Source organism: Malania oleifera, chromosome 6 (assembly GCF_029873635.1).
Source record: "Malania oleifera isolate guangnan ecotype guangnan chromosome 6, ASM2987363v1, whole genome shotgun sequence".
Lineage (NCBI taxonomy): Eukaryota > Viridiplantae > Streptophyta > Magnoliopsida > Santalales > Ximeniaceae > Malania > Malania oleifera.
Window position 1 is genome coordinate 58348925 of NC_080422.1, and position 144179 is coordinate 58493103.

At 34.1% G+C, this 144179-nt stretch overlaps 1 protein-coding gene and 1 non-coding gene across 2 annotated transcripts; both read left to right on the plus strand.

Moving 5' to 3' along the window:
* The first annotated feature begins 2374 nt into the window (after window positions 1-2374).
* Window positions 2375-98575, plus strand: LOC131158613 (uncharacterized). Its single transcript, XM_058113478.1, has 3 exons — window positions 2375-2473; window positions 30949-31086; window positions 98351-98575. The coding sequence occupies exons 1-3, from the start codon at window positions 2375-2377 to the stop codon at window positions 98573-98575; spliced, it is 462 nt and encodes a 153-aa protein (XP_057969461.1).
* A 28678-nt stretch (window positions 98576-127253) lies between these two features.
* LOC131159028 (small nucleolar RNA R71) lies at window positions 127254-127359 on the plus strand. The gene has a single exon (XR_009137643.1). It is a non-coding gene; the product is annotated as a small nucleolar RNA R71 (small nucleolar RNA).
* Window positions 127360-144179: the final 16820 nt, after the last annotated feature.

The following is a 144179-nucleotide window of genomic DNA, read 5'->3' on the forward strand; positions in this document are numbered from 1 at the left end:
AATTTCAGACTTGGATTGTTGCCCACTTTTCATTGCATGATACGGATTCATGTGCATGAAGCCCACGTAGTCTTCTCACATGATCACTCAAGATATTTGAGAATGTTTTGAAAAGATTTTTTGAAATCCAAAAACAAATACAGACATCCTAAGATATTGCAACGAATATGCAATACTCATAAGTTTAATACAAGTCTTCTTAGGAGAGACTTATTAACAAAGTCCCTTAATAACACTTAGATTTGGCTCTCAATAAAAATTATTTCAAACAACCACCAACCAAGTGAGAGCAAACCTTTGAGCAAACAATCACTCAAGGCAACTTACAAAGAGTTTAGGGAATAGGAGAAGGTAAGTATGAGTGAATGGAGTGTGAAAATGACTAGTAGGAATTTTGAGCTTGAGAAAGAATTTCTTAATCAAGTTGGCTAATCCAATTACTAATCATTCCAAATGAAGGGGTATTTATAGACTACCCTTGAATTATAATCGTTAAGGACATGTTTGGAATTATTAGAAAAGATTTAATGATATTTAATTATTTTAACCCTATTTTACTGAGTTAACCGCGGTAAAAAAATGGATCCAACCCGAGAGCACCGATCGACCAGGACAAGTTCGGTCGACCCAAGTTCTTGGGGTTCGGTCGACCGAGCCAAAAATGAACTGCCTGTTTGGTCGACCGGATATGTATATCCGAGGCAATTTTTCAGTATATCCGAGGTTTGGACAACTAGGGTGATTTTGAACTATATTGGTCAGTCGACCAGAGCATTGGTTTCCCACACATGGGAACTCAGTCGACTAGGTTGGTGGTATACAATTCTCGCTCGGTCGACTAGGAAGTCAAAATGTTGACTTCTTAGGAGGCTTGGTCGACCGGGGCCAAATGAACTACACAGTTCAGCTGACCGGGCCGTGGTCAATCGGTTGACCCGGTCCAGGGTCAGTTGATCGGGGGCAAAATAAACATGAAGGGCCGGTTGACTGAAGGTGCACATTTTGTGCAATTCGGATCTATTTCATGCAACAAATACCCTATTCAAAGGTCTAACACATACATGTGAAATAGTGAGTGTCCTAGGGTTGTTTGTAGGTCCTGTTTCATTTAGTTTTGGTTTGAGCTTACGTATTAGATCATGCACATGATGTGTGTGAGATTATTACAAACCAAAAGCCCTAATTACTATTATAGACCCTTCACATGAATGAAATATATTACAATATAAAATAGTTGGGTCTTCAATATTCACTTTCTTTATCTGCATCTTGACATGTCAATTTAAGTTCCTACACATAACCTCAAACACTCATTAGATATAATGAGTATTTGTCATTATCAAAACTGGGCGTGGCCTATAAGGTCAACAAAGTTGTACCTCTTGTAAGCAGCTGATTGTAAGGGAAGATCCGTCCCAATTTAAGGAGCAGAGATTATAGTGGAATTCTTGAGTGGGTTGCTCAAGGCAAGGACGTAGGCCGAGTTGGTTGAACCAGGTAAAATTGCGTCTGTCTTCCCTCTTCCCTTATCTTTTAATTTCCGCAACGCACTTCATTATTTACATTGCATGTATGTATGTTGAATAATCTCACACAAACTTGATAGATTAGTAAATAAGTTTGAAAGAATTTTTAAAATACCCAATTCACCCCCCTCTTGGGATTACACTTAAATTAACAATATTATTGAATTTAATAGAGTTATGGCTTGCAAAATAGTGAAAGAAATTTGGGATGATCTAGAAGCAACTTATGAAGGAATCGTTGATGTTAGAGACAGTAGGATTGATATGTTAACTAGTGAATATGAAGCCTTCGAAATGAATTCGGATGAAACCATCACTAGTATGTATACAAGATTTACTCACATAATAAATTCTCTCAATGCCTTAGGAAAGACCTACACCACCTATGAAATGATTCAAAAAATACTTAGAGGTCTTCCACCTATATGGGAACCTAAGGCCATTGTAATAACAGAAGGTAGGAACCTTAAAACCACTTCACTAGACAAACTTATAGGTTCGTTGCTCACTTATGAAATGACCTTGAAAGAAAGGAATCCTGAACCTAAGCATAAGAAGTCTATTGCTTTAAAAGCTGCTAATGAAAGCTCAAGTGATGATGATAGTGAATCAAGTGATCTAGACCAAGATGAATTGGCATTTATAACTAAAAGACTTGGCAAGTTCTATAGAAGAAACAAAAAGTTTCCTAGAAAGTTTAGTAAAACAAATTCTGAAAAAGGGGAAACAAGTAGGAAGGAAAACAAAAATAAAAATGATCCATCTACTGTTATCATTACAAAAAGCCAGGTCATATTAAACTAGAATGTCCTTAACTCAAGAAGGAAAAGAAGAAAAAGAAGACAGCTATGAAAGCAACATGGGATGACACGAGTTCAAGCAAAATGGAAGATGAGACAAGCGGGCAAGAAATAGCTAACATGTGCTTCATGGCACATAATGAAGAGGTAAATTCATACTACTCCTTATCAGAAGAATCCAATAGTGAATCATGTGATGAATCTTGTGATAGCATGTCTTCATACAAAGAAATTCAAGCTGAGTTGTTTGTCTTACATAAAAGATTTATCAAAGTTTCTAAAAGAAATATAACTCTAAAAGAACAAAATTAAAATCTAATGAAACAACTTGAAACCTCTAAATCTATTGAAAAAGAGAAAGAATCCCAATTTGAAAATCTAAAAGAGAAAATAAATGATATGTCACAAGAAATAGAAAAAATACAAGTAGATGATCAAAATAAGAAGAATTTAGAAATAATTGATCTTATGAAGACACTTGAGGATAAAGAGAAAATTATCTGCAACTTCACAAAAGGAAAAGAAAACTTTGAGAAAATGATTGGACAACAAAGAATGCATGGAAATAAAGAAGGAATCGGTTATAATGGAATAACAAATAAAAGAAATAAGAAGTTGTTCATGGGGTACTTTGTGAAAGAAGCTAAACACTATGCGAGTACTTCTTCAACTAATGTACATGAACATACCACTTGCTACATGTGCAAGAACAAAGGACATATCATGTTTAACCACCCCCTTAAAAGAAATATGTTAAGGTTAAAAATGAATGGAAAGAAAATAATGGAACTAGATATAATTTAAAGAAAATTAAGAAAGTTTGGATTCCAAAAGCAACATCTTAAATCTTTCATTGTAGGTATGCTTTAGGACAACACCATCAAAAGAAAAGTGGTACTTGGATAGTGGGTGTTCAAGACACATGACCAGAGATAGAACCAAGTTCACCACATTAACACAAAAAGATGGGGGATACGTAACCTTTGGTGACAATGGCAAAGGTAAAATTGTTGGAATTGGCAAAGTAGGTAAGGAGCCCTCACTTACAATTGATGATGTGTTGTTAGTAGATGGTTTGAAGCATAGTCTACTATGTATTAGTCAACTTAGTGACAAAGGTTTCGAATAAGAAAGAAAAATGCATAATTCAAAATTCTAAGAATAATGAAATTCTATTCACAACTCATAGAATGAACAATGTGTATTGCATAAATCTTGATAATCTAATATCTCAAGATGTAACTTGCTTGGCTGCACTAAATGAAAATAGTTGGCTTTGACATAGAAGATTAGGACATGCTAGCATGGATCTTCTATCTAAATTATCTAAGAATCTAGTAAAAGGCTTACCAAATGCTAAATTTATAAAAGATAAAATCCGTGATGCTTGCCAATTAGGAAAATAAGTTAAGACAAACTTTAAAAAGAAAAAGTACATATCAACTAGTAGGCCCTTAAAACTCATGCACTTAGACTTGTTTGGACCTACTAGAACTCAAAGCTTAGGTGGAAAACATTATGTGTTTGTGATTGTTGACGATTATTCTAAATACACATGGGTATTGTTTTTAGCCAATAAAGATGAAGCTTGTGATATGTTAATAACTCTATGCAAGAAACTACAAAATGAGAAAGGTTATAAGGTTACCAACTTTAGGAGTGACCAAGATAGAGAATTCAAAAATAAAGATGTTGAATAATTTTGTAGTGATCATAGTATAAATCGTAATTTTTCAGCTCCTAAAATTCCACAAAAACATGGAGTTATTGAAAGGAAAAATAGAACCCTTCAAGAAATGGCTAGAATAATGTTAAATGAAAACAATTTACCAAAGTATTTTTAGGCTGAAGCTATAAATACAACTTGTTATGTGATAAATAGGGTATCTATTAGAACAAGCTTAAACAAGACACCTTATGAACTATGGAAGGGTAGAAGACCTAACATAGCTTACTTCCATGTATTTGGGTATAAGTGCTTTGTTCTAAATAACAAAGATGACTAAGGGAAATTTGATGCCAAATCAGATAAAGGTATTTTCGTAGGATATGCTACAAATAGTAAAGCCTATAGGATCTATAATAAAAGGACACTTACTATCGTTGAATCAATGCATGTAACTTTTGATGAATCAAATCCCTTTGCAAATGATATCAAGAATGTTGAAAAAGAAGATATCACTTAAAAGGTAAAAAATATTGAAATTAAAGAAGAAATAAAATAAAACAATGAAGAAACTTCACAAGAAAAACCCATAGAAAATCAAGAATTACCAAAAGAATGGAAATATGTTAAAAATCATCCAAAGGATCAAATTATTGGAAAACCATCAAAACGAGTAATCACTAGATCATCATTGAAGAACATATGCAACCATTATGCATTTCTATCTCAAGATGAACCAAAACATATATAATAACCATTAAATGATGATTCATGGATCATGGCTATGCAAGAAGAGCTCAATCAATTTGAAAGAAGTCAAGTATGACAATTAGTGCCCAAACCTAAAGATCATTCAATCATAGGAACTAAATGGGTCTTTAGAAACAAGAAAGATGAAAATGGGGTAGTTGTTAGAAACAAAACTAGGCTAGTAGTACAAGGATATAATCAAGAAAAGGTATTGATTATGATGAAACCTGTGCCCCTGTAGCTAGAATGGAAGCAATTAGAATGCTTCTAGCCTATGCAGCCCATAAGGAATTTAAGCTATATCAAATGGATGTAAAAAATGCCTTCTTAAATGGGTATATAAATGAAGTTTTTTATGTAAAACAACCACCAGGTTTTGAAAACAGAAAACATTCCAATCATGTATTTAAATTAACCAAAACCTTGTATGGTTTAAAACAAGCTCCTAGAGTTTGGTATAAGAAAAGTTGACAGCACCTTGTTTATAAAGAATAAAAACAAACACATGCTAATAGTACAAATATATGTGGATAACATAATTTTTGGAGCTACAAATGAAAAATTATTTAAAGAAATTGCAAATTGCATGCAAAAAGAATTCGAAATGAGTATGATGGGAGAGTTGAATTATTTCCTAGGGTTACAAATCAAGCAAGCCAAAAGTGGAAATTTTATCAATAAAACAAAATACATTAAAGATATGTTGAAAAAGTTTGACATGGAAGGAAGTAAACCCATAGGAATTCCTATGAGAACCTCAACAAGCCTTGATAAAGATGAAAATGGAAAATTAGTGGAAATAAAACATTATCGAGGAATGATAGGAAGCCTATTGTATTTGACAGCTAGTAGACCCGATATCATGTTTAGTGTATGCATGTGCACTAGATTTCAATCAGCACCTAAGGAATCTCATCAAGTCGCTGTTAAAAGAATACTAAGGTACTTGGTAGGTACTCTTGATTTAGGATTGTGGTATCCCAAAGAGATTGATTTTGAAATGATTAGCTATTCGGATGTGAATTACGCTGTATGTAAAATAGACAGAAAAAGTACTAGTGACACTTGTCACTTTCTAGGACACTCACTAGTATCTTGGATTTCAAAGAAGCAAAATTTCGTAGCTTTATCCACAGGCGAGGCCAAATACATAGCTACTGGGAGTTGTTGTGCACAAACATTATATATATGAAATAACAACTGAAAGACTTCAATCTTGAATACCAAACAATATCAATTAAGTGTGACAACACAAGTGCAATAAACATTTCTAAAAATCCTATTTCACACTCAAGAACTAAGCACATTGATATAAGACATCACTTTCAAAGAGATCATGTTAAAAAAGAAGATATAATACTTGTGTTGATTCTACGTGTCCAATCTGATTTTGATAATGACAAATCACTTGGTATTTGATGTATGCATTGAGTTTATGAATAGGATCTATATTAAGCATGCACGGAAGGATAACGAGTCATGGGAGCCATCAAGTAAAGCATACATATCTTGTCAAGATCCATGGAACTCAAAGAGTACGAGAATTAAGATGCAAGTGGCAAAGTTCAAGAACATCTTGGGAATGGGTACTTAGACCTCATGTATTTACATTTTCCTATGATTTAATTTGAGGCTCAACATATATTTTAGAATGTATTTAGGACTCATGCATTTCATGAACATCATTAGGGGATATTCATGAACTAAAAAATTATTGTTAAAACCTTGGAAAATATTTTTATAAAAGAGCCAAGAAAGAAAGCAAAGTAGATTTTTAAGTTAGAAAGGAAAAATTGAGAAAAAGGTTACTCCGGTAGCTAGAACTCAACTTCAGTCACCTGAAGAATTTCTTTAGGAGCCTGAAGATTTAATAGTGAAAAATAGAACCATGTTGAGGCACTTCGGTAGCCTGAAGTCAACTTCAGGCGCCTAAACTAGCACTTTAGGAGCTTGAACTAGTACTTTAAGAGCCTGAACTCAACTTTAGAGTAGCCGGAACTCAACTTCAGTCACCTGAAGAATTTCTTTAGGAGCATGAAGATTTAATAGTGAAAAATAGAACCTGGTTGAGGCACTTCGGTAGCCTGAAGTCAACTTCAGGCTCCTGAACTGGCACTTTAGGAGCCTGAACTCAACTTTAGTAGCCTGAATTTGCGGGAAAGCTTAAAAATCAGATTTTTATTAAAAGAACTCGCGAGCTATCTCTTTGATCCAATGGTTGAGATCAATTCTAAGGGTAAAACACCTATATATACATCATCTAAGTCCTAGTGTGAGCTAAGAAAAAAGAGAAGATCAACGTAAAGAGAAGAATACATATTATTGAAAGAATATTATTGCTATACGATTGCCTACACTTTAACTTCTACTCATCAAGCTTGGGCAAATCAACTCAAAATCTTGAAGGGAAGTCGTTTACTCATTTGGTTTTTCATTCTAGTATTGAGGTTTGATCATTCAAGTTAATATTTTCAAGAGTTTCTCATCTCATCACTTGTTATTGAATATCGTTAGAAAAATTGATCTTGAGTGTGCATATACATATAAAGATTGCTTTTGAAAAGATCATTACTTGAGAAAGTTTTTAGCTATTGGTTGACTAGTTTTTTTGATTCAAGAGTATATATATATTTTTCATAGAGCTTATCATTGCAAAATCTACTTTGGAATATTTGTTAATAAGTTGATCTTGAGTGTGCATATAGTAAATCATTTTTGAGAAGATTACCACTTGAGGAGAGCTTTAGTTATTGATTAAATACTTTTGGTTCAAGTGAGTTTTTATTCAAGATCTTGTTATTTTTAATATTATAAGACTATTTGTTTGAATATCCATAGAGTTCATAAAGATATTTATATTGAAGGATATTTTATGAAAATCATATATTAAATCTGTTGATCTTTGGTATTCTCATCATATAGAGGTATAGATATATACATTAAGTCAAATATTACCAAGATCACATTGAGATTGAAATCTTGAGAGAAATATTGTTTTTGACAAGGTGTGTTTCAAATCTTTGCAATCTTCAAAGTTGTTTTTGTATTCAAAGATTTAACCTAAGTTCTCCAAAGTATTGATTCATATAAATATTTTTGGGAGATTTGATAAAAAGGGATTTGTGTGTTGAAGCATATCACACATAAATGATTGTATCATTTCCATACATTCTGAGCTTCAAGTTACATCATATGTTAATGCATTAGAAATTTGAATTGTATTCACCAGCTTTTGTTAGAAGCAACATTGAGTGTTTGCAGATTTGAGCCTAAATTATAATCACGGTTTGGGTTATGAACTAAGTTTGAGGAGGAAGCTGTACCTCTTATAAGCAGCAAATTAGGAGGAAGCTATGCCTCTTGTAAGTAGCGGATTAGGAGAGAGTTGTACCTCTTGTAAGCAGCGGATTGTAAGGGAAGCTCCATCCCAATTTAAGCAACAAGGATTTTAGTGAAATCCTTAAGTGGGTTGCTCAAGGCGAGGACGTAGGCTGAGTTGGCTAAACCTCGTAAAAAGTGTGTTTGTCCTCTCTCTTCCCTTAACTCTTTATTTTCCGCATTTCACTTTATTATTCATATTACATATGTATGTTGAATAGCTCTGCATACATTTAATTGGGTAAAGGGAACTCATTGATAAAATCAATTTAAGTTAGTCATAATCCCGGTAATTGATTTGGTAAATATACAGATAGGGATTAAGTGGTAAATAGGTTCAAAGAAATTTAAAATACCCAATTCACCCCCCCTCTTAGGATTACACCTTAATCAACAATTGGTATCAGAGCGGGTTTACTTTGACTTAATTATTAATTTGTAAAAGGATAACGATGGATTATTTTTGGTGTATCCCCAATTGGTGTGGAACAAATCTCCGCAAGACCTCCAATGTTTTATGGTGAAAATTTCATCGAGTGGAAAATGAGAATGACTATTTTTATCAAATCTATGGATTGGAGAACTTGGAGAGTAATTGATTAAGGAAACTTAGTTCCTATGAAAATTATTGATAATGTTGAAATCCTTAAATCTGAATATGAGCTGAATGAGAATGACATGAAATTAAAGCAAATAAATTTCGGTGCTATGAACATTCTATTGCTTGGTTTAGATACTAATGTTTTTCATGAAATCAAGTCATGTCAAAGTGCCAAGGAGATATGGGAAGAACTCGATAGGAGATTTGGAGAGACCAAAGGAAAGAAGTCCTCTACTTGGGAAGATCCGTACTCAAATGATAAGGTAGTAGAAAACTATGGCCTAGTTGCATTGGTTGATGAAGAGGTACACTCTACTCATTCTACTTCTTATTCAAATTCTCAAAATGATTCATGCAATGACTGTGATACATCTTGTGATCCTTCTGGTAGTGAATATGATGATGAATCTGATAATGATAACATGCCATCTTATGAGGAATTACAAAAGGGACTTGCTAAGGCTTGTAAATTGTTAACAAAGATGTCCATAAAGAAAATAATGTTGAAAAGTGAAAATAAAGACTTAGCAAAATAGTTAGAAAAGTTTCGAGAGTCTTATACTTCTTGGGAAAAAGAAAAAATTGAAAAGGAATTAGAAATTAAGAGATTAGAAACCAAGAATGAGGCATCACTGAAAGATTTAGAATCAAAAATTGGTGTTGAAAAAGAAAAGGATTTGATAATCTTGAAATTAGAAAACAAGAATGACATGATGGAAAAAGAGCTGAAAGAGTTAAGATCCAAGATTTCAAGTGATAATACTAAAGATCTTAAAATTTCTGAACTTAAGCAAACAAAATGACCAACGAATTGGTAAAGTTACAAGCTGTTTGCAAAGGCTTAAAGAATTTAAAAATCCAAAACCTAGAAAGAAATATAGAGGATCAAGCTAAGATCATCCACAAATTTACTAAAGGAAAAAAAAATTTTGACAAGCTCTTAGGTTCTCAAAAGATGACCTTAGACAAAGAAGGTATAGGTTACAATGGAATTGAAAATAGGAGAAGAAAGAACCTATACATGGGGTATTTTGTTAAAGCATCAAACTTCTATGCTAGTACCTCCTCTGGTTCATATGCTCACTCCACCTGCATATTATGTAAAAACAAAGGACACATTAAATTTTATTGTCCATTTAAAAGGTAAGGTGTGAAGCTCAAACAGGTTTGGTGAGTCAAAGAAAAATGAGTACCAAACAAACCCCAAAAACTCCTTCATTAGACTTTAGGATTGAGAATTTAGTGAAATCAGTCACATAAACAAAAGAGGGTCGTGAGGACTAATAGGCTTGGGAATAGTATATGCTTAATATGTAAATCTTAGTATGTGTATCTACTACACTATTACTATACTAAGAATCCTACGAGAAAGTTAAGTCAAGATGACTCCTTTAAGCAATACATCCAATCTAACTATCTAATGCTTTTATATTGTAATGATTGGGTTAAATGTTAAAATATTGAATAGCATGCAAATTTTGATGTATTCAAAGTGAAGGTTGAGAGATTAACTGTAAAAATAATAGGAATCTAATATCCTTGCAATGAGTATCATATATCATAACATTGAAGAATTAATCCACTTCCAAGTGAATTAAAGCATTGCTGTTTAACGAACAATTCTTGTTGCTTAACCCATGCTTAAATATTAAAATTCTAAGGCAAGCAAATCATGTCCATCGCATAAGAATAAGCCTTTAGGAATAAATCATAGATTGAAAATCATCTAATCCTAAACTCAATCTAGGAGTCTTAAATGGTTAAACCAATCATCATTCTAGCCACAAGCACTGATAAATCATAAACTCTATATCCTTCAAAGTTCTTATTAAAAGACATCCTATTATAATCAAATTAGTGGAATTCTCTAAGGGATCAAACTGAGTACAAAGACATTTTTAATAAATATTCTTGTTGTGCTTAAAATGTAACAATCCCTAATATTGATTTGTGCTTAAGCAATATTCTCCACAAGAAATCTTTACCATATCATGATCATATCCGGTAAAGATTCATCTATTATAGGGTTATACCCTCGCTTAAAATTGAAGACATACTTATAAGGTACTGTCCAATAATTGGATAATCAGAAATACCTAAAGAGTAGTATTCAAAATTAATATTCTCCCAAATTGCTCTTTGGCATATGTAGTTGGATATATTCACTTCTACGAAAATATTTTGAATACTGTCCAATCATAATGAATATTCTTCTGAACTTAATGATAATTGAATTGTTAAGAGTATTTGCAAAATCTCACTTCACAAGCTATCTAACTTCAAGTCAAATCCATTAGAAGATTTTGAATATGGCTAAGCTATATGTTATAGGTTTCACTCTATATGATAATGCAAATGACTAGGAAACCTGTGCATTGAGACTCATAAGAAAAAAAGCAATATAGGCTTGTGACCTTGAAGTAAAATAGTTTATGACTCCTTGGTTCTCTAAGCTAAAGTAGGTAAAGTCAAGTATAAATCATTCAAGATCTTTGAACACTCGGCTAAACTGGTGAAGAATGATTACTAGGAAAAGACATAAGAATATGAAAAGTGCATAACTAAAGGGGAGCAAATTAACTTGAAAATACTATGGCTCTGAAACTTAAGCATAATCACATTTAGTATCATACCTTGTATTGATATTTGGTATCAAATCATGAATGATATGTGTAAATTCTTGTGTGCATATTTGATACAACATGTTAACCACATGATGTTGTATATTTGAAACTATACTGAACTAAACTTGTTGCATGCTTGAAAATATTTAGGGGAGCTGAGCTCCATTCCTAGAGAAAGAGCATAAAGAAAGCATGTGCATAATAGGATCACTATAGTTGGTCAAAATATTTTACAATGACTGCTTATATGGTTTTGAACTAGTAGTGACATAAATCTTCGATAAGTATAAGCATTTCATTTCATCTACGCAAGTGTTAAAATTCATAGGGGGAGCATCTAGAAATGATTTCCTATCTTACTATGCTTACCAATATTTCTTATGCTTAGATGTGTAGTGAACTTTCTGTGGCATGCACTCAATTATGATGATTCTATTGAATATGCAAAATGAAAAATATATTGCTTTGCCGAAAATTGCTTGAGTTAACCATATGATCTTGTTTTGAAATTCATTGATAATTAGACTTTGTATGGTTAGTATTTTTGGTTATAATTCTTTTTAGAATATACTTAAAGAAAACATCTATAACACAACTTGGTTTGAAGATCCAAAAGGTGAGAGATATATACCAGAGTAAATTTCTGATGAGAACTAAAAGGGGAGAGATTTTTTAATTGCATAAGCTACTATATGTATGAGCTTAAATGAATAAAATAGGAGAGATACTTTTCTGAGCTAAAATAAATATAGTTTCCTAGAATTATATTAGATGACATAATTCTGGGGGAGCAACGTCACTTAAGATGTAATCACTTGGTATCAAATCAATCAACTTTTAGTTTCACATTAATTCACATTTGGTATCAAATCAATTAACATTTGTTCTCATTTGATATAACATTAGTCCACATTTGATATCACATAAATCAATATTTGTTATCCTCACATAATCATTGAAATTTATGCATTAGCAAGGGGGATGGTTGATGTAAAAAGGGGAGAAGTAAAGTCTGTTAAAAATATAATGGTTGAACAAGATTAAAACTTTAAGATTTCAAAGGGGAGAAGAACATAAAGGTATGTCCATTTATGACTTGCTATTATACACCTTTTTGTTGATGTCAAAAGGGGGAGAAAAATCAAGAGCAAAAAAATAAAAAATAAAAATCAGAAGCAAAGAAGAATGAGCAAAAACTGTTATTGATGTTATGCATAGGGTGAGATATATGAAGGGGGAGAAACTGTTGTTGATGTCATGGTTGAAACATCATGAGCATATTTCATATTTCATTTGGATTCAGGCTAAACACTTGTGTATGAACATGAGCATATTGTCATTCATTGAATATTTGATGCATTAATTGAGAGGGAGCCTTGTTAGGCGTAACCCATTAAATATTTTTTTGCTCGTGTATTTGTCATCATCAACAAAGGGGGAGATTGTTGTTTTTATGATTCAAATTTGGTTTTGATAATGACAAATCACTTGGTATTTGATCTGTTCATTAAGTTTGTGATTATGATCTATATTAAGCATGCACGGAAGGATAACGAGTCATGGAAGCCATCAAGTAAAGCATATATATCTTGGCAAGATCCATGGAACTCAAAGAGTACGAGAATTAAGATGCAAGCAGAAAAGTTCAAGAACATCTTGGGAATGGGTACTTAGACCTCATGTATTTACATTTTCGTATGATTTAATTTGAGGCTCAACATATACCTTAGAATGTCTTTAGGACTCATGCATTTGATGAAAATCATTAGTGGACATTCATGGACTTAGAAATATTGTTAAAACATTGGAAAATGTTTTTATAAAAGATCCAAGAAAGAAAGCAAAGTAGATTTTTAAGTTAGAATGGAAAAATTGAGAAAAAGGGCACTTCGGTAGCTTGAACTCAACTTCTGTCGCCTGAAGAATTTTTTTAGGATCCTGAAGATTAAGTTCGGTAGCCTGAAGATTTAATGGTGAAAAACAAAACTTGACCAAGGCACTTCAGTAGCCTGAATTGGCACTTTAGGAGCCTGAACTCAACTTTAGTAGCCTGAACTTGCGGGAAAGCTTAAAAATCAAATTTTTATTAAAAAGGCTCGCAAGCTATCTCTTTGACCCAATGGTTGAGATCAATTCTAAGGGTAAAACACCTATATATACATCATCTAAACCCTAGTGTGAGCTAAGACAAAAGAGAAGATCAACGTAAAGAGAAGAATACATATTATTGAAAGAATATTGAGAAACATGCTCTTATTGCTATACGATTGCCTACACTTTAACTTCTACTCATCGAGCTTGGGCAAATCAACTCAGAATCTAAAAGGGAAGTCGTTTACTCATCTGGTTTTTCATTCTAGTATTGAGGTTTGATCATTCAAGTTAATATTTTCAAGAGTTTTTCATCTCATCACTTGTTATTGAATATCATTAGAAGAATTGATCTTGAGTGTGCATATAAAGATTGCTTTTGACAAGATCATTACTTGAGAAAGTTTTTAGCTATTGGTTGACTAGTTTTTTGATTCAAGAGTATATATATATATTTTTCATAGAGCTTATCATTGCAAAATCTACTTTGGAATATTTGTTAATAAGTTGATCTTGAGTGTGCATGTAGTAAATCATTTTTGAGAAGATTACCACTTGAGAAGAGCTTTAGTTATTGATTAAATACTTATGGTTCAAGTGTGTTTTTATTCAAAATCTTGTTATTTTTAATATTATAAGACTATTTGTTTGAATATCCATAGAGTTCATAAAGATATTTATATTGAAGGTTATTTTCTGAAAATCATATATTAAATCTGTTGATCTTTGGTATTCTCATCATATAGAGATACAGATATATACATTAGGTCAAATATTACCAAGATCACATTGAGATTGAAATCTTGAGAGAAATATTGTTTTTGACAAGGCGTGTTTTAAATCTTTGCAATCTTCAAAGTTGTTTTTGTATTCAAAGATTTAACCTAGGTTCTTCAAAGTATTGATTCATATAAATATTTTTGGGAGATTTGATAAAAAGGGATTTGTGTGTTAAAGCATATCACACATAAATGATTGTATCATTTCCATACATTTTGAGCTTCAAGTTACATCATATGTTAATGTATTAGGAATTTGAATTGTACTCACCAGCTTTTGCTAGAAGCAACATTGAGTGTTTGCAGATTTGAGCCTAAATTGTAATTACTGTTCAGGTTGTGAACCGGGTTTGTGGAGGAAGATCTACCTCCTGTAAGCAGCGGATTAGGAGGAAGTTGTGCTTCTTGTAAGTAGTGGATTAGGAGGGAGCCGTACCTCTTGTAAGCAGCAGTTTTTAAGGGAAGCTCCGTCTCAATTTAAGGAGCAGGGATTTTAGTGAAATCCTTGAGTGGGTTGCTCAAGGCGAGGACGTAGGCCGAGTTGGCTGAACCTCGTAAAAATTGCGTTTGTCTTGTCTCTTCCCTTAAGTCTTTATTTTCCGCATTTCACTTTATTATTCATATTGCATATGTATGTTGAATAGCTCTACTTGCATTTAATTGGGTAAAGGGAACTCATTGATAAAATCAATTTAAGTTAGTCATAAATCCCAGAAATTGATTTGGTAAATATACAAATAGGGATTAAGTGGTAAATAGGTTCAAAGAATTTTAAAATACCCAATTCACCCCCCTCTTGGGATTACACATTAATTAACAACTTGAATTTATCAATACAAGAAATCAATGGGTAGATATATTTACAAAACCTCTCAGTGAAGAAAGATTTATAACCATAAGAAACGAACTTGGATTAATACATAGCAAAGAAGTGTTTTAAAAAAAAATTATAAATTTTTTCTAAACTTCGATCATCTGAACCTAATTCTTAGAAAACTTAGCACTGTACACAACAGGTTCAAAAGACTAAACCTATAACTTCAGACGTCTGGGAGGCTACTGACTTTTAAAATTCAGGATCTGGAAATCTTTAGATGATTGAAGATAATCTTCAGTCTTCTGAAGTCATGAAGTTTAAATACAACAACTCCTTCAAAACCCTAATTTTAGAGATCTGAAGTCTGTTCCATCACTCCTCCAAACTCACCTCTCTCTATCTCCCTCCACTCTCAACCAAAAATAATTCAATTCGAAGCTCCATTCACTCTTCAAAAGTCAATCTGACGTAGTCTAGGGTTTTCCAATCAAGCTTTCACATACTCCAATCATGCCTTGCACCAAACAAACAAAAAATCATGGATCTTCTTCAGGAAGAGATGAACAAAATATTGAAAAATGGCTTGTTGCACCTGTTGACTCTATGAGTCCAATCCGATTTTGATAATGACAAATCACTTGGTATTTGATCCGTGCATTGAGTTTGTGAACAGGAACTATATTAAGCATGCACAGAAGAATAACAAGTCATGGAAGCTATAAAGTAAAGCATACATATCTTGGCAAGATCCGTGGAACTTAAAGAGTACGAGAATCAAGATTTAAGTGGCAAAGTTCAAGAACGTCATAGGAATGGGTACTTAGAACTCATGTATTTACATTTTCATATGATTTATTTTGAGGCTCAAATCATACCTTAGAATGACCTTAGGACTCATGCATTTCATGAGCATCATTAGGGGAAATTCATGGACTTGAAAATTATGTCAAAACCCTAGAAAATATTTTTTATAAAGGAGCCAAGAAAGAAAGCAAAACAGATTTTTCAAACTAAAAGAAAAAATTCAGGAATTGGGAATTTCAAAAGACCGAAGTCAACGTTCAGTCGTCTAAAGTGGCAACTTTAGAAGACTGAAGTTAACCTCAATCATCTAAAAAATTTCTTCAGAAGACCAAAGATTAAGTTCATTTGCCTGAAGAATTTCTGGTGAAACTCAGAACCTAGTAGAAGCACCTCAGAAGATTTAACTCACACTTCAGTCGTCTAAACCCAACACTTTAGTCGTCTGAGCCCCAACCTCAGTCGTCTAACCCTGTGTTCAGGTTATTTTTTGATGCTTAAAAAGAACGTCAGTCGTCTGGGCCCTTGACCTCAATCGATTGAACATGCGGGAAAACTTAAAAATTTAATTTTTTAGTTAGACAACTCACGAGATAATTTTTTGATCCAACGGTTGAGATCAATTCTAAGAGTAAGACACTATATATACTAAATATCTAAACCCTAGTACACAAAGAAGAAAAGATCAATGAGAAGAAAAGTGAACACTTTTAGAAAGCGAATTGAGAACGTTGAGCACTTTGCTATACGTTTGCCTGCACTTCAACTTATACTTATCAAGCTTGGGCAAATCAACTCAGAAAAATGAAGGGATCTCATATACACTTCTTGATTTCATTATGGTATTGAGAAGAGTTATTCTCATAGAGTTTCATTCTCCAACCAGATTTGTTGATTGATATTCATTTTTCAAAGAGCTTGGTATTGCAAAATCTATTTTTGATTAAGTATTAAGAGGTTGATCTTGAGTGTGTATATACATATATATTAAATCACTTTGATAAGATTACCACTTGAAAAGAGCTTTAGCTATTGATTAAATACTTTAGGTTCAAGTGAGTTTTTCCATTCAAAGACTTGATATTTTTAATATTACAAATCCACTTGATTAGATATCCTTGAAGTTCATAAGTATATATATATATACATATCGTTGAAGGATATTTTCTGAAATAGATTACATTAGTTTTTGATCTTTGGAATACATATTATATATACACACACACACACACTTGCATATTACAAAGATCTTGTTGTGATTGAATATATGAAGGAAAGCTTTTCAATTTTGATTAATTAAATATTCAAGATAAAGCTTTTGATAAGTTCACATTAGATATATTTGTGCATTTTTTCAAAGTGAACTATAACCCTAATATACTCCAAAGCATTTTAAATATATCTTTACTTTGGAGTTTTTGATAAAAAAAGATTTGTGTGTTGAAGCATATCATACATAAACGATTGTATCGTTTCATACATTCTGAGCTTCAAGTTTAATCATATATTAATGTATTAGAAATTTGAATTGTACTCACTAGCTTTTGTTGGAAGCAATTTTGAGTGTTTTATAAATTTCATTGTATTCACGGTTCGGCTTGTGAACTGGGTTTGAGGAGAGAGCTGTATCTCTTGTAAGTAGCGGATTAGGAGGGAGCTGTACCTCTTGTAAGCAGCAGATTGTAAGGGAAGCCCCATCCCAATTTAAGGAGCAGGGATTATAATGAAATCCTTGAGTGGGTTGCTCAAGGCGAGGACGTAGGCCAAGTTGGCTGAACCTTGTAAAATTGTGTTTGTCTTCTCTCTTCCCTTAACTCTTTACTTTCCGCAGTACATTTTGTTATTCGTATTGCATGTGTAAGTTGAATCACTCTACACACACTTAATTGGGTAAATGGAACTCATTGACAAAATGAATTTAAGTCAGTCATAAATCATAGCAATTGATTTGGTAAATATACAAATGGGGATTAAGTGGTAAATAGGTTCAAAGAATTTTAAAATACCCAATTGACCCCCCTCTTGGGATTACACCTTAATTAACATTTGCTATTAGAGCTGGTTTACATAGACTAAATAGTTTATTTGTAAAAAGATCAAATGCCATATATCGGTGTAACTCCATTCGGTGAGGGACACTCATCCACTAGACCACCAATTATATGTTGTTTGAAATACACCTATTGGAAACGTAGGATGAGCATATATCTATTGAACGTAGATTGGAAGGTATGGAAAATAGTCAATAAGGGTAATCATACTCCCATGAAAATAATTGACAAGATTAATGTACCTAAAAATGAAGATGAGTATACAGAGGAAGGCTGGAAATTAGTGCAAATAAATGCTATTGCAATGAACTTACTGTTCTTTGCATTAGATGTAAATGAATTTAATAGGGTAATGACATGTAACTCGGCTAAAGAAATTTGTGAAAAATTGGAAGTTACTTATGAAGGCACTAAGGAAGTCAAGGATAGTAGGATAGACATGCTTACCAGTGAATATGAAGCATTTAAGATGATTGTAGATGAATCTATTCAATCCATGTACACTAGATTCACACACATCATAAATTCTTTAAATACACTTGGAAAAACTTACCCTACTAATGAGTTAATCAGGAAAATACTCAGGGGATTACCTCTAGTGTGGGAAGCGAAAGCTATAGCAATAACAGAAGGGAGAAATCTTAAGGAGATGTTGGTGGATGAACTCATTGGATCGTTCATCACCTATGAGCTAGCTATAAATTAGAAAAAAAGTGAGCAGAATAAGGCAAAGAAAATTACTGCACTTTAGGCATTGTCAAACAACTCTAGTGAAGAAAGTGACTTAGAATTAGATGACGACATGACCTTGCTAACAAAAAAGGTTCATGAAGTCCTTGAAAAAGAATAAGAAGTCAATTCCGAAACTTAAAATCAGAAAGAGGAGAGTCAAGCATGAAGAAAAAGAAGGAAGATCCTCCAACATGCTACAACTGCCGAGAGGTTGGACACATCAAGCCTGAGTGTCCCAAACTAGTGAAAGCCTCAAAGAAAAAGAAGAAGGCTCTAAAAGTCGGTTGGGATTCACGTCGCACTAGTTGTTTAGAATTTGAATCCAGCGACGATGAGATTACCAATCTGTGTCTAATGGCGCATGATGACCTTGAGGTACAATCATCATTCTCATCATTTTCGTATTATTCTAGTGATTCTAAAAATGAAAATGACATGATTTCATATGATGAACTGAAATAAGAATACCTATACTATATTAAAATGCTTGAGAAGAAAACAAAGAAAATTTCTGAGTTGAAAAATAAAGTCAAAGAACTTTCAAGTTTTGTTGAACCCCAAAATGAATCTCATGCATCTTTCTTGAAAGACAAAGAATTGAAAATTGAGGAGTTAGAAAAGGATTTGAAAGATAAATCTGAAATTATTTGTAAATTTACTGAAGGATAAAATAATTTTGAAAAACTCCTAGGAGCATAAAGAAATTCTCTAGAAAATAAAGGTCTTGGTTTTAATGGGAAAGAAAATCTAAAACAAAGACATCTTCACATGGGATATTTTGTAAGAGAGTCAAAATCATATGTTCCAACTAAGGACTATCGTAGAAATATTACATGCTATAAATGTAAAAGTTTGGGCCACATAAAATTCAACTATCCTTTCAAAAATAAATATGTCAAAATTAAGAAAGTATGGAAGGTAGAAGGAGAATCTAGCATTAACCCCCTTGGACCCAAGAAAATCTGGGTACCAAAGCTAGTTGTTTGATTGTGTCTTGCAAATATGCCTAAGATCAGCATCCTTAAAAGATAGATGGTATATAGATAATGGATTTTCACGTCATATGACGGGGGATAAAGCAAAGTTCACATCCATCATACCCAAGGATGAAGGATTTGTCACTTTTGGAGACAATGCGGAAGGATCACAGGTGTAGGTAAAGTTGGTAATGATTCGTTACTTATTATTGATGATGTTTTACTAGTAGATGGTTTAAAGCACAACTTATTGAGTATAAGCCAACTGTGTGATAAAGGTTACAAAGTGTCTTTTGAACATGACAAGCGCATTGTTGAACACAAAACTGATAATAAGATACTATTCACTACTGAACGTCACGAAAACGTATATATCACAAGCTTTGATAATTTAATTTTATAGAGTGTGACATGCTTTTCTGCTATGAATGAAATAAGTTGGATTTGGCATAGGAGACTAGGACACGCAAACATGGATTTAATCTCAAAACTTGTTAAGAAAGAATTAGTTAAGGGACTGCCTAAGACTAAATTCGTGAAAGATAAAATCTATGATGCATGCCAACTAAGAAAGCAAGCAAGAACAAGCTTTCAGAAGAAGAAAGAAATCTCCACTACTAGGCCACTCCAAATGCTACACTTAGACTTATTTGGACCAAACCCAATTCGGAGCTTAGAAGGAAAATCATATGCCTTTGTCATAGTTGATGATTTTTCAAGATATACATGGGTACTGTTCTTAGGTCACAAAGATGAAGCATGTGAACAATTCATAAACCTGTGCAAGAAAATCCAAAATGAAAAGGGATATACAATCACTAAAATTTGAAGTGATAGAGGTAGAGAATTTAAAAATCAAGGCTTGGAAGACCACTGTAATTCATTAGGAATTGCCCATAATTTTTCAGCTCCTAGAACACCACAATAGAATGGTGTAGTTGAAAGGAAGAATAGTTCTATACAAGTAATGGCCAAAACTATGCTTAACGAACATAAATTACCTAAGTACTTCTAGGCCAAGGTAGTGAATACCGCCTATTATGTTCTAAATAGAGTTCTAATTAGACCATCACTTAATAAGACTCCTTACGAATTATGGAATGGCCATAGACCAAACATATCATATTTTCATGTCTTTGGCTGTAAATGTTTTATGCTTAGAGACAATGAGGATGTAGGAAAGTTTGATGTGAAATTTGATGAAGGTATCTTCCTAAGGTATGCCTCAGATAGTAAAGCCTATAGAGTATATAACAAACGAACATTGACTATTATAGAATCTATTCACGTTGTGTTCGATGAGTCAAATCCCCTCTCCAAAAGAACTGATGGAGATGAAATTGAATTAGACAAGGAATTTGAAGAACTATCCATTGAGAATGATTCAGAAAATAAAAATGAACTTAAGGAACCATCCATTGAAATTGATCAAATTGAAAATGAGGTTAATGAACCACCTAGAGAATGGAAGTGCATTAAGAATCATCCCATTGATTAAATAATAGGTGAACCATTACGTGGAGTAGCCACTTGTTCCTCACTTAGGAATATAATCAGTCATTTTGCATTTCTATCTCAAGAAGAACCAAAGAATGTGAGTGAAGTTATAGAGGATGAATCATGGGTGTTGTTCATCAAGAAGAGCTAAACCAATTTGAGAGCAACAAAGTATGAACATTAGTTGCTAGACCTGAGGATAAGTCAATCATTGGAACAAAATGGATATATAAGAATAAAAAGGAAGAACATGGGATAGTTGTTAGAAATAAGGTTAGACTAGTAGCTCAGGGATATAACCAAGAAGAAGGTATATATTTTGAAGAAACCTTTGCACCTGTAGCTAGAATGGAAGCCATTCTAATGCTTTTAGCCTATGCAGTGTTTAAGGATTTCAAATTATATCAAATGGATGTCAAGAGCGCATTTTTAAATGCCTACATAAATGAAGAAGTGTATGTAAAACAACCCCTAGGATTTGAAAACCATAAGAATCCAAATCACATTTATAGATTGACAAAAGTCTTGTACGATTTAAAGCAAGCTCCTAGAGCTTGGTATGAAAGGCTAAGCGATTTTCTATTTGAAAATGGATTTATCCGAGGAAAGATAAATACAACTCTGTTCATAAAGACTAAAGAAGATGACATCCTCTTAGTCCAAGTATATGTAGATGATATTATATTTGGAGCTACAAATCAAGAATTGTGTGATGAATTTGCTAATACTATGCAAAATGAATTTGAGATGAGCATGATGAGTGAACTAAATTTTTTCCTAGGACTTCAGATCAAACAAGAGAAACATGAAATATTTATAAATCAATTGAAGTATATTAAAGATCTACTCAAAAAAGTTTAATATGGAAGATGAAAAAATACTAAGTACACCTATGAGCGCTTCATTGAAATTAGACAAAGATGAACAGGGTATACCAGTAGATGTCAAGCTTTATCGTGGAATGATTGGTAGCTTATTATATCTTACTGCCAGTAGACTTGATATAATGTTTAGCGTATGTTTGTAAGCAAGATTTCAGGCTGAACCAAAAGAGTCACTTTTGCTAGCTGTTAAACGAATACTTAGATTCCTAATACGAACCGTGGAAATTGGATTATGGTATCCTAAGTACACATCTTTTGAGATTATCAGCTATTCAGATGCTGATTTTGCAGGTACCAAAGTGGATAGGAAGAGCACTAGTGGTACTTGTCATTTCTTAGGACATTCCTCAGTCTCTTGGTTTTCCAAGAAGCAAAATTCAGAGACTCTTTCCATAGCTGAGGCTGAATACATAGCGGTAGGTAGTTGTTGTGCTCAAACGCTATACATGAAGTAACAACTGAAGGATTTTGGATTAGGCTATGAAACAATCCCTATAAGATGCAATAATACGAGTGCAATAAACATCTCAAAGAATCCTATATTACATTCACGAACTAAACATATAGAGATAAGACATAATTTTCTACGTGATCATGTACAAAAAGGAGATGTGACACTTGAGTTTGTATGCACGGATGAACAATGGGTAGATATATTCACGAAACCACTTGCGGAGGATAAGTTTATCCAAATTAGGTGTGAATTAGGCCTAATGCATAGTCGTGAGGTTGCTTAGAATTATATTAGATAACATAATTCAGGGGGAGCAACGTCACTCAAAGATGTAATCACCTGGTATCAATCAATCAGTCAACATTTGTGCACATTCGATATAACATTAGTCCACATTTGGTATCACATCAATCAATATTTGGTATCCTCACATAATCGTTGAAACTTATGCATTAGCAAGGGGGATGGTTGATGTAAAAAGGGGAGAAGTAAAACTTTTCCAAATCTAATGGTTGAACAAGATTAAAACTTTAAAATTTCAAAGGGGAGAAGAACATAAGGTTATGTCGACTTATGTATTTCTATTATACACCTTTTTGTTGATGTGAAAAGGGGGAGAAGAATGAGAAAAAATTGTTATTGATGTTATGAAAAGGGAGAGATATGCAAGGGGAGAAGGATAATAGAAAAGCAAAAACTGTTGAAACATCTTGAGCATATTTCATTTGGAATCAAGCTAAACACCTTATGTATGAACATGAACATATTTTCATTTATTGAATATTTGATGCATTAATTGAGGGGGAGCCTTGTTAGGCATAACCCATTATATATTTTTGACTCGTGTATTTGTCATCATCAAAAAGGGGGAGATTGTTGACTCTACGAGTCCAATCCGATTTTGATAATAACAAATCACTTGGTATTTGATATGTGCATTGAGTTTGTGAATAGGAACTATATTAAGCATGCACGGAAGGATAATGAGTCATGGAAGCTATAAAGTAAAGCATACATATCTTGACAAGATCCATGGAACTCAAAGAGTATGAGAATCAAGATGCAAGCGGTAAAGTTCAAGAACGTCATGGGAATGGGTACTTAGAACTCATGTATTTACATTTTCATATGATTTATTTTGAGGCTCAAATCATACCTTAGAATGACCTTAGGACTCATGCATTTCATGAACATCATTAGGGGACATTCATGGACTTGAAAATAGTTTCAAAACCCTGGAAAATATTTTTTATAAAAGAGCTAAGAAAGAAAGCAAAACAAATTTTTCAAGTTAAAAGAAAAAATTCAGGAATTGGGAACTTCAGAAGACCGAAGTGAACGTTCAATCGTTTGAACTGGAAACTTCAAAAGACCGAAGTTAACCTCAGGCATCTAAAGAATTTCTTCAGAAGACCGAAGATTAAGTTCAGTTGCCTGAAGAATTTCTGGTGAAACTTAGAACCTGGCAGAAGCACCTCAGAAGATTGAACTCACACTTTAGTCATCTGAACCCAACACTTCAGTCGTCTGAGCCCCAACCTCAGTTTTCTGACCCTGTGTCCAAGTTATTTTTCGAAGCTTAAAAAGAACTTCAGTTGTGTGGGCCCTTGACCTCAGTCGACTGAACATGCGGGAAAACTTAAAAATTTAATTTTTTAGTAAAAGAACTTGTGAGATAATTTTTTGATCCAATGGTTGAGATCAATTCTAAGGGTAAGACACTATATATACTGAATATTTAAACCTTAGTACAAAAAGAAGAAAAGATCAACGAGAAGAAAGGAGAACACTTTTTAAAAGCAAATTGAGAACGTTGAGCACTTTGCTAGACGATTGCTTGCACTTCAACTTATACTTATCAAGCTTGGGAAAATCAACTAAGAAAAACCTAGGGATCTCATATACACTTCTTGATTTCATTCTGGTATTGAGGTTCAGCAAATCAATCTTCTAGTTAAGAGTTATTCTCATAGAGTTTCATTCTCTAAATAGATTTGTTGATTGATATTCATTTTTTAAAGAGCTTGGTATTGCAAAATCTATTTTTGATTAAGTATTAAGAGGTTGATCTTGAGTGTGTGTATATATTAAATCACTTTGATAAGATTACCACTTGAAAAGAGCTTTAGCTATCGATTAAATACTTTAGTTTCAAGTGAGTTTTTCCATTCAAAGACTTGATATTTTTAATATTACAAATCCACTTGATCAGATATCCTTGAAGTTCATAAATATATATATTGTTGAAGGATATTTTCTGAAATAGATTACATTAGTTTTGATCTTTGGAATACATATCATATATATGTATATATATATATACTTGCATATTACAAAGATCTTGTTGTGATTAAATATCTGAAGGAAAGGTCTTTGATTTTGATTAATTAAATATTCAAGATAAAGCTTTTGATAAGTTCACATTAGATATATTTGTGCATTTTTACAAAGTGAACTAGAACCCTAATATACTCCAAAGCATTTTAAATTTATCTTTACTTGGGAGTTTTTGATAAAAAAAGATTTGTGTGTTGACGCATATCATGCATAAACGATTGTGTCATTTCATACATTTTGAGTTTCAAGTTTAATCATATGTTAATGTATTAGAAATTTGAATTGTACTCACTAGCTTTTGTTGGAAGCAATTTTGAGTGTTTTACAAATTTCATTGTATTCACGGTTCAGCTTGTGAACCGGGTTTGAGGAGAGAGTTGTTTCTCTTGTAAGCAGCGAATTAGGAGGGAGCTATACCTCTTGTAAGCAATGGATTGTAAGGGAAGCTCCATCCCAATTTAAGGAGCAACGATTATAGTGAAATCCTTGAGTGGGTTACTCTAGGCGAGGACGTAGGTCGAGTTGGCTGAACCTCATAAAATTGTGTTGTCTTCTCTCTTCCTTTAACTCTTTACTTTTTGCAGTACATTTTGTTATTCGTATTGCATGTGTAAGTTGAATCACTCTACACACAGTTAATTGGGAAAAAGGAACTCATTGATAAAATCAATTTAAGTCAGTCATAAATCCCAGCAATTGATTTGGTAAATATAAAAATAGGGATTAAGTGGTATATAGGTTCAAAGAATTTTAAAATACCCAATTCACCCCCCTCTTAGGATTACACCTTAATCAACAGCACCACAAGCGAAACTCCGTTATCGTGCCTCTCTTAGCATTGTTGATCCTATAGTGGGTAAGGTGTTAGATATCCCCTTCTTCACTGATGACTTTCCTGAAATTCTTTGTTTATTTAAAAATATAGGATGGTATGATTTCATTATTTAGCAACCCAAAGGCTTCTTTCCTTATCTTGTCAAAATATTCTACGCAAACTTAATTTATGAAAATGACATTTTTCATCTAAAGTTAAGGGGAAGAAAATTCTTTTAAATTCTGAAATACTTTCTCTTATCTTCAAAATCACTCCAGGAGAATTTGAATGTCTCACTCTAGAAGAAGAATGGGAATATGAAGAAACTAGAGTAGATGACTAGTTGATGTTGTATTTATAAGTTTTTTGAATTGTATGACCCTGTTTAAGTTGTTTGACTAGCTAAAGTTGTTTTATGAGTAGTTTTTTTTTTTTTTGACACTTTTTGAATGAAATTCCCTCTATGTGTAAAGACATCTTTGCAATTATGATATGATCCTATTTCCTATCCCTTGTTTCTTTTTGAATAATGACAAAGGGGGAGAAAATTGTTAGCAAAGATGATACAAAATGAGCTAAAGTGTAAAAATACTAAAGAGAAAAATGGCACAAGAAAAGGTGAATAATTGGATTCTTTTGAATTTTAACGATTTTTAAACTTCTGATTTTAATACCCAGTAAAACAAAATATATAAGTGATAGTCACACTTAAGAATACAGAAATTTAAAATCACAAGTCAATTAATGAAATCAAAGTAATTCAATCACTCAACCAAGAATATTAGAGCTTTAGTTAATTTCCCTAAAAGCCTTTTAGAATGCACCTCTCTTGATCAAGATTTCCACATATTAACCAACGTACTCCCTTTTGGGTTTCCGCAAACGGTTAATCAAAACGTACTTTCCAAATTTCAAGTATCTTTGTTTCTTTCTTACTTAAAATCTTGCAACCTGCACTTTTAAACCATATAATGATAACAAGTAAAGAATATAAAGTAATGCAGAGAGAAAGAGACAAGAATTTTTATGAGGTTTGGCTTCAACAAAGCCTATGTCCTCGCCCTTGGTAAAAACACCAAAGGGTTCCACTATATCAGTTCTGTTACCTGGTGGAACAACACCTGTTTACAACCACTCCTTTTGTTAGGCTAGAGCCTGCCTCTCCAAACATCAATTCTCTTGTTTGGTCCAACAATTCAATAGTTCTGAATTGTCTAAGAATGAAGAAAAAGAGATTTTGTGTACAAAATAAAAACTCTCAGAACAGAGTAGATTAGTACAACAATTTAGCACACTGATACTTCAAGGTAATTCAATTATAAAAAAATTTGAAGCTCAATACTTGGTATGAATCACCAAATGATTTTCAATAAAAGATTCTGATTTTTGAAATCTTTTCTTCAAAGTATAAATCAATAAAAAATTAGTAATTTAAAAAGAGAGTTTTAGATCCTTTGAGAAATTTGAATGCTTGAAGATCGCTTGATCTAAAAAACCTTTGAAGATTACTGGATCTAAAAACTTTTGAAGATTGCTGGATCTGAAAACCTTTGAAGATTGCTTAATTTCAAAAACTTTTGAATATTGCTTCAATATCTCTCTTCAAAAAAACTTTGAAGATTTGAGCTATTTATAGATGTTTAGAAGCTGTTCATTACTCCCAAAGATTCCTAAAAATCGTATCCAAGTATTTTGAAATAAAATGTCCAAAAATGTGGTTTAAAAAAATCTTCCCGTTGAGAGATTTAATGCCAACGTTCGAGTGGCAGTTGCCTGCCACGACCTGACAGTTGCCTGTCATAGAACAACCTCTCAACACAGAATGCTGGCAGTCGCCTGCCAGAACCAAGGCAGTCGCCTATCTAGCTACTGACTTTTTGAAAAACCTTCTATTTAATTTGGCAGTCGCCTACCTTATCATGACAGTTGCCTGGACCTTCAAACTTAAAAAAATTTTCTTTTTCAAAAACTTTTGTTTTCATTGATTATAAAAATATTCTTTAGAGTATATATATGAAAATATATTTTTGAATTTCTAAGAGCTTCAAACCAATTTATACTTGAAATTAAACTTTGAAGTACCTACATTTAGAACATCCTTAAATTATAATTCTTTGGTCTTCAAACTTGTTCTTCCATGATCCTTGTGGTTTCAATCTTTTCTTTGAGCTTTTTCACCAGTACAACTTTATTCCTCATGCTCTTTGTAATCCATAAACTTTACTTTGTATTCTTCAAGAATTCTTTGTATTCCATAAGCTTCCTTATGCACTTGAGATTGAAAAACTCTTACTTGAAACATATTAAACACATAATTGATTTGTTATCATCAAAATAAGAATTGTAAGCCTTATTAGGCCAACAATAAGAAATCATTTTTCAAGTAATACATATCTTGTGAATGAATTTAACGAAATCGTACTTTATGAGCTAAAAGATTCATATTGAATAAAGTATGACATACTTGTTAAATATTATTACATGTTGGATGATATGCTATTTCTTTACTTGGAATTTTTATCATTACTCTTATTAAATCTTAAAAGGATGCTTATTGCAAGGGGGAGCCTTTTTTTCTTTTTTTTCCAAAGGAACTCTCATCTTTGGTCTTTGTTTGTCATCATCAAAAAGGGGGAGATTATTGGCCTAACTGGGCTTTTCAATCAGTTTTGGTGATAACAAACAAAGGATAATCTAACTTGGAATGGTTGAGTAATGATGTTTCAGGTTTGACAATAATACAAGGATCATTATGGACCATCAAGCTACATTCATCAACAAGTAATCAAAGAGAAGCTCAAAGCAACACTAGATTGATTAATGCATAAGCAAACTAAAACAAGTTCAAGCTAAAGTCCAAGGGATTTCAAAGTTACCATGTCATGGAGGATTTTAAGCTTAAAGTATAAGGTTTTAGGATGAGAAATGTAGGTACTTCAAAATTGAATATTTGTTGAAATATTATTTGAAGCTCTTTAGGGGTAATTTATGGACTTAAAGACCTATTTTAAGAACCCCAAAAAATGGTTTATAAAAGAGAAAAGAAAGAGAGCAAAACAAATTTTTTTGAAATGGAAATAAAAAAAAACTAGAAAGTATATTGCTTCGAAGACTGAAGTTGCTGCTCATAAGTATGTAGATATTACTTTAGAAGACTGAGGTTTAAGCTCAGTCGTCTGAAGAATTACTTCAGATGTTTGAAGATTAAGTTTGGTCGTCTGAAGATTTATTGGTGAAACACATATACAGGCAGTAGCACATCAGAAGACTGAACTCTGACTTCAGTCGTCTGAAGCCAAAACTTTAGAAGTCTAAACTCTAACTTCAGACATCTGACCCTGTGTCCAGTTCAAAATTTTCAAAGCTTTGAGGAACTTCAAAAGATTGACCCCGAAGGTTCAATTGTCTGAACACTGTTAACGTTCAAATTTTTTAAATATTTTAAATGTTTTAAATTGGTTTCTTGTGCTCCAAATTTTCCTAAAACTTGGGAAACACTCCAAGTAATCTTGGGTAGCATGAAACTAACTTTATTGGCCTATAAATACATGGTTTTACAAATTGAATAATACCAAGAATTGAAAAATATGCTCTAAGCTCTCTTGCATTCAAAGTCACTACTTGCTCAAACACTTGCAATCTGAAAGTGCTGATATTTTGAAAGTGTTGATCATCAATCCCTGAGTTCTACATACTAATTTCTCATCTTGAGAAAGGGAACTTGGTGAATTCTAATCTTGAGCTTTGAATTGTATTTCAACTTTGATATTTAAATTCTGAAGTATATAGATTTGAATTGTATTAATCAGCTCTGTGTGTGAGCACTCTTTGTACACATCTACTTGCAATTTATTTTGTAGTTATTGGACGATTCCAGGCTTGTTGGATCGTTGACTGAACGAGGGAATATCTTTTGGAGAGGCGGGCTCTAGCTTACTTGAAGGAGTGATTGTAAAAGGTGTTGTTCCGCCTGGTAACGGAACTAAGCTAGTGAATCCTTTGGTGGTTTGCCAAAGGTGAGGACATAGGCTAGGGATACGTCGAACCTTGTAAAATCTCAGTGTTCTTCTCTCTTCGTTACTCTTTATTTTATGCATTTTACTTGTATTTGTTGGATGCAAATTGATTGATTGCAAGGCTTAAGTAAAAATTAAGAGAAGATTCTTAATTCTAGAAAGTACATTTTAATTAGCCTTTTGCGAAAACTCTCAAGGGAGTACATTGGTTAATTTGCTGAAATCTTGATTAAGTGAGCGCTTTACAAAACAAAAACAAAACAGGGTTTGCATAAAATCACAGGGCTGCTACCAAAAGTTGAAAGCATCGAATTCTTGTTTGTTTTGATTGATTGATTTCAATATTGTGGTTGATTGGAATTTGTGGTGTATTTTGGTTTGATTGATTTATTTATGTTTTTGTTGTTGCACTAAAACAAGTAAAAAGTTTTAAGAAGAGCCTAAAAATTTTAAATAATCCAATTCACCCCCCTCTTGGGAATTATATTATACTTTCAACCAAATTTGAGCCACCACAATGAATCAGTCTTGTTACCTGCACAAAAGTTAGCCTCAAATAAATCAATACGTTTTAAGGTACTAGACAAAACATGTGCAAATTGCCTTCCTTGTTTTAACAAGAAAGGACCTTTATTCAGTATATTTTTCAAGAAAGTCACTTCTTTAAGAACCGATCTTTGAGGAAAAGTTGTCAGAGCAGTTACATTTAGTTCTTAGAAGCATTAACATTAAAAATTTTACCTGGTTCCTTGAAAGTTAAATTCTCACCAGTCTACTCACCCTTTTTATCGAGTGTACCCATCACCTTACCACTACGGGGATTTGCTTTAGCATTGCACTCCTTGATATTTAATCTAGTAGGGAATGATGGTTCCACGACTTTCAATCTCTAAGGGTAAGGTACCACAGGTTGGTACTCTTTACTAGTCTCGATCTCCAGGTTAATTGACTTCTTCAATTTTGGACTTGCTTCCTCTAATTTTTCTTTGACCTCATCTATCTCAGTTGTAACTTCAGGTGTCAAGACAACTATTGGTCTTTCAGTGAGTATCTTAGGTTGGGGAACTTCTTTTCCACTTCTCGAAGTAATAACGACCTCCTCTGTCTCAAGAGAAACATTATGTATTTGTTACTGTTGGTGCTAGTATTCTTGAGGATTAGACTGAGGTTCTACTGAAAATTCCCTTTTTTCTAAGATATTAAATTGCGTGCTCAACTCATCAATGGTGTCCCAAAATTTATTTATGGCCTGAGTGTACTGATTGTTAGTTGTGACTTGAATTTGCATGATTTGCTGAAACATATTCGCCATCTACATCATGCTATCATCAGAAGATTTCTTTAATGAAATAGAAGCTAGATTTGGTTGAAATCTCAGAGGTGTATAGCTTTGAGGGATCTATTGCTTTTGATACTGCTGTTGAGGAGCTGCAACTGAGTGATATAGTAGCTGCGGAGGTGGTGCATAAGATTGAGGAAATTGCTGAAACTGTAAGGAAGATGGACCACATAGATCATTCCTCCATGAGAAGTTCAGGTGATTCATCTATCTCGGATTATAAGTATTTGAGAATGACTAATTTTGATATTTGTTGATCCAATTTGCTGACTGCATCTGATTAGATCCACTCTCCTACAATTCTGATAAAAGCGAACAATCCTCCACTGATTTTGCAGCTTTCACTTTGTCTAACTCCATAACTTCTATTTTTTTTTTTTAGACAAAGAAGCAACAAAAGCCCATAAATTAGTTTCCTCTTTGACCTCGTATCTACCTCCACCACTGATCGCTCTAAGAGGTTGTGCTGTCATTGGTGCTCGTTCATATCGTGTGTTCCATTGTTGGGCACTTTCAGCTAAATAATCAAATAATGATAGAGCCTCATCCAGTTCCTTGCTGAAGAACACCCTGTTGCACATAGTCTGGACAAACTGTTTACATTCAGTGGTAAGGGCAGTATAAAAATAATTCACTAACCTCCAAATTCGAATCCGTGATGTGGACATATGTTTATAAGGTCCTTGAATCTCTCCCAGCAAGCTTGGAAGTGTTGGCCTTACAAGGTTTAATACTCTATTTTGATTCTAACAAACAAGTAGGACTTAACATGCTTCGGTTGAGTGTTGTATTTTCTCAGGAATCAATGTTGAAAGTACTTATGTAGCATGGATCAAAGTCTGATAGCATGGATCAAAATCTAAACACCATAAGAGCATGATGATTAAAGAAGATCAACATGAGAGCTCAAAGTCTTAATCAATGAAGAAATATCAAGAGGGTTTAAAGAGATGAAAGCTTAGATAATTCTGAGAGATTAGTGACTAGCAACAAAGAAAGTTTAGAGCAAAGAAGAATTTTTAAGTACTTAGGAAAATTTTTTGTAAGTATTTTAAGTTTATTCAAATATGAAGTTTTCATTTTGAAGTTCATTAAGAAAAGAGACTTAGGGACCTTAAGATAAAACTTGGAACATGTTTTTAAAGTTAAAAAAAATCTATATTCCAAGCAACAATGAGAGAGAAATCAAAAATTAACCAGAAAAAAAAAACATTCCATGGATAGACGACTGTTTGTAAATAGACAGACAATTGGCCAAATTAACAAGGTTTAAAACTTAAACACAAAAGCCTGATAGACGATTGTCAAGGCTCTGACAGACGACTGCCAGTGCAAAGTGAGAAGACTGTGAAGGTTTCACTAGACGACTGTCCACCTTCTATGCTATTGAAAAGCTTAAAATTGCACATGAACAGACGATTGTCACCTTATGGACAGATGATTTCCACCTTATATTCTGATGACAGACGACTGCCACTCAAGGGACAGAAGATTGCCACCTTTCTGCCTATGTTTTTATAGTTATATTAAATGGACAGACGACTGCTAGGACTTCACAGTCGTCTGCCTCGTGGCATTTTTTTCTTTGTTTTCCAACTAATATAATTTTTGAAATTCAAATATTTGGAAACTCAAATAAGTTTAATATGAGGAAACAACTCTGAGTATTCTTAGGGAATAAGTAAGAAGGTTTTCTACATCTATAAATACCCCTAAGACACATTGATTTCAACACCAAGATCATTAAGAAATCATATTCTGCTTTCATACTCTCTCATTCTGAATTTCTGAAAGTGCTTCAAATTGCTCTCATCCTTACTCGAAATTGAGAGAAGTTTTGCTAAATCTCTCACTATGTTTGAGCATTCAGTTGTTGATTCTTTCATTGAAAGATACCTACAGTGATAGGTTTCTAAAAGCTTCATTCTAAAATTCATATTTTGAATTTACTGAAGTGCAAAAGTGTTTCAAATTTGTACAAATAAGCTCTTTGAGGAGCAAGTTCTTGTACGTCTGGTTTTCTATCTTTGTAATAGGATTTTTTGACGGTTCGAGTATTGAATCGTTGGACCAAACAAGGGGATATTGTTTGGAGAAGGCGGGCTCTAGCCTTACCCTAGGAGTGCTTGTAACTGGTTTTGTTTCGGCTGATAAAGGAACGGTAATAGTGAATCCTTTGGCGCTTTTGCCAAGGGCAAGGACATAGGTTGTGTTGAAGCCGAACCTCGTCAAAACCCTGTGTTCTTCTTTCTCTACTCTACTTTTTTTTAAAAAAAAAAAGATATAATCTACAAGGTTGCTTTAAATTTCAATTCTGAATGTTTGGTTGTTTAATAGACTGGAGGATAATTCGTTTTGGATAAATCAGCATTGATTGCGGAAACCGGAAGGGACTACGTTGGTTGATTATCCTTGACCTATTAATCTGAAAATTTATTTAAAAACTAAATATTGGGAAGAAGAATAATTGTGATACAGGGCTTATACTGAGTGCAGCAAATTTTCACATATATATATATATATATATATATATACAAGTTTATTGTTACATAAATTGAGTGTTTGATCTTACTGTGTTGATTGTGATTGTTTCTAAGTTTTACAACTTAAAAGAACTAATCCTAAAGGGACTAATTTTTTTAAAAAATCCAATTCACCCCCCCTCTTGGGAAGGTATTCCTAATTTCAATTGGTATCAGAGACTAGTTATAGTAATTCCTAACAAGAAACTATAAAAATATCAAATGAAAAATATAGGAGTAGCACTCTTTGGTTAAGGCCAATCCTCAACCCGTCCACCAATTTTTTGTTGACATAATTATACGTTTTGGAAAAAGAGAATGCAAATCTATCTCCAACACATGGATTGGAAAGCATGGGAAGTAGTTATGGATGGAGACCTTATTCCCACTAAAATAGTTGATGGAAAACATATTCCAAAAGAAAAAAAGGGATATGACCGATTCATACTATAAAATGCTTCAAATCAATTCAAGCGCTATAAATGTTTTATATTGTGCCTTAGATGCTAACGAATTTAATAGGGTCATGGTATGTAAGACGGCTAAAGAAATATGGGACAAATTAGAAGTGACATATGAAGGAACTATTGATGTTAGAGACAACAGGATTGACATGTTAACAAGCGAATATGAAGCATTCAAGATGAATTCTAATGAAATAATATCAAGTATGTACACTAAATTTACCCACGTAATAAATTCCTTAAATTCCTTAGGGAAAAGTTATACTACCTATGAAATGATCAGAAAAATCCTAAGAGGCCTTCCCTCAATATGGGAACCAAAGGCTACAGCTATCACTGAAAGTAGAAACCTTAAGACTACCTCTTTAGATGAACTCATAGGTTCACTTCTTACCTATGAAATGACCTTAAAAGAAAGGAATCCTGAATCAAAGCATAAAAGATTAATTGCACTAAAAGCGTCTAGCCACAACTCTAGCGAAGGGGAAAGTGAGACAAGTGACTTAGATCAAGATGAATTAGCATTCATCACTAAAAGACTAGGTAAGTTCTATAGAAGAAATAAGAGATTTCCTAGGAAGTTCAATAAAAAGAAACCTAAAAAAGGAGAGACAAGTAGGAAGGAAAATAAAAGTAAAAATAAACCTCCAATATGTTATCACTGCAAGAAACCAGGGCATATCAAACCAAACCGTCCGTTACTTAAGAAAGACAAGAAGAAAAAGAAGGAAGCTATGAAAGTTATGTGGGATGATTCAAGCTCCAGAGAGATAGAAAATGAATCAAGCGGACAAGAGATGACAAACATATGTTTCATAGCGAATGAAGAAGAGGTAAACTCCTACTATTCCTCTACAGAATCTTACAATGAGTCATGTGATGAGTCATGTGACAACATGCCTTCCTATAAGGAATTGCAAGATGAGTTTTTTTCTTTGCATAAGAGATTCATAAACATTTCTAAGAGAAATATAACTTTGAAATATCAAAATAAAGAACTATTAAAGCAACTTGAATCATTCAAAATCATTGAAAAAGAAAAAGACACTTGTATTGAGAAGTTAGAAGAGGAAGTGAATAAAGTAACTCAAGAATTGAGCAAAACTCATAAAGATAGTTTGAATAAAAAAGATTTAGAAGTAAATGAACTTAAGATATTAGTAGAGGATAAAGAGAAAATTATAAATAACTTTACCAAAGGTAAAGATAATTTTGAAAAGATGATTGGACAGCAAAGGCTACATGGAAATAAAGAAGGGATAGGTTAGAATGGTAAGACAAATAAAAAGAATAAGAAATTATACATGGGATACTTTGTCAAGGAGGCCAAGAACTATGCTAGCACTTTCTCAAACAACAAACATGAACACACCACTTGTTATATGTGCAAGACTAAAGGTCACGTAATGTTCGACTGCCCACTAAAGAGAAAGTATGTTAAAGTACAAGGGGAATGGAAAGTCAATAATAGAACTAACAACAAAACAAAGAAAATTGAAAGAATTTGGGTTCGAAAGACTAACACAAAAAATCCTCCATTGTAGGTATGCTTTAGGACAACACCATCAACAGATAAGTGATACTTGGACAGTGGATGTTCAAGACACATGACTGGCGATAAGACCAAGTTTACCTCTCTAAGACAAAATGATGGAGGATATGTTACTTTTGGTGACAATGCCAAGGAAAAAATTATTAGCATTGGAAAAATAGGTAAAGGACCTTCTCTCACTATTAACAATGTGCTCTTAGTAGAAGGATTGAAACACAACCTTTTAAGCATTAGCCAATTAAGTGACAAAGGGTTTGAAATAACCTTTAATAAAGAAAAATGCGTTATTCAAAATCCTAAGAACAATGAAACCTTGTTTATAGCTCATAGGATAAGCAATGTCTATTGTATAAATTTTGAGAACTTAGTAAATCAGAATGTAACTTGTTTGGCAGTAATGAATGAAATAAGTTGGCTATGGCATAGGAAACTAGGACATGCCAGCATGGACCTATTATCCAAATTATCAAAGAAAAATCTTGTCAAAGGACTACCTAATACAAAATTTGTAAAAGACAAGATATGTAATGCATACAAAAAGGGAAAGCAAGTTAAAACAAGTTTCAAAAAGAAAAAAATACATTTCTACAAAAAGACCCCTAGAATTGCTGCACCTAAACTTATTTGGTCCAACTAGAACCTTAAGCCTAGTAGGTAAACAATATGCTTTTGTAATAGTGGATGATTATTCAAGATTCACTTGGGTATTATTCCTAGAAAACAAAGATGAAGCCTGTGACATGTTTATCACATTATGTAAGAAATTACAAAATGAAAAGGGCTATAATATAACAAACTTTAGGAGTGATCAAGGTAGGGAATTTAAAAACAAAAATGTTGAAAAATTCTGTAATGAATATGGAATAAACCATAATTTTTTGGCATCTAGGACTCCACAACAAAATGAAGTTGTTGAAAGAAAAAATAGAACCCTACAAGAAATGGCAAGAACCATGCTAAACGAAAATGATTTACCTATGTATTTTTGGACAGAAGTAGTAAATACAACCTGTTACATAATAAATAGAGTATCCATATGATCTAGTATAGACAAAACACCATATGAATTATTGAAAGGAAGAAAACCCAATATCTCTTACATTCATGTATTCGGTTGCAAATGCTTTATCCTTAATACTAAAGATGATCTAGGGAAATTCAATGCAAAATTTGATGAAGGAACTTTCTTAGGTTACTCATCAAATAGTAAAGCTTATAGGGTTTACAATAAAAGAACTCTTACAATTATTGAATCAATACACATAACATTTGATGAATCAAATGATCATTTAACAAAATTTAAATTGATGAAAGAGAAAATATTTCATATAAAGAAGAAGATATTGAAATGAAAGAAGAAAATAATAATGAAACCTCAAAAGAAAACACAATTGAAAATCTAGAACTACCTAAAGAATGGAGATATGCTAAAAGTCATCCAAAAGACCAAATTCTTGGAGAACCGTCAAAAGGAATAACCACTAGGGCCTCACTAAAAAACATTTGTAATCATTATGCTTTCTTGTCTCAAGATGAACCCAAGAATATAGAAGAAGCCTTAAAAGATGACTCTTGGATCATAACTATGCAGGAGGAATTAAATCAATTTGAAAGAAGTCAAGTGTGGAAACTTATACCTAAACCTAAAGATAAGTCAATCATAGGAACTAAATGGGTGTTCAGAAAAAAAAAGAGGATGAAACTGGGGTAGTTGTAAGAAATAAAGCTAGGCTTGTAGCACAAGGTTAAAATCGATAAGAAGGCATTGATTATGAAGAAACCTTTGCTCCTGTAGCAAGAATGGAAGCAATAAGGATGCTTCTTGCCTATGCAGCCTATAAAGACTTCAAATTATACCAAATGGATGTAAAAAGTGCATTTCTAAATGACTATATTAATGAAGAATTTTAAATTAAACAACCTCCAGGTTTTGAAGACTCTAATCCAAATCATGTATTTAAGCTAACTAAAGCCCTATATGGATTGAAACAAGCTCCTAGAGCTTGGTATGATAGGCTAAGCAAATTTCTACTCCAAAATAATTTTTCGAGAGGAAAGATAGATAGCACTTTATTTATAAAAATCAAAGATAATAATATGCTTATAGTACAAATTTATGTTGATGATATTGTATTTGGAGCAACTCAGGAAGACTTGTGTAATGAATTTTCTATAATTATGCAAAGAGAGATTGAAATGAGCATGATGGGAGAATTAAATTACTTTCTAGGATTGCAAATCAAACAAGCTAAAAATGGAACTTTCATAAATCGAACTAAGTATACTAAAGACATGTTAAATAAGTTTTTATATGGAAGAAAGTAAACCTATAGGAACTCCCATGAGCACTTCAACTAGTCTAGACAAGGATGAAAAAGGGAAACAAGTTGATACCAAGCATTACCGAGGTATGATAGGAAGCTTACTTTACCTAATAACAAGTAGACCAGATATAATGTTTAGTGTGTGTATGTGTGCTAGGTTCCAATTGGCTCCTAAGGAATCACATCAAACAGTAGTAAAACGGATCCTTAGATATTTGCTAGGCACACTCGATTTAGGGTTATGGTATCCAAAAGGAACTGATTTCAAAATGATGAGTTATTCACATGCAGATTATGTAGGATGCAAAATAGATAGAAAAAGCACTAGTGGGACTTGCCACTTTTTAGGACACTCATTAGTTTCATGGTTTTCGAAAAAACAAAATTCTATAGCATTATCTACAGTTGAAGCAGAATACGTAGCAACTGGGAGCTGATGTGCTCAAATTTTATACATGAAACAACAATTAAGGGACTTCAAAATTCAATACCAAACAATTCCCATAAAATGTGATAATACAAGCGCGATAAATATTTCAAGGAATCCGGTATCACATTCAAGAACTAAACATATTGATATACGTCATCACTTTTTAAGAGATAATGTAGACAAGAAAGAAATAGTTCTTGAATTTGTCAATACTCATGTTCAATTAGCTGATATATTTACCAAACCATTATTTGAGGATCAATTTGTGTTTATTTGATGAGAATTAGGCATGTTACATATAAGAGAAGTTAACTAAAAAGGAAAAAGTTCAGTTGGTCAGGGCAGACGACTGCCAGTAAGCTAGTAGGCGACTAGAAGGCTACTGTCTGTGTAAAAGATAGTAGACAGATGACTACCAGTGAGCTAGCAGATGACTGACATGCTACTGTCTGTGGACAGACGACTGTCTAATTAGTGACAGTAGACTATCTCACGGTGGGTGGTGTCCCTTTCACTTAAAAACACAATTTTAAACCCTACAAACGTCAATCCATTCGTCTTCCCTTCTTTAAAACATCCTCTCTTCTCATTCTTCATAGTTAGTTCTCTCCCAAGCTATTCCCAATGATCATCCGTCACACACCTACTCCATACATATCTAGGGTTTCTGCATTTCAATTGGTTCATCAAAATGGTTCGTACCAAAACTGTGGGAAAGAAGGACAAAGCCTCCTCGTCTTCTTCAAAGCCTACAAGCAACGATAACATAGAAAAATGGCTGGTCTCTTCACATGCAAAATAATTGTATCATAATCACATATCTGCAATTGAACCAATGCTCTGTAAGATTTTAGACGTCACTTTCTTTGAAAAAAATTTTCCTGAAATTATTGCAATGTTCAAGGGATGGGACAAGTTCATTTTTCATCAAGTGAAAGGGTATTACCCTGATCAGATTAAGATTTTTTATTCTAACTTGGTAAAGAAGGAAGTTGGAATTACAACTGAGATTTATGGTCAAAAGATTACACTTACCCCACACTTATTAAGGAAAATTCTTCATATCAAGCATGGAAATTTGGAGTGTACTCCAATTAAGAAGCAATGAACCATGGAACAAGGATTTTCACCACAAGAATTTCTGCCTCTTGTGATGAATGATGCACCTATTTATTTTGGGCATCCTCCACCATATAAGCAGCTTAATCTTCAGCACAAATCTTGCATAAGATCATTGCATACAATATAATTTCGAGATCTGGATCCTTTGATCATGTATCATTTTTTGATTGTTTTATTATGTGGTGCTTACTAAAAGGGAAGAAATTAGACTTATCCAGTATTATACTGAAGTGGATGGTGATGAAGCTTGAATCTCCTAGAATTGGGCTTCCATACGACGGTATTCTTTCCTTAATCTTTGCCCGTTTTCAAGTCCTCTCTCCTGCTTCAAAAATAGTAAAAAGAACCAATTACCATGTTTTCTCATCTACTACATTGAAACGAATGGGTTACAAAAAGTATACCGAGGGTTGGATGTTCCGGGGAAATAGACTGGTAAGACCTGCACAAGAAGAAAGGAGTCCACCTCCTGAAGAAATTGATATGCCACCTTGGTTTGTTCCATTTTATTAGAGTTATACTAAAGATAAACTCTTAACCATTGATGACAAGTATACTTCGTTAGACAATCGTATTGCTAAAATATTGATGAGGAAGAAGCTGAAAATGAAGAAGGTGAAGGAGAATAAGAAGAAGAAGAAGGAGAAGAAGAAGAGGAAGAATAGGAAAAAGAAGAAGAAGAAGAAGAAGAAGAAGAAGAGGAAGAAGAGGAAGAAGAAGATGAAGAAGAAGAGGAAGAAGACGAGGAAGAAGAGGAGGAAGAAGAGGAGGACGAAGAGGAGGAAGACTTTTCACGGTGTTTTTGCTATTGAAATGCTTTGTTTTTAGTTTGATGTATTATAAGTTCTAATGTTAATGATAACTCTGAAAACTTTGAAACTTCTGACCTTATGAGTATGCTGATTGACAGGGGGAGTATTATGATTTATTACTTGTGCATAATCACTAATCAACTGATGTTAATACATTAAATTTTAACACTAGTATCACATATACTCAAAATAAAATTTGCACTTGATCATCTTTTTTTTTTTTTTATCGATATCAAAAGGGGAGAAGTGTTTTGCAAAAATTAAGTTGAACAAAAATTGAGCTTGAACATAAGATATATTTACAAGGAGGAGAAGTATTTGTTATTAATTGATATACTTGAACTTGAATGATGTATGATTTTAAAATAAAGAAATGATTAATGAAATTACTATTGGTTCTAATGAAATTACTTTTGATTCTATTAAGATGAAGCTTATAGAAAGGGGGAGTCTTTTTAAGGCTCACTCAAATTTTTACTTCTTGTTTGTCATCCTCAAAAAGGGGGAGATTGTTGGCCTTACAAGGTCTAATACTTTATTTTGATGCTAACAAACAAGTAGGACTTAACATGCTTCGGTTGAGTGCTGTATTTTCTCAGGAATCAATGTTGAAAGTACTTATGTAGCATGGATCAAAGTTTGATAGCATGGATCAAAATATGAACACCATAAGAGCATGATGATTAAAGAAGATCAACATGAGAGCTCAAAGTCTGAATCAATGAAGAAATATCAAGAGGGTTTAAAGAGACGAAAGCTCAGATAATTCTGAGAGATCAGAGACTAGCAACAAAGAAAGTTTAGAGCAAAGAAGAATTTTTAAGTACTTAGGAAAAGTTTTTGTAAGTACTTTAAGTTTATTCAAATATGAAGTTTTCATTTTGAAGCTCATTAAGAAGAGAGACTTAGGGACCTTAAGATAAAACTTGGAACTTGTTTTTAAAGTTAAAACAAATCTATATTCCAAGCAACAATGAGAGGGAAATCAAAAATTGACTAGAAAAGAAAAACATTCAGTGGATAGACGACTGTCTGTAAATAGACAGACGACTGGCCAAATTAACAAGGTTTAAAACTTAAACACAGAAGCTTGACAGATGACTGTCAAGGTTCTGACGGACGACTGCCAGTGCAAAGTGAGATGACTGTGATGGTTTCACCAGACGACCGTCCACCTTCTATGTTATTGAAAAGCTTAAAATTACACATGGACAGACGACTGTCACCATATGGACAGACGACTGCCACCTCATATTTTGGTGACAGACGACTACCACTCAAGGGACTGATGATTGCCACGTTTCTGCCTATGTTTTTATAGTTATATTAAATGGACAGACGACTGCCAAGACTTCAGCCTCGCGACATTTTTTTTTTTGTTTTCCAACAGATATAATTTTTTAAATTCAAATATTTGGAAACTCAAATAAGTTTAATATAAGGAAACAACTATGAGTATTCTTGGGGAATAAGCAAGAAGGTTTTCTACATCTATAAATACCCCTAAGCCACATTGATTTGAACACCAAGATCATTAAGAAATCATATTCTGCCGTCATACTCTCTCATTCTGAATATTTGAAAGTGCTTCAAATTGCTCTCATCCTTGCTCGAAATTAAGAGAAGTTTTGTTGAATCTCTCACTGTGTTTGAGCATTGAGTTGTTGATTCTTTCATTGAAAGATACCTATGGTGATAAGTTTCTAAGAGCTTGATTCTAAAATTCATATTCTGAATTTACTGAAGTGCATAAGTGTTTCAAATTTGTACTAATAAGCTCTTTGTGGAGCAAGTTCTTGTACATCTTGTTTTCTATCTTTGTAACAGGATTTGTTGATGGTTCGAGTATTGAATCGTTGGACCAAACAAAGGGATATTGTTTGGAGAAGGCAACCTCTAACCTTACCCAAAGAGTGCTTGTAACTGGTTTTGTTCCGGCTGATAAAGGAACAATAATAGTGAATCCTTTGGCAGTTTTGCCTAGGGTGAGGACGTAAGCTGTGTTGAAGCCGAACCTCGTAAAAATCCCTGAGTTCTTCTTTCTCTACTCTACCTTTTTTTTTTAAAGATATAATTTGCATGGTTGCTTTAAATTTCAATTGTGAATGTTTGGTTGTTAAATAGATCGGAAGATAATTCGTTTTGGATAAATCAACATTGATTGCGTAAACCGAAAGGGACTACGTTGGTTGATTATTGTTGACCTATTAATCTAAAAGTTTATTTAAAAACTGAACATTGGGAAGAAGAATAATTGTCATATAGGGTTTATACTGAGTGCATCAAATTTTTCACATATATATACAGGTTTATTGTTACATAAATTGAATGTTTGATCTTGTTGTGTTGATTGTGATTGTTTCTAAGTTTTACAACTTAAAAGAACTAATCCTAAAGGGACTAATGTTTTTTTTTAAATCCAATTCACCCCCCCTCTTGGGAAGCTATTTCTAATTTTAGGAAGGTCTCATCAACTCATTGCATGAATCGACTGATCTATTCTTGTGGAAATTGAGTTCTCTGTAAGGGAAAAAATTTATGCAGAAATTTGTTTTGCATATTAGCCTAACTAGGGATAGAATTAGGCTTAAGAGAATTAAACCATGTCTTAGCCTTGTCTTTTAATGAAAAAGGAAATAAATGCAATCTAATTGTCTGATTAGTAGCAGCCTCATCTAAGAAAGTAACACATGCAAGCTCAAAATCAGTTATATGCCGATACGAATTTTCACACTCCATTCCATAAAATTGAGGTATCACAGTTATCATTCCAGGCTTAATGTTAAAGTTCTATGCATTCTAAGGAAATATGATGTAAGATGGTTGTGTGGTTCGTGTGGGTTGCAAAAAATCCATAAGTGTGCGTGGTGCAGGTGCAGCCATATTTTCTTCAAAACTTATATTTTTCTTTTTTCTTTCTTTTTCATGAAAAAATTAAAATAACAGGAAAAACACTAATCTGAAACTAAAGCTGACATTCCCCGGCAACAGCACCAAAAACTTGACTCACTCTAAAAAAAAACAGCTTGGAAGGTATCCTAAGTATAAGAGTTCAATCGTGTAATACTTAACCCAAAGGTCAGATCATTTCTTTAGGGAATGCATTTTAATTCCAAACTCATGTAATTCCAAAAAAAAAAATTAAGTAAAGAAATATTTACTGAACATAGTTCAGATTTAGTTTCCCAGGATTTTTGATGTTTTTGCAATAGAATTTAAATTTTAACTGAAAATTAAATATGCATGAAATAACTTAAATAAATACCAGATTCAATGCCATAATAATGAAAGAACTAAACCTTACAATCATTCAACTAAATAAAAATATTAAATTTAAACGTAAACTCAAGCAAGAATACACTCTAAATAAAAACACCCAAAGAAAATAATTAAATCCCTATAAAAAAATTAGGAGACCAATTGAAATTAACAATAATAATGCTCAAACAAGAATTTAAATGCAGGAGAGAGAGAGAGAAAGAGAGAGAGAGAGAGAGAGAGAGAGAGAGAGAGAGAGAGAGAGAGAGAGAGAGAGAGAGAGATTTAAATAGAAATTTATCTAGTAAACAAAAAGTTCTTAAATTAAACAAACTATTTTTAAATAAAAATTAATCCAAACTTTGAATAAATTTAAAACTTAACAATAAAATTAATTTTAACAAAATTGAGTTCAAAGAAAGAGAGAGATGAGAAGGTAAGGGAGAAGAGAGAAGAGAGAAGAGAGAAAAGAGAGAGAGATAGCCAAAAATCTGAGAGAGGTCGAGAGTCTTCTACTGTCCTGGGCACCGCCGCCTCCGCTACTCCCTTTTCCCCCATAAACCCTCCTCCTCCATAAAATATCATATTCCCCCTCTAATATTTTGCACTAACCATGTCTCCTCTTGAGATAGGCGCATGGGCCAATTTTTTGGTAGCTCAAGACTCGTTTTTTTCCTTAAGCACTGCACACAGCGCAGCGTAGTGACTTCACTTTCAAGCCCAATTTTGACTTAGTAAACGTTCGAATTAGTAAACGTTTATTTCACAATGAATTGTAGATATCTTAGTAAGATTTCCAATGATACTTTAATCACACCAATATGATGTCAAATGAGAGAGTTATGATTAAAATACCAAAATATGTTCGGGCTATCTCCTAGTGAATTTCGGACTTGGATTGTTTCCCACTTTTCATTGGATGACATGGATGCATGTGCATGAAGCCCACATAATCTTCTCACACGGCACCCGGTACTCTTTTATGTCTCCTTTAATTTCAAAAATTATCACATTGCATAGCACAAATTCTTCAATTTTTACACACGCACACGACTTCAAAAAACTGCGTGCATAACTTGTCATTTGCAGGAATGTGGCTCATAGTCCGGTCTTCAATATTTGGCTTCATGCATATGACCTTGATTTGAACTCTAACTCACGTACATGCACGTAAATTTTTAATCTCGGCTTTAATGTCCAAAAATTATCTTGTAATAATCAGTTACCAAAAATTCTTAAATTATCGACTAATGATCTAAATATTGTAATTCGAGCTTCAATGTTAAATTATTGAACATAATTAAGTGTTTAATTGAAAATATAATCTTTAATACATGATTTGAAACACCTAATTATGAAATTTAGACGCGTAATCACTATTAGTTTAGCCATTCAACTTCATTTAAAATATGAAGCTCTAAAGGATTTGACTTGAGGTTTGAGAGCTTGTGAAAGAAGTACAGGATGAATAAAGAAGAAAATTAAATTTCTATTTTGTTCAAAGGAGTATTCTAGTGAAGGAGGACATTTTTCAAAATCATTTCGTGCAAGTGATCAAGTCTAGGCTTTTATGGCAATCAAGTGAGTTTAGGATAAAATGATAGTGAAAGATGGATCCCCTAAACCACAAGCTAGTACAATGGACGAAAGGTATGTTTAGCTTTAGATATTCATATTTAAGCGTGAGTTAAGCAATTTGAAATTTAAATACAAGGCAAACATGCCATGTCCATTTGGAAGTGAATTTTTATTCAAGCAGCCAATAATTTCATATTTCAACCAATGAATATATGCATTAAGTTTAGATTGGTTATTTTGTTAGAATTTCCATATTGGCTTAATTTTTTATGATCCTTAGTATGTAAAATTTTGAATAGTGGACATATACTATGTTTTTTAAATTTTCAGCTCGAACCACTTCCTAAGCCTTTAGTCAACACTATCCCTTATAGCTAATCCTAAATGCTAAGGAAGAATTATGTGATCATATAATTCCTATTTGAAAAAAATTCTTCCTTGAATTTCAAGGGGTTTTCTTTCTTAACAACCCATATCATTTCTCTATCTTTGAGCCTCATGGGTTAGGACTAGGTGGTACTTTGACTCTCCAAACCTATTTGCATTTAATACCTTTCCTTTTAAACGGGCAATCAAATTTTATGTGCCCATTCTTTTCTACATAAAGCATAATAGGTATAGGTATAAAGACCGGAGGAGGTACTAGCATAATGATCAGACTCTCTCACAAAGTACCCCATATACAGATTTTTCTTCTTTCTATTTCTAACTCCATTGTATCCTATACCTTCCCTATCTAAGGCCATCTTCTGTGATCCTAGCAACTTATCAAAGTTGTCCTCTCTAGTGAACGTATGGATGATCTTAGCTTGGTCTTCTACTTTCTTTTCTAGTTCTTGCATTTTTAAGTTTTTAAGACCCTTGCAAACACTTTGTAATTTAATAAGCTCTTTAATCATGTTGTTTTCTTTGCATTCAAATTCTGCAATAAGAAAATCTTTATTATTATCATCTGAAGTTTGAGATCTTACTGCATCCGATTCTTTTTCTAATTTTTCATTTTTGTTTACTAACTATTTGATTTTAAAATCATTTTCCCTTTCAACAAGAACTTTTGATTCACATTCTTTCTCACATGCCTCATACTTGTTCTTCAAAGCAGCATATCTTTTATTAGCTTTAAAAAGTGACTTATGAATTTTAATATATTCAATTTGCAATTCTTCATAAGTAGGCATGCTCTCATTATCAGAACTATTATATGATTCAGTATTATGCATCATTCAATTCATCACATGAATCATTACCATATTTATCTAATAAAATAGAAGGAGTCGAGATTACCTCATCATCAGCTAAGGCAATAAAGCACCATTTACCTCCTTCAAGATTCGTAGAGCTTGAATCACAAGCAGTGATTACTTTATCTTGCGTAGTTGCTCCATATCTCCTCTCAAGTTTCTCGTAGATCTCTTTAGCATTGTTACATGCCATAACCTTACAGAGTATATTAGAATCTAAAGCATGCAGTAAGGTGTTCAAGGCATTAAAATTTATTTGTATCAAGTTCCTATCATTATCATTCAGTTTAAATTTAGAATTAGGAAAATCAACACAATCAATGATTTTTACTGGAATACTATCTCCTTGTGAAATAACCTCCAAGAACCTCCAATTTAAGGCTTTGACAAATATGGTCATCCAAAATTTCCATACAACGAAATTTTCACCTCTAAATTCATGACTAACCTTCCCTCACATGAAGGGGATTCACCAACATGAGCCATCATGATCTTTTTACTAATTAACTGTTAAGTCTAAGTAATAAGGCTCTAATACCAATTGTTAGCCTTGGTACAATCCCAAGAAGGGGGGGGGGGGTGAATTGGAGATTTAAAAATTCTTTCCTACGTTATCTAGTCTAACAACATTAATACGTAACCTAAGGTTTGTCTATGCAATCATAAATAAACATACACGTGCAGGAATATAAATTAAGGAAGTATAAATAGTGAACACACGATATGTTATTGGGGCTCGACCAACTGTACCTACATCCTTGCCTTGGCTCACTAGCACAAGGATTCCACTATAAGCTTACTTCACGAGTGGAGCAGCATCGGTTAAAACCAGGTCAATTAGCGGGGCTGACCTCAACCTAACCACACCTTACTAGGATGGTGCATCTAGCTTTCCTAACTGGGTCTAAGCCAATCCGGGACTATTCCACAAGGCTAGTCTCCCTCTTCAGGCCCACGCCTAGAATACAACGAATATAAAAATTTGCGTACATGGAAATATGCTTCTACACAACAAGTAGGTATGTATTACAATATGCACAGTATAATCAATCAACAATACATCAAAAGTATAGGAATTGTAAGCTCGGTGATGTGATTTTGTGCAAGCAATGTATAATCTCAAATATGCTCAAGAGTGTTCTAACAAGCTAATCTTTAAAACAAGATATAACAAATCCCAATAATAGATTAGGGTTTCAAAGATGCTAACAACAATATTCAAACCAACTCAAAAATATTTTCCTCAATAAAATAAGCACAAGAATTGTTTGAAAAATATAACTTATAAAATATTTTGCACACAAAAATTATTGCTTTAGGAATCCAGTAATAATAATGCTAAGATCCTAAAGCTAATGATATTTCCCAACACAACATTTATCAAGTTAAATATGAGGGTTAACTCTTGCTTGACTCTCCAAAATCAATAACAATCAACAAACAATATAGTGAGAGTATTAAGCAATTTGAAATGGAGTAATAGCACAATAGAAACTCTCAAAATACTTGGATTGATCAAAGGAAGGCGTGTATGAGAGTATTTGAAGTAGTGTAGGCAAGATAGGCTTTTCAAATTTGAGAGGATTTTTCACTAATGATCTTGCTAATATTGTGTTAATTTTCACAAATGAGCCCTTATATATAGAAGTGGGTCAAATTATGACCGTTGGGGACACCAAGGTAATTCTTAATATTATTTTAAAACCATTTAGAAATATTAACCTTGTTTAACCGTGCTTAACCATGGAAAAAATTATTTCAACCCAAGAGTTTCAGGTGGCTAATCCACGGTTCGGTCGCTCGAATAGACATAGTCAAAAAAATTATTTTTGAAGGTTTGGGTGCCCTAGTTAAGGTTTGGTTGGCTGAACTGAGGTGATTTCCAAAATATTGGTAATTCAGTCTCCTAATCTATTGTTTGGTTTATCGAACTCATGTGTTCGGTCGCTCGAGGCTATTTTGAATATGAAGTTCAGGCTACCGAGTTGGTGGGAAAAGTGAAAGCCATGGTTAGGTCACCCACGGATGGTACGTTCAAAATGGTTCAGTCACCTGAAATCCAAGTCAACAAGCTGACTTGTCAAGGGTTCGGTCGCTCAAGGTGTTTTGAACACCTAGGGTTCGGTCACCCGACCTCTCACAATTTTTTCCTGTTAAGGCCTATTCATTTTAATTGATTCCCTTGATAATGCAAATGATTATGGGGACTATTTTATGTGTTTGTGTGGGGACCTAAGGACTTTCTAAGGTCTATGAGCTTACAATTACCTACATGCATGACATGTGGAGATTATTACAGACCTTTTCCTATATTTACTATTATAGACTCGAATTGAGCAATAATATAAATTACAACACAAGAAAACTTCAAGGTCTTTATGTGCCATCAATTGATCTGCTAATATATACCTACATACAAACTGGATAACCAAAAAATACTTGAGTATTTGCATTATTAAAATCGGGTATGACCTATGAGGTCAACAAAATTGAAATAAACAACCACACAATTATATATGTGCAGAAAATTAAAGAGAGTTTAGGGAAAGAGAGTGAGACCGAGTTTTTTACTAGGTTCGGCTTATACCTAGCCTATGTCCTCGCCTTAGGTAAGACTACCTAAGGATTGCACTATAACATTCCTTTGCAGGTAGAACAAACCATTACAGTCTCTCCTTTAGGGTGGAGCCCCCTTTCCAAGCAATACCCTATGCTCGGTACAATGATTCAACCAACTTTGAACCGTCAAAAACTAAAAGAGAAACAAGAAACAATTTGGTGTACAATGACACTCTTAAAAGGGTAGATTAGTACAATTTTAAGCACAAAGTATACTTCAAAGTAAATATGAATATGCAATGAAATTGAAGCTCAAAGTAAACTTATCACCGGTATGATCTTTCTATGATTGAAAGATTCAGAATTTATGCTTAATTTCAGTGTGAGAATTTCAGCAAAAAACTTAGTAGAGAATATCAACAAGATGTGAGTAAGATAGCCTTTGAGAATTGAGAGCACTGGACATTATTTAATTGCTAAATAATTTCTTGGTAATTTAAAATTTTTACCTTGGGGGTTATGTATAGAGTTTGAAAAGTGTATTCCTTGTTCCCCGCGTTTACTTCGAGTTTTTCCCAAGTTTGCATGAAGTTTGGTGCCTAAGAAACCAAATTTAGAAACTTTCCCACACTAAACTTTTAAAAAAGTTTCGAATGGTGTCGCATGTCTTAAAAGGGTCAGGTGCCTGTCTAGTTCAAATCCAATTTTATTTAAAAAGTCAGTGTATAGTTAGTTGCCTGGCAAAACAAGGTTAGTTGGCTCAATTGTCAAGGTCAGGTGCTTGCTAGGGTAAGTTGAGGGGCCTGACACCTTTATGTGTGCCAATCTTAAAAAACATAAAAAGGTCAGTGGCCTGTCTGTTTTAGGTTAGGCGTCTGAGCATTTGAAAAACTTGTTTTTTAGGATTTTTATTTCAAAAAATCCTTTTGCTCTTTGGGCCTTTTAATTTATAACATTGAAAAACATTTTTTAAGGTCTTAAAAATAGGCCTCTAGGTCTTTATTATTCCTAAAGAACTTCAATGCATTCATATTGAACTTTAAATTGAAGTACTTACATAATACTTCCTTAAGACTCTAAAACATTCAATTATTGAAGTCTTCATGTTTGTCCTTGCTTGGAGTTCATCTTGTCTTGAGCTTCAACATTCTTTAAGCTTTCATAGCATTTGCCAAACTTTGAGCTTTCATAAGATTTGTCAAACTTTGAGCTTTCATAATATTTGTCAAACTTTAATTCGAGCTTTGTCAAACTTTGATATGAGCTTTGTTTGAATCACTTGTTTATAGGTTTACAATATACTCTTGTGATGACTTGATCTTGAACTTTCTAATATTTGATTCCTGAAACATCACCACTTTAAAAGCATATTAAATTCCCTGGATTTGTTATCATCAAAATAAGATTTTAAGCCTTGTAAGGCCAACAATCTCTCCCTTTTTGATAATGACAAATAAGGAGCAAAAATGAGTAAGCCTTAAAAAAGGCTCCCCCTTACAATAAGCATCAACTTAACAATATTTGCAATATCAAGATCAATTATCATGCTCATATACATCATTCCATAGTTGAGCCAATGTACATACTTAGGTATGTCATGCTAGTGTCATGCTCAATTTTTGCCCAAAAATTCTCCCCTTTTTGACTTCAATAAAAAGGAGTAAGATATCAAGAAAAATATATAAATGCTAAGGCAAAGAGCAACCATAAGCAAAAGTATATATCAAGTGAAGGCACAAAACAAAAACTTTGCATTCATCATGTATAAAAAGATAGACAATAAGTCCCCAAAATAACATGATAAAATATAAACGATTTTATATCATATTTTTCAGTAATTTTCATAAGTCATGATATCATTACATAACAAATTTAACTCCCCCTGAATGAAATATATTTCATATTCAATAAAATTATAATTTCATTCATGAAGTATAAACTATGTATTCATGAAGGTGCCAAGATTATCAATCATGCATTTGAATTTATCATACCACGCTCATGCTCAGTTTGCTTACATTTAGTTTTACTAAATTTTCTCCCCCTTTTTATATATAAAATAAATAAGTCAAAAGAAAAATTATGCAAAAAGTACTAAGGACCGAAAAAACTCTGCATTTAGATCACAATAACAAGGTCCATAAGTTAGCATATATTTCAATCAAAACATGATCATCCATTATTCATCATGCCAAAAAAAATATATATAACATAATCCAACATCAGCATGTGAACTTAAGATGGTCAAGAGAAAAACAAATAAAAGAACTAAGCACAACAAAATAATATTTCAACCCAGCTTAGTGTTTAGTTTCACAAAATATATATACATCTTGCGTTACCATTAGATTTGTATGCTTATGCTCATGCTTTCTTCAAACACTTATCATTATTCCTTATTTGAAATTCTTATGCAATAAGCTCAATTTGCTTCATATTTTCTTTCTCTTGATTTCAGATAATTCTTTTGCGTATGAATACTAAAATTTATATGGCTTTTAAAATCTCACTACTTTTTAAGTTAAGCCTTGTACAATCCAAGCTTTCTTGATTTGCGGCCAACAATGCCATTCTTGTATTTATTTGTTTCGACATTATAGTTGTCAATAATCTCATAAACTCTTCTTTAAGATTTTCCATTTCAACTAGTTTAATATCCTTGTAGTAACTTTCCATATATTGAATAAGGAGAAATTTTCTTCTTATATTTGAATTGGCTATCTTGAATCTTGTAGGCTATGGAGGCATCCCTTTTCATTTTGGTATAAATTTAGCCTTCTTAATTTCTAAAAAGGGAATGACCAATCCTAATATCTTTGGAGTCCTTAGATTGTGAACTAGGGTTTTTTTTATCTTGGTACCCATACTTTCTTGGGTCCGGATGGTTTAACAAGAGATGTTTCTTTTACTTTCCAAACTTGTTTAATTTTTGCACCATTTCTTTTAAATGAACATTCAAAGTTAATGTGTCCTTTCTCCTTACATAGAAAACATGCGGTATGTGTGTAAGCATTTGAGGAGGTGCTAGCATAATCTTTGGAGGCTTTTGCAAAGTACCCCATATAGAGGTTCTTTTTCTTTGTATTCTCAACTCCATTGAATCCTATGCCTTCTATATTCAAGGACATTCTTTGTGCGCCAATCATTTTATCAAGATTTTCTTTTCCTTTAGCGAAGTTGTAGATGATTTTGGTTTGATCCTCAATTTTTCTCTTAAGATCACAGATTTATGAGTTTTTTTTATATTTTTACCCTTTTCTTACAACTGTACTTGATCTTGAGACATCTTGCTGATTTTGTTTTCAAGTTCAGAAATATATAGATTTTTCTCATTATCAATGGATGTTTGGGATCTTAGATCTTCTAAGTCTTTTATCACCTTTTCATTCTTACTTTCTAATTTCTTTATTTATAAATCCTTGTCTCTTTCAGCAAGATTTTTAGATTCTAATTCTTTTATAACAGTTTCATTCTTATTTTTCAATGAAGTGTATCGTTTAGTTACTTTAGCTAGAACTTATGAACTTTGGATAATTCACTTTGTAGTTCTTCATAAGATGACATACTCTTATCATTGGATTCATTAGATGAATCATCACTATAATCATTAAATGATTTGGATGAGGAGCTTTGTTCTTCATCATTGTCCCATTTTATAAAGCAAGCAACCTCTTGGTCACTTGATTCACTATCTGAACTACTTGAACTAATATTATCCCATGTAGTGACTTTCATTCCCCTTTTCTTTTTCTTTTTGGAATCTTTCTTAAGTTGTGGACAATCCAATTTTATGTGTCCAACTTTCTTGCAATTATAACATTTTGGAAGTTCAGCCTTTGTTTTCTTCTTACTGATTTCCTTTTCTTCATCTTCATCTGAATCTGATTTTGAGTTCTGGATTTTTCTTGTAAATTTATTCTTCTTTCTAAGGATTTTTGCAAGTTTCTTGGTTATGAAGGCAATTTCATTTACATCCATCTCTTCTTCATTTTCATTGCTAGAGCTTTCACTTGAGGCTTTAAATGCAATGGATTCCTTGTTTTTAAATTTTCCATTTCTTTCGTTTAGTGCCATCTCATAAGTGAATATAGAACCTATTAATTCATCTAGGGAGGTGTTTTTCAAATTTCTTCATTCAGTTATTGCAGTGGCCTTAGGTTCCTAAATCGGTGGAAGTCCTCTATGAATTTTTTTTGGATCATTTCTTAAGTTGAGTAATTCTTTCCTAAGGCATTGAGGAAGTTTATTATATGGGTGAACCTAGTGTACATACTAGTGATGGTTTCATCCAGGTTCATCCTAAAGGCCTCATACTCACTTGTGAGCATGTCGATTCTATTATTTTAACATAAACTGTTCCTTCATAGGTTACCTCTAGTTTATCCCATATTTCTTTCGCTGATTTACATGCCATGACCCTATTGAATTCATTTACATCAAGAGCACAATATAAAGCATTCATAGCACTTGAATTTACTTACAACATCTTATGGTCATTGTCGGTCATCTCTTTTTCCTCTTTAGGTATTTCTTTGTTATCTATAGGGACAAGGTCACCATGTGCGACAACTTTCCAAGCTTTCCAATCCATGGTTTGCAGGTATATCCTCATTCATTGTTTCCAAAAAGTATAGTTGACTCCGAAAAAGAGAGAAGGTCTATATGAGGATTGATCCTCAGCAAAGGGAGCTATGCCTAGGTGTGCCAAAAATATCTTTGTATAACTTCTAAGTTAAGATTTGCTACAACCTCTCTTTGATACCAATTGAAAACTAAGGTGTAGTCCAAAGAGGGAGGTGAATTGGGTTTTAAAAGTTTTTTTTTTCAACTCCTTTTAAAGATTCTCAACTTATTGTAAGTTTAGTACTTAAACAAGGATAAATTGAATTACAATATCATTTAGAAATCAATATTCACTTTTAAAACTTTAAGAATGAGTAAATCAATTTGATGTTGCAGTAATGTCAATTAACACCCAACCAAAGAATTTGATTTAATCAACACAAACCAATGATTCATAATGTAATGCTTTCATCTTTTGAATAATTCAATCCTCTCAACAAGATAACCACAACAAGATTCACATTAAAGAATAAATTCAGCAAATCTTCCAATATTCAGTGATTGAGTAACTCAAAGTAGAGTTTAATAAAAGCCCTATTTTAATGAAGCATAATTGAAAATTCCAACACTCTTCCAAAAATCAATTTTTAAATAAAATTTCAATTAATGAGTTTTGGGTGTTAATCAATCAATGTACTCCCTTATGGTTTTCGCAAAAAGAACTGATCAACCGACGTACTCCCTTTTCGTTTCCTCAATCCCAAAGTCAAATTAATTTTTGATTTATTTAATATCCAATCCACACAATTTATAGAATTGAAATAAAAAACCACGTAGTTATATATGTGTAGAAAATTAAAGAGAGTTTAGGCAAAGAGAGTGAGACTGAGTTTTTTACGAGGTTTGGCTTATACCCAGCCTATGTCCTCGCCTTAGCAACACCACCTACGGATTCTACTATAACGTTCCTTTGTAGGAGGAACAAACTGTTACAATCCCTCCTTTAGCATGGAGCCCCCTTTCTAAGAAATACCCCACACTTGGTACAACGATTCAACCAACCTTGAACCATCAAAAACTACAAGAGAAATAAGAAACAATTCAGTGCATAATGACACTCTCAAAAGAGTAGATTAGTACAATTTTAGGCACATAGTATACTTCAAAGTAAATATCAATATGCAATGAAATTGAAACTCAAAGTAAATTTATCACTAGTATGATATTTTTATGATTGAAAGATTCATAATTTATGCTCAATTTTGGTGTGAGAATTTCAGCAAAAACTCAATAGAGAATATCAGCAAGATGTGAACAAGATAGCCTTTGAGAATTGAAAGCACTTGAGAGTATTTAATTGCTGAATAATTTCTTTGTAATTTAAAATCATTGTCTTGGGGGCTATATATAGAGTTTAAAAAGTGTATTCCTTGTTCCCCAAGTTTACTTGGAGTGTTTCCCAAGTTTGCACGAAGTTTGGAGCCCAAGAAACCAAATTTAGAAACTTTCCCGCACTAAACTTTTAAAAAGTTTCGAATGAAAATCGCCTATCTTAAAAGGGTTAGGCACTTGTCTAGTTCAAATCCAGTTTTATTTAAAATGTCAGTGTACAGTCAGTCGCTTGGAAAAACAAGGTCAGTGGCCTCAGTTGTCAAGGTTAGGCGCCTGCTAGGGTAAGTTGAGGCACCTGGCACCCTTTTGTATTCCAATCTTAAAAAAACATAAAAAGGTTAGTCGCCTGTCTATTTTAGGTCGGGCGCTTGAGCATTTGAAAAACTTTTTTTTCAAGAATTTTATTTCAAAAACTCCTTTTGCTCCTTAGGCCTTTTAATTTATAAGTTTAAAAAACATTTTTCAAGGTCTTAAAAATAGGTCTATAGGTCTTTATTATTCATAAAGAGTTTCAATGCATTTATATTGAACTTTAAATTGAAGTACTTACATAAGACTTCCTTAAGACTCTAAAATGTTCAATTATTGAAGTCTTCATGTATATCCTTGCTTGGAGTTCATCTTGTCTTGAGCTTCAACATTCTTTAAGCTTTTATAGTATTTGTCAAACTTTGAGCTTTCATAAGATTTTTCAAACTTTAAGCTTTCATAATTGTTAGTTTTAGTACAACCCCAAGAGGGGGGTGAATTAGGAATTTAAAATTTGTCACCTAGGTCTACTGGTTTTATCAACAGTGTAGCATAGCCAAGGGCCAGTCTACACAATCAACAAACAAACATACACGTGCAGTAAAAGTAAAGTGCGAAAAGTAAACAATACACACAATATGTTATCGAGGTTCGGCCAAATTGCATACGTCCCCGCCTTGGCTACGCCAGCACAAAGATTCCACTAAAGCTCACTTAATAGGTGGAGCGGCACCAGTTACAACCAAGTCAATTCAAGGGGCTGACCTCAACCAACATGCCTTACTAGGATGGCGCACCTAACTTTGTTGACTGGGTCTAAACCAATATAGGACTATTCAAAAGGGCTATTCTCCCTTTTCAGGCCTGCGCCTGGAATATAACCAATATGTATAACATTTGTACACGAAAATACGCTTCTTTATAAGAAAATATGTACACCAGTACAACTCAAGCAAATATTGCAAGCATGTATCATATGTAAATATTCCCAGTGTTCTAATGTGTGCTAAACACTCAATCAAGTATGATAATCAATCAAGGTTTAGAGTGTATATCAAAGAAAGATTTGAAACACAACAAGATATTTCAATATACGAAACATAATGGAGTGTTTGAAAACTAACTTTTGAAAAGGATTTTGCACATAAAAATTATTGGTTTAGGTGCTTTGCAATGACAATGCAAGAACCACAACCTTCTAATTCTTCCCACACAAGATTTATCAAGTAAAATCAGTGGAAGGACTTAAGGCTATACTCTCAAATAAATTAAATCAAACAATATACAAAATGAGAGTACTAGCTAGTAAGACTAAGCACGATCAGTTGAGAAATACTCACAACACTTAAAAGATCAAGAAAAATGGAGTGTATGAGTGTTTGGGAGTAATATAGGCTAAAAAGAGATTTTTGAAATTGAGAGAATTTTGGCCTTAATCAAAATGCTAATCCTTGCTAATTATGACAAATGAGTATGTATTTATAGGCAAGGAGGATTTTTTGAACGTTGGGGACTTAATGAGAATAATTAAATTTGTTTTAAAAGCCATTAATAAAATTAACCCAGTTTATCCCATTAAAAAATCGGTAAAAAATATTTTAACCCATGAGGTTCGGGTGCTCGGCTTGAGGTTCGGGTGCCCGAACAGACTCAGTAAAAAATCTAATTTTTAATGGTTCGGGTGCCCAAAGAAAGGGTCTTTCGGCTGAACAAAAGTGAGTAGCATTTTGTTTGTAGGCTTGGGTGCCCAGTTCCAAGTTTGGTTAACCGAACCAACCAATTCTATTGCCCGAGCCCATTTTGAAACTTATTGTTTGGGCGCTCGAGTTGTTGAAAAGGAACCTGACACCAGTTCGGGTGCCCGAGGGAGATACGCTCAAAAGTGGTTCGAGTGCCGAAACACCAAGTAAACATATTGACTTGTACAGTCGCTCGAGCCATTTTACACAGCTTGGGTTCAGTCGACCAAACCCTCTCAACATTTTCAATTAAGTTCATTTTTAGCCAATTTTAATTCCCCTGATATGAAAAATGATGTTGGAGACTTTTTTTGCATTTGTTTAGGGACCTAAGGACTTTCTATCCTATTGAAAAAATCCAGTGTGGGTCGACCGAAGGGTGATCCCTAAGGTCTTTCTAAGGTCTGTGTAGGTACTTAGAGTCCAATTAGAATCGATTTAAGCATACCTACCTATCATGCATGATGTAAATTATTACAAGCCATAGGAGTGTACAGTCCATAATAATATTACATCCCATAATGAAGAAGATGAATACAAAATACAAATACAACACAAAACTTCTTCATTCATTGGCATGAACACTGCACATTATCATGATATGTCTTTCACTTCGAGTACGCACACATGGTGAACCTGCATGCAAGCCTTAGTACAACCATCAGTACCAAGAGTATTTGTTATGATCAAAACTGGGTGTGACCAATTAGGTCAACAATAATATTTGTCAAACTTTGATCTGAGCTTTATTTGAATCACTTGTTCGTAGATTTACAATGTACTATCGTGATTACTTAATCTTGAATTTTCTAATACTTGATTCCTGAAACATCACCCCTTTAAAAGCATATTAAATTCCCTTGATTTGTTATCATCAAAATAAGATTTTAAGTCTTGTAAGGCCAACATAACTGAAACCAGTACGCACTTCACCATAAAAGGCAATCTGCTGCTGCTGATAAGCTACAAACCAAGAGGGAGCTTCATCTACTGGTGGTGCATCTTACTGAGTTTTGGAGCCTCTTGAGGTTCTGAAGCTTGTCTATGTCTTTTACCACCCTTGGTCAGCCATCCATGACCTTCATATTTAACATAACCCATTTTCTTCACTGTAGTAGAAGAAAACATATCGTAATGGGTTCTTTTGATGAATAAGATAGATGGTGTGGTAAGGCCTAGATAGTCAAAAATTTGGTTCAGTATTCCCTCTTATGGAATAACAACCCTTCTATCCTCTTTTCATAAAATCATCCACTTTAACATTAATCTGGGCATATCAAGCTTCTTGCCCTTTAGCAGACACCACATCACAAAACAATCAAGGTAGGAAATATGGTCATGTGACCCTGCCCTAGGCAATATATTATACATGATGAGTTTCTATTAGATTTGGGCTTGCAAGGTTAGCTGACAATACAACGGAGGATGACCAAAATAAAAAGGAGCTTCTGTCATTACCAATGGTAAAAACTCCTCAGGAGTAAAACCTTGTGCCATTATCGAAGACGATCCAATTAGTGGACATTCAAATTCTCCATTTTGGATCCTAAATCTAGCAGATAAAGTTTGTGGGGTGATGACAAAAGATTTATTCATGATTTGAGTAGAGGTCACTGTATCGCCCTTTACTAAATTTGCATAAAAGAGTTTCACAATATTTGGATACATTCCTCTACCTTGATTAGTCATGAATCTTTCGTACCCCAAAGTAGCAAACAACGACAAAATATCTGGAAATTCATATTTAAAGAACTCAAGATCTAAAACCTTATCGAAAATGGGTTGGGTAGAGTGAAGATGTTTCTGATAGACTTCCTTGGCATGGGGTGTCATCAACCATCACTCAATATCATTGGTGATGCGAACCCCAATCGACACGTGTTGAGACCCAACAATCATTATTAGAATATTTGCGAAATGATGCGAACTCCAATCGACACGCGTTGAGACCCAACAATCAATATTAGAATAATTTCCAAATGATACGAACCTCAGCTGAAACGCATTGAAACCCAATGATAATTATTGGAATACTTCCCCAAAAAAGCTAAAATTCAGATTTTGGATAGAAAACCCCAACCCAATGTTTATAAATGAAATGCGAACCAAAGGTATAAAGTAACAAACCTTGACCCAATGATTGTAATTAAATCATGAACAAAGGTATAAAGAAACAAACCTCGACCCAATGATTATAATTAAATCACGAACCAAAGGTATAAAAATTTGAAAGCCATACGGAAGAATCCTTGATAAGTTCACAAGTTCTTTAAAGAACCAGTAGAAGGAATAGGATCTCACATTTTTATTCAATGTTCAATTTTTTTTAGGATGTGGGTACAAGTCTATTTATAAACCCCTCCAATTAAATTCAAATTCAAACTCAAACTCAAATTCAAATATAAGTTCAAATTCAAATTCAAATTCAAAATCAAAATTCAAATAATGTAATCTTAAACTCCTATAACTAATAAACATAACTTAACCCCACATTGAATTCAAATAACGTAACCCTAAATGCCTATAACTAATAAACATAAAATAGGCCCACACGCCTATACTTATTGAAATAAAAAGTCTACTCTAAACACTAGCCTATGTCGTCCCCTGTTGTAGCTTGTATCTCATGGATTAAAGCTTATTCGTATTCTTTTAAGCCCATCTTGAATGTTGGGGTCTTACTTGATAAATTGCAAACTTAACCCAAGTAGATTGCACCGATCCTCATATTGCTTCTCTGATCTTTTTAGCTCTTGACTTTGTGATTGGTCCATTTGGAACTTGCAATGGATCCTTTAATGGTGCTTTTCAATTCTCATCAGTTGGAATCCTCTCTGCCTGATGAGGGGCCTCGATTAGCAGCATGCTTGGTTCTCAGCATGATTTAGAGAAAAATAACCGGGTAAATCCTTAAAAAATGAGATGAAAATGAAAGATAGAAGGATCTTTTGAAGATTAATCGGTGATATTTTCTTCAAAATGGACTTAGGAATGAAAGAGAGACACCTTGGTCGAGTGGAGATATACGGTTATCTGTCTGAGATGTGAAAAGTTAGGGCTTTTATGAATAGTAAATATATATATACTGCTGCATGTCAATCGACTGTGCTCAAAGAGCCAGTCGATTGATATGTGTATTTCTTCAAAATTTCACAAGTTAGTAGCGAGTCAGTTGACTACACTCAAGGAGTTAGTTGCCTAATGAGCCTGAACCTGAAATACTAACAAGTCAGTGTAGTTTCAATCGATTGATACTGAGGTGTCAGTCGCCCGTCCTTCAGGGCTTATGACTTTCATATTATTTTTAACTCAACCACTCATTCACATTAAAGTCTTCTTCTCAAATTACCTCTCTACTATGTAATAAACTTAATTCTGGTCGTATTGAGATGAACCTATCCTTTGAAAGAGGTTTAGTAAAAATGTCAGCCCTTTGTTCATTTGTATTTATGAATTCAAGGCCTATATCTTCCTTTTGCACATGATCTCTAAGGAAATGATGTCGGATATTAATATGCTTGGTCCCAGAGTAAGAGATGGGATTTTTGGAAATATTTATGGCATTCGTGTTATCACATTTAATTGGTACCGCTGAATATTCCAAATTGAAATCCTTGAGTTGTTATTTCATGTATAGGGTTTGTGCACAACAACTACCAGCTGCAACATATTCGGCCTCAGCGGTGGATAATGCCACATAATTTTGTTTCTTGGAGAACCAAGATAAAAGAGATCATCCTAAAAAGTGACAAGTATCACTAGTACTATTTCTGTCTATCTTACATCTGGCATTGTCTGCATCCGAATAGCTAATCATTTCAAAGGCTGTGTCTTTAGGATACCAAAGGCTTAAGTCAATAGTGCCTATCAGATACCTTAAGATCCTTTTAACAACTATTTGGTGAGATTCTTTAGGAGCCGCTTGAAAGCGAGTGCACATGTAGACACTGAACATTATGTTAGGTCTACTGGCTGTCAAATAAAGTAGGCTTCCTATCATGCTTCGGTAGTATTTCATGTCTACCAACTTTCCTTGTCCATTTTTATCAAGACTTATAGAAGTGCTTATTGGAGTTCCCAATGGCTTTCCACTTTTTATATCAATTTTTTTTAAGCAATTCTTTTATATACTTCGACTAATTTATAAACCTGCCATTCTTAGCTTGCTTGATCTGAAGACCAAGGAAATATGTCAACTCACCCATTATGCTCATCTCCAAATCTTCTTGCATGCATTTAGCGAAGTCTTTACATAAATCCTCATTAGTAGCACCAAAGATAATGTCATCAACATAAATTTGTATGATAAGCATATCATTATCTTTTGACTTTATAAACAGGGTGCTATCTATTTTTCCTCTAGAAAATTCATTGTCTAACAGGAAGCCACTTAATCGTTCGTACCAAGCTCTAGGAGCTTGTTTCAATCCATCTAAAGCTTTATTTAGTCTGAATATATGATTATAAAAATGAAAGTCTTCAAACCCTGGGGGTTCTGCAACATACACTTCTTCATTAATGAATCCATTTAGAAATGCACTTTTCACATCCATTTGATAAAGTTTGAAGTTCTTGTGGGATGCATAGGCTAGTAACATTCTTATCACTTCCATTCTAGCTACTGGAGTAAAGGTCTCATAATAATCTATTCCTTCTTCCTGATTATAACCTTGAGCTACTAGTCTAGCCTTGTTATGGACTATAATTCCGTTTTCAGCCTTCTTATTCCTGAGTACCCATTTAGTGCCAATTATAGAGTGATTAGCAGAAGGTGTAGGGACTAGCTCCCAAACCTTGTTCCTTTCAAATTAATTAAACTCTTCCTGCATGACAGCTATCCATGATTCATCATTAATTGCCTCATCATTAATTTCATTATTCTCATCTTTTACTTCTTGAATTGCTAGATCTTTTAAACTCTTTCTTACTTCTACTTCATCAATATCAATAAGTTTAGAAGAGAATGGATTAGCCTCATCAAATGCTACATGAATCGATTCTACAATTGAAAGAGTTCTTTTATTATAGACTCTGAAGGCTTTGTTGTTCTCAGCATATCCTAAGAAGATTCTTTCATCTAATTTGGCATCAAACTTTCCAAGGTCCTCTTTGTCCTTTAGGACAAAGCACTTGCATCCAAAAATATGGGAGTAAGATATATTCGGTTTTCTTCCTTTCCATGGTTCATATGGAGTCTTTTCTAGGTTGGTCCTAAGTGAGACTTTGTTCATTACATAACACACGGTGTTCACCGCTTTAGCCCAAAAGTATTTAGGCTTGTCCTAAGTGAGGCTATGTTCATTACATAACATGTGGTGTTCGCCGCTTCAGCCCAAAAGTATTTAGGCAGGTTATGCTCGTTCAGCATGATTCTAGCCATCTCCTAAAGTGACCTATTTTTCATCTAAACAACTCCATTTTGTTGAGGTGTATGAGGCGCTAAGAATTTGTGTGATATTCCATATTTAGTACAGTAATTCTCAACTTCTTTATTTTTGAACTCTCGACCTCTGTCACTACGAATGTTTTAAACACTACCCCTTTTCATTTTGAAGCTTCATGCATAAATTAATCAAAATCTTACACGCTTCATCTTTCGAGGATAAGAAAAAAACCTAGGTAAATCTGGAGTAGTCATCAACTATGACAAATGCATATTGCTTTCCTCCTAGGCTTTGAGTTCTGGTGGGACAAAATAGAACTAAATGAAAAAGTTCTAGTGGCCTACGAGTAGAGATATGATTTTTCTTCTTAAATCTTGTCTTGGTTTGCTTCCCAAGTTGACAAGCATCACACACCTTGTCCTTAATGAACTTAGTGCTAGGTAAGCCCTTGACTAAGTTTTTCTTTGCTAATTTAGACAACAGATCCATACTAGCATGTCCTAATTTCCTATGCCACAGCCAATTGGATTCATTCACGATTGTGAAGCATTGAACATCTTGAGATATCAGGTTTTCAAAGTTAATGCGATAAACATTATCAACTTGATTAGCAATAAACAAGATTTTATGCTTTTTACTCTTTTCAACTGTGCATTTGTCTTGTTTGAAAGTTACTTCAAAACCCTTGTCACTTAATTGACTTATGCTAATAAGATTATGTTTTAACCCTTCTACTAATAAAACATCATCAATCTCCAAGGAGGGTTTCTTACCGACTTTACCAATGCCGATAATTTTTCCTTTAGCATTGTCTTTAAATGTGACATATCCAACACCATCCTTTAGTGTCAACAAGGTGAACTTGGACTTATCTTCAGTCATGTGCCTTGAGCACCCGTTGTCCAAGTACCGTTTATCTTTTGTTGGTATGAACCTAATGCATACCTACAAGAAGGGATTCAAGGTGTTACTTTTGGTATCCATACCTTCTTAGGTCTTTTTGAGTTTGACTTATTCTTAGTTTTTACTCTCTATACTTTCTTGATTTCAATATTCTTTCTTTTGTATAGACATTCAAATTTTATGTGCCCATTCTCCTTACATAAGAAACACGTAGTGTGTTCATATGTATTAACTGAAGATGTATTAGCATAATTTTTAGAAGCTTTTATAAAGTATCGCATGTAGAGATTCTTTTTATTTGTGTTTTTGATTCCATTGAAACCTATTCCTTCTTTGTCCAAGTACATTTGTTGAGCTCCAACAAGTTTGTCAAAGTTCTCTTTTCCTCTGGTAAAGTTGTATATGATTTTAGTTTGATCCTTAACTTTACTTTTAAGACTACAAATTTTTGAATCCTTTGCACTTTTACCATTTTCTTGTAACTGAACTAGTTCTTGAGACATCTGATTGATTTTACTCATAAGTTCATTAATAGTTGAGTCTTTTTCCTTTTCAGATAATCTTGATGACTCTAGTTGGTTCACAAGTGTTTCATTTTGTCCTCTTAGAGCTATGTTTCTCTTAGATACCTTTATGAATATATTATGCAATGAAAATAATTTAGATTGGATTTCCTTATATTAAGGCATACTTTCACATGATTCATTACAAGATTCATCAGCCATTTCATAAGATGAGGTTGAATAGGAACTTACCTCGTTGTCTCTCCTTATAAAGCATAGGTTAGTGACTCACTCGAAAAATGAGCATCTCAAAAGCTATCCCAAGTATAGGAATTATGTCGTGTAATACTTAGCCTAAATGTCAGATCGTCTCCTCAGGGAATGCAGTTTAATTCCAAACTTAGTGTAATTCCAAAAGAAAATAAGAAAAGAAAGTTTTACTGAACATAGTTTAGATTCGGTTTCCTAGATGTTAGAGATTTTGTGCCGAAATTAAAACAACGTGAACTTTTATTTATGAACTTAAAATTAAAACATAAAATAAGAACCTAATACACTTAGAATAACAAGAAACAAATGATGGTAATTAAATCCTATTTAGACAATAAATAAATCCTACATATAAAATTTTGGATAAAAACCTAAAGGTCAAAACTTTATTAATTAACTAAAACATTCAACCATAAAATTAAACACCAACTAAACAATTAAACTTAACCCAATTAATTAATGTAAACAAAATTAAACTTAATCTTATAATAGATTAAAAAAAAAAGTAAAATACATTAACCTAAACTTAAATAATGGATTAGAAAAACTTATCGAACTTAATAAACTAAAATGCAATAAAAACTCAGATTTTAATTAAACGGAACTTAAAATAAATAAAACCAAAAAAAATTTAAATCCTAAAGAAATTTTTTTTAAGAGACCAAATTGAACTTTAATAATGAAAAATTACCCAACCAAAATTAATTCTCATAATGATATTAAAAAAGAAAAGAAAAAAAATAAATTGAATCCAATAATAAGAACCCAACAGAAATTTAAAAGTTCAAAACTTGAATTAAAAATTAACTGAAAATTAACAATGAACAACCAAGTATTTAAATGCAAGAAAAAAAAAAAAAAAACTAGTGAACAAGAGGAGAAGGAAAATAAAGGAAGAAAGGGAGAGAGAGAGAGAGAGAGAGAGAGAGAGGGGAAAGGAAAAACCAGCTGTGAAGAGCCTCCTCTTGGGCTAAAGCTGCTGCCAAAAGAACTAAAAAAAAACGACTAAAGAAAACCCTAGAATAGCCTACCTAAAGCTTCCTCCGTGGCTTTTCAAAATCAACCCAAATAAAAAGGAACTTCCTAGCCCTTTAGCTCCAATTCAGCGCCTCAAGGAAACACCAGCACATGGGCCATGCAACCCTCTCACGTGGGCACATCATTTAATGGGCCTTTATTCATTTTTTTCCCCTTTTGTTAACACAGGATCGGTTTTGCACTTTCAAGCCCAATTTTGACCTAGTAAACATCCATATCTCTCAAAACTTGAAACACAAAAGTTGTAGATCTCTTTCTCATATTTCCTAAAAATTTTGAAGCATCTCAATCGGAGCTCGAACAAGAAAGTTACTCCCAGATTACGGAGGAATGTCAAAATAGTCCATAAAACAGTGTATGGTAACTTCATATCTGATTTCGACCTTGATTTAGTTAGTATTTTTCAAAACATAAAGCATAAAAATTGTATAGAATTTTCTTATCTTTTTATAGCATCCTGAATCATCTGAATCAGAGGTCGTATAAGAGAGTTACGCATAGATTACGAAGTAGGGTCGGTTTTTAGCTTCCAATAGTCGTCTTGCAATAAAAAAATACCAAAAATTCATAAATTAGTCAATAAAACTCAAATATTTTAAATAGGACATAATGTTAAAATATTGAGAGTAATTAGACATTTAATTAAAAAATATAATTCGTAATGCATGAATTAAAGCACCTGATTTTGCAATTTAAGCGCGTAATCAGTTAGCAATCTCATGATCGCTTGATTCACTTTTTGGGTCACCTGAGCTTGAATCATCCTAAGTTACTTTCATTGCTTTCTTTTTCTTCTTCTTGGCATCTTTCTTGAGTTGTGGACAATCAGGTTTTATATGTCCTACTTTCTTATAGTTATAACATATAAGGGGCTCATTCTTTATTTCTCTCTTACTTGTCTCACCCTCATCTATTTTTGAAGGTTGGGTTGCATACAATTCGACTCTCCTTTCAAAAATAAAGATGTGAAAATAAAGAAAGTATGGAAGGTCAAAGGTCAATCTAGCACTAACCCTCCTGGACCCAAGACAACCTGGGTACCAAAGCTAGTTGTTTAATTGTGTTTTTCAGATATGCTTAAGAACAGCATCCTCAAAAGATAGATGGTATATGGATAGTAGATGCTCACGTCACATGACCGGAGATAAAACAAAGTTCACATCCATCATACCCAAGGATGAAGGGTTTGTTACTTTTGGAGATAATGCTAAGGGAAAGAGCACAGGTGTCGGTAAAGTCGATAATGATTCCTCACTCTTTATAGATGATGTTTTATTAGTTGAAGGTTTAAAGCACAATTTATTGAGCATAGGTCAACTATGTGATAAAGGCTACAAAGTATCATTTGAACATGACAAGTGCATAGTTGAACACAAAACTGATAATAAGATATTGTTCATTGCTAAGCATCATGAAAACGTATATACCACAAGCTTTGATAATTTAACTTCACAGAGTGCGACATGCTTATTTGCTATGAATGAAATTAGCTGGATTTGGCATAAGAGACTAGGACACGCAAACATGGATTTAATCTCAAAACTAGTTAAGAAAGAATTAGTTAAGAGACTGCCTAAGACTAAATTTGTGAAAGATAAAATCTGTGATGCATGCCAACTAGGAAAACAAGCAAGAACAAGCTTTAAGAAGAAGAAAGAGATCTCCACTACTAGGCCACTTCAAATGCTACACTTAGACTTATTTGGACCAAACCCAATTCAGAGTTTAGGAAGAAAATCATACGCTTTTGTCATAGTTGATGATTTTTCAAGATACACATGGGTACTATTCTTAGGTCACAAAAATGAAGCATGTGAAAAATTTATAAACCTGTGCAAGAAAGTCCAAAATGAAAAGGGATACACAATTACTAAAATTCGGAGTGATAGGGGTAGAGAATTTAAAAATCAAGGCATGGAATACTATTGTAATTCATTAGGAACTGCCCATAATTTTTCAGCTCCTAGAACATCACAACAGAATGGTGTAGCTAAAAGGAAGAATAGGTCTATACAAGAAATGGCTAGAATTATGCTTAACAAACATAAATTACCTAAATACTTCTGGGCCGAGGCAGTGAATACTGCCTGCTATGTGCTAAATAGAGTTCTGATTAGACCATCACTTAATAAGACTCCTTACGAATTATGGAATGGCCATAGACCAAACATATCATATTTTCATGTCTTTGGTTGTAAGTGTTTTGTGCTTAGAGACAATGAGCATCTAGGAAAGTTTTTTGTGAAATCAGATGAAGGTATCTTCCTAGGGTATGCTTTAGATAGTAAAGCCTATAGAGTATATAAAAAACGAACACTGACACTCATAGAATCTATTCATAGAGTGTTCGATGAGTCAAATCCCTTCTCCAAAAGAATTGATGAAGGTGAAATTGAATTAAACAAGGAACTTGAAGAATGATCAATTGAGAATGATTCAGAAAATAAAAATGAACTTAAGGAACCATCCATTGAAATTGATCAAACTGAAAATGAGGTTAATGAACCACTTAGAGAATGGAAATTCATAAAAAATCATCCCATAGATCAAATAATAGGTGAACCATTACGTGGAGTAGCCACTCACTCCTCTCTTAGGAACATGGTTAGTCATTTTGCATTTCTATCTCAAGAAGAACCTAAGAATGTGAGTGAATCTATAGAGGATGAATCTTGGGTGTTGTCCATGCAATAAGAATTAAATCAATTTGAGAGAAACAAAGTATGGACATTAGTTCCTAGGCCCGAGGATAAGTCAATCATAGGGACCAAATGGATATATAAGAATAAGAAAGATGAACGTGAAGTAGTTGTGAGAAATAAGGTTAGATTAGTTGCTCAGGGATATAATCAAGTAGAAGGTATGGATTTTGAAAAAACATATGCCCTTATAGTTAGGATGGAAGCCATATGAATGCTTTTAGCATATGCAGCTTTTAAGGATTTCAAACTATATCAAATGGATGTCAAAAGCGCATTTTTAAATGGCTATATAAATGAAAAAGTGTATGTAGAACAACCACCAGGCTTTGAAAACCATAAGAATCCAAATTATGTTTATAAACTGACAAACGCCTTGTATAGTTTAAACCAAGCTCCTAGAGCTTGGTATGAAAGGTTAAGCGGTTTTCTATTAGAAAATGGATTTATAAGAGGAAAGATAGATACAACCCTATTCATAAAGTCTAAGAAAGATGATATTCTCCTAGTGCAAGTATATGTAGATGACATCATATTTGACTCTACAGATAAAGAATTGTGTAATGAATTTGCCAATACCATGCACAATGAATTTGAGATGAGCATGATGGGTGAACTAAATTTCTTCCTAGGACTTTAGATCAAACAAGCAAATCATGGAATATTCATAAATCAATCAAAGTATATTAGAGATTTACTCAAAAAGTTTAATATGGAAGACGGAAAAATACTAGGTACACCTATGAGCGCTTCATTGAAATTAGACAAAGATGAACAAGGTATACCAGTAGACCTCAAGCTATATCGTGGAATGATAGGTAGCTTGTTATACCTGACTACTGGTAGACTAGATATAATGTTTAGCATATGTTTGTGCGCAAGATTTCAGTCTGCTCCAAAAGAGTCTCATTTGCTAGCTGTTAAACGGATACTTAGATATCTGATAGGAACTGTGGACATTGGGTTATGGTATCCTAAGTACACATCCTTTGAGATACTTAGTTATTCAGATGTTGATTTTGCGGGTAGAAAAGTGGATAGGAAGAGCACTAGTGGTACTTGTCATTTCTTAGGGCACTCCTTGGTCTCTTGGTTTTCCAAGAAACAAAATTCAGTTGCTCTTTCCACAGTTGAGGCTGAATACATAGCGGCAGGTAGTTGTTATGCTCAAACGATTTACATGAAGCAACAATTGAAGGATTTTGGATTAAGTTATGAAACAATCCCTATAAGATGCGATAATACGAGTGCAATAATTATCTCAAAGAATTCCATATTACATTCACGAACTAAGCACATCGAAATACAACATCACTTTCTTTGTGACCATGTGCAAAAAAGGGATGTAACATAGAGTTTGTATGCACGGATGAACAATGGGTAGATATATTCATGAAACCACTTGCGGAGGATAGGTTTATCCAAATTAGGCGTGAATTAGGTCTCATGCATAGTCGAGAGGTTTCTTAGAATCATGTTAGATGATATAATTCAAGGGGAGCAACGTCACTTACGATATAATCACTTGGTATTGCATTAATCAACAATTGGGCACATTTAAAACCTTGAGATTTCTAAGGGGAGAAGAACATAAGGGTACGTCTACTTATGCTTTATTAGTTTACACCTTTTTGTTGATGTCAAAAGGGGGAGAGAAATTAGGAGCAAAAATAATAACACACAAAAATCGGAAGCAAAGAAAAATCAGGAGCAAAAATTGTTATTGAAGTTATGCAAAGGGTGAGATATACAAAGGGGGAGATATCGTTGTTAATGTCGTGGTTGAAACATCATGAGCATATTTATTATGAGCATAGCATATTCATCATGAGCGTATTTCATATTTCATTTGGATTCGGGCTAAACACTTTGTATATGAACATGAGCATATTGTCACTCATTGAATATTTGCTGCATTAATTGAGGGGGAGCCTTGTTAGGCATAACCCATCATATATTTTTTGCTCGTGCATTTGTCATCATAAAAAAGGGGGAGATTGTTGACTCTACGAGTCCAATCCTATTTTGATAATGACAAATCACTTGGTATTTGATCTGTGCATTGAGTTTATGAACAGGAACCATATTAAGCATGCACAGAAAGATAATGAGTCATGGAAGTCACAAAGTAAAGCTAACCAATCTTGGCAAGATCCATGGAGCTCAAAGAGTACGAGAATCATGATGCAAGTGGAAAAGTTCAAGATCATCTTGGGAATGGGTACTTAGAACTCATGTACTTACATTCTCGTGTGATTTAATTTGAGGCTCAACATAAACTAGAATTTCTTTAGGATTCATGCATTTCATGTATATCATTAGGGAACCTTCATGGACTTATAAATGTTTTTGAAATCATGGAAAAAATGTTTTATAAAGGCCCAGGAAAAAGAGCAAAGCATTTTTTTAAAATTAGAAAAAGGAAATAAAAAAAAGGGACTTCGGTAGCCTGAACTCCACCTCAGTAGCCTGAAGAATTTCTTCGGTTGCCTGAAGATTAAGTTCGGTAGCCTGAAGAATTAATGGGAAACATAGAACCTGGCCGAGGCACTTCAGTCACATGAATTGAGGACCTCAGGCGCCTGAACTTGCCACTTCAGAAGCCTGAACCCCACTTCGGTTGCCTGAAGTCGCGGGAAAGTTTAAAAATCAAATTTTTATTAAAAGGACTCGCGAGCTATTTCTTTGGTCCAATGGCTAATATCAATCCTAAGGGTAAGATACTATATATACTGAATATCTTAACTCTAGAACAAAGCTAAGACACACAAGAAAGAGAAGAACACATCTTGTTGAAAGAATGTTGGAAAACTTGCTCCTATTGCTATATGGTTGCCTACACTTCAATTTCTAATCATCAAACTTGGGCACATCAACTCAAAATCTTGAAGAGAATTTGTTTACTCATCTGGATTTTCATTCTAGTATTGAGGTTTGATCATTCAAGTTATTGTTTTCAAGAACTTCTCATCTCATTACGTGTTCTTGAATATCATTAGAAAAGTTTTGATCTTGAGTGTGAGTATACATATAAAAAATTGATTTTTGAAAAGATCATTACTTGAGAAAGCTTGTTTAGCTTGGTTGATTGGTTTTTGATTCAAGGGTATATAAATGTACTTATATATTGTTCATAGAGCTTATTATTGAAAAACCTATTTTGATTAAAAGATGGATCTTGAAAGTGCCTATACATATACATCGTTATTCTAAACAAGATCATTACTTGATTTAGGGTATGTAATTGATTGAAAGTTTTGATTCAAGTGTGTGTTTTCTAAAGGATCTATATTTTAGATATATTAATGCTTGATTAAATATCCTTGGTACTTATAACTAAATATTCTAGTGAGGGATATTTTCTGAAAAACTATATACTCAGTTTGTGATTGAATACTTGAAAGAAAAACTTTGTGATATGATTGATTTAATATTCAAGAAAAAATTTTTGTTAACAAGTTCACATCAAATATATTTGCACATTTTTGCAAAGTGAACCAAGAACCCTAGTGTACTCCAAAACATTTTAAATATATCTTTACTTTAGAGTTTTGGTTAAATAATGATTTGTGTGTTGAAGCATATCATACATAAAACGATTGTATCGTTTTCATGGATTCATGAGATTCAAGTTATATAATATGTTAATGCGCTAGGAAATTGAATTGTACTCACAAGATTTTGTTAGAAGCATTGTTTTGAGTGTTATTTTTCAGATTCTATTGTATACACGGTTCGGTGTGTGAACCGGTGTGAGAGGAGAGAGCTGTATCTCTTGTAAGCAGTGGAGTAGGAGGGAGCTGTGCCCCTTGTAAGCAGCGGATTGTAAGGGAAGCTCCGTCCCAATTTAAGGAGCAAGGATTTAGTGAAATCCTTGAGTGGTTGCTCAAGGCGAGGAAATAGGCCAAGTCGGCTAAACCTCGTAAAATCGTGTTTGTCCTCTCTCTTCCTTTTACTCTTTATTTTTAGCACTACATTTAGATTGTGTATATTGCATGTATAGGTTGGATAGTCATACACATAAGTAATTGAGTAACAAGAATTTATTGGTAAATATATAAGAAGGGTTTAAGAGGTAAATAAGTGTCAAAGAATTTTTAAATACCCAATTCAACCCCCCCTCTTGGGATTACACCTGATTCAACACTCAATATTCATAAAAGCTAAATATGTGCGATGCATATGAGTCCAGAAGAGTTTAAACTAATGCTTTTTCTCCAAAGATGGAGCTTAGCTCCCTTGAATGCATATGAAAAAGCTTTTTCAGTTAAGGATGAAGTTCATTTGTTAAAGCCTTTATTATTCAATCATCCTGCATATGAATTTTACCACATAGTATGTTAAAAGCATTTAAGACAAGGTTATCTGCATATTGCATTATGTTCAGCACTTGATAGCCAATAAGACTATACTCAAATAATCATGCAATAGTTATGTAGTATATATGCATAGACCATGTTATGATCATTTTAGCATGTGGTTTATGGACCTTGTAGAGACCTAGAAAATATCATAATAAAAGAAATAGGTAAAAGTGGATTTTTGGCTGGGGAAGGAGAAAACTGGCGACAATTTTCTGAAGAAAAAAGAAAACCGGCAACGGTTATGGAATTACCGCGAGTTAGTAATAGGTAAAATGGTAAAATTGAAATGGTTAAAGAGAAAACCGACGATGGTTTTCTGAATAGCAAAGAAAACTGTCGACGATTTTGGTAAATTACCACGGCTGGGTAAAGGGTAAATGGTAAATCTGGGCCATTTAAATAGAAAACTGGCAATGGTTTTTGGGGAGTCTGAGAAAACCGGCGACGGTTTTCCTAGCAGTGTTGAAATTTAAGGGCAACCCGAGAGCATTTGTGTTAAATCAAAAAATAAAACCTCTTTCACTCTCACTCGAAAACCCTTCGGCCATACCACCTTCGGACTTCGATTCTGGCTCTGTTAAGCTCTGTTTTGATGATCAGGAACCACCACATGGTTCCTGGGAAGATTCTCTACAGCTTAGGTGGAGTGGAATTTTAGTTTGGGGTTCCAGGGCACCATCCCAAAACTAGGGTAAGTGAAGTAATATAAAGTTTTATGGTTTATTTGGAGTACTTGTAGCTTAAGGAATATTAATTGATAATATTATGGTATTTGAGTTGATTGATTTGGGAAAAATATAATTTTAGGGATTTGAACTTCTAACACTGCAGGGGGGTAGATTTAGAGCTTTAGTAGGCTTCATAGGAACCATGTAAAGGAAATATGCTATGCCAGTTAAAATTTAAAAATTTTATCAGTAAAACATAGTATTTGATTATGGGGTCCAGAGTATGATTTTAAATAAATCAAAGCATAAAAATTATACAGTTTTACATATTACAGTACATGGGTCTTATTTGTTTAACTATGTGGCATGAGTAAATAACAGTTTAGTACATAATTTACATAGTTTTCAAAGTATCACAATTTACAGTATATATATACAGAAAGATGTTTTATAGAAATTATAGAATTATGATTTATAGTATACCCACAGATGGATATTTTACAGCATTTACAGAATACCATGATATATAGATTACAGAACCATAACATATTAAAGTTTATTAAGATATTACAATTGATTTAGATAAAATTTTACAGTGTTATGGTTATTACAGCTGAAACAGAATCATGTTAAAACAGTAAAATATATTAAATAGTATTATAAATTATTAGACTCTGATGGGACATATCAAATTACAGAGCATGGTACCATAGCTAATTCAGTACAGAGGGCAACCACATATTTCAGATAGTGTGTGGATTTTATGAGTAGTCAATCATGCCTTGAGAGAGCTTGCAGACTCCTCGATAGTCCCGATTGAGCCAACCTATCTGACGACAGAGGTTTTAGTTGACTTATCTTGGTAGGCCAATCAGTGTTAAGTCCTGCCTGTGGGCCGCACAACCCTGTCATGAGGGGTTAAATCATGATATATAACCATCTAGAGAAGTTTTTACAATTATATATATATATATATATATATGTAGATTTATAGAAAACAACAGTTATATCTATAGATACTAAAAGTATAACTAAATAGAAATTTTAGAAACAGTTGTACTTTAAGCCACATAGGTGTGAGTTATATTGTATTTTATTTTATATGTTATCTCAGTTTCAGTTCATTAATAGTATATTGTTCATGTAAACTTAGTTGCCACACATTGGTAATAACATATTTTGTCTTACTGAGAGTTGTCTCATCCTAGTAATTTAACACATTTTAGGTGATCCAGTTAGACGAGCTGATCAGGCTTGGAGATAAAGGGGAATTTGTATTGCCTTATCTCTAAGGTAAGTGTATGCTGGGAGATGTATTTTTGTGTAGATTCTAGATGAACTAGTTGAGAATACTGGAGTGATATGTATATAAATGTTTTGGAAAATACTGAATTATGGTATTGTAAATATGGTTATACAATTTTATGTTTTCCACTGCATAGGTGTGTTATCTTATGAATGGGGATTCCTCGGTGCCTGCTTTGGGACCGAGATGTTATAGTAGATGTTATCAAGGGTATCAGGGTAATATGATTTTATAGCACATAAAAAAAATGGTCGAAATTTTTGGGTCGTTACAAACCTTGACTATTTGGGAAAATTTTAACAAAATTTTGGCAGCATGTCGTCTACAAATGGAACATTTTCCCTAAAAATATGTACCTAAAACATGGTTGTTTTCAGCAAGTAATACAATTTAAGCATGCAACAACCTAGATCCACTACTAGCATGCAATTCACAATACTCCATTAGCCATGTAGTTTGCGTTCCATATAACTAGCATGCATTCTAGTATTCTTAGACATTTTAAACAATAGTAGTCTATGACACTAGATAAGATCTAATCATTATCCATCAAAGTAATTTCAGCATTCAGTATAACATGGATAGTATGCTACAATACTATTCACATAAAGCATATAAGCACAAGCGAGATAAGACCATGAGAGCATTTAAATTATAGGGCCATGCAAAAGAAGTGCTCCCCCTGAGTTTTGCACTCGATACATTACCACCTTATGCCTTGATCTTTTATTTTTATTTTTATTATTATTCTTTAAGTTCTTAGCCAAGTGTTTTAAGATTTTCAATGATTTGAACTTGGCTTTGGATGCATAGGCTTAACAAACCAAAAAGTCACAATGAATATTCTTTAAGGTGTAATAAGCCTATTTTTGCCTCTTTTCTTATGAATCTCAATACGTGTGAGAGGCTCAAGTTAGAATGAATTTTCTATTTAACTTCTCGTGCATAGGTTTCCCTAAACTTTATGTCTTCTTCTAAATTGAAACCTAGTGCAATCATCTTAGCCATTCAACGTCATTATAAGAATACGTAGCTCTAAAGGATTTGATGAAAATTTTAGAACTGTAAGAGAAGTTGGATAAATACTCTTAATAGCTAAATCATTAGTAAGTTCAAAAGAATATTTGGGAGACGCAGGAAAATATTAAAGAATATTTTTCGTACCGATGAATATGTCCTATTAGATTATGCAAAGAGCATTTAGGTGAATGTGAACTTATTAGAACATTGCTCTTTGGTGACCTCATATTTTCCTTTACTAGAGGGTATCCTTCAAATATGATCACAAAATAAAGCAAGGATACGAATCGAGGAGTAGGATGAAACTTTACCGAATGTAATCGTGGTTGGTAAAGATTTCCTATGGAGAATAAGGTGAACCAACAATTAGAGGAATTTGAAGCATATTGGGGAATATTTTGATTTGGCAATGAAACTTTGAGTGTTTAAGAGAATTTCCCTAGTGGATGCCCCTAATTTGATTGAGGACACCTTTTAATATGCACTTTAATAGATTAGGAATTTATGATCAATAGTGCTTAAGCCTAGAGTGATGACTAAAATTTTGATCAAGACTTTTATGTTAAAAAATGAGTTTAGGAATAAATGATTTATAACAAGATGTATTCCCTCAAGCTCGAATTCGAGCAATGGACAAAACATGCATAACTTAATATTTTCATATTTAAGTGTGGGTTAAGCATTTTGAATTATTTGCCAAGCAAGAATGTCGTTGCCCATTTGGAAGTGAATTTTACTCAAGCATCCTTCTAAGATATTATTGAGAATATTATGATTTATGTTGCCATCTTAGAAATATAAGGTTCTAGATATTTTAGTTGGTTATGCTCTCAACCTTTACTTTGAACGAGGAATGATATGAAAAATAGCGAGACACATGTCCCCTTCAAGTAGAGACTATCACACTCCTTTTCGGTTCAAAGCTAGCATGCTGTAGCCAAAATTTACAAATTCTAACCAATCATATATATATATATATTGAGTTCAATTTGGATAGATGACATGAAATTTCGTGTTGGCTTGGCATTCTGTTGTTCTTAGTATGTAAAATAGTGTATAGTGAGTACATATGCTAAGTTTTGACAGTATAGGCTCAAACCACTTCCTAAGCCTTTTTGTCATCACCACCTCTAAACCTAATCCTAAGATCTAAAGAAGAGTTTGATCAATCATGTAATTCCTATATGACCCCATTCTTTCTTGGGTCCAAAGGGGTTTGCTTTCTTGACAACCCACACCATTTTTATGTATTTGAGTCTCGATAGGTGATTAGGCATCAAAATTGCGTAATTAGGCATTTAAAATTCATGCATTAAAGATCATAATTTTGATTAAATGTCCAATTACGTATAATATTTTGATCATCGAGTTCACTTGATAATTTAAAGATAATTAGCCTACTTTTGTTGAAAATCTATGGACACTCATATTTTATTACTGCAGGGTAATTTTTAGAAATTAAAATCGAGCTATGCACAAGGAGAGGTTGTACAAACATGGTGGGCTGGCCATGCGTTGGAAGGAAGAGTCTTGGGTAAATGTGTTTAAAAAAATATAGCAAGGGGGGCTTGGACTTGTGAAGAATTGTGTGAAGAAGGCCCTAGCAGCCGTGAGCAGATTCTTGGGCTGCACATGAGCAATGCCATGTATATGGGCACATGAAGTTGGTGCAAGAGTTGGGCTCCTCAGGTGCGTGAGTGGCCTTATGTGGAGAAGGGTTTCTTGGGTAGGTTGTGTGTGTGAGTTGTGAAACACAAGAAAATAAGAGAGAGGGTCGGGTCATGATGTGACCTGGCTATGCAAGAGGATTGTGAGAGGCGCTGGGTTTAGGAGAGGGCCATATGTGCAGATGGGGGTCTCGTGGGCTGGCTGTGTGAAGGACCTGCGAGAGTGTTTGGCTTCTTGGGTGAGATGGTCTGTGTGTCTATGTGTGAAATAAAGAAGGGGCAGGGTACTAATGTGACCCAGCCATGCGAAGAGTTGAAGGCCGCATGCAACACGCTAGAAAGAAAGAAAAAAAAAAAAAGAGAAAAGAAAGGAAAGAAGAGAGGGGCAGAAAATCAATAAAGGAGTTAAATTTTGAGGGTTTAAAAGGGTTTTTGAGGAAGGATTGGATGGACATTTTTTTCATGATCATAGGGGGCTGCAGAAAAGAAAAAGAGAAGCCATAGTAGGGTTTCTTTTGGGGTGCTGTGCAAACACAACACACGAACAACAATGGTGGTTGGTGGTACGCTAAAAAATTAATATCTTTTTAGGAACCGAAAAGCGGCGAACAACGATGGTGCTTGGGGTGTTCGCGGCGCGCGACAACGATGCTATAGGTGTTCTTTTGTCTTCTACTTTCCAATTAAAAGAAAGCATGGTGAAATCATTTATGTTTGATTTAATTTTCGGCATGAACTAATTTTTGTATTCTAGGAAAATGATGTAGCCCAGCTTTAAACTATGCTCGCTCTTCGATGCCAATCTGAAGTAGTTTTCTTTAATGCTTGTCTAAGTTATTCTGTGCTTAGTGCTTTTAATTAACTGGCCATTAATTAGATGATGTTGGTCTTGTGATTTGCTACCGAAAGGGGGAAGTATAGGATAGATCTTGGATAATTCAACATAGGTGAATATAGAGATCGAAAGACTTGTATAAACTTACATAGCATTAAAAAAATTGAGGGTCTTATTGTGTTTTCAAGTTATTAATTTTCATATTATTATGTTAAATAATAAGTAAGAATAGGTTATTGTTGACTCTATGAGTCCAATCCTATTTTGATAAAGACAAATTACTTGGTATTTGATCTGTGCATTGAGAATGTGAGCAGGAACATTACTTAGCATGCACGAAAGGCGATGAAGTCATGGAAGCCACAAGGATTAAAGCATATATATATATATATAACCTGGCACAATTTATGAAAGTAAAAGAGTAGAAGAATGAAGATGCAAGTGTCAAGTTCAAAATCGTAATGGGAATGGGTATTTAGATTTGAATGTATTTACATATTTTATATGATTTAATTCAAAGCTCAAAATATATCCTAGAATGACCTTAGGACTCATACATCTCATGAAAATATTTTAGGGGTTATTCATTGACTTGGAGAGTCTATTTAAAACCCTAGTAAATTTTTTATAAAGAAGTAAAACAAGAAAGAAAAAATGGTTCTGAAAATAAAATAAAAAAACTGAAGTTGGACCGCCCAAATGACTGAGGATTACTCTCACAAGTCTGAAGCTGCAACTTCAAACGACTGAAGTTTTACTTCAGACGTCTGAAGAATTTCCTTAGAGGACTGAAGAATTAGTTCAGTCGTCAAGAGAATTAATTAAAAAATATAGAATAGGCAGAACACCTTCAGATGTCTGAACCATCAAGTTCAGTCGTTTGAGCCGGGACTTCAAAAGACTGAACCCATAGTTTAGTTTGTTGACTCTATGAGTCCAATCCGGTTTTGATAATGACAAATCACTTGGTATTTGATCTATACATTGAGTTTGTGAACATTAACCATATTAAGAATCCATGGAAGGATAACAAGTCATGGAAGCCTTAAAGTAAAGCACACATATCTTGGCAAGATCCATGGAACTCAGAGAGTACAAGAATCAAGATGCAAGCGGCAAAGTTTAAGAACATCTTGGGAATGGGTACTTAGACCTCATGTATTTACATTTTCGTATGATTTAATTTGAGGCTCAACATAACTTAGAATGACTTTAGGATTCATGCATTTCATGTATAACATTAGGGGACTTTCATGGACCTTGAAATACTTTTAAAAGCATGGAAAATATGTTTTATAAAAGAGCCAAGAAAGAAAGCAAAACGGATTTTTGAACTAGGAAAGTAAATATGCAAAAATTGGGGACTTCGGTTGACCGAACTTTAAGTTCAGTTGACTGAAGAATTTCCTTAGACATTTGAAGAATAAGTTCAGACATCTTAAGATTTTTGGGTGAAAAACAGAAACTGGAAAAAGCACCTCAGATGACTGAACCTTGACCTCGGTCATCTGAACTCAACACTTTGGTCATCTGACCCTTGACCTCGGTCGTCTGACTCTATGTCCAAGCTATTTTTTCGAAGGATAAAAGTGACTTCGATTGTCTGGGCCCTTGACCTCAATCGTCTGAACTTGCTGGAAAGATTAAAAATTTAATCTTATTGTCTAAGCATGGGAGTTATCTTTTGATCCAGGGGTTGAGATCAGTTCTAAGGGTAAGAAACTATAAATACTGAATATCTAAACCCTAATACAAAAGCTAAGACACACAAGAAAATAAGAATACATTTTATTGAAAGAAAATAGAGAAACTTGAGCTAATTGATATACGATTGCCTGCACTTCATTCTTCTCATCGTCTTTGAGAAAATCAAATCATAAAATCATAAGGGAACTCATGTATACATTTTGTAATTCATCTTGGTATTGAGGTTTGGTGATTCAAGTTATTTTTTTTAAGAGCATCTCATCTCATCACTTGCTATTGAATATCTTGAGAGAATTTGATCTTAAGCATTCTTAACCATATAGAGATTTTGTTTAACAAGTTCATTACTTGAAAAAGTTTACTTTGTCATTCAGATATATATTTTTCAAAGAACCACTCATTTAGAAATCTATAGTTAAAAGGTGCTGAGTGATAGAGAATAAGTAAACGCTATATTTAGATAATCTCACTGCTTGGTAAAAGATTTGTTTTTCTTCATTAGTTAAAAATATTTTATTCTTGTGTGTGGTTGTTAAAGGATCTATATTTTAGATATATTAACGCTTGATTAAATATCCTTGGTGTTTTATAAATATACATTTTATTGAGGGATTTTTTTTTTGAACAACAATATATTTAGTTTGTGAGTGTTGAACATCATTATCTATATATATATATATAGATATATACATACTTGCATATGACCCAAATTGTGTTGAGATTGAATATTTGAAAGGAATCCTTTTGATTGTAATTGATATAATCTTCAAAGCCTTTTTATAAGTTCACAAAAGATATATTTGTGCATTTTAGCGAAGTGAACTAGAATCCTAAAATTTTCCAAAGTGCTTAAATATATATTTATTTGGGAGATTTGATGAAAAGAGTATTGTATGTTGAAGCATAATCATTCATAAAACGATTGTATCGTTTTCATACATTCTGGGCTTCAAGTTATATCATATGTTAATGTATTAGGAATTTGAATTGTACTCACGAGCTTTTGTTTGGAAGCATTTTTGAGTGTTTTTATAGATTCTATTGTATTCACGATTTGGTGTGTGAACTGGGGTTTGAGGAGAGAGTTGTATCTCTTGTAAGTAGCGGAGTAGGACGAAGCTGTACATCTTGTTAGCAGTGGATTGTAAGGAAAGCTTTGTCCCAATTTAAGGAGCAGGGATTTAGTGAAATCCTTGAGTGGTTGCTCAAGGCGAGGACTTAGGCCGAGTTGGATGAACCTCGTAAAAACCACATTTGTCTTCTCTCTTCCCTTTACTATTTACTTTTAGCACTATATTTAAATTGGACGTATTGCATGTGTGGGTGGAATAACATTGCACACAATCAATTGGGTAATTAAGAACTCATTGGTAAATTGAATTTGCTTTTTTTATAAATTTGAATTTGGTTTGCTAAATATACAAGTAGGGATTAAGATGTAAATAGAGTCAAAGAATTTGAAAATACCCAATTCACCCCCCCTCTTGGGATTACACCTAACTCAACAATTGGTATCAGAGCGAGTTTACATAGACTTAATAGTCAATTTGTAAAAAGATCACATGGCACATATCTGTGTAACTCCATTCGGTGAGGGACACTCATTCCCTAGACCACCCATTTTCTATGGTGTAAACTACACCTATTGGAAACGTAGGATGAGCATATATCTATTGAACGTAGATTGGAAGGTTTGGAAAATAGTGACTAAGGGTAATCATATTCCCATGAAAGTAACTGATAAGATTAATGTACCTAAAATTGAAGATGAATATACTGAAGAGGACTGGAGGTCAATACAAATCAATGCCACTGCCATGAACTTGCTTTTCTATGCATTAGATGTAAATGAATTTAATAGGGTAATGACATGTAGTTCGGCTAAATAAATTTAGGAAAAATTAGAAGTTACATATGAAGGTACTAAGGAAGTCAAGGATAGTAGGATAGACATGCTCACTGGTGAATATGAAGTATTTAAAATGACAGCTCATGAATCTATACAATTCATGTACACTAGATTTACACACATCATCAATTCTTTGAATGCACTTGGAAAGACTTACCTTACTTATGAGTTGATCAGGAAAATACTCAGGGGATTACCTCCAGTGTGGGAAGTGAAAGCTACGACAATAGCAGAAGGAAGAAATCTCAAGGAGATGTTGGTGGACGAACTGATTGGATCGGTCATCACCTATGAGCTGGCAATAAATGAGAGGAAGATTGATCAAAGCAAAGTAAAGAAGGTCACTGCACTTAAGACATCATCAAGCTATTGAAGTGAAGAAAGTGATTCTGAAACGGATGATGACATGGCCTTGCTAACAAGGAAGTTAGGGAAGTTCTTGAAGAAGAACAAGAAGTTCAATAGAAAATTTTGGAACTCTAAATCAAAAAGAGGAGAACCTAGCATGAAAAAAAAGGAGGGTCTACCAACATGCTACAACTTTCGAGAGGTTGGACACATCAAGCCTGAGTGTCCTCAACTAGTGAAAGCCTCAAATAAAAAATAGAAGGCATTGAAAGTCGGCTGGGATACTTACAGCACTAGCGGTTCAGAATCCAAATTCAGCGACAACGAGATTGCCAATCTGTGTCTAATGGCATATGATGGCCTTGAGGTTCGATCATCATTTTCATCATCTTCGTATTATTCTAGTGATTATGAAAATGAAAATGATATGATTTCATATGATGAACTAAAACAAGAATATCTATACTCTATTAAAATGCTTGAGAAGAAAACAAAGAAAATTTCTGAGTTGAGAAGCAAAGTCAAAGAACTTTCAAATCTAGTTGAACGCCAAAATGAATCCCATGCATCTTTCATAAAATATAAAGATTTGAAAATTGAGAAGTTAGAAATGGATTTGAAAAATAAATCTGAAATTATTTGTAAATTTACTGAAGGAAAAAACAATTTTGAAAAGCTCCTAAGATCTCAAAGAAATTCCCTAAAAGGAAGGGTTTGGTTTTAATGGAAAGGAAAATCTAAAGAATATACATCTTTACATGGGTTATTTTAGAAGAGAGTCAAAGTCATATGTTCCAACTAAGAATTATTATAGAAATACTACATGCTTCAAATGCAGAAGGTTGGTTCACATACAATTCGACTGTCCTTTCAAAAAGAAAGAAGTAAAAATTAAGAAAGTATGGAAGGTCAAATGTCAATCTAGCACAAAATTAAGAAAGTATGGAAGGTCAAATGTCAATCTAGCACTAACTCCCCTGGACCCAAGAAAATTTGGGTACCAAAGCTAGTTGTTTGATTGTGTCTTGCAGATATACTTAAGATCATCATCCTTAAAAGATAGATGGTATATGGATAGCAGATGCTCACGTCACATAACTGGGGATAAAGCAAAGTTTGCATCCATCACACCCAAGGATGAAGGGTTTTTTACTTTTGGAGATAATGCTATGAGAAGGATCACAGGTGTAGGTAAAGTCGGTAATGATTCCTTACTCATTATAGATGATGTTTTATTAGTTGAAGGTTTAAAACACAACTTATTGAGCATGAGCTAACTATGTGATAAAGGTTACAAAGTGTCTTTTGAACATGACAAGTGCGCTGTTGAACACAAAACTGATAATAAGATGTTGTTCACTACTAAGCGTCATGAGAATGCATATACCACAAGCTTTGATAACTTAACTTCATAGAGTATGACATGCTTATCTACTATGAACGAAATTAGCTGGATTTGACATAGGAGACTAGGACATGCTAATATGGATTTAATCTCAAAACTTGTTAAGGAAGAATTAATTAAGGGTCTGCCTAAGACTAAATTTGTGAAAGATAAAATCTGTGATGTATGCCAACTGGGAAAACGAGCAAGAACAAGCTTTAAGAAGAAGAAATAAATCTCCACTACTAGGCCACTCCAAATTCTACACTTAGACTTATTTGGTCCTAACCCAATTCAGAGCTTAGGAGGAAAATCATATGCCTTTGTCATAGTTGATGATTTTTCAAGATTTGCATGGGTATTATTCTTAGGACACAAAGATGAAGCATGTGAAAAATTCATAAACCTATGCTAGAAAATCCAAAATGATAAGGGATATACAATCACTAAAATTTGAAGTGATAAGGGTAGAAAATTTAAAATCAGGGCATGGAAGACTATTGTAATTCATTAGGAATTGCCCATAATTTTTCAACTCCTAGAACACCACAACAGAATGGTGTAGTTGAAAGGAAGAATAGGTCTACACAAGAAATGGCCAGAACTATGCTTAACGAACATAAATTACCTAAGTACTTTTGGGCTGAGGCAGTGAATACTGTCTGCTATGTGCTAAATAGAGTTCTGATTAGACCATCACTTAATAAGACTCCGTAGGAGTTATGGAATGGCCATAGACCAAACATATCATATTTTCATGTATTTGGCTATAAATGTTTTGTGCTTAGAGATAATGAACATTTAGGAAAATTTGATGTGAAATCAGATGAAGGTATCTTTCTAGGGTATGCATTAGATAGTAAAGCCTATAGAGTATATAAAAAACGAACATTGACGGTCATAAAATCTATTCATGTAGTGTTCGATGAGTCAAATCCCTTCTCCAAAAGAACTGATGAATATGAAATTGAATTAAATAAGGAATTTGAAGAACTATCAATTGAGAATGATTCAGAAAAGAAAAATGAACTTAAAGAACCATGCATTGAAATTGATCAAATTGAAAATAAGGTTAATGAACCACCTAGAGAATGGAAATATATAAAAAATCGTCCCATTTATCAAATGCCTCGTGATGCCAGAAAAGGAATGTAGCCCCGACGAGGGTTTATGTTTTGACACCAGGAGATGCAGAGGCCACAGACGACGTCGTGATAGGTACCTTTACTATTTTATCATATCAAGCTATTCTTTTGTTTTATCCAGATACCACCCACTCTTTTATGTCTGTGGGGTATGTCAAATTGGCTGGTGTTGAGACATAGTTATTAGATACTGAACTGTCAGTAGAACCACCGATAGGGTCAATGGTTAGGTGTTGAAGGGTGTTCAGGGGATTATCTAGTAAAAATTTAGGGGAGAGTATTACCAGTTGATCTAATTGGGCTAGATTTGCATGGATTCGATATAATACTGGGTGTGGACTAGCTGGCTACTAACCATGCTAGTATCGACTGTCATTTGAAAGAGGTGATTTTCAAACCACCAAGAAAGCCAAAATTTAGATTTGTGGGATCGTCGGTGCAATCCCCACCTCAGTTAGTGTCAGCCATGCAGGCGAGAAGACTACTTATGGACGGATGTCAGGGGTTTATGGCTTATGTAAAGGAGGTGACAGAAGAACTACCTGGATTGCCTCCCGACCATGAGATAGATTTTACTATTGACTTACTCTTAGGGACGACGCCGATCTCTAAAGCTCCTTATCGAATGGCTCTAGTAGAATTTGGAGGATTAAAGGATCAGTTGCAGGATTTATTAAATAAAGGGTTTATCAGACCTAGTGTATCGCCCTAGGTAGCTCCAGTGTTATTTTTTGAAGAAGAAGGATGAGTCTATGAGGATGTGCATAGATTACAGGGAAATAAACAAAGTAACAATTAAGAACAGTTATCCTCTACCCCATATTGACGACTTATTTGATCAGCTTTAGAGTACAGGAGTTTATTCCAAGATCAACCTCAGATCAGGTTATCACCAGGTGAAAGTTAAAACTGAGGAAATCTCAAAGACAACTTTTAGGGCTAGGTATGGGCATTATGAATTTCTAGTTATGCCATTTGGTCTAACGAATGCTCTTGCTGTATTCATGGATTTGATGAATAGAATCTTTCTCCAGTATTTAGACTAATTCATTGCGGTTTTCATTGATGACATACTGGTATACTTGAGGAGTTTTGAGGACCATCAGACGCACCTAAGGCTAGTATTTCAGATGCTTAGGGAAAATAAATTGTATGCCAAGTTTAGAAAATGTGAATTCTGGTTAGAGAAAGTTGTGTTTTTAGGGCATGTTATATCAGGGGATGGAATTTCTGTGGATCCTAGTAAGATAGAGGTAGTAGTGAATTAGGTCAGGCCAAGGAATGTACAAGAAGTCAGGAGTTTCTTAGGACTAGTTGGTTATTACCGATGGTTTGTAGAGGGATTCTCAGCATTATCAAGACCTCTGACATGACTAACCAGAAAGAATGTCAAGTTTGAATGGGACGACAGTTATGAGCAGAGCTTCTAGGAATTGAAGTAAAGGCTCGTCACTACACCAGCATTGGTTATTCCATCAGAAGGTGATGGTTATGTGATCTACTATGACACATTTTGAGGGGGCTCGGATGTGTATTAATGCAGCAGGGCAGAGTGGTAGCATATGCCTCTAGACAATTAAAAGAATATGAAAAGAATTATCTTACTCATTGTTGACCCAATGGGTCATACCCTATTTTGATTATGACAAATACTCAGGTATTTAATGTCTGCTGAGTTGATGCGTAGGTTTGTCTTGGCAGTATCATATGATGGCACTCGGAGACCCGAAGGAAAAATGAAGACCTGAAATGTTTTTTAAATTGTTGTAATCTATATTTCATTTTTCCAGGTTTGTAATAATAATTATCCAAAATCTGTAATAATCTTCATATCATGCATATAGGAATATAAGCTCAAAACCTTAGAAAGACCTTAGGAATCACCCTTCAGTCGACCTTCGGTCGATGGACGCCAGATTTTTGAGACTAAACTCAAAGACATTAGAAAGACCCTAGGTCGTTGCACTTACACTTAAAATAGTCCCCAATATCACATATATTTTGAGGGGAATAAAATGAATTATGTCTTGACATAAAAGGTAAAAATCAAAAGGCATTCGAGCGACTGAACATGGTAGTTCAAACGGTTTCGGTTGACCGAACCGTGGATGGGTCAAAATGTTGACCTGTGTTCGGCAAACCGAACAAAAAATGAACGTATCTTCCATGGGTGACTGAACCTATGTCAGGTACTTTCCCACCAACTCAGGTGCTTGAACGTTCACGTTCAAAATAGCCTCGGGTGACCAAACTTACGGGTTTAGCAAACCAAACTTTAGACCGGGCACCCGAAACGTTGACAAAATGGGAATCGCATTGGTTTAGAAAACCGAGCCTTTACTCAGGCACCTGAACCTTGAAAATAACTTTTCAAGTTGTATCTGTTCGGGTGACTGAATTGAGGTTCATGCGCTCGAAAACTCTTGGGTTGTTTTATTTTTACCGAGATTAAAAAGGAGTAAATAGGGTTAATTTCCTTAATGGTTTTTAAAACAAAATTAATAATACCCTATATATCCCTAACGGTCATAATTTAAACCTTGTCTATATATAGTGCTTCATTTGCAAAGATTAATGAGAGATTAGGAAATTGATTATCTCAAAAAGTCTCTAAAATTTTCCATGCCAATATTATACATACCACTTCAAAATATTCTCCTACTCCACATTCCTTGATCATTCAAGCCTAGTAAGAGTATTTAGATTGTATGTACTTCATTCTAAAAAGGCCACAACTCTCATTTGAAATTTATATTGTTTGATTTTTATCTTGAGAGTAAGGCTAGAGATTTTCCCACTGATTTGAATAAATAAATCTTGTGTGGGAAAACTCATAGGCTTTGGGTTCTTTGCATTGTTATTGCAAGATACCTTAAGCATTATTTTTGGCGTGCAAAAATATTTTACAAAGCTTGATTTCAAACAACTCTTGCACTTGCCATATTTGAGAAAATCATTCTGAGATTGTTTGAATATTATTGCTAACATCTTTGAAACATTAATATGATATTGAGATTTGATATACTTGGTTTTCAAAGATTTGCTTGTTTGAACACTCTTGTGCATATTTGAGGTTATACATTATACTGAGTGTAGCTTGCACATATTCACCATTAAGCTTATAGTTCTTTTATTATTGATGTGCATTGATTATATTGTGTGTAGTGGTACATATCTGCTATGTAAGAAGCATTTTATGTGTATGCAAATTATAGTGTGAATTTGTTATATTCTAGGTGTGGGCCTGAAGAAGGGGACTAGCCCTGCTGAATAGTCTCAGATTGGCTTAGACCTAGTTAGGAAGGCCAGGTGCACCGTCATGGTATGGTGTATGTTGAGGTCAGCCCCATTAATTGACGAGGTCATAAATGGTGCGGCTAATTTACCGAGTTGTAAACTGTGCCGCTCCACTCGTTAAGTAAGCATTAGTGGAATCTTCAGGCTTGCAAGCTAAAGGTGGGGACGTAGGCAGTATTGGCCGAATCCCGATAACATATCATGTGTGCACTGTTTATATTTCTACAATTTACATTCCTGCATGTGTATGTTATAGTGTGAATGCTGCGTATGATTTAATTTTCACATTATAAATATCTGTGCATTTGGAAATTGCATAGACGGACCCTAGGTTGTGTATATACTGCTGCTGGATAGTTTAACCTAGGAGATAAATTTTTAAATTTCCAATTCACCCCCACTCTTAGGAATGCACCAAAGCCAATAACTGGTATCAGAGCCTTGTAGCATTAACTTAAATGTTTTTTCTAAAGATCGGGATGTCTCACATTGGTGTATCTCTATTCAGAGAGGGACGATCACCTTCTAGTCCTCCATGGCTTTGTGGTGTCGATTACACCACCTTGAAAATTAGAATGAGCATATTTATAAAATCAATGGATTGGATGGCCTAGCAGGTGGTTGTTAATGGGATTTTTATGCCTTTGGATGAAAATGATATTAGGTTAATGCATGGGAATTCATATGCCATGGACATGTTATATCTTGCATTAGATTCTAATATTTTTGTTGAGTTTGTGGCATGTCAGAGTCCAAAGGATATCTGGGATGAACTTGAAAGGAAATATGGAGTGTCCTAGGAGAATAAGACCACCACTCCGAAAGTGGTAAATAATAGGGCAATTGCATTAATAGACAGAGAGGTATATGTTCCTATCTCAGCCTCTATAGATGATTCTATTGTTGAATTCTATGATTTGTCAAATACTAAATCATCTGTTGAATTTCATGATAATTCTATTAATAATGCATGCAATGATACTTATAAAATTTTTTTTGATATATCTTATGATGAATCATCGATTGTTTCTGATGATGATACTGTATGCATTGATTCATATGATAGTTATAGAGATAAATCTTGTATTGAATCATGCAATGAGTTTTATGATGAAAGCATATCATTGAATAGACAACTAGAAAAGGGTTCATTTAAAATTCATAAGTTTCTAGTTAGAATGTCGTATCATAAAACTTTTCTTAAAAATCAAAACAAAAGGGTTGCTATACAATTGAGAGAATTAAAAGATTATCATGTTATTCTTGAGAAGAGAAAAATGAAGAAGATATTAAAAATTATCAACTTAGAAGAAGTAATGGATGATTATTCTAGAATAACACTCAAAATTAAAAATGAAAAGAATAATGATAATGAACCTTTAAGAATTAAAAGAAATAAATTTTTCAAAAAGAGTTCATGGTTAGTTCATTAGACCCATAATCATGCCATGTCAAGTAAAAATGGAAGAGGCTTGGATAAAAAGATGATATGGGAGATCGGATAAGCAAGCCTTGTAGGTCCTAAAGAAAAATGGATCTAAATTAATATTACATAATCATTTAATCCATCATTAGCTCCTAGGTTTAGGGGTAGTGATGACCAAAAAGCTAGGAAGTGGTCTTTACTTAATATGTCAAATCTTGGTATATGCATTCACTATATAATATTGTTTTAGTAAGAACCTTTAGAGAATCATGTCACTGTAGAAATACATGTAATATATCCAATCTGAACTTAATGCATATATATCATAATGATTGGTGAAAATGTGAAAACATTTGCAGTTTGCTAAAATGAAACCCGCTTCTGAATGGACAAGGCAATTAGGCCTAGTATATAATTCTAATTGCTTAACTCACGCACAAATATGAAAATCTTTAGTTAAGCACACATTGTCCATTGCACAAGCTTGTGGTTTAGGGAATCCATCTCACACTATATATCATTCAATCCTAAATCCATCCTTGAGCTTTATAGCCTTGAACAAGTAGAAGTCATCACTCTAGGTGTAAGCACTAGTTATTACAAATTCCTAATCCAATAAGTGCTTGTTATAAGATATCATTCCTTAATCAAACTTGTGGCATCCATTAAGGGATTTAAGTCTTTCACTGAACCATAGCCAAAATAAATTCCTATGTACTTAATTTGTAAAATCGTCAAAGGTTGGTTCACCATATCCTCCATAGAAATCTTTACCATACTACAATCACATCAGGTAGAGATTTTGTCTATTCCTTAGTTTGTATCCTTTCATATCTAAAGGTTACTTTCCATCCTCGAAAGAGCACCGTTCCATAAATACTAATATACTCCTAGTTGCTCATGGTCTAACTATTAGGACATATTAGCTAGCATGAATACATTTTGAATAATGTCCTACGTCTCCCAAATACTCTTATGAACTTAATAGAAATTTTACTGTTAAGAGTATTTATTCTTTACTTCGCCTCATAAGATCTCAAAATGTTAAGTCATATCTTTTAGAGCTTCATATCCTTAGAAATGAGTTGAATGGCTAAGTTGATCGCCTAGGTCTCAATCTAGAAGAAGAAACATATTTTAAAGGAAACCTATGCACAGTCACTTCAAAAGATGCTAGCAAGATGATTCAAACAATCTCAATAGTATGTTCTCAATAAGATGATTCAAAGCCATTCAAATTTGTGCCTCTCACACGTATTGAGATTCATAAGAAAAGAGATAAGATAGGCTTAGCTCACAGAAAAGATATTCATTGTGACTTTTTGGGCCGTGAAGCCTATAGTCAAAATGCAAAGTTTATATCATTGAATACCCTTAAGTCGCTTGGCTAAGAAACTTAAAGCATATGGTGTCATAAAATGAGTGGAGAACATAATTGAGGGGGAGCATTGCTCTTTCATGACTATAAAAATTAAATGCTCTCATTATCTTATAATTTCTATGCCCATATGCCTTTATGAATTACAACATTACACTGAACGCATAACTATTCTCAGCTCTTTACTATGCATATTCTTTGATGGATAGTTTATATTTCATAAATTATTGATATTTCATAAATTATTGATTACTACTGGATTGCATGCTTGAAAGCCTCCTGCATGGCAGATGCAGTGATATGTATTACATGTTGGTAATGGGTATAGGTTCTTATGTGCCTTGAACTGAGTTATAAATTTCTTATTTGAACTTATCAGGTACATGTTTTATCGAAAAATATTCGATTTACAGACAACATGTTGTAGAAATTTTGACAAGAATTTTCCCAAGTAAAACCTTGTACATGGATGATTATGATAAAATTAATATTAAAATATTTTTGAAAGGATGAGTAAAAACTGAATATATTAAATCCTATCATAATCATCGAATAGTCAGAGGAGGACTTCAACTCCATCCCTGCAGCATAAGAAACTTATATGCATCACTATGGTTATTGAATATTGAGCCTCTTCTAAAATCTCTGAACATTATATCCTGTGCTTGAAGCTTTATGATTTGATATGGAATGTTCTTGGGTTATGAACTCTATTGTATGCCTTAATACATATTCTCAGACGCATATGTAACCTATAGGGATGATTATGCTGGACGCATAGTAAAATGAATAAATCTTAATCCAATACACTCTTTTTAAAAGATTTAAATGTGAAGGCTTACACTGCATGGCATGTTAGATGAAATTAGTTTTTAACTAGTATAAGCAGTTTATCTCATCTAAGCAATAATTCAAATTGATAGGGGGAGCATCTAGAATTAAATTACTACCCTATTTTGCTCTCCCATATATTTAGCTTAGATCTATTATTAAATCAAGTGTGGCATGTGTTTGAATGAAATGCTTTATTGAAAATCTTAAGTTGAAATATGTTAATTTGCCACAGTCATTTGATTTTCCACGATGACCCCCAATATTTTTTTTAAACATTTCAAAAGGGGATATATATTTATTTACATATACTTTTTGGCAAGAACTAATTTCAAAACTAAATTCTTTTCCTTTTGCCTCATTATTATTCTATACATATATATTTTTTCAAATTGCATAACTGGTTTGGTAACTTCATATGAAAATGCATGCGAACTAGTTAGACTGTGTTTGTGTTCAAACCAACTATTTGCTATCATATGTCATGTTCTTTAAACTCATATCTTTCACGGGTCTTATGATATGTTTCAATTGCAATGGGTTGTGCATATTTATGGTCTAATTCTGTTTTCATGTCATTTAAATTTTTAAATGACCAGTTATACTGTTTGTGTGCTTAATTCCTATACTCCATGCTTTGTAAGAATGTTTGTGTTACTCATTTTTCCCTGCATGATTATTATATATCTTGACTATTGAAAGATTATACTTATGTATATTGATTATACTGGACTATTTGTGTTACTTATTTTAGATATTTGTAAATTTGAACTCAATCAGGTCATTTCTATACAGACATGTTTTTGGGAAATGCTCCAGTTTCAAAAGGCATGCTGCCGAATTTTCTTAAAGTTTTCTCAAACCATATCTTGTATATGAATGATATTTTCCTCCTTTTTTCCTATGTACTTAAATATTTATCTAGGCCCTTTTTTCTGTTGCTAAAAGGGGGAGAAGTAGGCAAGTATTTGTCATCATAAAAAAAGGGGATATTGTTGACCCCATCGGTTATATACCCTGTTTTGATTATGACAAATACTCAGATATTTAATGTCTATTGAGTTGATGTGTAGGTTTATCTTGGCAATATCATATTATGGCACTCAGAGACCTGAATGAAAATGAAGACCCGAAATGTTTTTTTAATGATTGTAATCTATATTTCATTCTGTCAGGTCTGTAATAATAATTATCCAAGGCCTGTAATAATCTATATATCATATATATGGGACTATAAGCTCAAGACCTTAGAAAGACCTTAGGAATCAACCTTCAGTTGAGCGACACCAGGCTTTTGGGACTAAAAATCAAAGATCTTAGAAAGACCCTTGGCCATTGCACAAACACTTAAGATAGTCCCCAATATCACATATATTATCAGGGGAATAAACTGAATTATGTTTGGACTTAAAAGGTAAAAATCAAAAGGCATTCGAGTGACCGAACGTGGTAGTTCAAAAGGGTCTCGGTTGACCGAACCGTGGACAGGTCAAAATGTTGACTTGTGTTCGACAAACCGAACAAAAAATGAACGTATCTTCCAAGGGCGACCGAACCTGTGTCAGGTACTTTCCCACCAACTCGGAACGTTTACGTTCAAAATATCCTCGAGTGACCAAACTTATGAGTTCGGCAAACCAAACTTCAGATCGGGCTCCCAAAACGCGGACAAAATGGGAATCGCCTTGGTTCAGTAAACCAAGCCTATACTCAGGCACCTGAACCTTGAAAATAACTTTTCAAGTTGTATCTATTGGGGCGACCGAACTGAGGTTCAGGCACCTGAAAACTCTCGGGTTGTTTTATTTTTACCGAGACTAAAAGGGGTAAATAGGGTTAATTTCCTTAATGGTTTTTAAAATTAAATTAATAATACCCTATATGTCCCTAATAGTCATAATTTACACCTTGTCTATATATAGTGCTTCATTTGCAAAGATTAAGGGGAGATTAGGAAATTGATTATCTCAAAAACTCTCTGAAATTTTCCATGCATATATTATACATAATACTTGAAAATACTCTCCTACTCCACATTCCTTGATCATTTAAGTCTAGTAAGAGTATTTAGATTGTTTGTGCTTCATTCTAAAAATTCCACAACTTTTATTTGAAATTTATATTACTTGATTTTTTTCTTAAGAGTAAGGCTAGAGATTTTCCCACTAATTTGAATAAATAAATCTTGTGTGGGAAAACTCATAGGCTTTGGGTTCTTTGCATTGTTATTGCAAGATACCTTAAGCATTATTTTTGGCGTGCAAAAATATTTTACAAAGCTTGATTTCAAAAAACTCTTGTGCTTGCTATATTTGAGAAAATCGTTTAGAGATTGTTTGAATATTATTGCTAGCATCTTTGAAACATTAATATGATATTGAGATTTGATATACTTGGTTTTCAAAGAATAGCTTGTTTGAACACTCTTGTGTATATTTGAGGTTATACATTATACTGAGTGTAGCTCGCACATATACACCATTGAGCTTATAGTTCTTATATTATTGATGTGCATTGAGTATATACTATGTGTAGTGGTACATATCTGCTTAGTGTAAGAAGCATTTTACGTGTACACAAATTATAGTGTGAATTTGTTGTATTCCAGGCATGGGCCTGAAGAGGGGGACTAGCCCTCTTGAATGGTCTCAAATTGGCTTAGACCTAGTTAGGAAAGTTAGGTGCGCCGTCCCGGTAAGGTGTAGGTTGACGTCAGCCCTGTTAATTGACCTAGTTGTAAATGGTGCCGCTCCACCCGTTAAGTGAGCATTAGTGGAATCTTCGGGCTTGCGAGCTAGAGGTGAGGATGTAGGCAGTATTGGTCAAACCCTGATAACATATCGTGTGTGCACTATTTATATTTATGCAATTTATATTCTTGCATGTGTATGTTATAGTGTGAATGCTGCGTATGATTTAATTTTCACATTATATTTATCTGCGCATTTTGAAATTGCATAGATGGATTGGTTGCAGTAGTTCATGCACTGATAATTTGGAGACTTTATTTGTACGAAAAAACATGTGAAATATTTTCAGATCATAAAAGTTTAAAGTACTTATTCATATAAAACGAGTTGAACATGCAGCAAAAAAGATGGTTAGAGCTCATCAAGGATTATGATTTTACCATCGGCTACCATCTAGGTAAAGCTAATGTAGTGGCTGATGCTTTGATTTGAAAATCGGGGGAAGTAGCATAGTTAGCAGTGGAAATTCAACACCCAATCCTAATGGACTTGGAGAGGCTTGGAGTGGAGTTAGTAGAAAGTGATCATTAGACATTCATTACCAACATGGTGGTGCAGCCTACGCTATATGAAAAGATTAAAGCAGCCAAGAAGAATGACGTAGAGTTGACGGAGTTGAGAGAGAAGGTGCAGGATGGATAGGGGGAGGAGTTTAGTATATCAGATGATGGAGATCTATGGTTCTGTACCAGATTGTGCGTGCTTGCAGATGAGGATATTAGAAAGATGATCCTTCAGGAGGCTCACAAGTCCCTGTACATGGTATATCCAGGTAGTACTAAAATATATAGGGACATGCGAGAGTATTTCTGGTGGAGCGGTATGAAGAGAGAGATTGCCAAATTTGTACAACAGTGTTTGACGTGCCAGCAGAAAAAGACTGAGCACCAGAGGCCAGCAGGCCAGCTACAACCACTTTACATCCCGAAATGGAAATGGGATCACATTTCTATGGACTTTATGATGGGTTTACCGCCAGTACAACAGGGGTAGAGTTCTACTTGGGTGGTCGTTGATCGACTGATGAAGATCGCTCACTTTATCCCTATTAGAATTAACTACATGGACAGAATGACAGAGATATATATTCAAGAGATAGTGCGATGACATGGTGTGCCAGTGTTTGTAGTATCAGACTGGGACCCACATTTCACGTCATGATTTTGGAGAGGTTTGTAGGAGGCTCTGGGGTCTCAGTTATCATTCAGCACGACATTTCATCCTCAGACGGATGGGAAGTCAGCGAGGATGATTAAGATATTAGAGGATATGGTATGGGCATATGTGCTGGATTTTGGGGGTATTTGGACCCAGTATCTGCTGCTAGTAGAGGTTGCATACAATTACAGCTATCAGACCAGCATCGGCATGGCACCCTACGAGGCACTATATGGTAGGATATGTCACTCTCCTTTATATTGGGATGAGGTGGGTGAGAGGTGAGTTTTAGGACTAGAAATAATGCAGTAGACATACGATAATGTCCTGTAGAGCAATCATGTGGTGGAAGAAGCTTCATGGGAGCTTAAGGAAGAAATATGATAGAAATAATCGCATCTATTTAGTGGGGATCAGCAGTAATTAGGAAAAGATACAGGTAAGTATGTTAAGTTTCTTTTGTGTAAGGTAGTTAGTACATGTAATAATTCTCTGTTAGTAGATAGTGTATTAGTTTTGGGGGAATTTTTCTTTTATGTATATCATGTAATCTCCCAGAACCCTGAATGTAACCACGGTATTCCTTCGCCACAAGTGAAGGTAAGTAATAAAATAAGTATTCCATTTTCCTCAAAGGATGGTGTTCAATACAGAAAGTAAATTTTGAGGACAAAATTTTATAAGGAGGAGAGAATGTAGAGACTCGAAGAATTATAATAATTAAATAATAAAAGGAAGAAGAGAAAAGGAATTTTAAAAAGGGGTTTTAGGAAGGTCTCGTCGACGAGTGTGGGGTGCTCGTCGACAAATAAGCCTCTTGGGCTTGTCGACGTGGACGCATGTCTCATCAACGAGACATTATTGAGAGGGCAGATTCATGGCTTGAAACTTGTCGACGAGGAGCAAGTGTTTGTTAAGGAACCCCCTTCATGGACTCGTCGACGAGGTGACGTGTCTCATCAACAAATCTGTGTTTTATAAATATGTCAAATTCAGGTTTCAGTGAAGGAATTGCATGCAAGGTTCTCTCTCTCACTCTCTCTAAAATGTCTCCCCCTTATTCTCTATAGATTTTTGGCTTCATCCTTCACCGGTTCAACGATCGGAAGCCGCCACGCTACTCTTGGGAAGATTCTCATCAAGTTTGCTATGGTAGTTCGTTGGTTAGGCCAACTTGGGTACCATCCCAAAATCTGGGAAAGTTGGGTATTTTAAGTTTTATAAGGTATTTGGTGTTTCTAGACTGAGGAGAATGTTTTAGATAGAATAATACTGAAGTTTAGTTGGGAAAAATGCAATTTCAGGGTGTTGAGCTGGGGAGCGCGCGAGTGTAGGTTTAGAATATTTTGTGGGCTTCTTAGTAAGTCAGGTAAGGGGATAAATTAAGTCAGTATTTTTTATGAAATTATTATGAATTAAACAACATTTATTTTCAGGAAAATATGTATGGTATAGAATTATGTTTGGGATTACTGTTGTTGAACAGGGAAATGATTTTAACACATTTGATATGGAAACATGATTTCAGGATAAATTATGAGTTTATAAGGCTATGAACATTTGTGTGGCATGAGTATAATATTTTTCATGAAATTTATGTTATATTGAAATATTATGATTTTCCCAAGATAAGCATGTTATAGCAGTTTTCAGGAAAATCATAAAAATAATACAAAAACTATGGTTTAAGGATATTATGATAACAAGTGCAAGATTTTCATGTACAAGTACGTCATGTTATGTCGGTGCTGGTATTATGATTTTTACATTATGATATAACAACATAAAATGCTATAATTATGCATGTTATGTAGAGTTTCAAGAAAATATTATCATGTTATGTTTTATGCTGATATATGAAATTGTTATGTTCAATATCGTGAAATGTATTATATGTTATCACAACCCGGATAGCTTAGTTTAGTTTCACAAAATACGGTACCGTAGCTGTATGTTCACGTTTACATTTATGTTAGTGCCACCACACATCTTATGTAGAGTGTGGGAGATGGCAGTCGATGTGGTTTCATAGGAATGTCATAGTTCCCCTAGTAGTCCATCACAGGTGGAACAGGCCCATCGTACTTACACTGTAACCAATATTGACTTAGCATGGTCAGCCAACTATTGCTAGGTCCATCCTTCAGACCGCACAACCCTGTCATGTGGGGGGTAAGACATGATGATAGCTAACTATCTATCTATCTTGGGTAATAATTTAAGTATGATATGTTTATATAAGATGATTTTCCACTACAAGAATTTAGTATGTTAAACTATGTTATGTTAAATCATGTTTTATTCAATAATGATACAACTATTTATCCCTGATATGAATTATGTACTGATTATATATATATATATATCATGAAAACAATACTCATGTTGCCACACACTGATATTAATTTGTCTCCCTTACTGAGAGGTGTCTCAACCTAGCATTACAAACATTTTATGAAATCCAGGTAGGTGGGCGGATAGAGCCCCACAACAGTAGAAGTGGATTGAGCTACCCTATCTGTAGGGTAAGTGGGTAAGCTAGGGTCAGATGGATTTTTGGATTGAGACCCTAGGAACACTTTTTGGTCTTTTATGGATGACTATATATATATATATATATATATATATAACTGATTTAGTAGAACTCTGGTATGATTTTTGATGTTTTATGGCATGTATGTGATTTTATTTTTTCCGCTGCTTAGGTGTCAGAGTTGTATGACAGGTATATCACTGGTACCCATGGGTTCAGGTTGATTATGACCTTAGAAGTTTAGCAGGTTATTCAGATTATTATAAATGTTATTATGTGAAAAAAAATGGTAAAACAAGATACATCGTTATCGTTCTACTCTCTGTTCTACGGACCCGATTTTATGTAAGGTGATCGACACCACCTTCTTCGATTCTGAATTTCCTGAAATATTGCCTATGTTTAGGAATATCGGTTGGAAATATTTTGTCGTTTATCAAGCCAAAGGAATGTACCCCATCCTAGTCAAAATTTTTTATGCCAACATGATCCATGATGAAAATGTTCTAAATACTAAAGTTAGAAGCAAGAAAATTGTTTTGACTCCTTAAATCCTAGCTCCCATTTTGCATATCACCCTGGGTGAATTTGAATGTCTTGCCTTTGCTCAAACTTGGATTCCAAAGCAAGGCTTCACACTCGAGGAGTTTTTTCCTCTAATTATAGTAAACGAACCCATATATTTTGGCCATCCACCTATGTACAAACAACTGAACCTTCAGGCCCAATTATTTCATAAAATCATCTCCAACAAAATCCTATCAAAAGCCAGCTCATATGATCATCTTTTCTATGTCGATTGCTTTGTTTTATGGTGTTTACTAAAGGGGAAAAAGCTTGATCTTTCTAGCCTCATTTTGAAATGGATGTGGGCCAAGTTGGAAGCCACTCGTGTAACTCTTCCTTATGGAGGTGTGTTGAACCTTATTTTTTTTAGCTTGATATTACCACACCTTCTGAGTTGTTCATTAAACATACTCGATATGACCTCTTCACCTCTTGCTGATATGCCTTCTTGATTCATTCCCTTTCATCATGAATTCTCTACCTTCAGCAGAGACATGAGATTAGAACTTTAATCCATTCAGGAGGATGTATCTTCACTTCACACTACCTGTTCTTCACTTGATCAGCGCCTCACTCGTATTGAGAAGTATCATGATAGCTCATCTCGTTGTGTTGATACTATGGACACTAGTTCTACTCCTTCGAGTGATAATGAAGAATCTGAGGAAGGCAGTGAGGAAGGTGATGAAGAGGAAGGTGACGAAGAAGAAGCTAAAGAGGAAGATGATGATGATGCTGATAACTGATCACTTTGAGTTGTGTCTTTGTATTAGCTTTGTTTTATATTGCCTTGTTTGTTTTTGCTTTCAATTTGGCTTGTAATTCCATTACCTATGCTTTTGTGTAATATGAGTTTGCTCTTAATATGCTAAGACTCTTTGTGCATATGTCCCTCAATTCTCTTTGAATGACATAAAAGGGGGAGAGATATTTTGGAAAGCAAAAATGAGATAATAGTGCAAAAATGAGACAACAATATATTTAGAAAGCAACCATGAAAAATGAGTTTATAGCAAATATGTAAAACATATAAATCTTGACATATAGCATGGGGTAGCTAAAATGAGCATGAGAACTTAATAATTCAATATATGATGACATGGCTATAATGCAACTTTTGATTGTGACTTATTTTTACACATACTTGAAATTATCATTTTTCATATTTGGTTGAAAAGCATGCTTATTGTAAAGGGGAGCCTTTTCAAAGGTTTTCTCATCTTTACTTCTTAGTTTTCATCATAAAAAAGGAGGAGATTGTTGACCTAACATGGCTTTTGAATCTCATTTTGATGATAACAAATGAAGGTTGATTTAACAAATTTTGTTAAGTGATGATGTTTCATGAATGCTTAATTGACAAAGTTCTAAAGATCAAAATAAATGCAAGTTCAAGATCACTAAGTACTACAAAGCCACACTCATCTTCAAAGTGATCTAAAGGAAGCTCATATGGATCCAAAATGATATAAGCATGTGGAAACCTAAAGTTGACTCAAACTCAAAGTCTAAGAGGATTCAAAGTAAAGACACATATGAAGACTTCAAAGCTTAGATTTTTTAGGGCTTTAGGTTGAATCAAGGTATATACTTGTTGACTTTGGTGTATTCCAAGAGGGGGGGGGGGGTGAATTGGGTATTTAAAATTTATTCCTAGGTATATCCAAATCAGCAGTAGTAATACTCAACCTAGGGTCTGTCTATTTACACATAAACCCAAACGTGTAGATAAACGGAAGATACGAAAATAAAATTATGCGCAACATTCATAATACAAGTGCAGTAAATAAATTTTGGAAATGTAAAGTGCACACACGATATGTTATCGAGGTTCGGCCAGTACTGTCTATGTCCCCGCCTTGAGCTCACAAGAAAGAGGGTTTCCATTATAGCTCACCTAATGGGTGGAGCGGCACCGTTTACAACCAGTTCAATTAACGAAGCTAAACTCAACCTACAACTACACCTTACCAGGATGGTGCACCTAACTTTTCTAACCGGATCAAAACCAATCCGGGACTTTTACTAAGACAAGTCTCCCTCTTCAGGCCTACGCCTGGAATACAATCAATTAGCTCAAATTTGGCATACAAATAAAATGCTTATACACAAGTAGATATGTACCAATATGCACAAGCAATAACTAACGCACATCAACAATAAAAGAACTATAAGCTCCGTGCAAATACGTGTGTAATAACACTCAAGTTAATGTAACTAAGCAATTAAGTGCAAGAGTATATTATCAATCTATTTTTGAAACAATATATATAAATATACCTCAATCACAAATAGGGTTTCAAAGATTTCCAATAGAATGATCAAATATCTCAAAAATGTTTTTCGAAAATATTAACCATAAGAGATATTTACAAAAACAAGCTTGTCAAAAATATTTTTCTTCACAATACAAGACAAGCTATTGAGTCTTGCAATGAGAGTGCAAAGACTCACAAGCTTAAGAAGGTTTCCGCACAAATGAATTTATGAATTAAATTACCAGGGAAGACCTCTAAGTGTACTCTCACTAAAATCAAAAATCAATATACTTATATGAGAGTATAAGCACGTAGGAACTATATGGAATAACTCAAGATACTCTCACCAAGGTTGATTATTCAAAGGAATTAAAAGGGTGGAATATATTGGTTTGTATGCTCAGGGAATTTTAGAGAGAAAAACAAATTTAATCTTATCTCTAATCTCTCACTAATTTTTTCAAATGAAGGTATATATATAGCCTTCAACAAAAACATGACCCTTAGGACACAAAGGGTATTCTTAAGTTTGTTTAATGAATCTTAAAATAAATTTACCCTTAATTAATCCCAGTTACCTGTGGTGAAAATTGAGCAACCTGAGAGTTTCGGTCACCCGGACCATAGGTTTAGTCTCCCAAACATACATAGGTGAAAAAGTTAATTTTCATGTTCGGGTGCCCGTGGAAAAGGTCAGTTTGTTGAACCAAGGTGATTTTCCAAAATTTCGCAATTTAGTCGCCCAGTATCAAGTTTGGTCTAGAAAATTTGAACATTCAGTAACCTGAGGCAGTTTTGAACGTAAATGTTTAGGATGCCAAGTTGGTGAAAAGGTAAGCATGCGAGTTCGGTTGATCGAGGATGGTGAAGTCCTTTTTGGTTCGATCACTGGGAGTTAGGTCAACTATTTGACCTTTCAATGGTTTGGTCAATTGAGGCATTTTCAACACACACAGTTTGGTCACCCGAAGCCCTTTCACACTTAAGATTTGGTCCTGATTTTTTAACAAAAGTTATGTGCACGGACCTAGGGTCAATTTAAGGTCTAGGATTTTATATTTAGCCTAAACACCTGGTGTTGAAGTTTTTCCTATGGTCATTTGATTAACCTACAGTCTGTCTACAGCATTACTGAGCTTACTGGTTCTACATACATGATGCACATCAATAATTACAGACCATTCCTACTTTACTATTACATACCCGAATTAAATATAAATTACAATAAAGGACTATTTTGGGTCTTTATTCTTCAAGTCACCTCATGCCATCATATGATCTTACTAATATGAACTTACACACAAACTTGACAGACATGAAATACTAGAGTACTTGTCATAATCAAAATAGGGTAACCTATAAGGTCAACAATCTCCCCCTTTGGGATGATGACAAATACCATATGCAAAAGTGGGTACAACCAAGAAAGGCTCCCCCTGAAACTATGCATAAGGGAAATGTAAAGATTTTAAAAGTTCAACCATTTTCCCAAGATACCCAATTTTTCCTAAGTTCTCCCCCTTTTGGCAATAGCAAAAAGGGCATGTAAAATATAACTGGATTTTGAAAAAAATATAGCAATTAAGCACACAAACAATATAACTAGTCATTCAAATTTAAAATGACATAATAAACATGATTATACCAGAATTATCCACAAACCATAGTAATTTAGGTCATATCATAAGATCCGTAAAAGATTTGATTGTAAAACATACGTCATATGATAACACGTAGAAGGTTTGAGCATAAAACAGTCTAACTAGTTCACATGCATTTACATGTGAAGTTATCAAACGAGTTCTGTAATTTAAAAATATATGTATATAATAATAATAAGGCAAGAGATAAATAGTTTAGTTTTGAAAATAGTTCTTGTCATAAAGCAGGAAAAATATTCCCCATTGATATTTACAAAAAGTTCTTGGGGTGCTTGCTGAAAAAGAGATTGCAATTTAAGCCAAGCAAGTAACATTTTTCTGGTTTGCTAATTAAGCACGTACTAAAATATAACCAAAAAACCACAACCATAATGATCCTAAGTATTTAACAATCACATATAATATCATATGGCAAAAAAACAAATGAAGACTATATGGCAAGTATTATATTTTTTGCTTACGGTACTCAATAGTAACATAATAATCAAGCACATGCCACAGTAATTTCAAAACACATCTATGCCTAAAATATTGATGAGCATAACAAGATAAGAGTTTAGTTTAAGATGCTCACCCTTTCAAATTGAATCCAAGCTTAGGTGAGATAAATTTCTTATACTTAATGAGGATTAATTTCATTAAGTATGCCAAGTAGTATAAGCAATCATTTTTTAAGTCTTTTAAAACGAATATACTAGATTAAGATTTATTCATTTTACCATTTGACCAGTACAATCATCCCTATAGGTCACAGATGCAACAGAAAATATATATTAAGGCATGAAATAAAGCACATAATCGAGAACAATCCATATCAAAACATAGAGCTTTAAAAGCGGGATATGATGTTCAAGGTTCTTAGAAGAGCCTCAATATTCAAAAAGTAAAGCATGATGCATATGAGTTCTTTATACTCTTTTTCTAGGGATGGAGCTGAACTCCTCTAACCATTCGATGATTATTCTAGGATGAAAGTTAACATTAAATTATTTTCACTCATCATTTCAAAAATGTTATATAATTTATTTCAACATAATCATCTTTGTACAAGGTTTTACATTGTGAAAAAATCTACCAAAGTTTTTGCGGCATGTTGTATATAAATTGGACATTTTTCCATAAAATCTGTACTTGATAGGTTCAAATAAGTAATTTATAATTCAGTTCAAGGCACATGAGAACCTATATCCACTACCAGCATGCAATACACATCACTGCATCTGCCATGCATGAGGCTTCAATACAAGCATGCAACCCAGTAGTAATCAATAGTTCAAGAAAAATAAACTATCCATCCAAAATATTTAACTAATCAGTATGCTATGGATAGCAATGTGCAAATCAGCTCCACATAAAGGCATATGAGCATATAGTATGATATTAGATCAAGGGAACTTTTCAATTTATAACAATAGAAGATAAATGCTCCCCCTGAGTTATGCACTCAACTCATTTAATGCCTTTTTCATTTTCTAGTTCTTTAGCCAAAATTTATAAGATTTTCGAGGATTTAAGCTTGGCTTTGAATGTATAGGCTTTAACGGACCAAAAAGTCACAATCAATATTCTTTCAATGTGCAAAGCCTATATAGCCTCTTTTCTTGTGAATCTCAATTTGTGAGAGGCACAAGGTTAGATGGCTTTAACTTTAATTGCATGTGCATAGGTCTCATTGAATTTTCATTTCATCATCTAGATTTGAAACCTAGTGCAACCTTGTTACCATTCAACTTGTTCTAAAGAAATGAAGCTCTAAGATGACTTGATTGTTAAATTGAGAGCTTCTAACAAGAATTTGGATTAATAATCTTGAAAGATAGATCATTATAGAGTTTAGAAGAGTGTTCACTATGAATGGACATGATTCAACATATTTTTGTGGAAGTGAATATGTCCAACTGCTTAGGCAAAGAGCATTATGAAATATATGATCTTTCTTGAACAATGCTCTTTGGTGATTCGAGAGTATCCTTAAGATATGATTATGATTTGGAACATGAATACAAACCAAGGAATAGGAGAAACCTTACCGAATATGATCGTGGTTTGGTAAAGATTTCCTATAGAGGATATAGTGAACCAAGATTAGAATATTTTTATATTTTAAGCTCAAAGGAAACATTTTGATTCCCTTACTGATTACCTAAAACTTTGATTACGAGGGATGTCTTTTAAACAAGCACTTGTATAATAGGCATTTGTGATCATTAGTGCTTAAGCGTAGAGTGATGACTACACATTTTATTAGGCTTTCAAGATGAGTTTAGGACAAGATGTTTAACTAGAAGGATTCATTTGCTAAAGCTCAAATTTGTGCAATGGACGGAGTATGCTTAACTTTAAATGATCATATTTAAGCATAAGTTAAGCAATTTGACTTATTTACCAAGAAAATAATGCTTTGTTCACTTGGAAGTGGATTTTATTCAATTATGTTATAGCCAATGTTTTCATATTTTATCCAATCATTGTGATATTTATTCGTGTCAAGTTTAGATTGGATATTTTATTTGAAATTTCGTAATGGCTAGATTTTCTAAAGATCTTAGTGTATAATGTTAGTGTATAATGAATGTGCATACTAAGATTTGACATTTTAAGCAAAGGCCACTTCCTAGCTTTTTGGTCATCACTACCGCTAAACCTAGGAACTAAGGTTGGATTAAATGATTATGTGATTCCAAATGGAATCCATTTTTCTTTAGGTCCTATGAGTCTTGCTTTTCCGATCACCCATATCATTCTTTTATCCGAACCTCTTCCATTTTTACATGACGTGGCATGATTATGGGTATGATGAACAAACCATGAACCTTTTTTGAAAATATTTTTCATTTTAATTGCAAAGGGTCTGTTAAGATTATTCTTTTCATTTATAGCTTTGATTATAACTTTAGGATAATTATTTATTTCTTCCTATAAGCAGATGATCTTCAAAATCTTCTCAATTTTTTCTTTTCAAGCATAGCCTAATAATATTTTAATTCGTCTAATTGCTTTGCTATCCTTTTATTCTCACTTTTCAGAAATGATTTCTTCTTAGATAACTTAACTAGAAATATATTCATTTTCAATAAGGTCTTTTCGAGTTTTTCATATGACAGCACGTTTTCATTATTCGATTCAGCACATGATTCAACAAAAGAATTAACACAATAATTTTCACATGAATCATTGCATGCAACAACAACAATATTTTCATAAAGTTTGTCAGATGATTCAACACACAATTTATTGCAATAGTCAACATAAGAATCATCAACTACATAACAAACTGAAATAGGAGGTGAGTCATATACCTCCTCATTGATTACTAGCTCATGATTCGCCACTACTTGATCAATTAAACTTGGTACTTCTGAAGTGACGATCTCCCTCTCTTGGGATTCTCCATATTTCTTTTTGAGTTCAACCCAGATTTCCCATGCACTCTTACGTACCACAATATCAACAAAAATATTAGAATCTAATGCAAGATATAACATATCCATGGCATATGAATTCGCATGCATTAACCTAATGTCATTTTCATCCAAGGGTATATGAATTCCATTAACAATCACCCGCGAGGCCATCCAATCCATTGATTTTATAAATACGCTCATTCTAATTTTCCAGGTGGTGTCATTGACACCACAAAATAATGGAGGGCTAGTAGGTGACTGTCCCTCTTCGAATGGGGAAACACCAATGTGAGCCATTTCGATCTTTAGTGAAAATGTTTAAGTCAATGTCATGAGGCTCTGATACCAATTGTTGACTTTGGTGTATTCCCAAGAGGGGGGGTGAATTGGGTATTTGAAATTTATTCCTAAGTATATCCAAATCAGCAGTAGTAATACTCAACCTAGTGTCTGTCTATATACACATAAACCCAAATGTGCAGATAAATGTAAGATGCGGAAATAAAATCATGTGCAACATTAAAAAATAGGTGCACTAAATAAATTACAGAAATCTAAAGTGCAGACACGATCTGTTATCAGGGTTCGGCCAATATTGCCTAAGTCCCCACCTTGAGCTCACAAGCAAAAGGTTTTCCACTACGACTTACTTAACGGGTGGAGCGACACTGTTTACAACCAGGTCAATTAATGGGGCTGATCTCAACCTACAACTACACCTTACCAAGATGGTGCACCTAGCTTTTCCTAACAGGGTCAAAGCCACTTCAGGACTTTTACTAGGGCAAGTCTCCCTCTTCAAGTCCACGCCTGGAATACAATTAATCAGCTCAAATTTGGCATACAAATAAAATGCTTCTACCCAAGCAGATATGTACCAAAACGCACAAAAAATAACTAATGCACATCAACAATATAAGAACTATAAGCTCCGTGCAAGTACATGTGTAATAACACTCCAGTTAATGTCACTAAGCAATCAAGTGCAAGAATGTATTATCAATCGATCTTTGAAACAATATATGTAAATATACCTCAATCAAAAGTAGGATTTCAAAGTTTTCCAATAGAATGATCAAATATCTCAAAAATGCTTGTACACAAGCAGATACATACCAATACGCACAGAAAATAACTAATGCACATCAACAATATAAGAACTATAAGCTCTGTGCAAATACGTGTGTAATAACACTCAAGTTAATGTCATTAAACAATCAAGTGCAAGAGTGTATTATCAATCGATCTTTGAAACAATATATATAAATATACGCCAACCGAAAATAGGGTTTCAAAGGTTTCCAATAGAATGATCAAATATCTCAAAAAAAGTTTTCGAAAATATTAAGCATATGAGATATTTGTAAAAACAAGCTTGTCAAAAATATTTTTCTTCATAGCACAAGACAAGCTTTTGAGTCTTGCAATGAGAGTGCAAAGACTCACAAGCTTAAGAAGGTTTCCCTAAAAAAGAATTTATGAATTAAATTACCGGGGAAGACCTCTAGGTGTACTCTCACTAAAATCAAAAATCAATATACTTATATAAGAGTATAAGCACGTAGGAACTATATGGAATAACTCAAGATACTCTCACCAAGGTTGATTATTCAAAGGAATTAAAAGGGTGGAATATATAGGCTTGTATGCTCAGGGAATTTTAGAGAGAAAAAAAAGTTTAATCTTATCTCTAATCTCTCACTAATTTTTGCAAATGAAGGTATATATATAGCCTTCAACAAAAACATGACTGTTAGGACACAAAGGGTATTCTTAAATTTGTTTAATGAATTTTAAAATCAATTTACCCTTAATTAATCCCAATAACCCATTGTAAAAATTGAGCCACCCGAGAGTTTCGGTTACCTGGAACTTAGGTTCGGTCGCCTAAACAGACACAGGTTAAAACGTTGTTTTTCACATTTGGGTGCCCGAGGAAAGGGTTAGTTCATTAAACCAAGGTTATTTTCCAAAAATCTGTAATTTTGTGGCTCGATATTCGGTAGCCCAAGGTTGTTTTGACCGTGAAAGTTTGCGCTGCTGAGTTCGTGGAAAGGTAAGCGTACGAGTTCGGTTGGCCGAGGACGACGAAGTTCTATTTGGTTCGGTCGTCTGAAGTCAAGTCAACTATTTGACCTTTTAACGGTTTGGTCGACTGAGGCTTTTTCAATGCACATAGTTTGGTCGACCGAAACCCTTTCACATTTAAGATTTGGTCCTAATTTTTTAGCAAAAGTTACGTGCAGGGACCTAGGGTCAATTTAATGTTTAGGCTTTTTAATTTAGCCTAAACACCTAGCGTCGAAGTTTTTCCTACGGTCATTTGATTAACCTACGGTTTGTCTATGGCATCACTGAGCTTAAAATCCTACATGCATGATGCAAATCAATAATTACAAATTGTTCCTAAAATATTATAGAGCCGAATTGAATATAAATTACAATAAAGGACTATTTTGGGTCTTTATTCTTCAAGTCACCTTATGCCATTATATGATCTTGCTAATATGAACTCGCACCCAAACTTGACAAACATTAAATACTAGAGTATTTGTTATAATCAAAACAAGGTATGACCTATAAGGTTAACAGTACTTCAAACTGAATATCTTGTGAAAGTGGTTTGACGCCCATTAGGGGTTATCTTGGATGTAGAGACCTTATTTTAAATCCACGAAAAATGTTTTTATAAGTAACAATGTAAGAGGGCCAAGTAGTTTTGAAAACTGAACTGAAAAATAGAAAATATAACTATTTAGGTGACTGAAGAATAAGCTCAAGTCCCTGAAGATTTTCCTAAAAAATTTCTAAAGAGGCAGTGTAGGCTCAGGTGACCGACCCTTGTCACCTCAGGACCCTGTTTTCAATTGAAAAATACACAATTTTAAGGAACTTCAAGCCACTAATCCCGAGACTTTAGGCACTTAAACATTGTTAATGACTATATTTTTTAAAAGTTTTAAAATTTAAATGCAAGTTTCTTGTGCCCCAAATTTTGTAAAAACTTGGAAAACACTCCAAGTAAACTTGGGCAACATGAATTAACATTTTTGAGCTTATAAATACATGTTTTCTCTAGTCAAACATACACCAAGCAATTGAAAATCTGCTTTCAAAATGAAAGCCCTCTTGTTCTCTCAAAGTTCTCTCTTGCTCACTCTTTCAATGTGAATTGATGAGTTATTCTGAAGTGCTGATCATTCTTTTCTGAGCTCTAAACATCTAAATTGCCAATTCTTGTCGAGAGAAGTGATCCGGTGAATTTGTTCTTGAGCTTCAATTCAATTTCTTTTGATATTTGTTATTGAAGTATATAGTGTTTTCATTTGTACTAACCAGTTCTATTAGAGAGCATTCTTTGTACAAAAGAAATTGTTTCTTTTTTCTTGTTTCTCTAATGATTCAGGTGATTGGATCGTTGTAACCGAGCATGGGGTATCGCTTGGAGAGGGGCTCCACCCTAAAGGAGGGTTGTAATCAGTTTGTTCTACCAGCAAAGGAACGTGTTAGTGGAATCTTTAGGTGGTCTTGCCTAAGGTTAGGACGTATGCTAGGGATAAGCCAAACCTCGTAAAAAATCTCGGTCTCACTCTCTACCCTTTTCTATTTAAGTTTCAGCATATACAAATTGTGTTTCAAAGTGCAGGGTTGCTGAAACTGAGATTGAGTAGACCTTTTAATCTAAGAAAGTACGTTGATTAATATTTTGTGGAAACCAAAAAGGGAGTACATTAATTAACTACTTTTTAAAAAATTGATTAAAATAAGTGCATAAAAATTCATTCACACAGAGCTACAAACTGAAATTTTGTGAACACTGAAATAAGAAAGTGCTGCAAGCTTTCACAATTTGGTTAAGTATTGTGTGATTGGGTAATTGTTTATTGTTTGGCTTGTGATTGGTATTAGCTTGTGATTGGTATTGGCTTGTGTTTGGATTTTGATTGATTTAACATTAAGTCATTCTTGTGTGTTTGCTTCAGTTTACCAAAAAGCTGAAAATTTGTAAAAACACTTAAAAGAATTTTTATAAACCCAATTCACCCCCCTCTTAGGATAATGCCTTGACTTTCAAATGTTGATGTCTCTAGCTGGTTCATTAGCTTTTCATTCTGTTCTTTTAGTGCTATGTTTCTTTTGGATACTTTTATGAACCTATTATGTAATGAAAATAGTTGAGATTGCATTTCTCTATATGAAGGCATGCTCTCACATGTGTCACTACATTCATTACTCGAATTTTCATGTGAGGTAAAGTAGGAATTTACCTCGTCATATCTTGCCATGAAGCACAAGTTATCTATGTCTTGATCACCTGATTCATTTTCTGATTCACTCGAGCTTGAGTCATCCCATGTGGTTGCTTTCATCACTTTCTTTTTCTTCTTCTTGACGTCTTTCTGTAGCTTTGGACAATCAAGTTTTATATGTCCTATTGGTCTCACAAGGGTTAAAATCTTATTTTGATGATAAAAAATAAAATGGAATTAACATATTTGGTTAAGTGAAGTTTCAGGACTCAAGTGTGTTGATAAAATATCAAGATCAAGTGCTTGAAAAGTCTATTGAAAGCTTGAACGTAAAGTTAGAAGAACTTGATGAAGTATGTACTTAAGTCAATGACCTATGAAGCAAGTCAAAAAAAATACATGGAGACATTGAAAGCAAAGCAAATACATGAAGACATTGGGAGTAAAGCAAATACATGAAGACTTAGTGATTAGAAAGTCATAGTCCTTAAGTAGTCTCATGTAAGTACTTCAAACAATTCAATATTGATGCATGAAGCTTTTAGGAATTAATATTGACTTAGAGGTTAATGTTTGAAAATCACGAAAAATATTTTCAAAAGTCTCAAATCAATATGACAAGTATAAAATCTAAAAAGGGTTTTGGAAACAAAGTTTTTAAAAGCATATGTTTTGCACAATCAGGTGACTGATGCTTCACCATCAGGCGACTGACATTTTATGCTAATGAAAATTAAACAGATAGAATAGGATCAGGTGACTGACCTCTCAGGATCAGGCAACTGATCCCATTCTATGTTTGAAAATACCCTTTTTCTTAAAATGCACGAGCGACTGACCCCGATATTTCAGTCAATTGACCTTCGTGATTTTAAATTTATAACAGCAAGGAAAAGTTTCCAAATTTGATTGCTTGGTCCCTAAATTTTCAAAAAACTTGGGAAATACTCAAGTAACTTAGGCAACACGAAAATTTAATTTATTACTCTATAAATACATCTTATTCACATGAATTAATCACAACTAGAGAGCACATATGAATTGAAAATATAGAATACCACTGCTGAAATTCAACTGAAGCATTGCTGTGCTATTGTTGAAAAAGCCACTATTTTTCTGATAGTTTTCTACAAAGAAATTCAAAATTAAATCATAATTTTGGTAACAATTGTCTGAGCTTCATCTTTCTATATTGATTATTGATGGAAGTATATTGTTCTCAAATTGTACTAATCTACTCTTGTTGAAAGTTTTACTTGTACGCAAGTTGTTTCTTGTTTCTCCTATTGTTTAATGATTTAGGATTGTTGAATCATTGCCTAATGACATGGGGTATTCTTGTCAGAGAGAGAATTATTTTTTATTTTTTTTGATGATTTAGGGTTGTTGAATCGTTGGCTAACGAGAAGGGGAATTCTTGTTAGATAGGGATCTCCCCCTGATAAAGAGAGGTTGTAACTTTGCTTGGTAAGAAAGTTGGAAAGGAAAATCCTCACAGTAATTGCTTGGGCAAGGACATAGGCCGCTGGCCAAAACATGTAAAAAATATGGTCTTCAACTCTTCTCCCTACTTTCTTTAATTTACTGCAAGCATATAATGTAACGTCTTGCTTAGATAGTCATATAATAAAAGCAGAATAAATAAAATAGTCAACCCTAACCCGTGGGTAGCGGGGACACTTGTCATACACAGTGGAACCTAGGGAACAGTAAATGTAAATCACATTCATCAACCATAAATTACATAATACCAGAGTCTACTATATTCCCAAAGATACTGTATTTATATATATACAATCTCCAAAATATCAAAATAAACCTAGGATCTTATAACAAAATCTCCTGATCCTAGATCAAAACTTACCCTTCTAGCAGGGAAACTCAACTCACTCAGCGGCGGCCTTGACTCGCCAGTCTTTCTGAATTTCTTGAAATAATTTAGACTTGGGGTGAGACACCTCTCAGTAAGGGTAGATAAATTAAAATCAGTTGTGTGGCATCACGAATATTAATGCTGTAATACATATACAATACATTTCACATAGCATAAAACATAAATCGTAATATGGTTAGATAAACATATAATTTCATACTCCCAAGTAATCATACTAATCATGTATTATTTGATATAATCTATAATACTGAAAACTACCCAGGATGAATAGCTAGCTGATTTCATGTATAACCCCCCATGACAGGTTGCGCAGCTCGAAGGCGGGACCCGACAATGGTTGGGTGACCACTGCAAAGTAAAAAATGTCTGTAAATACGATGGGCCCGCCACACCCTGGTATGGACTGCTAGGTGGACGTCTACAACTCAACATTGAAAGCCATATCGACTATCCATATCCCACCCTCTCGTGAGGTGGTTAGCACCAATCTGATCATAAATATTAGATATATAAGCTACGATACTGTGCTCCTGAAACTGTACTAAACTATCATCCGAGTTCTGATAACATATAGTACATAATCATATACTGCTACCTCCTTCTATTTCTGTTTCTATTTTCCTCTCTCTTTATTATTTAAATACCATTATTATTCAGGTCATTACATATAACCTGCTTGTATGATTATTTAACACTTGCTAAACATTAGGAGTCACTAAATTTTTTGATCCATATTTAATATCAACAAAACTATTTTATTTGGTTGTTGATTGGATATTGAGAGCCTACCAAAATCCTAATCTTAATTGGTATTTGAATCAAGAAATTAATTGATTAGTAATATTTTGAATATCAAAGTTCTTGAAATATAACTGAGACATATCTTGACAATCTGAATAGCTCATTGAAGTTATATTCTAGGGAAATTGAGATTAATCTTCGTTTAATATGCAGATAATAGAAATATTATGTGAGTACTTCATCTAGTTTACAAGTCACTTTAGATTAGTTTATTGGGACTATTCATCGAAGTTATTATTATTATCGAGAAGAAAAATTGATTCTGAAATTTGGTTATGCATTGAAGTATTGGATTTAAATATTAAATTGCCGAGTATCATAAATAAGTTTAATCTTGTGAAATAAACTATTATGTTAAAGAAAAATTGCAAAGTTCTTAAGATAAAATTCTGAAACTAATATTGTCTTTGATATATATTAAAAGGAAAATCTAATCTGAAATTGTTATCCATTGAAGCACTAAAAGTTGTATAAGCAACATCATATTTTGTTCATTAATATAAATAAAGTGGTTGATAAGAATTCAATTGTTGATTTGAAAGTGTGATTGTAATTAACTTAAACTGAAAAGGGTTATACTTAAAGAGTTTATGAAGAAATATTAAAAACCCAATTCCTCCCCCTCTTAGGAGTGCACCGTACTTTTCAATTGGTATGTTGGAGTTGGTGTATTCCCAAGAGGGGGTGAATTGGGTATTTAAAATTTTTTCCTAGGTTAAATCAAATGACAGAAATATTACCCAAACCTAGGGTCTATTTGAGTGAATACCAATTACCCAACAATAATTTAACTGAGAAAATAATCAAAGCAAGTATAGCAGACTTAGTACTTCCCAATCATGCACAATATATAAACCATGCACACATTCATAATTAATTAAATATAAGCATACATGTGTAGGAAATAAAAGTGCAGGAATTTAGAAGCCAACACAAAATATGTTATCGAGGTTTGGCCAATACTGCCTACGTCCCTGCCTCAAGCTCACAAGCAAGAGGATTCCACTAAATTCTCGCTTATGGGTGGAGCGACATCGATTACTAATCTCTTCTCCTTACTGGGCGAGGAATACCCCAGGTCAGATTATAGGGCTGACCCTAACCTTTACAACAACACTTTAGAAAGGCACACTCGATTTTCTTAACTGGGTCTAAACCATCTGGTGCTTTCTTAACCGGGTCTAAGCAATTCGGTGCACGTTATAGGCTAGTGCAATCCTCTTTCAACTTGTGTATAGTACAAGTACTTCTTACACAAGCATATATGTACCACAATACAACCAACAAGCACAATGCACTCACAAATGATAAGAATTTATGCTCAGGTGAGATTTGTCAAGTTATATGTCAACTCTCAAGAATGTGTGTATATATATGTGTGAGAGTGAGACCTTTGATTCAACATAGTATATTCAATAAATGAATAATAAAAGGTACTTTAAAAACCCTAAGCAAATATCTTAAAATATTTTATCAAATATCAAGCACAATATATATTAGGGTTTAAGCTCGCAAAAGATATTTTTATCAAGAACACAAAGCAAGCTTTTGAATCTTGCAATAAGGATGCAAGTTCTCAATCTACGAAGAGTTTTTCCCAAGAAATATTTACGAATGAAAATACAATGGGAAAAACTTTAGCTAACTCTAAAAAAATATGATTTCAAACAATACAAGTATGAGAGAGTTTAATCTTAACAGGAATGTATAAATGCCCACAAGATATGAGTGTTCACTCAATCCTCAAGTTGGAATAACTTTTGCAAATGAAGATGAAAAACGCAATGCACTCTTTCTAAAATAAGCAATCAATTGAGTATAAGAAAGAGATTTGACAATATGCTTGAAAATGTGGGAGTATGAGAACTGTAGGACAATAAAAATTTCAGGGAAAGTTTTACTAATTAATGTGAATTTAGTTGTAATCCCAAGAAGGGGCGTGAATTGGGTATTTTAAAAATCTTGGTCTTTAAGTCCTAATTTTGAAAACTTACAACCACATGTGCACAAGATAGGTGACAAGCAGTTCAGTATTACACAACCTAGCAATTTTAACGTATGACTTTATCAATCAATCAATATTACCCAATCACTCACAAGTGTGATAAATATTTAATACATGCACAATATACAAATAATTAAGTGCAAGTTGAAATTTAAATGAGTTAAGGGAAGAGATGCAAACATATTTTTTATGAGGTTCGGCCAACCTAGCCTATGTCCTCACCTTGGGTAAACTAGCCAAGGATTCCACTATATTGCTCCTTAACTTGGGACGGAGCTTCTCATTACAATTCCCTGCTTACAAGAGGCAAGACTTCCTCCTTACACTCCGCTGCTTACAAGAGGCATAACTTCCTCCTCACAATTCACAAACCGAACCATTAATACAAATAACAAATAAATATTCTTGAACACTCATATATTTCTCAAAAAGCTAATGAGTACAGTCAGCCCTAACCACTCTCATAAGGTTTAATATGAAGCTCAAGAGAGAATATATTTTTCTTAATGTTCTATGTAAAAATATGATTTTTATATGAAAAATATATGTGTATGAGATGCTTCATAGATCTAAACATTATTCAATATCTCCCAAAAAATGATATCTTAAAAATATGCTTTGGAGATCCTAGGATTTGCTATCAAATAACATTTGCAAGAATAATAAAATATAAAATCTATGAATCATAATAGAGCTTTGAATATCACAAAAATTTAAGCTTTTGCTTTCAAATACCTTTTGTAGAAATAATATGAAATCTTTCGAATAAAAATATACCTTTGAATATTAAAAAAATATTTTTCAAACAAATATATATGTGAAATTCGAGATCTCGCTCCCAATAAATATTTTAAATGAAATAATACGGGAATAGATGAGCTTATAAAAATAAGATTGAATGCTCAATAATAAACTTAACAAAACCTCAAGATCAAACCAATTTTGCGTAAGATGATATGAGTGTAAGCACTTGGATCTTGAAGATGATTGCGACAAATGCCCAAACTTGATGTGAATACGTTGAAAGTAGGCAAAGCTTAGGAAAAGGCGTGCAAAGGTTGTGCAAATGTTGTGCGAAAGTGTTAACCTAGGGTTTTGAGTTGGTATATATAAGTATTCTCGGCCTTTGATCAATTGTCAACCATTGGATCATTTAAATATTTGTTCGTTTCCTACACTAACGCACCATTTTATGCTGTGAATTCTTCGACGAATGTCCATACCAATTGACGAATGTTCTTCAGCCGATCGTCAAAGAGAACAAGGGATTCAGCAACGAGTGGCCTGTATAAGAAAATCAGGGTCTCACTATTTTCTCGTCGATGAGATGGCTCACTACTTGACAAGTGTACTACACTCACTCGTCAAAGAATCCATGAGGCTAGTTGATGAGTGTCCCGTTTTTCCACCCTATGATCCTTCTAAAATGCAGATCCACCCTATAACAATTGCCTATGAATATGTCACAAAAAACATGCATCCCAGGGTCAGTCTACATGTCATTTCGAGCTTCGCATCATATCTTATGAGTTATGAAAATACAATCATACCTAATTTGTGAAATACAATTGAAAATCTGGATTGTCTTTATCCTTCCACTCTCCTGCTTCCATGGATTGAATTAAGTGGTATGTACTTCATATCCCTTATGGCTTCCATAGCGCACTTACCATCCGTGCATGCTAAGTCATGATCCTATTCAAAATCTCAATGCACAGGTAAAATATCAAGTGATTTGTCATTATCAAAACAGGATTGGACTCATAGAGTCAACAATCTCCCCCGTTTTGATGACAACAAATACATGTGCAAAAATGGGTTAAGCCTAATAAGGCCCCCCTAAGATAATGCATGATTTGTAATATAGCTGTGTAATCCAGACATGATTCTTACTTAAAATATGCTCGATTTTGTAATATGCCCAAGAAAAACTTGGTTCCCTTTCTCTCCTTGTTGCTGTAAAAATTATTTTTTCTATAGAGAATATCTCTCCTCCTTTTGATCTCGAAAAAAAAAAATTTTTCTCTAGAAAATATCTCTCCCCCTTTTGCTATAGAAAATATCTCTCCCCTTTTTTTGGCATCAATCAAAAAGGTATATTAGGAAAAAAAAATGTACGAACTTAATATCTCTTCCCTTTTTGGCATAAATAAAAAAAAGGTAAAAAAATGTACGAATTTAAATATCTCTCTCCTTTGCTCAAAAAATTTATTTCTTCCACTTTTCTAAAAGTATAGCTATTTTTTCAAAGTAATTTTCATGTTAAACATGCAACAACAATTCAATCAACATTTGTATAGACAAGCAAGCAATTCAGTTCATTAAAGTCCAAAAGTCACGTGTATAGCAACATATATCATATATCCATAAAACATTTAACATGAAATTCTCTATAAATAGAAATTACTTAATTTTAATTTAAATTGCTCCCGTCAGTTATGTAGTGTAATATATCTCTAGGCAACTTATCTACTGTGTATCAAACCTAATTCATGTCTTGGATAAACCGATACTCCTGAAGTGGTTTTATGAATATATTGGCCCATTACCCATCAGTGCACACAAACTCAAGTGCCACATCCCCCTTTTGCACATGGTCACGAAGAAAGTGATGTCTAATTTCTATGTGCTTAGTTCATGAGTGTGATATGGGATTCTTTAAGATATTTATTGCACTAGTATTATTATGATTTATGGGAACAATTTCTTAGTGTAATCCATAGTCCATTAGTTGTTGCTTCATGTATAGTATTTGAGCACAACAACTTCCAAACACTATGTATTCAGCCTCGACTATGGACAGTACAACTGAGTTTTGTATCTTGGAGAACCAAGAAACTAAGGATTGTCCTAAAATGTGACAAGTGTAGCTTATGCTTTTTCTATCTAATTTACTACTGGAAAATTCAGCATCAGAATAACGACAATCTCAAGAGAAGTGTACTTAGTGTTGACCTTATAGGTCACGCCCAGTTTTGATAATGACAAATACTCCTGTATTTAATGAATATCTAGTTCATGTGCAGGTTCATATTAGCATATCATCAATGGCACGTGAAAGCTTAAGGCTTGAAGACTAGTTTGTGATTTTCAGTTGTAATATATACTTTATGGTCAAATTGGTCTGTAATAGTAATTAGGATGTTTGGTTTGTAATAAGCACACACAACATATGCATGATTTATCTCGTAAGCTCAAAACCAAATACGAACTAAAACTGACCTTAGAGAGACCTTAGGGTGTACCCTTCGATCTACCGACACCAAACTTTTTCGGTGTCTTCAAATTGGACTGCAAGTGACCCTAGGACACACACATTTACACATATGTTTGTTAGGCACTTAAATAGGGCTTGCATGTTTCAAAATGGGACCGAAATACACATGGTGCACTTTCGGTTGACCAGCCAAGTTAGTTCAAAAATCCTTGGTCGATCGAAACCTCCTTGGGTCAAAAGTTTGACCATCTGGTCAACCGAACTAGGTAGTTCAAAAAGCCCTGGTCAACCGAAACCTCCCTGGGTCAAAAGTTTGACCACCTAGTCGATCGAACCAGGTAGTTCAAAAGGCCCTGGTCGATCGAAACCTCCCTGGGTCAAAAGTTTGACCACCTAGTCGACCGAACCAGGTTGTTCAAAGAGACCTAGTCGACCAAAACCCTCCTTGGTCAACCTTTGACCATCTGGTCGACCGAGAACTTTTGTTCTCTAACTACCTGGTCGACCGAAGGGTCCTCGAAAGAAATCTCAGTGGTCTGGTCGACCGAACCTCGAAAAATTGAGAAAATTGCCCTCTCCTGGTCGACCGAGCCCTCAGTTCAAAAGTCCCTTGGTCGACCGAACCATATGAGTACTGGTCGACCGAAACTAATCTGGTCGACTGGACCTCTCGAGTTGCCCTAATTTTTACCGCAATTAAATATTTTTTAAATAAGGTTAAAATGTTTTAAATGTCATTAAACTTTCTTAATAATAGCCAATAAGTCCCCAACGGTCATATTTCCTCCCATGTTTATATATATGAGATCATTTGGAGAAATTAAGTAGATTAGAAATATTGAGAAGGAGAAATCCTTTGAAATTCCAAAACCCTATAATACTCATTTCCAAGCCCCACACACTCAATCTTACCTTCCTATATCTGAGAGTTGAAACATTGGACCATATTGAGCTTACATATTAAATCATATTGTGGTGTATGTTATTGCGCACATTTGGGTACATATCTACTTTACACGAAAGCACAATCACTGTATTATCTGATTATATACACATCTGTTGTATTTCTAGGCACGAGCCTGAAGAGGGAGACTAGTCCTAGAATAGTCCCGGATTGGCTTAGACTCGATTAGGAAAGCTAGGTGCGTCATCCTATTAAGGCGTGTAGATTGAGGTCAGCCCCGCTAATTGACCTGGTTAAGGTTGAGGTCAGACTTGTGTTAATTTGACATGGTTATAATCAGTGTCGCTCCACCCTTAAGTGAGCTATTAGTGGAATCCTCGGGCTTGCGAGCTAGAGGCGGGGACGTAGGCACAGTTGGTCGAACCCCGATAACATATCGTGTGTTTGTGTATATTGTCACACTTTATATTTACCGCACGTGTATGTTATTATGTGAATGATGCGCTTGATTTAAATTTTTACATATTATATTTATCGGCGTATTTGGAACTGGATAGAAAGACCCTAGGTTGTTATACTCAACTGACATCTAATTCAACCTAGGAGAAAAGTTTAAAATTCCAATTCACCCCCCTCTTGGGAATACACCAATTCTAACACTTAGGATACCATAATCCAAGTTCAATAGTCCTAATAAGGTATCTAAGTATTCTTTTAACTGCTAACGCACAAGCATGCGCTAAACATAATATCAGGTCTACTAGCAGTTAGGTATAACAGGTTATCAATTATTCCACGGTAGAGCTTAACATTTACCAGTACACCTTTCTCATGTTTATCTAATTTTGTGGAAGAACGCATAGGTGTTCCTAAAATTTTACTATCTTCTATGATAAACTTTTTGAGAAAGTCTCTAATGTATTTTTATTGGCTCATAAAAATTTCATGTTTTATCTGTTTGATCTGAAGTCCTAGAAAGACGTTAAGTTCACCCATCATGCTCATTTCAAATTCACTTTACATGCAATTGGCAAACTCATCACACAACTCTTCATTTGTTGCTTCGAAAATTATTTCATCTACGTATATTTGTACTAGGAGCAAGTTATCATTTTTAGTCTTTATGAAGAGTGTTGTTTCAATCTTCCCTTTAGTAAACCCATTATCTAGAAGAAAACCACTAAGCCTTTCATACCAAGCTCTGGGAGCTTGCTTCAATCCACACAAGGCTTTAATTAATCTATAAACATGATTTGGAAATTTGTGGTTTTCAAAACCTAGGGGTTGTTCAACATAAACTTCCTAATTTATATAGCCATTTAGAAATGCGCTTTTAACATCCATTTGATATAATTTGAAGTTCTTAAAAGCAACATTGGCTAACAACATTCAAATGGCTTCCATTCTAGCTACAAAAGCATATGTTTCCTAAAAATCTATGCCTTCCCCTTGGTTATATCCTTGAGCTACTAGTCTGACTTTGTTTCTAGTTACTTTGTCGTTTTCATCTTTCTTGTTGTTATAGACCCATTTTGTTCCAATAACAGTATGATTATCAAGTCTAGGAACTAATGTCCAGACTTTGTTTTTCTCAAATTGATTTAATTCTTCCTGCATAGATATCACCCATGATTCATCCTCAATTGCATCACTCACATTCTTAGGCTCTTCTTGTGATAAGAATGCAAAGTGGCTAACCATATTTCTAAGTGATGATCGTGTAGCTACTCCACGTGATGGTTCACCTATGATTTGATCTATAGGGTGATTCCTTATGTACTTCCTTTCCCTAGGTAGTGCATGAATCTCTCTTTCTACATGAATATTCTCAAAAGATGTTTCCTTAATTTCAATATTCTTATCTTAATTATTTTCAATAGACAATTTCTTTAATTCCTTACTTATCTCAAAATCATCCTCATCAGACCTTTTAGAGAAAGGATTTGACTCATTGAATACTACATAATTGGACTCTACTACGGTAAATATTCTTTTGTTATAAACCCTGTAGGTTTTATTGTCTAAGGCATAACCTAGAAGGATACCTTCATTAGATTTCACGTCAACTTTTTCTAGGTGTTCATTATCTCTAAGAACAAAACATTTACATCAAAAAATGTGAAAATATGAAATATTAGGTCTATAGCCTTTCCATAATTCATAGGGGCTTTTATTGAGAGTAGGCCTAATCAGGACTCTATTCAATACATAGCAAGTAATGCTCACTTCTTCGGCCCAAAAATATTTAGGTAACTTGTGTTCATTTAGCATCATTCTACCTATTTCTCATAGAGACCTATTAATTTTCTCAACTAATCCTTTCGGTTGTGGGGTCCTAGGTGCAGAAAAGTTATGAGAGATTCCAAGTGAGTCACAGTATTTGGTAGGCTCGCCAAGGCTTGGGTCCTTAACTATTAAAAATAATATTTATAAAACCTAACTATCCCAACTTTACTAGAAAGTGGGTAAGTCGGGTATCAATCCACGAAGACTTGAAGCGCAGTTATTAAACTAGTTTCAATTTAGTTTACTAAAGCCTTGTAATGAAAAAGAAGCAAAATATGGTATTTTGCAATGGTGGTTGTCTAACAGCTACTGGAAAGCATGTAAACGAAAGCAAATAAATCTAAATTACTGGAAAGCAAGTAAACTTCTAAGTTACCCTACTCCTACAAAGCGAAGTTGTGGTCTGAATTAGATGCTAGACGTCATGCTTCTAACTACGCTTATCTAGACTTCCATATAAGTACTAACCCGAGCGGGCCAAAGCGAGAGAGGGGTAATCGAGGGCACAGGGTAGCAAGGGTGCACCAACCGTCCAGAGTATGGTCAAGAACCGGAGTATACCATGTCTTAACAATAACGAACACCTCCGCGGTTTGGTAGTCGATTACTTCCCTCTAATTGATACATACCAGTGCCTATCCTTATTTGCAACCTTTCATCAAGCACACAACAAGTAAATAGAAAGCATTAAATTGAAAGCAATAAATGAAAGCATGAGTAAAAAGATCATCCCTTTATCATTCCAAACGTCTGTTACTAATGCCAGAAGTACAAGAGGAGATCCTAATATACACGATTGTTGAATGAACGTCGTCGGTTGTCACAGCTCGTCGAACACTCCATAGACAAGCCAAAACGACTATACTCCTATTCTATCTTGGCTCTCAATGACTTCCTAGGTCTGTTACTCACCGAAGAGAGGCCAAAGAGGAACCCAGAGCTTGTTTTCACAGCGAATACTTATAGGCTCTAGGATTTACAAGGTTTGTTTTACAAATTAGGAAGGTTTGCACCAAATCTCACACAAAAGATTGTCACTGTCGACCAAGTCGCTCCTCTGTCATTCTTGCGTGCACCCTAGTAGAGACTCACAAGAAGCTAGGGATTTGAGTCTTCAATGTCTTTGACTTCATCGCACCTCAAGGTTATGATGGTCGAGTTGATGGTCGAGACTTGTAGTATCTCAATCTTCAGGAAATCTCAGTATTTCGACATAGTCGCCCTTCAAGGTTTCATGGTCGAACACTTTATTGAGACTCTCAGTACTTTTGAATTTCATTTCTATCTTAGTATCTCGACATGGTCACCCCAGCGTGTCACTTGGTCAAGCACTTGGTTAAACCTTGCAGCATTCTGATCTCAGCCTGAACCTTGGAGTTTGTAGTGAAAGACTAAGTCACCCTTGTAGTTCACTGGTTGCGCGACATGGTCGAGCATCATTTTCTTATCCATTTATGATCTGAAGCCTCTGGAGCTTGGCCGAATGTATGAATTTGAGCTTCGAATCCTCTAAATCCTCATTACCTTTTTTTAATGCCTAACTCCACAGTTTTAACTTGTTTTTCCTAAAAAGACAAACAAACCTTGCATAACTTTAAAAAATGATAGCTTTGGGTAAATACATAATAAAATGAGAATAAGAATAGGTAAATGAGAGTCTAAAATCATATATTTTAGGGACTCAACACAACCCCCAACTTACCCTTTGCTAGTCCTCGAGCAAAGCAAAATCAGAGAGAACTACCAAATCCTACCTATATCCTCTTTCTTGGGAAACACGATTGCATTAACTATATGCAACAAGGCTTTAAACCCCTAGGTTGATCCTAGTGGACGAGTTCTAGTCTCGTGAGGGTTTTCAGGGCGATTCCTACAAACACTTGCTTAGTGAATATTAGAAAATATTTGCATGTAACAAGAACTTTACCATTTCACATACAAAGATATGACCCAGTTACACATAGGCTTGTTCATTTATGATTCCATTATACATACTCTGCAGCAATTCATTCATGCAAGTCTCAACACTGCACAACTATTATACCAAAGATACAACTCTTAGGGGATCAACCATCAATTTCAATTCAGCGCTAATATTACTATATAGTTTCAAGCATTGCTAGATTACATCACAAGGCATGTGTAAGGTGCATGGTCCATCACACTCAGGGTACCTTTGGACACCTACATAATAGTTGTCTTAATGCAACCTCATTGGTATGCCCTCATAACGAAAAATACTCAAGGAAAAGGGTCCACTCTCATATGTGAGGAAGAATGTCATGATCAAACATCCCACATATTTTGAAGAACTGATGTTAAGCATGGAATGGACTAGTCTCATAAGGATGGGATCCAGCCTATTTGCGAGGTGTCGGGTCCTTCACCTTAGCATCTTCTCACCTACTCACCATATCCAATCAAGACCACTATAGATCGATCCCTTCACAGACTTGACATAAACATTGCGAATGCATTGGTCAGCTTGAAGATTCCTGATATTTGTACGAACATGGTGTCGTGTCCTTAGTTTGCTATTTTGCTTGCATCTAGAGTAGATTCTTTTTTTCTTTTCACCTTTTGCTCATTCTTTTCTTTGGCTTTCATTTACTGGTAAGCTAGGACAATCATTACACCCTTGGTTATCTTCATACCACCAATGGGAAATTCAGATTGGAAGGCAGTCCATGAAGTATATCTGCCTCTAAGGTGGCTCAATTTTCATGTTTTGAGTAAGCTACAATACCTAAGTTTATATCTCCCCACTTGATGTTACCTCTAGGCCAACAAATGCAAGAATAAAGACTAGTTAACAAGGGGTATCCAGAAGAAAAAAGTAAATTTGAGTTTTATAAACTTAGTGTTTGACGTCAAAAACTCGAGCAATGAATGAATGGCCCAATAGTACCTCAATAGGTGTTAAAGTCATCACGGTTGTTCTCTTAATCTTCTCAAAGAACCCTAATTGTTACAAATCATGTGTACGTGTGTTTTTAGGCCTCATGAAGTACCATTGAATACAAGATTTCACACAAAAATATTAACACAAATGAATCACCCATTGACCCTTCCGGAGTGGCATGACAATTCATTCAGCTATTTAATGTGAAACCATGCACAATTGGCTCACTACATTGTTAATAGGCATAATAAAATCATATAATAGATGGGCATAGGCATGTAACGCCTGAGTTATATAGGTGTATGTAAAAAGGGTAAACTAGTTGTAATCATTTTATGAAGCACATACTATTTTTTGAGAAAATTTTTGAATGTCTGAAAATTGTGAAAATTGTGTCCTTTGTATGCATGGATGTGCCATATAGTGTATTACCCCCTACCCCCAACATAGAACTTCAGTGTCCTCATTGAAGTGTGGATAGAAAATAGAACTCAGGCAAGGGATAATATAGTGCATGGTGCTATAAAAAAAAACAATAGTGTTTTTGCAAAATATATTGTTTATACGAGTCATGTATGCAAATTGACACAGTAGCACAAAAGACACAACATGACCAAAAATACCATGAAAGTTGTCATTAAGATTTTAGCAAAACAATGCATAAATGCATATTACAAATATTGAGATTGCTACAGAAACATGACTAACGAAAACAAGAAAAATAAAGAAAATAACCCTATGCCACTGAGGCAGAATACAAGATCCAAAAGTGAATGACATAGCAATATTGATTCGAGACAGACTCAGAGTCAGAATCGCAATTAGATGAAAACATCAGTGGTTGGGCTAATGCTGTGTCACAAGACAGTGTTGTTGCTCGCAAGTACTAAAGTTGGTTGGGGGAGAGTGGGGGTTGAGTTTAACATGGTTGGAGAGCTTGAAGTGGCTGTGGCTAATCGGTTATGGTACATGGAGGTAGGGACTGATATGATTGAAAAGGGTATAACCACGTTTGAGGCTCAAGCTTGGGAACCAGAGGGGCAGTGATGGGAGGATTGGGAGCCCCTGACGGTGGGACATATGGGATGGTCAGTTGGAAGAGGTGGAATGGCAGGGGGTAGGGAAACCAGACCTCATGAAGATCGATGGAGGTCTGGTCCATGAATGATGATAATACTACGTGCGGTGAGCTCCCTAGTTACGGGGCTGACCCTCGTTGTGGTGTCATCCGCATACACCTGCGAGGAGTTCGAACCACGTGCACAACCTCCTTCTATGATTTGAGACTCTGCCGGCAGCGCGATGAAGACCCCTGCCGTGGCATGGCTTGAAGTCGTTGCCTCTTGGTAGTGGGCTGAGATGATGCATGGGAGGATGCCGGAGATGTATCAAACGAAGAGGATATCGCGAGGGAGTGCAATGGGGCCACGACTTGCTTCAGCAGCAAGTGCGAGAAGAGGATGACTATGCTCGCCCAAGATGTATTGAGAAGTTGGGAGATGCAGAGTTGGGGTTGAGAAGAATTTAAAAGAATTATCAATGTTTCTCAACGAGGTCACACCAAGCACAATGCTAGTCGCGGACCTAGTCAATCCTTTTAGTATCTCCTAATCTAATAACGGTGCAGGGGTTCAACCAGGTCACCCACATATGTGATGGTCAATGTACTTTGTTGCACCCCCAACTTATACTAAATCCTACTCAAAAGACTCTCAACCTTACTTAATCTACTCTCACTATCTTAAGGAATTAGAAAGTAAATAAAAACTATTGGATTACCTCCTGGAAGCGCTAAGTTTATCATCTTTAGCCAGATGTATTGAAGCTCAATTTGGACTCATCTTGGTTCCCAAGTAGCAGTGGCTTCTCTCTTTTCTTCCTCACACCCGAAATTGCATACCTCCAACTTATTTTTAGAATTGGGTCCCGAATAATGTTTTTTTATAAATTGCTCAAAAGGTTCCCCAAATTTTGTAATGGTAGGACTATCAAGCATAAGTGTACTCTCCCAAGAGTGTTTCCACAAAATTATCGGAGTTGCTTCCCAAACAATTTTGTCAATCACGTCTTCGTCCACAACTTAGACGGTGTTAAGTGGATGTTGGGAGGCATTAAAATGTTAAGCCTACATTGCTACGGCCCCATGAGATGTCCATAATCCTCATCCTACATTAGATGCAGGCATTAGCTGTGGCTAGGAATGGTCGTGTGGAGTTCTCTATATATAAAATGATGAAATCAATAGGGTAATGGAAATTACCCACCTTGACTACCACCTATTCTACCACACCTCAGGGTTGCTTAAGAGATCGATCAACAAGGCATGGAGAAACTGAGGTAGGTTGCAACACTCTTGGGTTGATTTTTTGATAGGCTGAGTATGAAAGGATGATCACACTTGCTCCAAAATCTAAAAGGCCCCCCTTAATGGTGTAATTGCCAATTACACACGAAATAGTAAGTGAACCTGGATCTTTTAGATTAGGAACTAAATGCCTTGGTATTGTGGCACTCATATGCTCGGCTTTCTTAACCAAGCCATCCATTTGCACCATTGACTCTATCTCTTGCGTTGACAAGTGCCTAAGGAACTTTATGAACGCAGACTATTGCTTCATGTCATTGAGGAGAAGCTTATCTATTTTCACTTGTTTAAACATGTCTCAAATGGACTCAGTGGAAGCCTCTTTCCTAAATATAGAGGGTGCTAGTGGGGTTGCCGAATGTGCCACTGGGTAGCCGTGAAAAGCCCCTGGGGGGCGAAATAAGGTGTGGTCCTTTTGGTGTTAGGCATGATATTCAATGGTTTTTGTACTTGACTAGAGGAAGAAAGAGTACATAAATCAGCATTGGGTGCTTCCATTTTTCCATCTTGAATCTTCCCCATGCTCGGCTGCTTTTTGCCTTGTTCAGCTTTCAGCTCACCATTTTAAAATGTTGTTACTACCTAGGCCTGCTCAGAGTATGATGAAGGGCCAGCGTCCAATTCATATTATACCCCATATTGCCCCTTTGGATTTATTATGGGCTGACTTGGTAACTTATCCTCATCCCTTTGACTTAGAGTAGCGGCTAACTATCCTATGGTGATTTCTAGCTTTGTGATAGATTAGAAATGGGAGCGAAGGAGTTGCCTGTCCACTTAACAGTCAGCTTCAATTTGTTTAAGGGATGTCAACACTATCTCTTGAAATGAATCATATTTGGATTGAGGTAGAGGCGGATGCTGAATCGTTGAAGGTTTGGGGGCTGAGTCTAGATGATGTTGGAAATTTTTATATAGGCGTGGAGGCACAATGTTAGGGTTTTTTTGAGGTCTTCGGTTTTGAAAATCTAGATCTTGTGGCCTCTAGGAGAAGTTAGGATATTGTCACCACTTGGGGTTGTAGGTATTTGAATAAAGGTCGTTAGACGGCTTATCGTACCAATTGTGAGTGGCCTTAACTTCCTCCGGCACAAGCTCAGGCTAGTAATGCACGTGAGGGAAATTGTAACATGTATGGGAAGGGTTGGAGTCGATTGCACAAACCTATGCACACGCTATTTTCTGTGATCCTAAGGACATGCATTGATCTAACTTTTTGTATATGGCATGCAGGGTAGAGGCTAGGTCTTGGCTAGTGGCCAACTTATAAACACTGTTTGGTTTAGAGTTTGATGGATTAGGTAGTCTACGAGTGGTAGCCATGTTCTACTGAGAATTTTCCTCCAGATTTTCAAAGAGAATCCAGGCCTTATTCTCATGCTTACTGAGGAAAGTACGTCCGCACAACACATCAACCATAGACCTATCTCTCTCAGCCAACCCTTAGTAGAAAGTTTGGACTAATAGCCACATGGGGACCTGGTGATGTGGACATTTACGAAGCAGGTCCCTAAAGTGCTCTCAAGTTTTGAAAAAGATTTCCTCGTCCATCTGTGAGAAACTTGTGATGGCTTTCCGAGGTTGATTAGTCTTCCCAGTTGGAAAGTACTTTTTAAGAAATTCATGTTGCATGGTGGCTTAGTTGGTCACCGAGTTTGATTCTAAGGACGTCACCCAAAGTTTGGCCTTGTCCTTTAAAGAGAATGTGAAAATCCTAAGATGGAGAGCATCATCACTAAAATTAGGGATGTGGATGGTGGAACAAATTTCCAAGAACTCATCTAAATGCTGATAAGGATTTTTAGTAGAGTTCCCATGAAAGTTTGGCAGCATCGAGATGATTGAAGTTTGAATCTCAAATGGTGCTGCCTGGACATCCGGGAACCGGATGCAAGATGGTGATGTGTATGCATTAGGTACAAAGTAGTTCCTAAAAGGCCAAAGGTGTTTTTCTCCCACCACAGGTAGGTGAGGAGCATAGGGTTTCGGGATTTGTTCAGTGGAAACCGAGGGGTATCTTCAGCCCTAGCTTTTAGTTCAGAAGACTCAGCCTTCTCCAGATTAGAGATAGGTTTCCTAAGAGACCTACGGTATTTTTCAATCTACGATCTATGGGAATTATCTCAGGATCCAGAGAACGCAGAGCAAACATACACACGTGTAAGCACACAAATTCAGACTTAAAAAAAAAGCAGGAAAAAAAATAAAGAAAATGGAAATTAATAAAGAAAGTGAAATCAAAAGGAGAGAAAATCAAAGAAATGGGCAATAATACTCTAAAGCGGAAGTTGGCTTATAACCGTAGCCAAGTCCCCGGAATTGGAGCCAAAATTTGGTAGGCTCACCAGGGCTTGGGTCCTTAACTACAAAAAATAATATTTATAAAACCTAACTATCCCAAGTTCAGTAGAAAGTGGGTAAGTCAGGTATTGATCCACAGAGACTTGAAGCACAGTTATTAAACTACTTCCAATTTAGTTTACTAAAGCCTTGTTATGAATAAGAAGTGAAAGATGGTACTTTGCAATGGTGGTTGTCTAACAACTATTGGAAAGCATGTAAATGAAAGAACATAAATCTAAACTATTGAAAAGAAAGTAAACTTCTAAGTTACCCTACTCCTACAGAGCGATGTTATGGTCTAAATCAGACACTAGATGCCATGCTTCTAACTACGCTCATCCAGACTTCCACAAAAGTACTAACCAGAGCGAGCCAAAGCGGGAGAGGGGCAATCTAGCACACAGGGTAAAACCATCCGAAGTACGATCAGGAACTAGAGTTGTTGGCTTTGGTGTATTCCCAAGAGGGGGGGTGACTTGGAATTTAAAATTTTTCTCCTAGGTTAATCCAGATTTCAATATTGCACAACCTAGGGTGTGTTTATGTAGTTCCAAATGCGCAGATAAATATAACGTGTGGAAATTAAATCATGCGCGACATTCACAATATAACATACACATGCAAAAATATGAATTGCGGAAATATAAACAGTGCACACACGATATGTTATCGGGGTTTGGCCAACTGTGCCTACATCCCTACCTCTAGCTCGCAAGCCCAAGGATTCCCCTAATGCTCACTTAACGGGTGGAGCAACACCGGTTACAACTAGGTCAATTAGCGGGGCTGACCTCAACCTACACCTTACCAAGATAGTGCACCTAGCAATCCCAACTGGGTCTAAGCCAGTCCAAGACTATTCAATAAGGCTAGTCACCTTCTTCATGTGCACACTTGGAATAAAATGAATATGAAAATTTTACGTACAAGGAAATGCTTCTTACATAAAAAAATGAGTACCAATATGCTCAACAAAATAATACACTCACATATGATAGGATATTAGGCTCAAGTGAGATTTTGTTAACCATTGTGTTAACTCTCAACACAAGATATATCAATGTGTGTATGTGAGAGAGAAACTTTTGATCTTAAGCTAATATACTTCTCGTGTGAATAATCAAACAACCTATACAACCCTAAATAAATATCACAAAAATATTTCTCAAATATAAAGCATAGTAGATAATAGGGTTTTAAGCTTGCTAAAGATATTTTCGTCAAGGCACAAATCAAGCTTATGATACTTGCAATGAGGATGGAAGATCAAAAGCCACAAAAGTGTTTTTCCTAATCAAATATTTATGAATGAAATATTATGGGAAAAACCTTAGCTAACTTTCCAAAAAATCAACACATAATCAAATATAAACAAGGGAGAGTTTAGCTTATACAAATGATATGGGCACACTACCTTCTTTCGAAGCAAGTGGCTAAATGAGTACAAGAGGTATGTTTTTAGCAATAGGATTGAAGATATATGAAAGTATAAGGATTTTGAACAAAAATATTTTTAGAGAATTTTTCTTAATCTTAAATCCTAATCCATGCTTAATTTTTGCAAATGAATGGCTATATATAGAATTTGGAAAAAATATAGCTATTGGAGACACGCTGTGTATTTTTGAAAGAGATTAAGTAAGTTTAAATAAGGTTAACTCGGTTTAACTCTCGGTAAAAATTCAACAACAGGAGAGGCTTGGTCGACCATACTTGAGGTTCGGTTGACCGTAGTGTCCATTTTGGTCGACAAGAGATAATTTGAACTACGATTTCAGTCGACCAGACTTGAGGCAATTTTTGATGTCCAAGGTTCAGTCGACCAAGGTATTTTGAACTTGAAGGTTCGGTCGACCAGACATTTGGGACATCCCTCGAGGTGGTTCGGTCAACTAAAGCATTGTAGCTCATTTCTAGTCGGTCGAACGAAGAGTCAACTTGTTGACCCAGGGAGGATTGGTCGACCGAAGATCTATGCGTGTTCTGGTTTGGTCGACCAAGTGGTCAACAGTCAACCTTGGCAAGGTTCGGTAGACCGAAGGTGTTTTGAATGTTTTGGTTCGGTTGACCGAACATGGAAAAACTGTGCATTTAAGTTCTAATTTCTATATAAAGTCACCCCTTCTCACATAATTCTCATTTCTAAGCTATAGGGGAATTTTTCATGTGATATTTTGGGGGTACTAAAGTCAATCTATGGTCTTTGAGAGATAACTCCAAAAATCTAGCGTCGATCGACTGTACCCTAAGGTCATTAGGATCCCCATGGTCATTTGAGCTTATCAGTCCTATCTTGCTTGCAATGCATTAATTATTATAGGAACATATAAGATTATAGACCCAAAATGATAAATATAAAATTATAATACAAATTGAAATATAAATCGATCTTCATGCGCATGTAGTTCCATGGAATATGCCGGGATATGCTCGTTCAGGTGCTCTTACGGCTTCCACATTGCATCATCATTTGTGCTAACTAAAACGTAAACCTACTTAAATACTTAAAGCACACGGATGAGATATTGTGGTTTGTTATAATCAAAATAGGGATCTGACTAAAAAGTCAACAATCTCTCCCTTTTTGATGATGACAAACACAGGAGCAAAATATGGGTTCGCCTGGCAAGGCTCCCTTAACTGTATGCACATATAAAAAACGATATTCAATAAAGTTTACAAACAAGCATGAAGACATCATAATGATTCAAGCTATTCATTTAAGTATGGCTATCATTTTCAAATTGAAGTAACAAAAGGTCGGGGAGAAATGACTAATTTTGCTCTTATAAAACATCTCCCCCTTTTGTCATGAGCAAAAGGGTATGTAAAAAATTTAACTTTTTTTTGAAAAAATATAGCAGTTGAATACACAAAACAGTATACTTGGTGATTAAAAGAGTTAAATGACATGAAAAACATAGTCAGCCAAAAATATACACAAACCATTGCAATTGAAACATGTCATAAGACTTATGAAAGATTTGAGTTAAAAGCACACGACATATGATAGAAAATAGTTGGTTTGAGCATAGATGTGGTCATACTAGTTCGCATGTATTTTTATGTGTAGGTACTGAACTAGTTATGCAATTTTAAAATATATATATAACTAATAATAAGGCAAGACATAGAGGATTTTTGATTTGAAAGAATTTATTGCCAAATAATAAAAATATGTATATATATATATATATGTATATATATAATTATATATCCTTTTTTTGATGTTTGCTTAAAGTACTAGGGGTTGCTTGCCAAAGACTACTTTAATTTAAGGCAAGCAAGCAACTATCATTCTGGTTTAACATTTAAGCACAATTTTATGATATAACCATAATAGGAAAACCATATAGATCTTTTAACAAAATTTAACACTCACATGCAAGATCATATTACAAATCAAATGACTGTGGCAAATCAACATGTTTCAAATTATGATTTTCAATAAAATATTTCATTCAATCACATGCCACACTTGATTCAATAATAGATCTAAGTTATAAAGTTTGTGAGCATAATATGATAGACATTTTAATCTTAGATGTTCCCCTTATCAATTTGAATTCTAGCTTAGATTCTTTAACTACTTATACTATCCAAAGATTAATTTCATCCTGCTTAGTAGTATAAGCCATTCATTTGAAATCCTTTTAAACCAACCATACTGATGATTTATTAACAATATACTGATTAGTATGGTTATCCCTATAGGCCACAGATGCATCTTAGAAAATATATTAAGGCGTGAACAAATACTCGCAACCAAGAGCAATCCATATCTATGTATAGACCTTTAAGCACTGGATATGATGTTCAGGGTTTTCTGAAGAGTTTCAATATTCAAGAATGTGAATTGATGCATATGAATCCTTTCAGTTCTTTCTATAAGGATGGAGTTGGGCTCCTCTAATTATTCGATGATTATGCAAACATGAAGTTTAATTTTCATTTAGTTTTCACTCATCCTTTCAAAAATATTTTAACTTTTATTTTATTATAATCATCTTTAGACAAGGTTTTACTTAGGAAAATTCTAACAAAAATTCGGCAACATGCCGTCTATAAATTGGATATTTTTCCATAAAACTTATACCTAGTAGATTCAAGCAAGCAATATATATTTCAATTCAAGGTACACAAGAACCTATATCCACTACCAACAAGTAATTCTTATCAACTGCATACGCTATACAGGAGAGATTCTAAACTAAGTATGCAATCAGGTAGCAATCAACAATTCATATAAAAATAAGCTATCCATCAAATATATTTAACTAATTAGTATATTATGCACAACAACTTTCAGCGCTATTCATAAAGGCATACTGTTGGCTTTGGTGTATTCCCAAGAGGGGGGTGAATTGGGTATTTAAAATTTCTTTTTATGTTAAACCAGATTCCATAATCTATAACACCCAACCTAGGGTCTATCTAAGCACATACCAATACCCCAACAAAATAATACTGAGCAGATATATAAAATAGATGCAACAGACTTAGTATTTTCTAATTATTCATAGTATTTAAAACATGCACAACATTCATATAACAATTCAAATATAAACATACATGTGCATAAATTAAATTGCAGAAATATAAAGAGTATAGGAAAAGAAAGAGCCGGCACAGGATATGTTATCGGGGTTTGGCCAATACTGCCTACATCCCTGCCTCTAGCTCGCAAGCCCAAGGATTCCACTAATGCTCACTTAACAGGTGGAGTGGCACCGGTTACAACTAGGTCAATTAGCGGGGCTGACCTCAACCTAGACCTTACCAGGATGGTGTGCCTAGCTTTCCTAATCGAGTCTAAGTTAATCCGGGACTACTCAACAGGGCTAGTCTCCCTCTTCAGGTCCATGCATGGAATACAACGAATATAAAACATTGCGTACAAACAAATGCTTCTTAACTAAGTAGACTATGTACCATTAGCACAATATCAATCAATCAATGCACATCAATAATATAGGAATAGTAAGCTCAGTGATGTGTATCCTTGTGCAAGCAACACTCAACAAGATGTGATAGCAAGTATGCTCAAGAGTGTTTTAATCAAGCTATATCTTTGAAACAAGTTATATCAATTCTCAATAACAAATCAGATTTTCAAAGATGCTAATAATATATTTAAACTAACTTAAAATATTTTCCTTCAATGAAATAAGTACAAGAGTAGTATGAAAATACTATAGCTTGGAAAAATATTTGCACAACAAAATCAAAGCTATAGGAATCCTGCGATGACAATGCAAAGATCCTTAAGTTTGTTAGTTTATCCCAACACAAGACTTACAATATTCAAATATGTGGGATAAACTTAACTAAACTCCCCAAAATCAATATCAATAATCTGCCAAAGCAAAGGGAGTATTAGTAATATCTAATAAGCACTAGCACAATCAATAAGCTCTCACAATGCTAAGATGTATCAAGGGAATGAAGATATGAGAGTATTTGGGTAAAATAGGATTTTGAAATAGAGAGAATTTTTGCTAATGATTTTCTTAATCTTGTTGCTAATCCTTACAAATGAACTCATATATATAGACTAAGGCCAAATTATGACTATTTAGGACATGTAAGGCATTATTAGATTTTTTTTAAATCAATTTAGAAAAATTAACCTTATTTAACCCTTTTAACCATGGTAAAATATTAAGTAACCTGAGGGGTTTCAGGTGGCTAAACTGTGGTTCGGTTGCTCGAATAGACTTAGCTAAAAAAGCAATTTTTTTTTAAGGTTCAGGTGCCTGAGTTCAAGCTCAGTTGGCTGAACAAAAGTCAAAAACTTTCTGTCCACAATTCGGGTGCCCGAAGCTAAGTTTGGTTAACCAAACTCAAGTGTTCGGTTACCCGAGGCCTATTTTGAACTAAAACCTTTGGTGGCACGAGTTGGTGAAAAGTTCCCTTTTAAGGGTTCGGTTGCCCAAAGATGATACGCTTATTTTTAGTTCGGTCACCCAAACCAAGTCAACCCGCTAACATTCTAGTGGCTCAGGTGCCTGAGGTGTTTTGAATACCAGGGGTTCGATCACCCGACCTCTTAGATGATTTTCAATTTAAGTCCAGTTTATTTCAAGTTTGATCCCTTGATTGTGAATGATAATGGGGAATTTTTTGTGCATAAGTGTTGGGACCAAAGGTCTCACTAAGGTCTTACTGAACTTACCATATATCCTATATGCATGATATGTAGATGATTATTACAGACCTTTTCTCCTAATTACTATTACAGACCCTTGGTGAAATAAAATGAACGACAACATGAAAATAGTCTTCAGGGTCTTCATGCTTTGCTTCAAGTGTCATTTCTTGATCTACTAATAAAAACTTGGACATACACTTGATAGCCATTAAATATTTGAGTATTAGTCATAATCAAAACAGGGTATGACCCATAGGGTCAACACATACAAACTTGTAGTATGATTATGAGAGAATCAGTTAATATAGTAATCAAAGAAAGATGTTCCCCCTGAGTTATGCACTTAATCATTTTATGCCTTTTCTTGTCATTAAAGTTCTTTAGTCAAGTACCATAATATTTTTCAATGATTTATACTTGGTGTTGATTGTATTAGGCTTATCGGACCAAAAAGTCACAATAGATATTTTTCAAGGTCATAAGCCTGTCTTGCCCCTTTTCTTATGAATTTCAACGCGTGAGAGGCACAAGTTGGAATGGCTTTCAATTAATTGATCATGCATAGGTTTCTTTCAAATTTAATTTCATCATCTAGATTTGAAACCTAAATCATATTATCCATTCAACTTCATTTAAGATATGAAGCTCTAAAGGATATGACTTGAGGTTTGAGAGCTTGTTAAAGAAGTATAGGATGAATACTCTTAACGATTAATTTCTATTTTGTTCAAAGGAGTATTCTAGTGAAGCAGGACAATTTTCAAAATCATTTCGCGCTAGTGATCATGTTCAAGTATGAGCAAAGAGCGTCTAGGAGAGTATATTATTATTTATGGAACAATGCTCTTTGGAGGATGGAAAGTATCCTTTAGATATGATCAATTTAGAGCAAGGATACGAACCAAGGAATGAGAGAAACCCTACCGAATATGATCATGGTTTGGTAAGGATTTCCTATGAAGGAGATGAGTGAACAAATATTAGAGAATTTTTATATTTTAAGTTCAAAGAGAATATTTTGATTTAATCAATAAAACCTGAATCCCTTAGTGGTTGCCTCTAATCTTGATTATAACAAGACGTCTTATGAAAAGCATACCTAATATATATATTAATCATTTATGATCAATAGTCCTTTAAACGTAGAGTGATGACTTGATTTTGATTTAGGCTTTTCATATTCAAAAATGCATTTAGGGTCTAGTGATATATTGTTGGCCTAGATAGGCTTACCAACTCTTGGTTTTGATGATAACAAAGTAAAGTTATCAAATGTGTTTTCAAGTGATATTATTTCAGGCAAAGATGATTTGCTCAAATTTCACATACCCTAACATGAAAGCTTACAAGGATCAAGGAACAAAGAAAGTCACACATGAATACTAGAGATCTATAATGAAAGCTCATAGAAGTCTGAAAGATTAAAGAGCAACATTAAAAGGACTCAAAGCAAAGAAGTGTCAAATGTGTTTATAGAACAAGCTTTGTAGGTACTTCAAAGTTGATTCAAATATAAATTTTCATTTTGAAGCTCATTAGGCAAAGACATACTTAAGAAATCTTAGTTTTTAAGTCTTGGAACATGTTTTTCAAAGTTAAAACAAGTTCAAATTCCAAGGTTAATTAAACAAAAGAGAGAGAAATCAAAAATGACTTTGAAAAGAGAAACATCCAGCTGACAGACGACTGTCTACATAAGGACAGATGACTGGAAAGTTAAACAACCTAAACTAACAGAAGTAAGAAGCTTGACAGACGACTGCCAGTGTCAAGTGAGACGCCTGTATGTGTTCTACCAGCTGACTGCCATCATTTTGTGTGTTTTGAAAAATTGATTTGTTTAGTGACTGAGGACTATCACCATTAGGACAACCGACTGCCACCTTTCTGTTTAGAAAAAAATATGTATGATATACATGGACAAATGACTACCAGCGACTACACAGTCGTCTGGCTCGCGGTAGATTTTAAAATTTCTAACGAGCATATTTTTGAAATTTAAATTATTTTGAAGCCCAAATTAATTTACAACTTGGACCCTACTCCAAGTAAACCTGGGGAACAAGCAAGAAGTCTTTCTACATCTATAAATACCCTCAAGGTTCATTAATTTAGACACTAGAAATCAATTAAGCTATCATACTCTCTCAAAGCTTACTAAAATTCCGAAAGTCTGCTATTGCCCTCATCACTCAAGAAAATCTCTGAAGTCTTGCTGAGTTTCTCACTGTGTTTGTGCATCGATTGTTGATTCTTTCATCTATTGAAAGATACTTACCCTGATAAATCTTTAGAGCTTCATATTGAATTTTCATATTCTGAATTTTCTGAAGTACATAGTTTTTCAATTTGTACTAATAAGCTCTTTGAGGAGCAAGTTCTTGTATGCCTTGTTTTATATCTTTGTAATAGATTGATTGACAGTTCGAGTGCTGAATCGTTGGACAAAACAAGGGGACATTGTTTGGAAAAGGCAGGCTCTAGCCTTACCCAAGGAGTGTTGTAATTGGTATTGTTCCGCCTGGTAAAGGAACGGTGATAGTGAATCCTTTGGTGATTTTTCCAAGGGCGAGGATGTTGGCTGTGTTGAAAACAAACCTCATAAAACCCTGTGTTTTTCTTTCTCTTCCCTACTCTTTATTCTTTTTAGAAAAAAGTTACTATCTGTGTGGTTGCTTTAAAATTAATAAATTTGGAGGGTTTGGTTATTAAATAGACCGGAAGGTAATTTGTTTTTGGTTTGATCAACATTAATTGCGGAAACCAAAAGGGACTATGTTGGTTGATCTTCCTTAACTTATTATACTGGAAGTTTATTTAAAAGTTGAACATTGGGAAGAAGTTTAATTGTGTTACAGGGCTTATACAAGTTCAGCAAATTTTCATATTGATATAGGGCTATTATTACAAAAATTGAGTGGTTGATAATTTTACTTTGATTGTGATTACTATGAATTAATTTTGATTGTATTTAAGCATTGACTATTGTTTTAAAACAAAAGGTATTAAAAAGGAGGAATAAAATTTTTTAATCCTAATTCAGCCCCCTCTTGGGAAAGTTATTCCAATTTCAATTGGTATCAGAGCGTACGTATAGTAATTCCTAACAAGAAACTATAAAAAGATCAAATGGAAAATATAGGAGTAGCACCCTTCGGTGAGGGCCAATCCTTAACCTGTCCACTAATCTTTTGTGGACACAAGTATACCTTTTGGAAAAAGAGAATGCAAATCTATCTCCAAGACATGGATTGGAAAGCATGGGAAGTAGTTATGAATGGAGACCTTATTCCCACTAAGACAGTAGATGGAAAATAGATTCCAAAAGAGAAAAAGGATATGACCGATTCTGATTATGAAATGCTTCAAATCAATTGAAGCGCAATAAATGCTTTCTACTATGCTTTAGATGCTAACGAATTTAATAGGGTCATGGCCTGCAAGACGACTAAAGAAATATGGGACAAATTATAAGTAACATATGAAGGAACAATAGATGTAAGAGACAATAGGATAGACATGTTAATAAGTGAGTAGGAAGCATTTAAGATAAATTCAGATGAAACCATATCAAGTATGTAAACAAGATTTACCCACACAATCAATTCCTTAAGTGCCTTAGGAAAAACTTATACTACTTACGAAATGATTAGAAAAATTCTAAGAGGCCTTCCCTCCATATGGGAACCAAAGGCTACAGCTATCGCGGAAGGTAGAAACCTAAAGACCACCTCTCTAGATGAATTCATAGGTTCACTACTTACCTATGAAATAGCCTTAAAAGAAAGAAATCGTCAACCCAAGAATAAAAGGTCAATTGCATTAAAAGCTTCTAGTAACAGCTCAAGTGAAGAAGAAAGTGAATCAAGCGACTTAGATAGAGATGAATTAGCATTTATCACTAAAAGATTAGGCAAATTCTATAGGAGAAATAAACGGTTTCCTAGAAAGTTTAATAAAAAGAAACCTGAAAAAGGAGAGACAAATAGAAAAGAAATTAAAAGTAAAAATGAACCTCCCATATGCTATCATTGTAAGAAACCAGGGAATATCAAGCTGGACTTCCCCTTACTCAAGAAAGACAAAAAGAAAAAGAAGGAAGCTATGAAGGCCACTTGGGATGATTCAAACTCTAGCAAGACGGAAAACGAGTCAAGTGGACAAGAGATGGCAAATATAGGCTTCATGGCTAATGACAAAGAGGAAAACTCCTACTATTCCTCTACGAAATATTACAATGAGTCTTGTGACAACATGCCTTCCTATAAAGAATTACAAATTGAGTTGTTTTCGTTACATAAGAGATTCATAAAAATTTCCAAGAGAAATATAACTTTGAAAGATCAAAATAAATAATTAATAAAGCAACTCGAAACATCTAAAACCATTGAAAAAGATTTATTCTTGTATTGAAAAATTAGAAGATGAAATAAAAGAAATTACTCAAGAGATAGGAAAAATTAAAGAAGATGATTTAAACAAAAAGGAGTTAGAGATAATTGAACTTAAAAACTCAGTAAAGGATAAAGAGAAAATTATATATAACTTTACCAAAGGAAAATAAAACTTTGAAAACATGATTGGACAACAAAGACTAAATGGAAACAAAGAAGGGATAGGTTATAATGGAAAAACAAACAAAAGGAATAAAAAATTATACATGGGATATTTTTTCAAAGAAACCCAGCACTATGCTAGTACTTCTTCAAACAATAAACATGAACACATCACTTGCTACATGTCCAAGAATAAGGGTCATGTAATGTTCAATTGCCCACTAAAAAGAAAATATGTCAAAGTACAAGGAGAATGGAAAGTCAATAATGGATCTAAAAACAATGCAAAGAAAGTAAAAGAATTTAGGTTCCAAAAACTAACATAATGAATCTGTAATGACCTGCTACTTATTAAGCATTTTTTTTTTCATCTGCATATCTTAATATCATCTGTCTGAAATAGAACTGAAAATAACTCAGGCTCAAGAGAGCACTAAAGAAACTCTATCTGCCATACATAACTAAGCAGTGGTACACAAAACTGGGACTGCTATATACAATACCAGATAACTACTCTATTATGAGATATTCTTACTATACATAAATACCCAGTGATGCCACTACAATCTGAGAACTATCCCAAAACTTTGATATCTCAAAATACCTACCCTTTCCTGTATGGGCAGCACAAGCTAATCTCTAACTGTGAGCCTTATTTGCTTGCTCGGCTGGATCTCCTAAAAAACAGTAAGTCATTGGGATGAGATAATGCTCAGTAAGTGGAAATATGCTATTACTAGTGTGTGGCAGCTGAGTTAATCATTTAAAATACTATAATAATACTGTAATTTGAGAAAACTAATCAATTGTACAGAATATATATATCTATCAGGTAATCTTTAAAATATAACTGTGTATCTGAGTTTGCTATCTGAAGGTACTGTTAATATAATAGTATAAACTATTGTTGTGTGATATAACTGTACATAGGAACTTCTACTATACCCTGAGATATGTATATCATGATATATCCCCTCATAATAGGGTTGTGTGGCCCGTAGGCTGTACTTACTTTGGTCGGCCCTCTAGGTAAGTCAATCTCTATCATCCGTCAATCTGTATCAATCTACGTAGATCCTAGCCCACTACAATCACTCCGAGCTGTCTCAAACCTCTATCATCGTCTAACTAGCTACCTCAACCTAACATGCTAGGGAGACAGAAAATCTCTCCTTGCACAATTAGATAGAATCCACATAATATCTGAGTCATGTGGTTGCACGTGTCTGAAACTAGCAACAGTATCGTGCTCTGCTGTAAATATATCTGTCTGTAATTTCTATAGGGATCTAATATCGTGTAATATTGTATACATATATAAATATATAATCATCTTACTTCTTTTAACATGATTTCAAAAACAACCATAACACTATAATTCTGAGCTTTATTATCTGAGATATCTGACCGAAATATATATATTATCTGTCTGTAACATTTGTGTTTTTCTATCTGTACTATCTTTAATATCTGTATAAAATATATGTATATAATATCTGTATACTCTATATATAATATTTGTATACTCTGTATATAATGTCTGTATACTCTGTATATCATATCTGTAATCTCTAGATAATCTGTTGTAGCATCTTGATGCTATCACTATATAATCTGTCTGAATAAACTTTCTGAGTGTTATGGTTTAAAAATCATGTTTTTCTCTGGGAAATACTGTAAGTCTCATTCATTGCTAATAATCTAAAATATCTGAACACATGTATATCTGTAATACTATAAAATCTATATATATTGTAATGTAATAAACTCATGCCACACATTTAAATAAACACAATCTCATGCTCAATTTCTGCAATTCTACTATAAAAATAATATTCATAATTCTATGGAAAAAATAAACTGATCTGCACGCTTGTAAATACACATTCATAATATTCTGTATACATATTAAAACTGCTAGCATAACATATTTCCCTTACCTTAAATCTGAAAAGCCCCTACTAAATTATGGCTCTATACTGCCGCAGGGTTCCTAACTCAGCATCCTGAAAACAATATCCACCAGAACAAAATATCAGTATTTTCTGTATACAACACTTCTTATAAATGCATGGAAAAGAAGATTCTAAATAAAACACCTTACCCTGGATTTGGAATGAATTTCAAACTAACTTTCCCCACGATCTACTCCAGCAAACTTGCTAAGAACTTCACCAGAGGGTCGTGAGAGAGAGAGATAAGGGTTTATGCACTGAAGATTTTGATTAAAAATCCAAATTTCAGCTATTTATAGGGCAGGATTCGTCGATGAGACACGTCACCTCGTCGACGAGTCCTGTAGAAAGTTCATCGACAAACCCGCATCCTTGTCGACGAGTTTCAGTCTACATTAAATCCTCTCTCGGTATCTTCTCATTGACGAGATAAGACCTCGTCGACGAGATCCTAAAGAACCTTCATCAGCGAAACCCCTCTGTTCATCTACGAGTCCTATAAAATTTCTTGGGTTATTACAGAATCCCTCATTGTAGGTATGCTTTAGGACTACACCATTAACAAATAAGTGGTACTTGGACAGTGGGTGTTCAAGGCACATAACCGGTGATAGGACCAAGTTCACCACATTAAAAAAAAAGGATAGGGGATACGTCACCTTCGGCGACAATTCCAAAGGTAAAATTATTGGAATTGTAAAAATAAGTAAAGAACCTTCCCTTACTATTGATAATGTGCTATTAGTAGAAGGATTAAAACACAATCTGTTAAGCATTAGCCAATTAAGTGACATAGGATTCAAAATAACTTTTAAGAAAGAAAAATGTGTTATCCAAAATCCTAAGAACAATGAAACCTTATTTATAGCTCATAGGATAAATAATGTTTATTGTATAAACCTTAAGAACTTAGTAAATGAAAACGTAACTTGTTTGGCAGCAACGAATGAAATAAGTTGGTTGTGGCATAGGAAACTAGGCCATGCTAGTATGAATATTTTATCCAAATTATCTAAGAAAAATCTTGTAAAGGATTACCAAATACTAAATTCATAAAAGATAAGGTGTGTGATGCATGCCAAAAGAGAAAGCAAGTTAAAAAAAGTTTCAAAAAGAAAAAATGCATATCTACTAAAAGACCCCTAGAACTCCTGCACTTAGACTTATTCAGTCCAACTAGAACCTTAAGCTTAGGAGACAAACAATATGCTTTTGTAATAGTAGATGACTATTCAAGATTTACTTGGGTTTTATTCTTAGCAAACAAAGATGAAGCTTGTGACATGCTAATCACATTATGCAAGAAATTACAAAATGAAAAAGGCTATATAATATAACTAATTTTAGAAGTGATCAAGGTAGGGAATTTAGAAACAAAGATGTTGATAATGAACATGGAATAAACCATAATTTTTCAGCACCTAGGACTTCACAACAAAATAGAGTTGTAAAAAGAAAAAATAGAACTCTCCAAGAAATGGCAAGAACCATGTTAAATGAAAATAATCTACCTAAATACTTTTGGGCAGAAGCTGTGAATACATCTTGTTATATTATAAATAGAGTATCCATAAGATCAAGTATAGAAAAAACACCGTATGAATTATGGAAAGGTAGAAAACCCAACATTTCCTACTTTCATGTATGTAAATGCTTTATTCTTAATACTAAAAATGATTTAGGAAAGATCGATGCAAAATCTGATGAGGGTATCTTCTTAGGTTACTCTACAAATAGTAAAGCTTATAGGGTTTATAACAAAAGGACTTTTACTATTTTTGAATCAATATACATAACGTTTGATGAATAAAAAAATTATGACAATAAAGTTAAGAAAGATGAAAAAGAAGATATCTCACAAAACGTCGAAGATCTTGAAATAAAAGAAGAAGATAATATTGAAGCTTCAAATGAATACATCATAGAAAATCTAGAACTACATAAAGAATGGAGATATGCTAAAAGCCACCCAAAAGACCAAATTCTTGGTGAAACATCAAAAGGAATAACCACTAGAATATTTGTAACCGTTATGCTTTTTTGTCTCAAGATGAGCCCAAGAATATAGAAGAAACATTAAAAGATGATTCTTGGATCATAGCTATGTAGGAAGAACTAAATCAATTTGAAAGGAGTCAAGTATGGGAACTCATTCCTGAACCCAAAGATAAATCAATCATAGGAACCAAATGGTGTTTATAAATTAAAAGGATGAAAATGGGGTAGTTGTAAGAAATAAAGCTAGGCTAGTAGCACAAGGCTATAATCAAGAAGATGGTATAGATTACAAAGAGACCTTTGCTCCCGCAGCAAGAATGAAAGCTGTAAGAATGCTTCTTGCCTATACAGCCAATAAAGACTTCAAACTATACCAAATGGATGTAAAAGGTGTATTCCTAAATGGTTATATAAATGAAGAAGTTCACGTTAAACAACCTCCAAGTTTTGAAGACTCTAAAAACCCAAATCATATATTCAAGCTAACTAAAGCCTTTTATGGATTGAAACAAGCTCCTAGAGCTTGGTATGAAAGACTAAGCGAGTTTCTACTCCAAAATAAATTTTCAAGAGGAAAGATAGATAGCACTTTATTTATAAAAATAAAAAATAATGATATGCTTATAGTACAAATTTATGTTGATGACATCATATTTGGAGCAACTACTAAAGATTTATGTAACGAATTTGCTACAACTATGCAAAGAGAGTTTGAAATGAGCATGATGGGAGAATTAAATTACTTCATAGGGTTGCAAATCAAAGAAGCTAAAAATGGAACATTCATAAATCAAACTAAATATATCAAATACATGTTAAAAAAGTTTGATATGAAGGAAAGCAAACCCATAGGAACTACCATGAGCACCTCAACAAGTCTTGACAATGATGAAAAAGGAAAACAAGTAGATACCAAGCATTACAGAGGAATGATAGGAAGCTTACTTTATTTAACAGCAAGTAGACCGGATATCATGTTTAGTGTTTGTATGTGTGCTAGATTTCAATCAGCTCCTAATGAATCACATCAAATCGCAGTTAAACGAATCCTTAGATATTTACTAGGTACACTTGATCTAGGTTTATGGTATCCAAAGGGAACTGACTTCGAAATGATAAGTTATTCAGATGCGGATTATGCAGGATGCAAAATAGATAGAAAGAGCACTAGTGGGACTTGTCACTTTCTAGGACACTCACTAGTTTCTTGGTTCTCAAAGAAAAAAAATTTCATAGCATTATCTACAACTGAAACATAATACATAGTAGCTGGGAGCTGTTGTGCTAAAACCATGTATATGAAACAACAATTAGGGGACTTCAAAATACAATACCAAACAATCCATATAAAGCGTGACAATACAAGCGTTATAAATATTTCAAAGAATCTAGTATCATGT

Bases quoted from the DNA above. Each gene is read 5' to 3' on its own strand.
- LOC131158613 (XM_058113478.1), top strand. From the start codon at position 2,375: ATGAAAGCAACATGGGATGACACGAGTTCAAGCAAAATGGAAGATGAG. The intron at 2,474-30,948 runs GTAAATTCATAC...TTAATGAAATAG, and splicing joins TCATGGCACATAATGAAGAG to AAGCTAGATTTGGTTGAAAT. The intron at 31,087-98,350 runs GTAAGGAAGATG...TAATCCATTCAG, and splicing joins TTGAGGAAATTGCTGAAACT to GAGGATGTATCTTCACTTCA.